Source organism: Oreochromis niloticus, linkage group LG12, assembly GCF_001858045.2.
Source record: "Oreochromis niloticus isolate F11D_XX linkage group LG12, O_niloticus_UMD_NMBU, whole genome shotgun sequence".
Classification (NCBI taxonomy): Eukaryota; Metazoa; Chordata; class Actinopteri; order Cichliformes; family Cichlidae; genus Oreochromis; species Oreochromis niloticus.
Genome location: NC_031977.2, coordinates 9,873,171 through 9,992,711, shown reverse-complemented (window position 1 = coordinate 9,992,711; position 119,541 = coordinate 9,873,171). Strand labels below are relative to the sequence as shown.

Here is a 119,541-nt window from a genome sequence, read left to right as displayed (position 1 = left end):
CCACCTCTTGAGCAGCTCTGTCTCTACAACTTTACCCGCAAACTAGGAAGATAATTATCACACACTTCACGTCTTAAATCAACTGTGTGACTCACAGAAAGGGAAAAGAGCAATACAGGATATTTTAAAGTTTGGAGTGTGTAGAACTAGGAGGGCTGATAGATGATTTTTACAGGTCACAAGAAGATTTAGGCATGTGAAAAAAAACCAAAACAAAAATCTTTTTCTAATATAGAAATGTTGTCATCTGAAACCTTGAAATGATTAAACTTATATGAAAGTATTGACTGAAATAGGCTGAAAACAGAAACACTCAACTGTTCCCAATTTTGTGGATGCACACCGAAGCCAGAAGGCCACTAGAGAAAATCATTCTTTTTTAAAAGGACAATGCCGATGCTTTCACCGTACAGGAACAACCACGCGCTCCTTGCAGATGCTGACTGGCTTAATTTCTTGGAAATGAAAAGTGCCAAGGTGATGGTAACATTTTTGTTTTTGTTACTTACTTTTATCGGTTTGGACAACACGTGCGTCCTTCTGACAATCTGTTGGCACTTTCTTGAAAAGCAGGCACAAGCTATTTTCTCACCTCTTCTGAGCTGTCAGACTGAGGTAGACAATGTAACACTTTATAGTATATGGGCTTAAAATCCCTTCATCCCTCATCCTGTTCCATTGATTTCATCCAGCGATCATATTTCCGGGGGGTTCAGGATGTCGTCGAGGGAGATTTCCACATTTACAATTCTCATAAAAGCACACTAAAGTAAAGGGTAGAGAGAGTGTAAAAAGTTACGATAGCTTCTTCATTCAATCTATTTTTTATACTGGTTTTTAAAATCGCCCCAAATAGCTCTGTCGACTTGTTTACTCAGATGTTCTGAAATCAAATAAAATTGGGCCAGATGTTTTTGCTTTTGGCATATTCTAACCTAAATTCCTCTCGTGGATTCTGAGTGGTTGCTGCAACACAACAGATTAGAGAAAAATTTACCTTTTCAAACTGTAACAGATGCACGGATCATCTCGAAGTTGCACAGTCAAAAGCTATACATGCTTTTGTTTGTGATTGTTCTCCAGGTGTATTTCTCTTCAAACAGGGCTTTGTCTCACCCACAAGTTTAGGATATGTTTGAAGTATTGAAGGATTTGAGGTCAAACTGAAGTTTCTGTCTGTCTTCAGCCGCTTGCACGTTGCCCCGTCATTTAAGAATTGTGTTGCAACTGCTGGCGGGCAACACAGCTGTGAAAGCTCTTGATTTCCCCGGGGAGTTACATTGCTGCTACGCTCACAGTTTGAGGTTACCTTTACCATTTCAGAAGCCCAATATGACACTGGTATTTTTTTAACAAGATGCCAAATCACAAGGCAATTTGACTACGTTCCTGATACATTTTATGGTCAAAAGGTGTAGCCACTAATGCATCCAAGAACTAGCAGCATTGTTTGTCCCATTTTAAGTTGCTGAATACTAATTAAAAATCTTTGGTTTGCACATGCCTTGTAAAGGTAGCTGCCTTTTACCTTATCTATACAGGGAGTGCAGAATTATTAGGCAAGTTGTATTTTTGAGGAATAATCTTATTATTGAACAACAACCATGTTCTCAATGAACCCAAAAAACTCATTAATATCAAAGCTAAATGTTTTTGGAAGTAGTTTTTAGTTTGTTTTTAGTTTTAGCTATTTTAGGGGGATATCTGTGTGTGCAGGTGACTATTACTGTGCATAATTATTAGGCAACTTAACAAAAAACAAATATATACCCATTTCAATTATTTATTTTTACCAGTGAAACCAATATAACATCTCCACATTCACAAATATACATTTCTGACATTCAAAAACAAAACAAAAACAAATCAGCGACCAATATAGCCACCTTTCTTTGCAAGGACACTCAAAAGCCTGCCATCCATGGATTCTGTCAGTGTTTTGATCTGTTCACCATCAACATTGCGTGCAGCAGCAACCACAGCCTCCCAGACACTGTTCAGAGAGGTGTACTGTTTTCCCTCCTTGTAAATCTCACATTTGATGATGGACCACAGGTTCTCAATGGGGTTCAGATCAGGTGAACAAGGAGGCCATGTCATTAGTTTTTCTTCTTTTATACCCTTTCTTGCCAGCCACGCTGTGGAGTACTTGGACGCGTGTGATGGAGCATTGTCCTGCATGAAAATCATGTTCTTCTTGAAGGATGCAGACTTCTCCCTGTACCACTGCTTGAAGAAGGTGTCTTCCAGAAACTGGCAGTAGGACTGGGAGTTGAGCTTGACTCCATCCTCAACCCGAAAAGGCCCCACAAGCTCATCTTTGATGATACCGGCCCAAACCAGTACTCCACCTCCACCTTGCTGGCGTCTGAGTGGGACTGGAGCTCTCTGCCCTTTACCAATCCAGCCACGGGCCCATCCATCTGGCCCATCAAGACTCACTCTCATTTCATCAGTCCATAAAACCTTAGAAAAATCAGTCTTGAGATATTTCTTGGCCCAGTCTTGACGTTTCAGCTTGTGTGTCTTGTTCAGTGGTGGTCGTCTTTCAGCCTTTCTTACCTTGGCCGTGTCTCTGAGTATTGCACACCTTGTGCTTTTGGGCACTCCAGTGATGTTGCAGCTCTGAAATATGGCCAAACTGGTGGCAAGTGGCATCTTGGCAGCTGCACGCTTGACTTTTCTCAGTTCATGGGCAGTTATTTTGCGCCTTGGTTTTTCCACACGCTTCTTGCGACCCTGTTGACTATTTTGAATGAAACGCTTGATTGTTCGATGATCACGCTTCAGAAGCTTTGCAATTTTAAGACTGCTGCATCCCTCTGCAAGATATCTCACTATTTTTGACTTTTCTGAGCCTGTCAAGTCCTTCTTTTGACCCATTTTGCCAAAGGAAAGGAAGTTGCCTAATAATTATGCACACCTGATATAGGGTGTTGATGTCATTAGACCACACCCCTTCTCATTACAGAGATGCACATCACCTAATATGCTTAATTGGTAGTGGGCTTTCGAGCCTATACAGCTTGGAGTAAGACAACATGCATGAAGAGGATGATGTGGACAAAATACTCATTTGCCTAATAATTCTGCACTCCCTGTATTTGTTTTAGTTTAGGTTTTACTGAGTCATGACTCTGTATTCAAATTAGTTGCAAGGTTTTTATTAGCTTTTAGCATCTGGACAGTTCAATTGGACACCTGCGACCTAAGTATTTGTTTGTTGTTCTCAGTGAATGCACCAGTGTTAAACGGGAGTTGAAAACAGCAACAGCTGAGCCTCAGCTAAAGAGCTTGGAGGTATCAGGTTATGCGTATAAACAACAAGAGCCAGAAGATGGGATAAATAGCTTATGAGTGAGAACACCGCAGATGTCATTTTAAATATGAATCGTCTTTGAATGAATAGGAAAAAACAGACAAAATAGAATACCTAAATAGTGATAGTTATGTTAAGGCTGGTGGTCTGAGTGTGGAGGATCAATGCAAGGACAGGAGAGGAAACCCACAATATGATGCACCTAAAGCTGCCCAGAATACAAAGTGTAAAAGTGAGAGAAAGATGAAGACAGAGGCAGCTTGTTGGAATATGAAAGTGATGTATGTATGCATCGAAATCGTAAAACTTCTGATCCAGCACTTCTGTTAACTAAATGTAATGTACAAATACTATTATGATGTATAAATAGGAAAACTACCAAAATTAGATGTGCAAATTAATCTATTTTAATTTACATGCACAAAACATATGATATTTTATATGAACCACGCTTAACAGAACTTCTAATAAAGCTGTAACCTAAACTATATGGACAAAGGTATTGGGCCACCTGTAGGTACCTTTACATGCATCTACACCTCGGAAACCCATGCCATGAAGCTCCCGATGTACCATTTTTGTGCTGACGTTAATGTCAGAGGTGGTTTCAAACAGTAGTGCTACTACCCTGGTCTGTAACTTGTAACTGTAACAGGGCTCGACACTTAAGTGGCTGATTTGCTGGCTTCCTAAATCCTTCCACTTTGCACAGTCCACACATGATCATGGAATATCAAGGAGGGAAGAAATTTCATGAAATTACTTGTTGCAATGACAGCATCCTATGAAAGCAGCACAGTCAAATTCAGTGAACTCTTTAGAATGACTTATTTTTCCAAAATTGTTTGTAAAGACAGACTATGGGGATACGTACTGATTTTATACATCTGTGGAAACGGTCCTGAAAATTCCTGAATTTAAAGATTAAGAGATGTGACCCAATACTTTTGTCCATCTAGTATGCTTCTAATGTGCACAGCTATTGTCTATGATAATAAAATGATATCGTGTGAGCAGCAGTAATTTTTCAAAGTGTCTTTCGACCCTCTGCTACTTTTGAAGAAACTTACAACTACAACTCCTTCCTCCTGTTCTCCCCAGCCTAAATCCTCCACCCACTCAAATCTTTTCTGCATTGTCCCTTTCCCACTCTGGCCTTGTTATGCAGAGAGAAGAGACCAAATCCTAATAAAAAATGCATTTTCATCACTCGAAATAATGCTATGCAATTCACATGAGGATGTCGCATTATTGGTCGAGGCTTTAATATCTAAATCCAATATGCAACATAGGCTTTTCCTTGATTCGACAGATTTCCTGCACAGAACAGGGCTTCAGCCGAAGCCCAAGTGGGAAAAAGACACACTGATGCACTAAAGACAGGGTTAATGCAGGAGGAAGCCTGAGTGGAAGCGCATTTGGTGACACTGGTGATTGAAATGCACGACTTCCTTAAAAAATGTCAGTAAACAATGAAATTAAATTTAAAAATCTCAAGCTGTAGCCACAGCTGTTCTTGTCACTGAAAGCCAGGATAATACATAGTCAATTGCTCCTATTTAAATAGTTTCAGACTCGGTCTCCCTCAATGCCACATTCAGCAGTGAAAATACGAATCAATTATGGTAAATAGAGCCATAGTTAAGCTGGTATTGTGCTGTGTGCTTTGTATTAAAGGCTGACTGCCACTCACTTTACCAGACACATGCTCTCCTTAGGATTATACTGGCAGTATGTGAATGTGAGAAATCTCCATCAAGTTCATAAATGTGTGTAATCTAGTTTCACATTTAGCTGCAGTTCAGATGAAAGACAATTAGGCCAGCTTTTTCTCTACATTCTGCATACTGGTGAAATCTACACTCGCTCAAAATTGCTGGTTCAATGCAGGTAAGCGACTACTGGGACAAAGTTATACTCTTATTCCTAAACTTGCACTTACCCCTTTTGCTGATCAGGGCTTTTAAAGTATTGGCAGCATGCTACAAGCCTGCCTCATTTTGCTAGAGAAGTACTAAATAATATGGGAACACAGCCTGCCTTAGCAGGTTAATGTCATCGCATGCTGCTGCCTTTTACCTACTGGAAGGACTGATGAAGTGGCTTGTAGAAGTACTTGAAAATCCAACTTGACCGCACAAATCAGACATAAACCAAGTTAGTTTTGCTTATAATCCTAACCTTGAACTACTGCCGTGAGGCAGCTTCTTTGTTCTCAAGCTACGTTTTTGTAAATGGCTACAATGTCTTTAAGTGTTGCAGATTGTGTCACCAGAAAATGAAACGATTCTGTCAACGTATAATATTCCTGTTAGTGAAATCGTGGTTTGTGACCAGAGTATGGACCTTTCACTCTGCTGCAACCAGGCTCACTGTCTCCTTCACTCTCTTATTCACCGACTCTCATTCACTCCTTGTCGGTGGCGCGTCTCAGCTCCCAGTCCAACTGCCGCGTCACGCAGTCAGGCACAGAGAGACCAGCAGGCTACCAAACTAATCTTTGCAGGGAGCAGAGTGAACCTGACTGAACAGTTCATGTAAGGGAACAAAACGTTCATGAAGGAAGACGTCAGTTTAGTGGAAGGAATTCCCAGGAGTACTGGATGGAAGCTGGAGGCATTCGTTTAGCTACAGTAAATGGAAAGAAACCATCATGAAGCATTTTGTATTAATTATTTAGAGCTTTAATGGCGCATCTCTGTGACCATATTGTGTCTTAATATGTTGCATTTCTGGTTAGTCTCCCTTGCATAATAATTACACTGGTCACCATGCTCTGCTTGGTGCACAGATTGGTATTTGTACAGAGGAAAAAGGTTGCTAGGCAATCCACTGAGATCTAAGAAAAGGTCTGTATGAGATGTGGCGAAGACAGAGAGCTGGCAGTTGCTGGGTAAATTGCAAGTAGACAATCAAAGTCATATCACACTGAGCTCAGGAGCAGAATGAGAGGAGCAAGCCGCTGAATGAAGCTGTTTACCTCCTGTCCTCGCGCACAGCAGCAACTGGTTGATATAATCAGGTAACCTGAGCAATTAAGTCCACTCCATAAGACTATCAGTGACGGTCTTCCTTATTTAGGAAAAAAAATAGAGTTTTATAACGCCGCTTTCAGGATATTGTCTGATTACTTCCATGACGGACATAGTTAGAAAGGGCTTAGGATGTGGCTTTGAGCAAACAGCTTTGATTTTTGAGTGAGACAAGAGAAGGAAGTGGCATAATTGGGTTCACACTCTGTGGAGACTGGCTGACTCCCAGACCTCCCCACCCCGTCTCCCGAGCATCTGAAAAACACCCAGAATAAATAATGGCCTGTTGATGAAACAGTGCAAAAGTCTTACACCTGACCAAGTTCACCCCACTGACATGGCACAAAAAGGGCCAGATTGAATTCAGCCTGTCTTTCAACTTAATACACAGGTGTAGCTGGGTGCCCTGTGGGGGACGGCGGGATTTATGGCTGGGAAGACTGTAGCTGTCATGTCCCTGCAGCAGCGGCAGCAGCACCACCACCACTGCTCAGCATCTCTGCCAAGGCGCAGTTTACTCTGCCAGCACTAGCCTTGCATCCCAATGAGCTGCATGCAGGAAATGGCTAATGTTACAGCCTCTCATCATGTATCCTGGGATATGAGCTCAATTAACTCAACATAAGCACTGTCAATGGGGATCAAAACAGATACAGGCCTCGTATTCAGCCGCATCCATAATTACAGTTTATGTAACAAACTGGGAGCCAAAAAGAAAAAAGAAAGCGGCACAGGACCTGTGTGATTGATAGCTTTGATGTACAATTTCTTTGTTTCACACCTCTCCTTTTTGCCTGTAATCCATCTTTAAGTGACTATACATACGGGCCGGGGCATTCAGGGGGATCTCGAGGAGCCGGGAATAAAACCAGAGGACGCTCCATCAATTTTAGCTTGCTACACTGATTTACATCTCAGTGGCAGGAGGCAATTCATGACTTGTGGAAAATCCGGTGTTTTCCCCCCATTTTTCCACATGACTGGGAATCTATCATGGCAGATCTAATCAGGAACTTCAAGAAAGGTTATGGAAGGTTCTCTTCTGATCACGTTCGATCGGGAGTTTGTGTATTTAATCACAATTAGGGAGGGAAGAAGAAGAAGTAAAAGGGAATATCTGTTGCTGTAAAAGCTGTATTGACAATTTTAGGTCATATGAGATTTGGCACTGGAAGGCCTTTGTAACCAGCCAGGATTTCACTCATGACTTATCTCTTCCACCTGGCAGGAGGGAAATCCATCAGAAAGTGTCTGCGATCAGCATCGTTTTAAGCTGTTCTGTATTTAAGCTTTTGTCCTTTTGAAACCAGAACCATGTCTTTGTGTATTCAACAGGCTAACAACACATTTTCCAACTCATTTAGAAATGAATGATGAATTTTTAACAATTGAATATGAACTTCCTTCTACTTTAATATGGCTTTATTGCCACATGCTGACATTATCTGACTGGCTCTGTAACACAGTTCAGAATAAAAGCTTTTGGAAGAGAGAAGCTGCAGATGTATAGAGCAAATTAAATGCAACACATTTACAATATTGTTCTTGGAGTACAAAGAGTAGCGAAGCTGCTACTCGGTACTATTATCCATTTATAAATGTGTCATTAGACTCGAACGAATAAGAGACACGCTTTATTTGTAGCCAGAATTCCAGTGTAAAGCATTTATTTATTTCAGGATATGAGGCCGTTGCCCGCCATTCTCCTGTTCTTATTACATTTACTCATTAAATTAATCTACAGCTTATCTCCTGTTTATTATGTCGAAGAGAGCTGTACAATTAATCTAGAACCGCCTGGATATATAAAAAAGAACTGCCAACGAGCCAGCGCGGCTGGAGATTATTCTTTTAATTGCTGTTAAGTCCGGCCGTTCCAGCTATTGGTTTGTCTTCAGCGCCGTCCCGAGAACACGAATGTTGCATCGCTGAGTAGAAATTAGCTCTCCTTAAAGAGAGACTGTTTAAACGTTGTTTTCTCATCTGTCTTTAGATGCCGGGGCATGTTGTTTGCTTGTAAAGCCCAGGGGCATTGTGTGTACTGCAATGAACTGATTTATTAAATTGTTTGCCTCGGAGCAGCCACAAATATCCCCCATATTACAGGGGAGCTGGAGACTGTTGACTGGTGCATCGGTGCCACAAAATGATAAATTGCATCAAGAGCAGCCAAGAAAGATCCCTCACACATACACAGTAGCTGCCCCACCCCTCCACGACACAGGAGCCCAGACACTTTTGATTCTGCATGACCGTACATACAGGGCTTAAAGAGTTTCTTGTCAGTTGAAAGAGAAAAAAAATGATGAAGGGACAGAAAGTGTCATGAGAATGCTTCTTTTTAACCGTCTTTCCTGTCACACGTGCTTACTGTAGACTATATAGGGGATTCTCTGTCTCTCTCTCTCTCTCGACACACACACACAAACAGAAGATTTCACATTTTCACAAAGACAGCCTATTAAATCTTACATGTCGTCTGTTTTCTGTAAGTAATTGTTTCATATAACACAGGTTCTCCTGATGCTACCAGAAAAAATCTGCAGCTGTCCTGGGGTCTGTCTGCTACTGAGCAGTTGTTTTTATTTTTTATTTTTTTGCAGTGTAGTGGGCCATATTGTCCTGCCGGCAGAGGCAACTGCCTTGGGAGAGTATTGTTGCCACGGGGGAGGGAGATGAGGGGGCGTCAGTGTGCATCAATCTTTAGGCAGGTGGTGCATGTCAAAGTGGCATCCATTTGAATGTCAGGACACGGGGCTTTCCAGCAGAACACTGCATTGTAATGAGATGATCATTATTATTGATATTGTCTCATTTTTTTAGGTGTTGCAATCAGTGTATGTGTAAGTAAAGTGTAAGGTTCTTTTTTTCTATTTCACTACAACACAGAGGGAAATGTTGCATTTGTGCACTCCACTATTCACTTGCACTATTATAGCACCAGTACGCACTGGTAGAGAAAAACTACATAATACATATTGTAGTATATCCACCACACATGCAGATTCTTGTGCAATTATTACATTTTACTAACAATACACACTTTTACTTGGGAACTATTTTTTTTAAAGCAGGACATGAAACAGTGTTTCTATTTCTGTAACAGCTGTTAAATTACAGAGGATGTCAATGCATCAGCTAACACTTTTAATTTGACTTTTTAATTGCAAGATATTGATTTAGTTAACAAGAGCAAATTTAATGATCTATTTTTTAATAAAGCAGACTGAATCATTTAATTGAAAAAAAAGTGCTTTATAACAATGTGGTGAGAAGAATTATGGTGGAGCCATATGTTGGTCTTCTCTAGTGAGAAGGAGGGAGAGAACATGTCCGTTTTACTTGACAGGTTTCTGTGCTGCTGTGTGTAAAATGCAGAAAATATGGATGCTGTCAGTGTGTCCTAGTTCTATAGTGCATGGTTTTTGTGTAGAGTGTACACAGCACAGCTACCACACTGCGGCGAGTCGACTGTTTATGTAGCTGCCTTACAAAAAATATCAACGTGCTCATTTCACATGAACAGAAAATGGTGCATTGCATGCATTGATTGATGTCAAACTGGAACTTTAGAAAGCCACAATAAATTTATAGGATTTTTATTCACTGTGATTTATAATTATTTCCGTAACATTTCAAAGGTGGGTGAAGCAACCTCGAGTCTGGCATTTTGGCCGTCACCATGGTGTTTACTTGGTGCCAGAAAGGATCATCTAGGAGGAGGGGGTGGATTGCTAAGTTATCGGCTAACTTTGTGAGCAAGATGTATTCATAGATAACACATACCTGTTAATTAGTGTCTCTTCTTCTTGTTTCAACTGCTCCCTTTAGGGGTCGCCACAGTGGAGTATCCGCCACCAACTAACACTATCTCCAGCTTTCTCCTCTGTCACACCAACTACTCCTATTCTCCTTCACTACATCAGTCAGTCTTCTCTGTAGTCTTCCGTCTTAAACATCCTTTGTCCAATACGTGCACTATCCCTCCACTATCTTAAGTATGTAAAGTATCCCTTTCACTCTTGCTGCTGCCCTGCCCTGCCACTAGTCTCACCCTTACCTGCACTCTCTTTTTCACCTGTCTTGTGCACTGTCTGTTGCTTTGGATGGTTGTCCCCAGGTATTTAAACTCATCCACTTTCATAACCCTTACTCCTTGCAGCATCACAGTTACGCCTGCCTCCTTCTCATTCACGCACATGTATTCTGTCTGGCTTCTACTGACCTCATTCCTCTTCTCTCCTGAGCAAACCTCCACCTCTCCAGGCTCTGGCCTGGATGGATACAATTACCCCATAGCAAGTAATCCTGTGTGTCTGAGTTCCAACTTAGTGACTCAAATTAGCTGAGGTGACAGGTAACAGACAGCTAGCAGCTACAGCCACCTGCATCAGCACCAGCCTGACACTCAAAGTGGCCACACCCTTAATAAGTCATAACTTTAAGCTGTGATGCAGTTTAAACGGATCAGGTCTCCCTGATATAAGGCAGTAAACATGTTTATATCTGCTCTAAAGTTAGGCATTTGAACACTGGACTTTATAGTAAATAACTATAAATACGATTTCTTGTTTCCAGCTACTTTGTGAAGCTCCTTTATTGCTTCCATTTATTTCAATTTTGGGACAATGTCCCAAATACTGGCACTTTTTACTTATTTACAGATTAGGAGAACATTTTTAGCCCCCCTATGAAATGATTTGTTAACAGAGGAAGGGACATAGCATTTCCAAATATACTAGTTTGGATATATTATTTCTATTCATACAATAACAGAATTATTATCATTATTATTATTATTATTATTTATTTTTTTATTTTTTTATATTTACCAGGATCGGTATTATCAGCCCCCTGAAAAACAGACTTTTTATTCAGACATAGCACAAACCAGTGCTGTGCAAGGATGCACTTTAACTTTGTAATGTTCAAAGCTTGTATAATCAAGTTAAAACTGAGGGTTACCGTCCAATTTACACACAATATAAATGCTTCAGCAAAGGTTTGAGCTGTCACTTGAGAAAGCATCATGCTCAAAACAAAAGAAATCAGTTTAGACTGATTGAATTGTTTAGACTGAAGAAGAGTTGTTGATGCTCACAAAGCAAGAAATGGACTGTGATAACAAACAAAGTAACAAAGTTATCCCAGCATTTCCAAGTGTCATGATGGGAGGGAGAAGTATCATCAAGAAAGAGAGCCACACAGAACAGAACAAGTGTGGCAGAGGTAGGAAGCATTTCAAGCATTTCTGTAAAGAAAATTAGTGAGAGATGTGTCGAAAGACCCAGAGCAACTTGCCAAGACTCTGGTGATTCACTTAGCCAAGCTGGGAATTGTAGTCTCAAAGAAGACGATCGCTAGAATCCTGCACAGGAATGGACTGCAAGGGTGCTGACCAAGAAAAACTCCACTTCTGCAGAAGAGACACCTGCAAGCCAGACTGAAGTATGCTAAGGACAAGCTGGCCACACAGGCGCTGCTTGTGTTTGGAGAAAGACTGGGAGAGGCGTACAACCCAAAGAACACCGTCCCCACAGTGAAACATGGTGGTGGGAGTATTACACATGTGGTGATGCTTCAGTGTATGTGAAACAGGGAATCTTGTCAAGGAGGAAGGAACCATGAAGAAAAAAAGATATGTGAAGACTGACAGAAAAAGCAGTCAGCAGCAACACTGACTCTGGTTTGTCATGTTGTCTTCCAGCATGAAAACCACTGAAAACATCCTGATGAAGAACTAGCTCAATACATCATAACATTACTGACTGGCCTCCACAAAGCCCTTTGAAAATCTGTGGGGTGAACTGAAGAACTAGATCCATGCCAGAAGACCTTCAGAGACGACCGCAGGCAGTTATCCAGCAAAAAGAAAACACAGCTGGCTGTTAGCATTAAGGGTGCTAATAATTTTAACCCTGGTAGTTTAATTTTTTTACACAAAAAATGTATTTCTCTGTGCAAAGTAAAATAATGTAAGCATCCAAAACAAAGCTAGGATTTTGGGGGAAAAGGTGTTAACAATTCCTTGTTCTGTTTAGCAGCACTTGGGAAATAATTTTTTATGAGGTGGGCTAATAATTCTGTTTGTCTTCTACATTGTACAGTTTATAAATTTAAAGTTGCGACTTTATAACACAGAATTAAATGAAAATTAATGCTGAAAGTAGGATAAGGACTTTAACATGCTTCTGATTAAACATTTGGAGGTGATAAACAGTTGTCTCTATGCTAGATTTTTATCATATAAATATATGCATTCATAGTGAATTAAGAAATTCCTAATGCATGAACTGAATTGCGTGTGCATGTATATGTATTGTCAGCATGAGCCTTTGTAGTGCCTGAAGAAGAGATCTGTGGATGTGCAGTTCATAAACACTGCACGAATCAGCATCAAAGATGTCAGAAAATCTCAAGGATTACCAATGTGTGTCCATAACAAACCCAGTAACTGTGAATTGCTATGATGTTTGCTCAGGTGGCTGTTAAACCAATGTGTTCCTCTCACACGGGTTGTTTTTCTCTCCAAGCATACACTTAAATAAAAGTATCCTGGGTAACCCTTTACATATTTTCTCAATTGAAATATGAAATGAACTCTTTTTAAACAATGGAAACCTGCATTCTTTGCTATCAGAGGAAGAAAATCAAGGCTGTCAGTCCTTCTCAAGTCTTGTTACATTGTATCATCTATTAAAATGTTCCTACACACCACAGAACCTCTCACACCTGTCAGCTCCAGAGATCACCCACACAATCTCTGCGCTTGTCGGTCTACCCTGAGTAACAGCTCATCAGCTACCAGGATACGCGGACAACTACTACTCCTCAAACACGCACAGATTCGCTGCCTCCGCCTCCACCGCCCGCTCACCACCCAGACCTATGCACATCCATCATAATTATGCACAGCAGGAATTCAAATAGCTTGCCTTACTTCAGAGCGGAGGAACACTGGACCAATTTCCCTCTACTTTATGCGGCACAAACAAGACATGGAAATCTATTTTGGTTATGTTTGTTTATTGGAAATGCTTTAGTTAATTTGAAAAATATGAAAGAAAATGTATTTGTGCTTCCCGCGGTTCCTTTATCCATTTTCTCAAGCATCAAATGTAAAAATAAAATGAAATTTGAATTACTTGGAGCCTATATTCAGATACCATGCAAACCCATCTCCACTATGTTTCTGTCATAACCTGTGTGCGATAAGTCACCTTTTCTGTGACATTTTTCACTCATCTAAAGAACGGCTTCAAGCTGTGCCTCCCTGCCAGCATCATATCCACTTTCTCAATTGCATCCGAGACTCTGTTGACCTATGGGCAATATACATTAATCTCCAACTGGTGCCACGCAGGCTTGTGTGGCCTCTCCCTGGGTGTACGTTATAGGGGTTGGAAGTAAGGAAAAGAGGGAAAGCAGAATAAAGAGAAAGACGGATGCAGAATCAGAATCAGCATTGCTGTGCAGAAAATAGGCCACGTTCTCTGCTCCGGTCTGTGTTTGCTGAACAGTTTCATTTCTTTTAGAATCCATTTACTTAATTACAGCCCATTTGGACTGAAAATGAACAAATGATTTGATTTACAGGCTTCACAGACCACCCTCTTCAGCTGGTTAAAGGACCCTATGTTTTCCCGGTCGGGCTGAGTGTGTTTATGTTTCATGTGTTTTGCACATGGCCTTGAATATACAGCTCTGTTTTAGTGCAGGGGATAACAGGATCAGCCTAGTGTAGACTAAATGCAGCTCTGTAAAATTAAATCCGTTTGGACTGTGCAGTTTATGCGTTTGGCTACTGTGACTACAGTTCTGCGTTCAAGCCTTAGGGTGACAAATTTGGCCACAGTGCATCACAGAAAACAGCCAGTAATGAAAAAACGGATTATTGTGTTTTTCTTCAAGATGGGATTATTCTCAATCTAAATTAGTGCTAATCCACGTTGATGACGCGATGCACGAGATGCAAATTTTGAGAATGCTTTAGATAAGGTCATGTACTTCTACGCCACAACAGACATATATAAAATAAAGGAAAATGCTCACTTGATGTAACCTTAGGGACAAGGAGGGAACAGAGAAGGAAGGAAAGTGGGGAATCGTAAACGTGAATCACAAATCATAAAGTTTTAACTCCTTGAAAGTGGAAGGTTGGATGAAACTCGGGGGAGATTAAGTGAGATTAAAAATGCTTAATACCTGGCAGCTCATCATCGGGCAGCTTTCCATGAAGCTGTGACACGAAAGGTGACATTGACACAAAGAGCAGAGCTGTGGATGACACTCATGGAGTGTCATGGAGGAGCAGGGCTTTTTTTTTTCTTTTAAGTCGCTGCAAAAGTGGCTGATAAAGAGCAAATATGTTGATTATTCAACTGCTTTCCTTCAAAAATACACTCCTAAGTCTTAGCTGATGTATTTGGTTCGAGCTACACAATTGTGGAGTGTTCTCACTTAAAACTGCGTTTAGTTGTTTTATGAATGCTCGGTGAAACCTGTAATACCAACTATACTTCAAAGGTGTCACTGATCTCAGTGGGTTGCACAGTACCTTCACACAGTGTAAATGCAGCCTCTATATCTTACGGTTTCATTGAATTGGCCGCAGCAGGCCCATGTTCAATTTCCTCTCGCAGTAATGTTCCCTTGAATTAAATGGGTTTGTGAAATTGCGAATATAGGAAACCATTTTGGAGAGATAAAATTATTTTGGTACAGTGAGAGCAAAGTGAGTATCCTCTTCTAAGTGATTTCAGGGGTACAAAAATCAATAGCTCTCTAGTTGCATTTCTGCCAAGTTGATGGAGGTGGTTGAGTGCAGGTGCAAAGATAGATCAAGTTGGAAATCAATCAAATCCGAAACATTCCATTTGAAAGGTGAGAAATGTAGGGCGCTGAAGTGAGCAAGAGTCAATTTTTGAAACTCTAAAGGTTGAGTCGTGTTGGAAAAGCGTGTGCCACCTTGTCTAGCAGGGTAGGGAGGTTATATTTTAAGTCACAGGTTAAGTTCAGTATCATTCATTGTATCCAGGGGAATTCTTTAACAAAATTAAATATTTGTTTGTGTGTTAATGTGATACCGAGGCATTTTTAGGGCTATAATGGGTTTTTGGAGATGTGTTTAAGTGCTTAAAGAGTATGTAAATCAACCAGTCGCTAAACTGCCACACATAGAAATGTAATTTTTTTTCTCCCAGAAGTCGCAAAACAGATTGCTTTTTCTCCTCTTCTTTTTTTCTCTTTGTTTTGATGTATTTCATCCCAGAATATTGCCTTACACTGTGCTGATTTCCTTTATCACTAGACGTGACCTTTCAGTGGGTTGAGAAAAACACCAGCACTTACCTGTGAAATGTCACAGTACTATCCTGGATGTCTTTGTAATTGTATTTTGGGGAGGAAAAACAAACAAAAAAAAGTAAAAGTATGGTAAGCTCAGAAGTGAAGTAACTTGCAAGGTAGCAGGAAGTTTTGTTATGTGTGTTCACACGTACCACACTGTTCAAAAGACTTGAGCAACCCTTAATTTCTTTGTTTTGTTTTTTTGCTTTAACGAGCCAGACTTTTCAGTCATTTTTTTTAAATGGTCTTTAAAGAATAATTCTGGAAATTGGCTGCTTTTTCCGAGGAATGTTTTTTCTTTGTTAAGCCACTTAAAACTGAATCTTACTTCAAGCATAAAAAAGGCACAGTACCTGACTCAAAGCATGAACCAATGTTGTGCCTATACATAACAGACAAGGTATTTTGTTTCTAGCAGCTGGTCATCAAAAACATGGATAGAAAAAGAGTCTGACAGGTACAGAGGAGTATTTTTGTACCACAAAAGAGCTATTAGGTGAAAATTTGGCAAATCTTGACATGGTGTGCAGTTTGTCCTTAAAAAAATGTAAGGAATCAGGAGAAGTGGATGACAAAAGAAGAAGTGACAGTCCTAAAAATGAAGTACAGCAGGTGAACACTATCTGAAAATCATGTTCTTAAGACATAGGAGGGGAAAAAACCCAGCAAAGGCCTGACACAGGACCTGAGAGACTCTGGACCCGAAGTTAGCCCATCTACTGTTTGCCAAAGCCTCATCAGAAATGGTCTCAGTGTAAGAGTGGCTGAGGGGAAACAGGGAGAAAATGCTGAGATATGCCAAATTACACATAATTACAAAATTGCACTGAATCAGTGGAAACAGGAGTTACGGGGGGATTAATCCAATTTTGACATTTCTGGCTCAAATAACTGTAAATATATGTAAGGAGTAGGTCTCGTGCAGTTTGGGGGAAACAATGACTTAAAAATAAGCAATACAATAACTCGCTTTTTGAGCTCCAGTAGATTTTTCTTTGTGTACAGGCTGTGATCAGCTGACCTGTGATGCTACCCCAGTATACACTGCTATTTCTGGATTTAGCGAGCTGAATTCAACTAGATCTAAGCAGGTGTTATGTGAGCTATAAGGCTGATTTACAATCCCTAGACAGTCTAAAAGGTGAGTGAATGTAATCAGCATCACTACCTTAAATATAAACTAATGTCTGAAAAAAACCTCTCCCTCTTCTTCGGTAGTGCTAGCTAGATGCTTAAGTACTATGACTGCAGCTTTATTTAGATCTGCACTATGAACACATCACAAAGAGGAGAAGGGAGAAAAGGATGTGCTGAAGGTGTAAGTGGGCTGTGAGATGTCAGTGACGGCATGAAAGCTGCAACACGCAAAAAATATACTCATTTGACAAGAAACTATCAGATTTAATTGCTCAATAAGTGAAAGTGCTGGATCATGCCAACTTTAACACCTGTTTGTAACCATTCTTGTCCGTCTGGGTTACACGAAAATATGAAAATTGTGTCCATTTACATAAATCAGAAAAAAATGAGCTGAGAAAAAAATTCAGAAGATCAAAATATAAATTCAGTTTGATATGTTGCTCTTGTAGTCAAATCTACATGTTAAACATTTAATAACATTTAAAAACCATCAAAAATGCACTTTCAGTTCTGGTCGTGCAGGCCTGTACGTGTCTGTTTACGTCCCTCTGTGACAGTACACCAGCAGTTTCTAAAATACTCAGACTAGCCCATCTGGCACCATTAACCATGCCGCATTCAGAGTCACTTAAATCACCTTTCTTCCCCATTCTGATGCTCAGTTTGAACCTCAGCAGGTTGTCTTCCATGCCTAAATGGGCAGAGTTGCTTCCATGTGATTGGCTGATTAGATATTAGCACTAATGAGCAGCTGAACAGGTGTACCTAATAAGGTGGCCAATGGGATATAAATGAGACTCTTGTTGTCATGATGAGATACTGAGACACTGAACAGAGGGGAATTTACACTAATGAATAAAAACATAATTAAATTTATGGATTTTGTAACACCACAAACCGACCTATTACAATGTTCAGAAATCAGAAATACAGAGATTGTAACATTTAAAAAGATCAGGCAGCCCAGTTAAGAGAAACAGGAAACAGAGCAGGACATGATGTGTCTATAAGTGCTGTTTAAATACATGTTTGAATCAATCAGTTTAAATGACATGATTCAATGTTATGTTGCCATATTGTTTTTAGTCCTAACAAAGGTCTGTGCCTGATGTCGGGCATCACCACTTAGTTCCTGAGGTCAGAGATACTGAACCAGTATGTACATGACAGCAACGAATAGCTGTTTGTGGGGGTAGCCATAATTGCACCGATAGGACTCATTACCTGTCCTTCCCAGGTGAGATTATCAAGTCAATGGTCTTGAACTAATGACCAGAACATTGAGCACAGACCTCTGCGAGCTGCTCGTTGCCTGTGCGGCACAGAGAATATCAGTCTCAGATCGAGCACCAATGAGCTTTTTCTGCAGCTTACGGCTGCAAAGGTATGGTCACATTAACAGCATCTCTAACAACAGAAAGTGAAAAATAATGACTCACAGTTACATTTTTAATCATCAAGACGCATTCTTTTTTATCAATTGTGTTATAAAAGGTTAGGCATGTATATGGATTTGAAATTTTTAGAGAAAGAAATAAAGTGAAATGTTTCCTTTACTCATAGGAGAATAAAGACTCTGCAGTCCCGCTCAGCTCTGCAACAACATGTAACCTGATGGGCAAAGTTAGGAAACAGGTGGTGAAACATACTGAGAATTTTCTACCTAAGAGCCGCACTCTGACTTAAGGACTAAAGTGACAAAGTGAATATTGGACCTATATTTGCCATATATGGAAGCCTGTAGGGGTCATTTAAAAAATGAAGTATATGTCATAATAACTGGATTCATCTGCATCTCATCAGTGTTACTATTGCATAGTTAGCAACATAAATAACATTAAGCATACACTAAATCTCAAAATGATGGTTCTCTGTCTTCCAACAATTGTGAGTGCATCTTATAATAACAACTTACTGCCTCATAATTACAACTTAGACTCTATTTATGAGATACTATATCATATTTATGAGAAGCTTTTTAATAAGTCTGGCACAATATCTCATAATTAAGATTTAATTACAATTTACAATTTTTAAATGCAGATTTCAACTAGATGACAAGTGGACAAACAATTACAAGAGCATTAGCTAATCTATAATCTATCTATATATCTATCAGATGCATGGATGGATGGATAGATAAAACAGTTCAATTCAATTCAATTCTATTTTATTTATACAGCGCCAAATCACAACAATAGTCACCTCATGGCATTTTATATTTTAAGGTAGACCCTACAATAATAAATACAGAGAAAAACCCCACATCATATGACCCCCTATGATCAAGCACTTGGGCGACAGCGGGAAGGAAAAACTCCCTTTTAACAGGAAGAAACCTCCGGCAGAACCAGGCTCAGGGAGGGGCGGGGCCATCTGCCATGACTGGTTGGGGTGAGAGAAGGAAGACAGGATAAAAGATTAAAAACAATATGATTCAGTGCAGAGAGGTCTATTACCATATACTGAGTGAGAAAGGTGACTGAAGAAGAAACACTCAGTGCATCATGGGAATCCCCCAGCAGCCTACACCTATAGCAGCATAACTAAGGGAGGATTCAGGGTCTCCTGATCCAGCCCTAACTATATGCTTTAGCAAAAAGGAAAGTTTGAAGCCTAATCTTAAAAGTAGAGATAGTGTCTGTCTCCTGAATCCAAACTGGAAGCTGGTTCCACAGAAGAGGGGCCTGAAAACTGAAGGCTCTCCCTCCCATTCTACTTTTAAATACTCTAGGAACAACAAGTAAGCTTGAAGTGCGAGAGCGAAGTGCTCTAATGGGGTGATATGGTACTACAAGGTCATTAAGATAAGATGGGGCCTGATTATCGAAGACCTTCTATGTGAAAAGCAGGATTTTGAATTCAGTTCTGGATTTAACAGGGAGCCAATGAAGGGAAGCCAATATCGGAGAAATCTGCTCTCTCTTTCTAGTCCCTGTCAGGACTCTTGCTGCAGCATTTTGAATTAACTGAAGGAGACATCTTGATCATAATGAATTACAGTAGTCCAGCCTAGAAGTAATAAATGCATGAACTAGTTTTTCAGAGTCACTCTGAGACAGGATATTTCTAATTTTAGAGATGTTGCGCAAATGGAAGGAAGCAGTGAGTGTTTTGCCTGCTAAAAGTTTTTAACAGATAGGTAAAAGTTTTTCTTTCCCACTGTGGCTTGCTCATAATGGGTTGACTGATTGTAGGGGTCTTATTTGTAATTTAGTATGGTCCTTACCTAACAATATAAAGCATCTTGAGGAAAATCTGATTTGGCGCCATCTAATTTGAATTGAATTAAATATGTAAAACAGGCTCTGGTAGGTAGAGGCTCTGTCATGGTTTGGGACTCCATTTCAGCGAACGGTGTTGGGGATCTTGTCAACATTGGTGGAATTATGAACTAGATTTTTCATCATGACAGTGATCCCAAAAACACCGTCATTGCTGTAAAAGCATAGCTATACAGAAAAATACACAGTGAAACACTATCAATCAAGGATCGGCAGTGTGGGATCATCTTGACAGAGAACAGAACAAAAGGCAGCCAACATCCAAAGAAGAGCTTTGAAATGTCCTCGAAAAAACCTGGAGAACTACTCCTGAAGACTACTCAAAGAAATGACAAGAACTCTTGCCTAAGAGAGTTCAGGCTTTGCTGAAGAATAAAGGTGGTCATACCAAATATTGACTTTCAAGCTCTGTAGAACTGTGCAAACTCTCTTGTCACCTCAAATACTGTAATTACATGTATATTTGCACATGTTTCAATAAATCTCTGCACTTATTTCCTAGCAGGGTGCAACTGGAGATCTTTGCACAGTGCTTTATATATCACTTCACATTTTAAACCTTGAGTTTTATTGTGATGCTATATAAAAGCTTGCTGTACAGGGGAAAAAAACCCAAAGTAAGTAAATTCATAATACAAAATTCCCAGTGGAAAGTTCTCTCCCTTTTAGACATCAGAAAATCTAATAAAAACTGTCAGTGTTAGTACTGCACCTAAACAACTTTTGTACTTACTTTGAAGGCACTGAAGGCACTGCATTAGCTTTAAAAAGAAAAAAGGGAGGATTCAAGTTTATTCAGTCTTGCACATCTATGTGCTGTCTACCAGTGACTTAATGCTTTTAAGCACATTTGCTAATGGACTGTTGTTCAAATTAGACATTGCTCTTTCCTTTAGATATGCTTTAAGATGCTTTATAAAAAAAAAATTCCTTAAATATCATCTTACATGTTAGACTATCCAGAGCCCTCACCCATGGTGCCTGGTTTCATGAAGGAGTTCGATGTATGATGGATGATATGAAAGATACAAAAGAGCAGCTTTTGTATTTGGTAAGGCTTTAATAGCGCCACATCTGCTCACCTCAAAATAAGAGAGAACCGTAATCTCACACCTGCTGTTTGCCTTTGCTCAACTGCACTAGCAGATAAGTCTCATGGACTGGCGCACAAAATCCACACATCCAGGCATTCACGCATACACACAAACTGTCAGTGTGAATCCAGACATCTGAGGACAAACATCTGGAACTAACGCTGAAGGAGAGTTTCTCTGATTTGATTGAATTATTTCTGCTTCCGAGAAGAACTCGGTAGACATGTTAGCGGGGTGGGGAGAGAAGGGAGTCGACTCGGCATCTGCAATACATCACCCTGAAGCAGCAGTACATGAAGTGTAGCTGTCCTGCTTTTGAGGGCTAAAATAAATATCGTGTTTCCAAAGCAATCCTGTTAGCACTGCCGAACTCTACTCAAGATTGGCAGACGTGCAGACTGGTCTCAAAAGCAGTTTGAGGATTACCCAGCTCGAGCCTTATAGGGACTGCACTTGCCTGGCTGCTGCGTTTTGGCCAAGGCCGAGGATTTCATATTTGCTAGGAGGGAAAACATGTCAGTCTGTTCACAACAGCGAAACAACTGTGGCCTGTGACATTCTCAAACTAAAATCTGTGTTGCGCTTGCCACACACATTAAACGCCGATATGATGAAAGACCGAAGAATAGCAGCAACTCAATACAGCACGAGCAACATGTGCCATCCAATTGTAGTCAACACTCTGGGGGCTCGCAGTCTCACATGGCTTCTGAAGGCTGTCAGTGTTTGATATTTACCCGTATGTTTACATCTGTTCCTCTTGTCTGTGTGGGTATTAGAAGTTTGTGTGTGTGTGAGCAGCTTGAGACCCACTTTTCATTTAACCGCCTTTGCCCACATGTTGTTCAATCTAGCTTGGTGTTGCCCAGAGAGGGGCAATAAGTGGTTCAGAAAGCAGTCAATATCGCATCCAAGGCTTAGGTTGACTCATAATTCTCTCTCTCTCTCTTTTTTAAAGTTCTTCCAGCACTGCTGAACATCGCGACTTTAAGTCATTAAAGGTAAAATGCGGTTGATGAATTATTTCCCCCTCATCGGCTTGCACGGCATTCATCAGAAAGCAGAATACATTAAAGCTAATTGAGCATTTTTGCCATTTGGGCTGTATTAATTGAAAAGCCATCACTGCCAGCCATGCACCAAATGACCACATTAACTGTCAACATTATGTTTGACATCCTCCTAGATGAAGTAGTGCTTGGGGAGCTCTCAGTGGGCTCTTAGAAACACCACGCGAGGGAGAGGAGCCACGCTTAGCTCGTGTGTAGGTGTTCGGGTCCAAAGTCCAAGAACAAATTGCAGCTTCTTTGCGTCACTGGCGCTAATCGCCGATGGATTGATTTGCCGTGTCATCCAGGATCTGTCTCTGTGCTTGCGATGAAGCAGCACAAACCTTCGTGATGGATTGTTTGTTCAAATGGCATCAAAACAGAAAATAGAAAACAAGCCCTCTAGTCTATTTAAAGACGAGCGCTTACAAGCCGGTTTTCTCTGTTTGCACCTCATTTCTGTTTGCGTTCTATCTATCGTGTCATATCTCGCGCCCGCAGGATGTTTTCACCTTTGTTGTTCCTCGGGTCTTACCCCGCTCGAGCATTTGAGCTTGTGTTTCAGATACGGTAGCCTGGGGAATAAAATGCAGATCCCTGTCTCCTCTGGAACTCTGTGCACTCAGTCATGCACAGCTTGTGCAGTGTGACACATGACGACAGGAGTACTTAATTTTAACATAAAGGTATATGCCAGATCCTTCCAGATACTCTTTGACTTGAGTATTTGTTCAAGGATTCTTTGGCATTCTGCTTTGTTGTGTGCACTGGAGGCAGAATAGCTGAAACGCTCTATTTAGAATTGCTTACTTTCTTTTCTTTCTTTCTTTTTTTAATGCTTGAAAATGAAATCAAGATGAATAAGCATCCAGACAAGAATTTCTTGACAAACAGCAAAAAGCAAGTAAATCTTTAAGAATAAAATGGAATTGTTATTATAAGTCATAGCACATTAAACATCAGTCTTACCCCAGTGATGCAGTCAGAGCAGTACAACACTAAATAAATACAGTACAAAATAAATAAATAAATCAAATGTTCCACATAAATCTTAGAGTTAGGGGGGAGTGGGGGCTGTATAAAATTAGAATATACCACACTCTGCTTTTTATCCTGGCAGCAAAATACTATGCACAATATACTAAAATCCAGTGTCTGAAACAGTTGAATGCATTCGAACATAATATATTTAGCAACAGAGGCTTATAGTCATTCTGTAGTGTGTGATGTCTTGTGTAGGTGTGTCTCTGGTGTTCACTTAATCTCACCTCCTGGAGCTGCCAAATATCCCCAGAGAACCCTTCATCTGAATAGGCCTCAGAGACCCGAGTTCGTGCCTCTGATTAGGCTTTCTCTGCTGAACCTAATTTCCAAGTCGGCTTCGCTGGTAATGGTGAACAGTAACAGGAAAAAATGGTGCTAATATTGTACATCGAGGTAGAGAACTTGAAGGAGGAAACATTGCCCTAAATTATCAGCAAGTGAAAGGCTTTTAAAAAACAAACAATTGCCACTCCTTGCATTCCTTTTAAAAGCAGCAGTTCAATTCAGTTTTATTTATAAGACATCAAATCACAACAGTCGCCTGAAAGCACTTTATATTGTAAGATAAAGACCCTAGAGTAATACAAAGAAAACACCAACAATTGGATGACAGTCAGGCGCTCGGTGACAAGGGGAAGGAAAAACTCCCTTTTTACAGGAAGAAACTTACAGCAGAACAACCTGATCTGAAGAAGCCCTGACTATAAGCTTGATCAAAAAGGAAAGTTTTAAGCCTAATCTTAATATTCGAGATGGTGTCTGTCTGCTGAATCCAAACTGAGGGCTGGTTCCGCAAGAGAAGGCCTGAAAGCTGAAGGCTCAGTCCCCATTCTGCTTTTAAGTACCCTACGTACCGCCGGTAAGCCAGCAGTCTGGGACTGAAGTGCTCTGTTGGGGTGGAGTGGGGATGGAGCCTACACTTGGAACACCTGGTATTCCCAGATGGTCTCCAGTTCAAGTACTAACCAAGCCCGACCCTTCTAAGCTTCAGAGAAAGGATTAATATCTCCTTCTAAACTCTGTTTTTATTTATGCTAAAGATCCAGCATGTTTTGTGCTTGCAGGCATCAGTTACACTAGAGTTCAACTGATTAAAAAAGGAAAAAATTGTGAATGTAGTCTTTACTTTCTTACACATCCAGTATTTAGTATTTGATATTGATTATGTGTCAGTTGACTGTGCAGAATGTGAATGAGGCTGTGTATAATACGAAAAGTTTTTAAGGTCCCCACTTGGGCTTATGGTCCTGCAAATGTACTCTTTTCAGTTTTATTAGCTTCATTAGTCTAATTTCCTGACACAGCAGTCAGCTGCTTTTTTCTGACCTATGCCAACTGGCCGGCTCCAAACAGCAGGCGCTGATCAGGATCATCCCTGACCTTACACTCGCCCGTGACTCATACTAATAGCTTAACTTGCATGATTTATTGTGTTCTTTAATGCCAGATAAAGCTGATGAATAAATAAATAAAAAACCAAAAAACAGGAGGATGCCATCGTGGGCTAATAGACTTGCTTAAAACTTCAGAAACATAGAGGTCCACAGACAATTTTCCAACAGCCAGATTGTAATCCTATTATATCAGGCACTCTGCTCAGACAAATGAAATCATCTGCTGCAACTGGAGGGAGGCCAAGTTTACATAAATAAATTAGGAAACAGATTCACTTCCACCCCCTTCAGTGATTGCACCTGGATTCCCTAAACAGAAAACAGCATAATTTAACTGATAAGGGCCTCTAAATAAATTGCACCCAAATTATATTTGAATCAGAAGGGTCTTTATGTTTTGTCCCTTTAAACTTTGCAACGTTCTATTTATTGTATGCAGAAAGTAATTCAGAGATAAATGTTCTTTAAAATTAATCATGCAAATTTATACATTTTGAGCTGCAATTACTCCAAGTAGCCTCGGGATTTGCTGCAACATTACTTGAACATACACAAGCGACAGACAGCTCTGAGCGGAGCACTTAACTTTGTTTGAAGCACTAATTATTGAAAAGGGGTATTTTGCTCCAGAACAAATACCCTTGAGGCTAAAATCCACAGACTGTACATGAAACATCACTCAGTGGGTTGAGAAGTCCTGTTCTAAAGCTTCGACTTCAGTTTATAAGTTTGTCTGTTGCCATCTTAGTTTATTGAAACCAGATGTGATGTGTTGTGTGAGGCTGGAGCTGACTGAGAAACAGATGGACACTGCACACTCATACTGAAGTGGCTATAGCTTGCCAGTCACAGTGAAAAAACAAACAAACCCTGTTTTATTCTTGATTTTGTTCTAAATGGAAGCAAAGTTTACCAAATGAACACTATACAGCATTTGATATGCATGAAACGAGCACACCATAAACTCTTTAGGAAACTATTTATTCCGTCATAAATCAAATGAGCTGTGGAGTTATTTTCTTCTGCACAATCTGATTTCCTTTTGCCATCAGTGGAGTTAAGAACTTCATTGGCATGTCTGCATTTTCAGATTTAGAGGCTATGCATCACTTAAATCTAACCTATAGTGAGTGAGTTCTTCTAATCTAACTGATTTAGAAGAATTTTAAAACACACCACACGATACATAAAACATGTATGCTGCCACAGCAACATAACCAATTGGTTTGTGACTTTACCTCTTTGGCTGTTGCCATCTTGATTTTCAGTAGCCAGAAGGGACCATATTTAAACTTAAAGGTAGCCTTATAAACTACCAGCTGCTTACCAAGCTGCATTTGTAACCTTTCTGGCTGAAATGCACAGACGAAGAAACCTGCTACTGTCACAGTCTGGCTGAAGCAGACTGTGTGGAATGAGGAGGTGGACCCAAGAAAGCATGGAAGCAAACTTCATATTAACTGAAAGCGAGCAGTTTATTAAAGGCTGGTTTTAAACATACCAAACAAGGGCCAAAGGCAAAACCAAACACTAATCTAAACTGGGTGAATTAAGGATAAACATAAAAAAGTCTGAACATGAACACCTGACAAGAAAAACCTTAAAGCTGACAACTTGGCATGAAGACCTGGAAACATGACATGACAGGATACCAGATGATCAGACGAGGAAGGAAAACACACAGACTAAATGGACACAGGAGGTGATCAGGGCAAATGGAAACACATGGGGAAGCAGCTGACTGGAACGAACATAATGACACCACAGAGGAAGTGAAACTAAACACAATGAACATCGGACACCAGACCTTTTCAAAATAAAACAGGAAACATAATGAGACGCAGAAACACCACGAGCTTGACAACATAGGACACACAGACATGAAACACATGAAGGGCGAGGGAGACTTAAACACAGGGCTTGAAGACACAAGGGAATCTAACAAACAATGAACTATAATGGCAACCTAGGCATAATAAAAATGAACTTCAACATAAACCATAAACATCAAAATATATTAAAACTCAAAATGCTGGGTGGGTCAAATGACCCAGCATCGTGACAACTACTTAGCATCAAGAAACTGACTAAGAAAATACTAGAACTTTGCTCAACAAAACTGTAGTGCAGACTTCTGTGCACATTATTTGTCAGAAGCATATCAACAAAAACACCTCATACCAACTGTCAAGCACAGTGGTGGAGGGGTGACAACTTGGGACCTGAGCATCTTGCAGCCACTGGGTTGACCATGCAAAAAATATGTGAGTCAAATATGAAATGTGATTTTTCTGTCAGCCAAAGTCATGTAACAGGCCAATGATCTCAAGTACAGCAGCAAATCTACAGCAGAATAGCTGAAAAAGAAAAGAATCAAGGTGTTTCAGTCAGGCCTGCTGAGGCTTGATGTCATCCATCGTGCGATGTTGTGCATAAACAAATGTCAGCAAATCTCAATCCAGTTACGTAACACTGTAAGAGGAAAGAAGAGTGGGCCAAAGGTCCTCCACAATGATGTGAGAGAGAGTCCAGTAGAAACTTTATTTTTAACATAACTGTTTGTACCAGCACATCTCTTAATCAAAGGGCCACACAGCGCTAAACCTTACAAAAACCAGACGGGTATCCCCCACCCCCAAAATGAAATGTGCAAATGTTGAAACACTAACCTTTAAAGAACAAATAATTGGCTCTAGATGATTTAGTAAAAAAACAAAACAAAACAAAAAAACACAGCAAAGATAATGAATAAATTAGTGAAATAGTACAATTAATAGAACCCCTGGATAAATGGTTTACAAATATATAAAGATTTAGACAACTAAAAAAGTATTGAAAAACTGATAATGAATAAACTGCTGAACGTTCAGGATAGCTGAGTCTGTAATTCTATCCACTTTAAATCCAAAATGTTAGAAAACCTCACCTCACAGTGACATTACGTATGTGAACGGGGGTCCAATCTTGCAAAATAGATCCACGTTGATGCACGGCATTAATCAGCACGCACACTCTTGCAAAGTGTCAAAGAGGGAGTACATAACAATGTCTGAAAGAGTTAATTAGCTTGAAATTCAAGGTAGCTGCCTGTTTCAATGGCGAGCTGTCGCAGCTGAGGCTCTTTAAGTGAGGATGGAGGGCTCGGGCTGTTTGATCACTTGTTATCCAGGTGCACTGCTCCAAGGTTGGTGCGTTATTGCATCTCGCCTAATTATGTAAAGTCAAAACCAAAGTCTTTTCACTTCTGAATTCATTAGGGTTGACAAGGACCCTTCCCCGTTGCTATTGTCGGTAAAGTGACACTATAAAAATTCCGGGACTGTATAACAACTACAATCCCTGTAGTCTTGTCTTGTTGAGCTTTGTTCAAAGACCTTGGAAGTCAGTGAATGCCCTTGATGGCAGGGTATCAGGCCAGCTTTGGAAAGAAAATAAAGTTACTTTTGCTGAGTTCCTCTTTTATTTTTCAACTTTTACAGAATAGCTACCAGTTAGCCACATTAACACATTCACTTGTCTCTAGCTGTATAAGTGTATGTCCTTGGAGAGATGAGTAGGTGTGCAATGATAGGCTCTGCTAGCCAAAATAGCCGGTTATATATACAGAACAAGCTAAATCGATGAGTGCAAATTTGAATTAAGATAAAAAGGGAAACATTTCTTTATTCTGGGCCTGAACATATGAAATGTTGAATCAAAAAACAGGAATTAAAAAGAGGGCTTCACTGACACTGAGAATTCCTATTAGAAGACAAGAAAATTAAAGATCTATCATCAAAGCCTGAGATGACAGCGCTGTATCATTCACTTCTGGGTGTGCCTTTTTTTCCTGCACGAACCCCAGACTAATGCTTATCTGCAGTTCTACACTGAAATGCTTGAGTTTTCTCCATTTATTTAATCTCATTATTTAGAGCGCCCATGGAGAACAATTTTTAACAATGAAGGAAGAAAAACGCAGCTCCCTTTATAGTCCCTTGTTGCACTGGCAGTTTTCCTAAATTCAGAAGTGGATTTCATCTGCAGCGTAAACACTATTGTAACTGAAGCACTTGTTTTGTTCCATTGTCCTGCAACAGCCAACTATATCAAATGTGAAGTAATGATCCCAAGTGTATTACATTTTAATGGTGTTATTACAGAATAAGAGTACAATTAGTTCATCAGCAGAAGGAGGAGATAATTTCCAGCAGCTCAGCTCCATTTAATGGCAGTCTCAGGGATGCTGGCACAGCAGAAAAAGACCTTGCACCGGAGGACTGCAACCGTGGATGGCATTTCGAAGTATAAACAGCTGCTTTACATATATGTTGTGACTGAGTAGGCAATTTACCTAAGGAGTCGCAGAAAAAACTGATGTAGGAAAAAAGCTGAAACATGATGATTATCTAAAAGGACAATGTATCTACTTCTTAATTCATGAAAAGTGTGGTAATATGACATGAAAAAATCACTCCTAATCTTTAAGTGTATTTAAGAACATCGATTACAAATACAGTGAGCATTTCTGCAGACAGTCTTAATTCATGTGCTGCTGCTTAACAGCCCATTATGCACTGTAATAAAAAAGGGAAGTTGGTTGAGATCAGATGATATATGGCTTCAGTAACCCCCATCCCACGACATCAATTATTCGTTGACACTTTCACGGTTGTTGGACGATCCTTAATGAAATCCGGCGGGTCATCCTGGAGACTGGACAGGTGAGACAGTATGTTATCTTGACATAAGTCATTTCACAGATGAACACGATGATGTCGGAAGAGTCAAGCTGGGAAATACTCCAAAGTTTTTATCTGTAGCACACGACACTTTTCACCGCTGGAAATAATCTGTTTGGTTTAGTGTGCCGCCTGGGTAGGGTGTGCAGGTGGCAGCGCAAATAATGCCCGCTGTGAATTCACTGAAAAATTACCTGCGCTATTCATACATGGGCGCTGTTGAGCATAACAAAAACTTGCATTGGGAAGCTGGCAGTTTGAAGAGTTTGAAGATCATTTAATGTCTGATTCAGCTGCGTGGACATCTGCATTCTTACAAAATCAGACAGTGTTAGTCTAGGATGGCAGTAACGTGTGAAAATGTGTATAAAGACGAGATAAACATTGTTGATAGCTACAGTTTTTCCATCATGGTTTTTTTCACCAGCAAGGAGATCATCCTTACGAAATTTCATAGAGCATTACTCTGTGTTTTTATTTATTTATTTATTTTTCTTCTGACAGCCTGACCTTACATAAACTACTGTCTTGCCAATCACACATACAGACAAACACACAGATAGATAAACAGCTTTTTATGTTTTTTATTACCCTTTATATAACCCTGCCTTACCTTTTATGGTTTTCTTATTGACAGAAAGACTTTTTATCAAAGACGTGTTATACCCAGAGGTGCCACTTGCCACTAGGCAATTGCTTGGGGCCCCAGACCAGTGGGGAGCCCCAGAGGGTTGACAGACTTCAAAAAGCAGCAGTGGAAATGGGCAAAGTTTGCAGTGACAGTAGAAGAGGCCTGATCTCCCTAAAGGGGCCCAACCTGACTCCACTTGCTCCCATTGCATGTGGTGTACACAATCCTGTTTAAGTAAACCTAATGGCAACAAGGACAGACACTTTGAAATAATGAGGAGTTATCCTTTTGGGAGTGAAAAAGAAATAAGTCAAAAGAGGAAGAGGAGAAAAAACAGCCAGACAGTCTGTTTTTATATATTTTGTTTAGGGGTTTTTGTTATCAAAAGTTTCTTCATATTTATTTTTAAGGACATTTATATTCAGATTATCTGAACTTTTGATTTTGATTTTTTTTTTCCTATTAAACATTTTGCAATTTTTTTCATATTCTTATAACATAATGGTGATGAACTGGCTAGAGAGGCCACTTGTGAATTGAATTGAACCATGAATTGAACAGGATGTGGTGTTGGTCTTTTTTAGAGCATTTTTATTAAAGTTATCTTGCAAATAATAAAAGTCGCTGCGCAGTTAACTGTATTAAAAGCCCACTCAAGATCATAATTTAGTCTATGTTTCTTATGATTTACTGATGTAGGCTGTTTTTTATTTCCCTGTTTCTGTTTTTTTTTAGATGCTTCAGTGGAGTGCAGTGTTTATCTGGTTAAATGCTTGTTTAGCAAGAAAAGCTTCAAGTTTAAATGTAAAACAAAGTGCATGAATGCTATGAGTGTCATTCTGTCATTTCAAATCAAAATAAAGACTGAGCTGAAGTCCAGCTGTGAGAATCTTGACAAAACTCGAATCGCTTTGACTTTCACATTCCTGAAAGAGATTAGCATCAGTGCCTGAGCTGCTATGGTTGCATATAAGAATGCCTCATGTTTACTTCTCCTATTGCTTTTAAAATTGCAAGACAGGAGATACTAATCTGACTCAAAGTTCTTTTATTACCACAAAACATCTTGTAGCCCTTTGATGTTGCTGCCTTGTTCCTGTCTCCTCTTAAAAATGATAAATGGTTTTGCAATGTATTATATAAATTACCTTGAGTATTGTGAGACAGGGAGAGAGCAGATCTGTGGGTGGGAGCTGGATAAAGGTGTCCTTGAGGTATTTCATGCAAGAAAGATTCACAGTGAATTAAAACAAAGTAGACTACTCCAAATAGCAGTTATGCTTCCAATGATTTTCCCGCACTTTATCTCATGACTCATTTCCAGAAACTTCTACGAACACATGAAATGTAGAAATAGGCTGTTTTGTAGGCTTTTATCCTTTGAAAGAGCAGATAAACATGAAAAAGGTCTTGCCTTGGTCTTTAACCATCATTAGAAGTTAAGAACAATCAAAACTCAACATCTTCGTACTTTATGAACTTTATGAAAGAAAGTCCCTGGAAAATATTTGGCTTTGGGCTATGATAAAAATGTGTTATCATCAGGGGTTAAAGAGGGCCGGAATCCTCCTGGAGCAGCGATCTGGCACTTTCAGTTAATGTGTAATTAAATTTGATAAGCAGGTTAAGGCATATTACTGCTGAATGAGTTAATTTTTCCTGTGCTGAGCCTGGTACTGCTTCCAGTATCTCCACACGGAGACACTTGCTCAAAAATAAGAAAATAAGACACCCTGCAGCCTGCTTACACCATCATTACATACGTTTTTCCTCACACCTGTGATGTGTTCATGGTGCAGACGTAAATTTCAAATGATATTTAAATAAGAATTTAACAAATGTCCGGAAATTTGTACAATTTATCACAAAATGTGTCTTTGAGCTAAATGTACAGTCGTTATATTTACCAGGAAAAAAATGTTAATGTGTGACACAGATAGATGGAGGAAAATGTAAGAAAGAGAGGACAGGAGATTAAGGAGAAAGGTTATTTTTAAAGGCGAGGAGCACTCAGCATGTGAAATTTTATAGACAGGAAATTTAACTCTCATGTGCAACGTCCTCATTTATTTTAAAGTTTTAAAATCAGATATTGGATCTATTCATGATGTTTTGCTGGATTATATTTTAGTGACAAGTCATAAAAACAAATTCTAGTTTTCTTTAGTTTGCAGTATTGTTGCAAAGTTTACAGTGACGCACTGTGCTTGACTGCATACACCTAGGGTATTGTTACTATGTTACATCAACGGTAGAAGACATCAATTTATTTATAAGGTGATGCTGATTAGATTCAGTCACAGATGAACATGTTTGGCAGTAATCAGGCCTCAGCTTTCCAAAGATGTGATACAACACAGTTAATTTATGCTACAACTTGTATGAGTGAATCGAATCAGCATTGTCGCCCTAAATATACAGTAATGTCTTCTACCTTTGATGTAACCTAGTAACAGTACCCTAGATGTATCCAGTCAGGAAGGACACAAACACTTTTTCACACCAATGTATAGCTCGCCTAACATCTGCTCATTTAATCATTCTTTTCCCCACACTACACCAGTATGCCCAATCGTTACCCCACCTACCCAGTCCCCACTCACACACTCTCTCACACACACACACACACACACACACACACACACACACACACACACACAGTAGGCAATTAGGTCATGAATTTCAACTCACGACCTGTCAAACTGGTTTAAACTGTGGTTCTGATTATTTTTAATGGGTAGGGATAACTCTCTCGTTTCTACTTACTACATATCAACCAGCTACCACACTTTTTAACTCTTCCTTGATAAACTTTTTGTCTTTTGTCTTTGTGTCTTTGGCTCCTTAGACCATTGTTTCAAATTTAGAAAGTCTTGAGGGATGGCTATTATGAGGAAAGGAAGCCCAGAAACTTTACCAGTGGGACACATCGTTGTGTGCCTCAACTTTCGGTCTTCTCCCCAAGCTAATGCGCCATTTTTTTCCTTCCTTGGTTAGGTTTAGGGATTAGAGATCTGATCTAGATTATCATATTAAAATGTGGGACACATCGTCAGTAGTTGACCTTGGATTCATCGGGTGTTTCGGCCATTATCACTAGACACCCTCATCCAAGGAGGCCCTGCCAGGGTTGATCATGCCCCGGAGTGTGTCTCTGGGTGAGATTTCCTTTTCATTTTGCACTTACAGAACCTTGATTAGTATTATTTTATGCTATGTGAAAAGACAGTGTTTGCAGTTCATATTCCTTGTGTTACATTTTTGTTAATCAGAGTTTCTAGTATTGCATTGAAAACAGGAAAAACCTCATCAACTGTCACTTTTCCAGTATAATCGGTGCCAAATTGCATATGCTGTGGTTTACACGTTTGCCTAACAAGTGAAACATCCCCAGTTCGATGCTAGGAGGAGACACAAATCCCTTTGGGGTTGCATCCTGTGTAAAAATCTGCCAAATCAGACATGCAGAGCTACCCGCTGTGGCAACCCCATGTGAATAAAGGAGCAGCCAAAAATCACTTTTTTGTTCTTTCAAGGTAACTGTGAGAAATTGATAGAATTTATAAAGATTTAGCGAACACCAGTGACAAACAAAATGACATCATGTCATCAGGCATCTGTCACAGTCCCCCGTGTCCTTTCCAGTGTGAATCCACCATCTCTGTTTCTCTCCTCTACTTGCTCTATTTTCCTCTCTCTATCGTGAGTGTGGTTGACTGCACTTACCTCCTCCCAGAAGTGGGCGTCGCTGTCCAGGACGCCTGCTGCCGCACCTGTGTCTCATTTGTCATTCACCTGCAGTATTTAAACCTCGCTCTCCTCTCCACTCATTGCTAGACTGTTGAACTACACAGAGCAGTAGTGTTGCACAAGCCTCTTAGCTCATAAATGGTTTGCAGCGCGTCTGCTAACCTTACCTGCTTACTTACCTCCTCTGTCCTCATTTTATGCAAATTCCCTCTCAATGTGTCAGCTTGCTAAAGAAAGCTCACTTGTGCTCAAGCCTGTGGAAGTCGGATTCAAACATACAGGAAGGTGGATCTGAAGAAATCTTGACTTCACTTGACTGGAATTTTTGAATTTAACATTCCCTAAACTGAATACCTGAACTAACTACAAATACTTACCTGTTGTGTAATCATACAGATCTTCACTGAAAGTGTTTTTTGAACTTTTCTCCAGCTCCTCCAACTGAGTCTTCTAAGTAAACCACAACAGAATCCCTGTAAAAATGAGAGCATCCCAGCTGTAAATAGGTTTATATATTTATGCTTCAAAAGCCAATACTCAGAACCCCGCTGTCCTGATCAAATAGGGTTTAACGATGTGTGCATGTTTTATCTTGATTTGAAAGCATGGTCTGAAAAAAATAGTCACAACTAACTGGTCAATGCAAAGCAATTTTTTTTCCTGCTTAAAAATGTCTGTGAACTTTTTCAGTGGATTTCAGTCAGCCATCTAGGTTTATAGCTCAGTCACGAACAGTGGCAACTGTTACAAGATATTTTCGTGGTATGAAAGCACCCACTCACACACACACACACACGCCCACACAAACACACACAGATACACAAACGAGGACAAACAAAACAGGCTTAGCAAACCAAACACATTTTCCGGAGAAGGAAATCCACAAACACACACAAACAACTGACATGTCTCTCCCTGTGGATACCTGACGTGATGAAACAGGACCAAATGCACTGCTGCAGACTTCACTCTGCCTTTCAAGCCTATATTTCAGCACTATGGACAGTACTTTAGCACCCTGGACAAAGGAAGTCAAGGAAGCGCTCAAGGTCCATTCAAAGAAAGTAAATCCCTGCAAAGAGGCTGAAATAGGTGGTTATTGTAAACATGGAGAGCTGAGTGTCACTTACGGTCCAGTGAGCCGAGTGCCCTCTCACTGTAGGTCAGTAAGCTTCAGGTAAGTTTTGTGTCTCTTCCCAGATCCATTAAACCATCAAGTTTCTCCCATATTTTTTTCTTTCATTCATATCAGATTTTTTTTGTGGAAATGACACAATCTAATGGAAATCTGCAAAGGTGTAAAAATGAGGAAAGAAAGTAATAAATACACCAATGGTTTTAAATTCTGAGCCTCCCATATGATATAAGTAGAAGTGATAAAACCTAATATTCACTGAGTGTTCGTGGAATATATTTTTATTCAGTCTCCTCAGTGTGTTATTAATGTACAAGTCAAACACCCTCAAGAAATCATAGAGGGCATGACCACGTCTTAGATGAGAAAAGGGAGAGAGAAAAACCTGCAATAAAATCGAAGTAAATCCCTCTGATGCCATTTGGCAGACGGTTGCTTGATATACCTCAGGCTGGATATTAAAAATCTCAGATGGGCTGTCCAACTGACAACTTAATCCATTTAGAGACACTGAGTAAGCAGCAGGAAGCTGAGTCAGGGTCAGTGTACACAGAGGTCTGTCATTTCTCACACGAGGCACAATAAGTTTAGCTTGCTAATCTATTCCACACGCTTACCAATTGCACAAAAGCAGCGGCTTGTTTTGATAGCAAAGCGATTTAAAGGTGTTATGGCACGAAAGCCTGCTAAGGCTCGAGGTTACACAGGTTCTTACAAGGAGGAAAAGCCACAGCATGCCATCAAAAAAAAAAAAAAACAGAGACAACGAGCAACTTCATGTGAGAATATGTTATGCAAAATCCTTGAATGGTGAAGAGCAGACACGATATGACCTTTTGAAAACAGAGCAGTTCAATATGTTAATTAAGGCCATGTTCAAAGCTAGCACCAGATTGCCCGGGGGGCACGGCAGTCTTGGTGACTTTCTTTTTAGCATCCTGAGGAAAATGGAGGAAGGTGAAAATGGAATACAGTGCGGTGGCTCTGTTATAGATGACATGTCATCAGAAATGACTTGCATTAACGAAGAGGGGGGAAAAAATGACAGCCAAAGTAACATCCTGCTCTGTGTTGTTGTGATTTAAATGATGTTTTTCAGCCACGACAGATAGCATAAAACTAACTGTATACTCACAGCTTCTTAGTATAGCTTCTGCCATAGAATTTCTACATAAAGGCGACGAACAGCTCAGAGCATAGCTGCATGCAGTTTAACATTAAAGAGATCTTTTGTCTAATAGTGTTTGCGAGCTAATATCAAGTTTTTCATCAGATTAGCTTTGCATGCTGCCGAGCTTGTCTATAATACTGACGCCGTGCTGTCGATTAATGGCTTTCTTTCATGAGGTTAAATGAAGATTTTGGTGGTATACTTTGACATTCTGGGAAGATTGTTTACTGTGAAACCTTAATACCACTCAAACAGCAGACTGAAGAAACACAGCTGCAATCACCATCATCCGACCCTTCTGATAAGGGTTTAGACAATGAAATGAAATGAACGGTTATCTGATCATCAAGATTTTTCTATAAATTACATTTGCATACCAGTTTAGTGACAGATACCAGATTCTAATGAAAAAGTGTAATGTAATCTGTCTGAGTTCCAGGATTTTTTGTTAATAAAGCCACGCCATGTTGATTCCACCCCAATTTAATCTCTGTCTAGTATTGCTACATTTTAATCACTTGCTGTTATGTAAGGCTTTTAAATATATTCAGCATGCCATAAAGATTTGAGGAACTCTATAACAACACTGAATGTGCTCCGGCTGAATAAATCCAGCCTAATGCAAGCATTTAAGTTCAGTACCCAACATGGAAAAGGTAAGAGCTGTTTTTAAAGCTGGGGAGAAGGAATCATTTCGTCGCAATAAAAAGGAAGCTCTGTCAGAAAAAAAACAAACCCTCTTAGTACAGCAAAAAAACCTGCAGGAAGTTCTTAGAATTTTATTCCTGGAAAACATCTGAAGCGACATGTGCGTAATGTCTGCTTAATGGCCTAACAAGGAAGCTACAACTCTCGTGTTTCACAGACTCGTGAGTCTAGAAAATGGACCAACTCCACAGGTATCTTGGATTCTTTGACTATTTTGGCTATTTTGAAAAAGAAATTGAAGGTTGGTTATCTTTGATTTTTCTAGTGAGACATCCCAAGCATATGGACCAGTGAGCCAAAGCTTGGCTCAGGAGTTATGTCTGTAATTTTCTGGATTGGTGTTGTTTACATCGTAATATCTGACAAACTAGTTAGAAACTGGCTGCGAAGACACCAGTTGCTCTTCTGTAATGTGTACTCAGCACATGTAGCTGCGGATGCCACTTGATGAGAGAACATGATGTTCTTGAAAATGAATAAAATATCTACCTTATTAAACTTTCTCTCAAGGCTTCAGATTATGTGCTTTCACCCAGTTTTAGTCAAATGACTTGTGTGTGTTGTGTGCAGAGACAGCAGCCAGTTAGCAAAGCTTAGCTTAGCCTGTTTATGCTAATTAGGCTATGGATACCGCTAAAACGGAATTTGTAAGCATTTACTCTTTTTTTCATGTACTAAAGCAATAAGATGAGTAGGTTAATTTGTGAGTCATGAAGTCAGAATTTTATTTACTTATTTTTTTTGTATTTGCGCTAACTGGCTACTTAGCTTTAGATTTATCATATGAAGAAAGTTTTGCTCTCATCTACTAAGTCACCACTTTAAAAAGGTGATTTAATTAGATCTGTTGGTTTCCTAAGGTTAGTACAACAAACTTTACAGATAAACTTTAGAATGAACTATCATGAATTCAGATCAATAATACTCACTGACAGGAGGTGTGTTTTGCTCCAGGTAATTGTTCTGACTGTATTGCTCTTTTAATATGAGCTTTTCCAATACCTCACAGATTTTTCAGCTATTGCTCAGAAAACCCAAAAGTTAATGGCGGATTCTCCAGCCCAGAAGAGAGAAGACACGACACAAGTTTGTTTGCGCTCTTCCTGAATATCAAATCCCACAAAATGTGCAGTCATGCAGTTGGTGAGGTTTGCTTACAATGACTCATGTATTGACACAGGCATTCAGAGCCAATTTATTTAAGCTTTTCAATAATATCAACTCTGACAGGTGTTATTGTCTGTCTACTGACTTCGTCTCAACGGGATCGTGACACTGAGACATGGGAGGGTGGGGTGGAGTGTAAAAAAAGGGGGCACATTCCCCCTACTGCCTTTCTCCCCTTCTCATGGCAGTTCCTGATGAAAAGAAATTTTGAACCAGTCTGCAGAAACTTGTAGACCATTAGTGCCCTCTTCTGGAAGAGGCAGCCCAATATATAGATATGTGTCTTTTTTTTCTCTTGTATTTTCATTATTCATGTTAATCTTCTTTCCCTCCCAGTTTTCTTTTCTCACACAGTCTGTTCACAGCTCTACCAAAAGTGCTTCCTTTGCCCTAAATTAAACAAATAAAACAGATTTAACAGCAGTGTTTCTGCTGGAGGTCTGGATTTGTACAGCTTCCATTCAGTCAGCGCTGCGTGTCATATTAATCTTTCATTAGCTAGACAGTGACAAAGATGCTATTTCTTTTACTGCTGATCAATGTAAATTATAAATACTTAAATCTCTCGAGCTAAAATACGCAGTTAGTAAAAGAATAGCATTTTCATAGCCAGTAAGAACTCCAGAGTTTGACGCATAATGTTAAGAAACAGCAAAGTTAAACGGCACTTTGGGATTTACTGACGTAAACGTGGCCCAGTAACAAAATCAGGAAAGTCATTTTTTAAACTTTTACTCACCAGTTAGCTGAAAAACTGGTTATATTCCAGCTAAGGTTCACTCCAACACCAGATGACCAACATATTGCTGGAGGATGTGTGAAGAAACAGACAAAGCCCTCTTTAGCACAGCTCTGGGGCCAAGAGCCTGCTCCAGTGTTCCCAGGACTGTCATAGCCATCTGCCAAATAAGACATGTAATGTAATCATTTGAGAACAGGCTACTCTGCTGCATTTTAAATCCGCTTACATTAGGCGCTGTAATAGTTATAGTGAATTTTAGATACACATATGCTACTATCTGCAAATAATGACATTGTACCACCATCACCACCACCAACACCAACACCAAATGGTTAAATGTGCTGACAAGTGCCACCTGCTGCTTTTCAGCTAATCAGGACCAAATTATGCTGCATTTTGCATACATATCAGGACAGCTATGTTATCTGATTTTGTCCCATTTCATAAATGCAAAGAATTATAAATCTGACATATAGTACTATGTAAAAGACAGTCCTCGTTGTTTTTATATTTTGGAAGGAAAATGGTAAATACAATTTATTTGCAACGTGTAAATACAAATACAGTATACGAGGAAAACACAAAGTTTAATTCTAAGACTGAAAGTCAGTATCTCCTATAATCACCTTTATTCTTCAACACAGTCTGGACTCTCTAAGGAAAGCTTTCTTACCATTTCTTTAAGTAGTCTTCAAGAATAGTTCTCCAGGCTTCTTGAAGGACATTCGAAGCTCTTCTTTGAATGTTGGCTGTCCTTCTGTTCTGTTCCCTGTCAAGATGATCCCACATAGCTTTAGTTGAGCTTTGGGCTCTGGGGAGGCCAATCCATGACTGACAGCGTTTCATTCTGTGTTTTTCTATATAAACCTTTTTTACTGCGCTAGCAGTGTGTCCAATTTTTGTGAAGCTTGGGTCCCGTGTTGGGTCTTTGCTGGATTTTTTCCTATTTCTTGAGGACATGACTTTAAGATATTGTTCTTGTGTTGTATAGGTATTTAAGCCTGCCATTTTTTTCCTCCGTTTACAAGAACACACTGCAAAGCACGATGAGATATGCCTAGTTTTCAGCTAATAGAACACCGGAAATCACCTAGTTGGTGAAAAAATTCTCTTTTGTGCAAACTTTGGCATTTTTCATAAATTAAAGAAATGGAAACAAATGATGTGTTTTTGTGACAGGCTGTGAGTAACAAAGTGCTTAAAGATACAGTTTAAAATTTGTTATTTGCTAAGATGTCTGTTAAGTGTAGACTAGGGCAACCAACTGTCCTCTTTTTTTGCACTTGTTGACTTGTAAAAGCCTGTAAGACATTTTTTATTTCACCATTCATTAACCACACAGAGAAGGCATTGTTTAAATATGTTAATGTTTTCTTTAAGCAAACAGTATTATTAAAGTTCTTAATGACTGTTTTTTGGAAATCAAAATATCGTCACCCTAGTGTAGACACAACACAGGTTCATCCCTTGACTTAGGTGCCATTTTTATGCTTGAATGCTTTATAGTTCAGTGGCTTAACAAACAAACAAAACAAACAAAGAAAATCAAACACATATTCCTCTGAAAATGGACACTGAACTGAACTGAAAATGAATGAAAAATCAACCGATCTCCAAAGAAAAAGCTTTAAAGAATTACACGAAAGTCTGGCTCCTTGCTAGCCAAATATAAACAAATTAGGACTGAGTCATTTTTGCACAGTACTATAGTCAGACTGGAAATCAGTGGCAAAGTTTAATATGTATCTGACATAATGTATCCCCTTTGACGGTGAAGCAGTATATGTCACACACCTCCCCTATTTGAATTTGACTTCTTTGTGTTTTTGTGTGTAGTCACTCGTGTCGCCTTTGGCAGAATTTCCAAGACTTATTAAAATTTAAAATACTATAATATTCCATATTTCACTTTGAAAAGTTTTTCTTGGCCCCGGGGATCCGAATTCAACTACCAAGACCCTAACATATGAAAAAAAAATGCATATTGTTACCACAGGGGGCAGTGTAGAGTCATAATGATCCCTTCAGGTGACGACTGTGAAAGCGCAGGTGTGCTTCAGGCTACAGTTACGAGAATAGCTTCATAAATCAAACGGCACCACGTATGCTGTGTATTGTTGTCTGTACTCAGAGTTGTTCCTTTAACGCCATTATTTCCCGTTTTGTCACTGCCGCCATAGCCTTCCTTGAAACATGAAAATAAAGTTTTATTTAAAAACAAAAAAAGGAACAGTCTCTATGACGTATTTTTAAGGCGACAGAAGGAGGGCGGTTTGAAACCAGAGAGGGAAAATATTTTTAACACGTTTAAAATACGCCAAATTTACTCATAAGATAAAACATCTGCGTGTTGCCATTTAAAACAGTACATCTGCAGGCTAGCCGTGCATAGGCTCTGATGTATTTTTACTTTTCAAACGACTTAGCTAGCGTTACATTAACTCGGTACGCCCGGTTGCTGGCTAACTAGCTAGTCACCGCCGATGTGATGTGCGGCTGCCGACTATCGTTAAAATTCCTCTCTGTTAAATGTTGATCGAGCGCACGTCAGAATCGATGTGAACGCTTTGAAGATGGCGAGTGTGCACGAAAGTTTGTATTTTAATCCCATGATGACGAACGGAGTCGTCCATGCTAACGTGTTTGGCATTAAAGACTGGGTGACTCCGTATAAAATCTCCGTGTTAGCGTTGCTGTATGAAATGACTGCCTCCAAGATAACACTGCCAGAGAGAAGGCGACTTAACAAGCTCATCCTCCCCCTACAGCAGGTTGGTTTTTATGAATGTTGGAAACTAAAACTACCCTAGAATGCTTCACCTTGTTGTTGAAGCATTGTTTACCTTGGCTCACTGTGATCTACCAGGGTCCAGACCTGACTCTCGGCCAGTTCCTGAAGACTGTGGAGGAGTGTTGTCCACAGACTGCATATGCTGTCAAATTGAGGTAGAAATCGATCTTGTTCCATTTGATTTCATTCTACCATTTGTGAAAGAAAAAAGATGATGCTTTATGTTCACATGTAAAAATCTACACGCCAATGTCCTACTCAGTTTGTTGTGTGGGCCGTAATTAGCTAATTTTGATGTAAGTGGGCAGTGTAAAGAAGTTTAACGGAATTTTTAATCCCTGATATATCTCAGTATAAGGAAAGAAGTGCAATTTTAGCAGTAGCGCTCAATTTTTCTACATGATAAAGGAATGTTCTAGTGATTTAAAAGAAATCTGTCAGCACAACTCTTTTGGCTTTAATTGTAAGAAATAAATGTGTAAAATGGAAGAATAAAGCTTGGTAGCTCATTGCCCAGATGGCCCTGTAAATATAAAAAAGAGGATTTGTTAGGCCATAGAAAAAATCCTTTTTATTGTGGCTCATTGTAAGAACTACAAAAGAAAGAAAGAAAATATTCAAAAGCAGATAATGAAAGAAACAGGATTTTTTCTCTTTATCTGTATATCATTACTTTTGGTTTAATATGAATGGCCATTGCTGAGGTTTTTATCAGTAGGAAAAGCTATAAAACTTAGAAAAATACAGTCAAAAGTCCCACATTTGTGCCCTCCTTCACATATTCCAAAGCCATCCATTGGGCTGAATTGGAGTCTTTGCCATTTAAATTCTGGTCCCTGGGCCTTAGATTTCACTTCCCTTGGTGTAATATTAAAACGCAATAAAGTTTAAATGCTGATGTTGTAGTGGATCACAGTGTTGTTTCTCCTTTAAAGGCTCCATGAAATGGCAGATGGAGAGCTGAAAGACATGGAGTACTTCTTTTCTACTCTTCCCACTCCATTCACAGCTTTTGATACCGAAGCTTACAAAACTAGTGTAGTAGGTGAGTAATCTGCACCTTATTGCAGTCCTGATTATAACTCAGTGAAAATCTGATTTGAGAATTGTTAAAACTCATTGAAAAGTATTGTATTAAACAATATTTTCACGCCTTTTCAGGTCTTTTTATGCGACACATGCTTCTGGCCTACAACAAGCTTTCTTTCAGTCAGGTTTACAAGCTGTACAAATCCCTGCAGCACTACTACCACAGTCACTATGCCAAGCCTATGGACGGCCAGGTGCCGGCCTTGGTCGCAGACGACTCAGAGATGGACCTGACCAGCATTGAGGATACTGTAGGTGACAGAGTGGACAAGGAGGAGCTGGACACCCCACTGCACGAGTCAGAGCTTCGGTGAGTGAAAGTGTTTCAGCTGTGCCCTCAAACATTTTGGCATTGTTGTTTTTGATTGGCGTCACCTCCTAATTTGTGTTGCAGAAGTGACAATACTCCAAGCAGAGGTCCCCTCTCACAAAAACAAGCAGAGTACTTTCTTGCCAGACAGGTGAGTGTTGATTATAAGTGGACATGAAACACTACATGTATTAACGCTAAATTAAGCCCTACTCTAAAAACTGCATTAGATTTAGCTCTGTCTGTGAAGCCAGATTTAAGAAATAAGTGTTGAAAGTTACTTTTTTGTTTGGCTGAAACAGGAAAATCCACCTGTTAGTCATGCTCGGATGTGTTGATTTGCTGATTTATGTTTGTAGCTAGCATAAACTAATCTAAGTCTCTTAGCAGCAACCAACCAAGCCAGTGACGTCATGTTCTGCACTGGCACTAGATGGTGCTAAGCATGCTCTAAATACAAAGTTAAGGCTATGATAGTTTTTTAGAGTAGGGCTCCATGGTGTAAAGTAGCCTTAATACATGCAGTGTTTCATGTCCACTTTAAGGTGGGACACTACACCTGCGTACACACTGTAAGCAATTCGCACATCTCCTTGAAGATGATTGCTGGTTGCTTGCACACAGTCCAAGTTCCAGTTGCATAGGTGACGCCTTAATGTATTTGCTAGCAGGTCATATATCAATCAACAGTATTCTTCACTGTCATTGGTAGTTGTCTGGTAGGTGAGAAGGGTTTATCGTGGGCCCCACCCACTTCACGTCACCAGCACATTTTTTAACCATGATTAATTTAAGTCGTCAAGCTTTCTGTGGCCTCATCGTCGCTGCAGTCTGCTACCAATGTGTATACAGCTTTAGAGTCTTCATATCAACAGATTGAATGCAATAAATACATTTTTAAAATTCAGTTATAGTATTTACAGACACCATGTTTAAACTTCTTTCTGCAGGCTTACCTACTCAAGAATGATGAGAATAAAGCTCTAAAGCCCGCTGCTCTGCAGGAAGAGCTCAACAACATGCTGAAGTTTAATCCTGACTTTGCTGAGGCGGTAAAGTTCATCTCCTTAACTTTTCCTTACTATATAAACAGATCAGTCAGCGGGTCGGTGTCTCCTTCATTAGCTCTGTTTTCTCTCTCTCTCCTCAGCATTATCTGAACTACTTGAACAGCATGAGAGTCCAGGACATCTTCCTGTCGGCCCACAGTCTCTTACATTATTTTGATCGCCTCATCTTGTCTGGAAATGACGGAAAGAGCAATGGGGACGAGGGCTACGGTCGAAGTCTCCGCTACGCTGCTCTTAACTTGGCAAGCTTGCACTGTCGCTTCGGCCATTAGTGAGTACTAATGGAGGAGTTGGAGGCGTCCAAGTACATGGACAAGTTCCATAGAAAAGAATAAAAAAACAAAGATGTTTTCCCTTTTCTCTCCTGTTAGTCAACAGGCTGATCTGGCTCTACAGGAGGCTATCCGGATTGCCCAGGAGTCCAATGATCATGTGTGCTTGCAGCACTGTCTGGTACAACGGTTCCCACTTCATTATCTTCACTTCAGTGATTGTGCCATGATGGATTGTTAATTACGTCTGAATCTAACACGCTCTCCTCCATCAGAGTTGGCTCTACACACTGGAACAGATGAAGGGTTCTGACAGCACTGTGCTAACCGAGGATTCAGTAAAAATGGCTGCCCATTTCTGCCTGCCAGTGAGTGCAACATGAGGTGTCACATATGAATTCCTCTATTAAAGTGGTTTGGATCTTTATTATTTGTAAATTGCTTTGGCCCAATTTTCATAAGGAGGTAAATTTCTCAGAGAATGCTATGCAGAAAATAATTGGGTAACACACGAGCAGCAAAATATTATATTTGCTCACTGAAATTGACTTATTATTAGATTTTAAAACGTTGTTAATCCTCTCCATTTACAGTATTTGGCATCTCTGGGCATTCAGTCATTGGTCCAGCAGGGGGCAACACAGGGTAAAACGGCACACAAGCTGATGGATGCCCTGAAGGACACAGACATTCTTCACTGGAAGCACAGTCTGTCGGAGCTGATCGAGATCAGCCTGGCTCAGACTACGTCCATATGGAGGATGTATGGAAAGAGGTCAGGCTCCTCACTTTGCCACCGTAACACACAGTTGCCACTTGTGCTCACTTTTGACTGCATACTAACACGCCAGCTTCTTAACCATTCATATTAAATCAAATCAGTGAAGTGGCTGAAATGCCTGATGTTGTACGCATGGATTCATATTTTGGACAGCCAGACATCTCCCGCACAAGTTCGACTTTTCAAGTGCAGAAAAACATGGTTTTTTTGTAAGTCATTAACGCGGCCTCCTGCGTCTCCTGCAGCACGATGTCTCTGCAGCAGGCCCAGCTGCTTCTCAACATGAGCAGTCTTGAGCCAGTTAACTTCGGGGTCCAGCAGAACAACACAGAGGCCTTCGCTGTGGTCCTCTGTCACCTGGCCGAGCTACACGCTGAGCAGGTAACGCGTTTGATTTCATCTAGTCTGCCTGCTGTCTGCCCTGCTGTTGCGTATCTTAGACATTAAAGAAAAATTGACCAGGTCTGCTTTCGTGTTCTTGGCTGTAGTTCAAAACATAACTCACGATCTCATCTACCTCTGCTTGTGTTGCAGGGCCTGTACGGTGCCGTTTCAGAGATTATTCAGCATCTGAAAGAACAGTTTCCTCCTCACACACAGCATGCCAAGGTACATTCTCTGAACCACACTGTGCTTCTCAGTGTGGTTCAGAGAGGACAAAGTCGAAAAATAAGAGTTTTAAGTTTTCAGACCCAGAAAAACTTGTTCCAAAGCCTTGTTAGATATTTTTATTTTCTGGAAAATCACTGACACGTATCACAGAGTTTACTTGCTACTTTGTACATAAAAGGCTGTGCATGAAAGGTGGACATGGGCAGAAAAATGCCTGTATTTTTTCAAATGAGCCCACAGGAGGTGACGACTTCTGTGGGGGGGAAAAAATAGTGTGATTGTAGTTATGTCTGTGGGGAAAATATCGCTTTGGCTCACTTGATCTGTGACTTTAGTAAATGCTATCATGGTGTGTTTATAGAATGCATTTGCTGGTTTCAAGTCTTTCTGAATATAACGAGATTTTCTTGCAGTTTATCCCCCTTAGTATCAGAAAGGGTGATGAAGCTGAGTATGCTTTAGGGTGGGCTTCCTCGTGTTAGATGCCTGCACTGTTCTTTAAATTCTCAGTCACATCCACCCGTCACTTGTCACGTCTGGTTTAAAAATGTCAAGGCAACAGCCAAAATGCTGGCTCGAAGCATTGAAACAGGAGCCTGCTTACCAGATGATGGTGTTATGTTGACTACCTCCATCTTTTTTATGTAGTCTGTGCTTTGGAAACAAAAAAGGGAAACGAATATGTTCTTTCAGCTTCTCAGCTTTACCATTAAATATGAGATTTAAAGTTGGATGAACTTCACCAGCCCACATTAATAATATAAGTGTAGCCTAAAGCGGAGAAGGCAGATGTAGTTACTCTGATTTTTAGCAGTAGTTCATGTGGAGGATTGTTTTCCCCATGATAATTATATTTTGCATCCTTGTGTCAAATAGCAAACTAATTACCATGTGTGTCACTTTCAGAATTTTTAATTAAAACAGTTGGGAAATAAGCTCTGGTCGTGTTTACTGATGTAGTTCTCCTGCTGTAACAACAGTTGGCTGTCTCTCTGTGGAAGACAGAATATGCTGTAGTTATAATTGTACACGCTGTTTTAATTTAAATGTAATATGCTACCAAAATGTTAAGGTAACACCTAATAATCAGAGTATAACACAAAATTATTTATATGTCAGGGATTTCAGTGAGTCCAGTTAAGAAGAATAAAGCAGTGCAAACTCACTTTACCTGCTTTGGTAAAAATGAAAGTGGCAACAGGTGCAGTGGAAAGGCAAGAATTCCCAAAAAGGGAATGGTTTAGCCGGTTGTGGCCCCAGGCCATTGCTTTCTCTTTCTCCCTCTTGTGGGATTTTTTTTTTTTCTCCATAGTTTTTCTTTGTTTTTCTTTTCACTGTTAGTAGCATGGCTCAATACCCTCAGTCTATTCAGGTTGCAAGAGTAGTCTACCTCCTCCAGGATGGTACAGTGCAGTGTGCAGAGTTTTGGGAATGCAGTGGATATCAGGGTGGTAAAAAGGCATGAACCCAGCAGCAGGCCCAATGTCCCCTTCTTTATCCAAGGTGGAACAAAAGGAGCCCTACAGAATGATCTTCCATGGGCTGTCACACGTTTCTGACAAGACACAAATGGACTTCATGAGGGTGAATTGAGGGCCTGACGTCCTTTGTGCTCACAGCCCAGAACGATGCAGCTCAGTTGGTATTTGCCGGAGTAAACAAGACCTGACTTGTCTGTTACTGTTATCCTGTTATCTTCTCAGATTAAGTTGGAGGCATCAAAACATTTTCTACAGTGTTTCAGACATTTCCATGTCTGACACATTACTCGGTGTGAACCTCATCTCATCTGTGAACAGAACGGGGTGCCAGTAGCAGACCTGCCTGTTCCCATTCATTGGTGTTTGCCCAGCATTCACTTTTTGTGGGTTGTCTTATTGTTGCCTCTCTAGTCCTCTTTCATTTGCACCAAAGCAGGTGAAATGAATTCACAAAGGTCTGTGCATCCTAACTGGACAGATTAATCCCCAAAGTTTAACTCACTTTGTGTTATACTCTAATGATCAAGTGTTTTACTTAATCTTTCTTGAGCCGTGTAGAATTAGTCAAACAAACATTACAGAGTTAATTTATTCTGTAATTCATGGTATAATTTCACTTTAATGAAATTACTTTTCTGTGTCCCAAATGCAGCTCTGGATGCTGTGTGATCTGAAAATCCAGTTTGAGAGACATATGAACGAAGGGAAATATCACTTGGCAGAGCCTCTAGTCACAGCTATCACTGCGTTAAATCAGCTAGAGGGTCTTTACAGGTAACTCAAATAAGTGAATCTGCAGGCCTTCTTATAACATTAGCTGCCCTATACACTTTTCATTTGAGTTGTACAATAACTGTGTGCTCTGTGACAGGAAAGCTCAAGTTCTGAAGGCTGTCAACCGCAGCACTGAAGCATACCACATCTTACAGCAGCTGCAGGCTCGCTGTGAGAAGACTAAGTGTACAGAGATGGTTATCAGGTAGGACCCGGTTTTCTCATACTGTCACGCCTCCATTCAAATTGAATAAATGCACTTATTCTACTATCATTTATTTTTATTTGTCCAATCAAACTTGTTTAAAAGGAATTAAGTTCAAACTATACATCAATCTATAAAGATATGAAGATCCCAACATAAATGTAATTTGGGATTTATGCTTCAGAGATCACACAAAGTCATTTTATGTCTCTTTCAGAGTGATGCTGTCCACTGCTGAGCTCCACTGGGAGTCATCTGGCTTCTCCACAGCTCTTCCTGTTCTCCTGCAGGCCTTGGCTCTAGCTAGACAGCACCACCTCCAGTCACTGGCCTCGGAAACCATCCTTCACCTGGCCTTCACTCAGGTCAGCCGCAGCATTAAAAGAGACTTCACTTAGCTGTGCAAATACCGGCTTGCGTTAGTGCAAAAATCGCCACAGGGTTTATTTATTGCATTTGTTGTCTCTCGTTTCTGCAGCTGATGTTGGGGGTTCCTGAGCAGGCTCTGAATGTGCTGCATGAAGCCATCGAGCCTATTCTGGCCCACAGAGCAGTCATGGACAAAGGTCGTGCCATGCTGCTGGCAGCCCGCTGTCAGATTGCGGTGGCTGGGTTCAAGCCAAACAGACAAGGGCAAGCAGGTAACACGTTGTTCCCCTGACACACCACCTCACCACACATATTGGGCCTCTGCTCATAGTGCTGCACGGTTTTCATCTACATTTGCATACTGCTGTTTATGTCCCAGCAGATTTGCGTTTAGCAGCTTCGGCTCTCGACACACTAAACGAGGCCGCCGCCTATTTCTCCCAGCTGAACTGTAAGGAGCGGCTGCGGGACGTGCACTATCTGCAGGCTCAACTCCACCGCTCTCTGGGACAAATCTTGGAGAGCAACAAAAGTGCCATGCTCTTCCGGCTGTTGGACCAGGAGCTGCAATCGCCAGCACCGCCGGTCTCCATGCGGCTCTAAACTGCTCCCACTGCCCCATCAACAAAAACTGAACTGAATCACTGCAACTCACCACTAGATGGTGCTGAGTCTCTGTCCTGTGTTCTCCTAGACTAAAACATTTCATTTGTGGCTGTGTTGAAAGAGAGGTGTTTGTGAAACCTTTTGCACGAAGTACCAGGATGATAACTAAAAATGTCACATGACAGCAGCCATGAATTAAAATGAGTTTCCAGTACAAGAAGAATGTATCCATTGTGTCTTTACTTACAGATGCGAATTTGATGGTCCTAAATATAACATGTGCTTTAATGCCTTCCACCATAGCAAGTTAGTCTGACAGAAATACATGTCACGCACCTGTGTAGGTTTAAAAAAAAAAAAGAAAGAAGAAAAGTCAAAAGTTTAGATCAAAAGCCGACTCGTGGCGTCCTGATGCACCCGCTGCGTTTTGATAAATGAGGGTAATATCAGAGTTGGCGAGGAGATTAATGCATTCACTAGTGTGGATGATCCCGATTTTGCAGGAGGAATGCTGATGAAGCCAAAGGCCATATTAGGAAATCATATCAACACATACTGTGTATATAAATGCCACATTTTTCTGAATTGTTTGCAGCAGTTATGTTGATTTAATGTGTTCTGCCTGATGCGTAATACATTCATTATGTCGTGCGCTTCCTTAAGGAAAATAATTGGCTTCATCTTGTTTAATTTACATTTGGTCTGGCAAAGGTAGTCACAGGAAACACCTGCAGGAGGAATATCTGTGGTGTAGTTTGGGTACAGCTATGCATGTCTTCATATGTTAGTGTTTGATTTGTTTTCTTTGCAGAAGTCACAGAAACTGTGTGCACACGCTAAAGTTCTCAGTCGTTGTGCTTGAACCCCAAAAATTCCTGTTGAATGAGTTTAAGTGGCGTGTTTGTCTTCCTGTACTTCAGTTGATAAACATTTCTAGCAAAGGCAGCCTTGTTGTCTATACAAATACCACAGTGCTGTGGTTATTGACACAGAGCCATAAAATACGTGTATTTACATGTTTAGCATAATTGCAAGTGTCACCGAGCAGACTTCATGGACCAGTTCCTCAATTTAAAAAGTGACAGTTTGTGTTATCATAGAGATTTGTAGCATGTGGCTTTCAGTGCATGCTTTTTTTACCAGGTCAGAGCAGAGCAGTCTCCAAGCATAAAGGTAAATTTCACAAAAATAAAACTAATAAACCTTTAAAAAAAAAAAAACTTGTTTATAAGAAAATGATGCCATTTCTCCTTTTGAGTTATTTTCAGTCCTTTGCCTTAAAAGCCACACAGGAAAATAATAAGTATCTAACTGATCCACTAAGCCTTAAATCTTTGTTCATTGTGTGTGTTCTACTACTCTATGTATCCATTCATAGTTTGTATAGCTGCTATATATAAAGTGGTAATAGAAGCAGTCCCTGCACCCCTCCCCCCACTCTGTATAAGGCTAATAAGTTGGCAGGTTTTGCTTCTTACTGATCTAGTGGAAATAATCTAACTGAATGTTGCTTTTGAGCTCTGTCAAGTCCCTGAGTGCTTGTCTAAGGTTCATACTTGTCTTACTTGCAATTTCCGTGACTCTCTTGCTTTGACGACTTTGCCTCCCCCAGAAGGGCATTAAAGAAGGCAGATACAGGTTGCAGGGTTACTCCAGGTCCAGCATCCATTATGGAAAGCTATCTCGAAAACAAAAATGCTTCTTTTTTTTCTGTTTTCAAGATTGCACCATTACCTTGGGAAATGTTATTCCCAGTGGGAGACAAAATTTTATTGCTAAAGTCAGGGCAAAAGGGAGTCAATCTGAAGGCTGATGTTGTCATTAGTCTACAGCCATAATGCAATTGACATGTAATGTCTTAGCACAACCATCCCATCTGTTTTTAGTTGGTTTCTAGCAAGTCAAAGAAGGTGTGCAATTAAAGAAAAAAATAGGGAAAAAAAACAACAAAAGTAAAGTACAAATCCCTGAAGATTGTTACTGTACTTAAGTACAATGTATTTTCACTTCATTGCTTCCCGCTTCTATATAAAGACCAATACAAGAAGTTTGTGAAGGATATTCCAGATTTTTCCGGGTCTCTTGTGCTGTTAATCACACCAAATGCAAAGTGAAATTTCCCATTGTCTACTAGTATTTGGTCATGTTGGAAACCCTCAAATATTCACCCCTCACAGCACACAGGCTGAGGAAGAGTAGAGCTGATAATTGGAATCAAGCTACTGAAACCTCTTTTCACAAATTGCTATCCTTACTGTTACCGTCCTGTGATTTCACTCACTTTCTCCAAGTCCTTTTCTTTTACTCGTCAGCTGTATAAGGCTGATGGGGTATTGTTGTCACCTCACCAGACGGGTGTGTGGCCTGAACACGCAATAACTGGACAATGAGGCAACATAGGCTTTTCAAATTATACCATAAGTGCATTTGCTACGAGCCTGGGGGCTGGCACTAGCTATTTGGTTTTTGTTTTTTTGTCTATCTAAAGGAGAAATTGAACCTTATAGTTCTACCTACTTTTCTTATTATCAATAACATCAGGAGACTCTACGTGACTCTGATGGATTGTTGCATCATAGTATTAAGCAAACCTTTTGGTATAGCTGAAATATTTTCACTTGCACACAATCTCACATCAAAGCATCTTGTTACACAGAGTTTGCATTTTGAAAAAATGTTGCTTCGCATTTGGTTTGAATGCACCATTAGAATCTGTGGATGCAGCTTGCTAGCCAAGTTTGCTATTAACTAATAACATAGAAATACACCCATTTGTACTCATATGGTAAATTCTGACCCCCACATTGAGCTAACAATACCAACACTGAGGCTCTCTCCAAAACCAATGGCTGACAACATAGTGTCAGTCTTTTATATTGAGTCTATGGTTTATTAGGCAGCTGTAATCGAATGACTTTAAAAATGGCTGTTCAGTTACTCCAGAGTTTCAGACTGAAAAGTCTGAGCAGCTGGAAGTTTGGTGCAGATATTTGTTGCCATCACAGTCCTTGTTTCACTGTGAGCTTCATAATAAAATCTGTCAACAACTACTCATAATTTTCCCAACATTTGGCATTCAAGCATATTTTCCCATTATGATGTTTCAGTAACTCCAGAGATCCTCTTAAAACTTAGGCAAAGTACTTGAATTTGTTTGTCACCTCTGTAACTACTGACATTTCCATGAGGCTCAGCTGTAATTGTTGTTTGTTATTTTTTGGCAGATGTTATTATATTAGTATAATGCACCAAGAGAAGCGTAAACATTCTATCTCACTCACATTAACAGGTCAGTATGAGTGGCATTTAGCTAAAGAACAACACTATAGCTCTATGTGCTTATAGTAGTTTTCTTCAGGTCTGGATGTTGATGGTTGTTGTTTGTTTTTTTTATTGATTAGACTAATATATTTATTAAAAATGAAAAAGAATTGATGATAGCGCTGGTATACAGACAGACAGATTCTTAGTAACACTGAATTTTGGGTCATTCTGACACTGAATCCATCCTCTGGAAAGCAAACTCTCACTAACCTGTGATTTCTTGCCAAATATCCCAGTTCAGAAATAGCACAGCTTCTGTGGTAAAATATAACATCTTTGTTCAAAATGTTTAATAACAAGCATGGCAACAAACATGGCATATGAACAATGCATGTTTAGAAAAATATATCTGCAAATGTATTTTTCAGAATACACTATACATCGACTTAACCTCTACTCGATATTAAACATTTACAATTCAGAAGTGATAGTGTCACGGTAGAAAACAACACGGCCAGTTTCCTTTTGAATAGTGTCCATTTCAGGATCAGCTTACGTCAGGAGAAAGATGTAGGCAGACATTTGAGTAAAACAGGCAAACGACCTGAGATGTCTTCATGGTATACCTGCTTGCAGCTGTTATTTTTTTTAACCCATGCTTCTTTATTTTCCCTCACCAGTTTCACATAAACAAACCCTCCTTTTCCAAACAAATTGTCCAGTAATTAACAAGAGTTTTTCCTTACAAAAGAAATGATATTACTACACCGACAACCTCCAACTTCTTGTTGAAACCTATGAACATTTCTTAATATGACATTCCCAGCGTTGGTTTATATTTGGATGTTTATAATAATGATGTGTCATACATGAACTGAAATGAATGTTCAAATGGTTTCTGCTTCAGTCCTCAAATACAACCCTGACCAGTATCCAGTAGTGATGATACAAGAGTCAAACTAGATACAACCTCTCATTTTACTTCAGAACACAAAATTAATGCCAAAAAAAAGAAATGAAGTAATGTTAAATAATTGAGTAAAAGAGGTATTGAAGTGGAGTCAATTTCCATGTTTGATTAAATTAATCTCAGAGAAGGCGCAGTGGCTGTGTCTCCGTAGCTTAAATAATCCTTAAGTCTTCAGTGCAGACACCGTTTCATTGTGATTCTGTCCGAGTGTCTTTGAGGAGACTGTCCCGCTGAGGGGAGCTGAGAAGAAATTGCAGGGATGCTCAGTATCCCGCTGGATAGCCTCCTTTCCTGGGGTCAGACTCTGCACAGAGGCGCTCTCCCTGCCGCACCACAGCCTGGACCACAGAGTCTGGAGTCCTTAGCAGCTGGGTTACATGGTTCTTCTGGACCAGACCCTCCAGGACACTCTGGCATAGTTCCACAACATGCAAAAACATAGAGAGATAGTCTTGTGTAGGAGTTTTGGCTTTGTAATGCATAGCACATATGTGGAATAATTTTTTACTTTCCTGACTGCTGGCACATGTGTAAAAGTCAGCGTGCATAAATCTGAAACTTCGTTGAGATGAGTAATATACAAAGAAACACTTGATTCCCTTTCCCTATTATCAAATCTGATTGCTATGTGTTTTTAACCCTGCTAAAGGGATGTCTAAAACTGTGTAGACCTCCATAGTGTCCAGAGGATGAATCCTTGTGACTCTGGTGATGCTATGGCTTTTCTTTCAGTGCAAGGTCTGATGACCAATTGCCAATTTAGGGAGACTGAAGGCCTCACAGAAAGAAAAGGAAATAAAAAATCAAACACTTTCATGCCCGAGTCATCTTAGCAGTCAGAATCCTCGGAGGTGGGCACAGAGGAGGAGTAGCAACAATCTTTCATTCTAGCTTCTTAATCAACCAAAGATGGAGACAGAGTTTTAATTCATTTGAAAACCTGACTCCTAATCTACACCCTAATAAGAAAAATCAAAAAACATTTTTATTTTTTGTTAAATTTCATCCATCTCCCCATCCATTCTATCTGATTTGTCAGTGTTTTTATCTGTTTTGGTGCTCACTTCAATAATAGTGGGTGATTTTAACATCCATGTAGATGCTGAAAATGACAGCATCAACACGGCATTTAATCTATTCTCTCAAAATGTAAATGAGACCACTTTTGATCTTACTCTGTCATGTGGCACAGAAACTGGACATTTGACTGTATTCCCTGAAAACCCTCTTTTGTCTCATCATTTCTTAATACATTTAAAATTACAATAAGGAATTACACAGTGGGGAAAGCATTTCATTACAGTAGATCGTGGCTGGGGCGATCGTGGCTCAAGAGTTAGGAGTTCGCCTTGTAATTGGAAGGTTGCCGGTTTGAGCCACGACTTGGACAGTCTCGGTCGTTGTGTCCTTGGGCAAGACACTTCACCCGTTGCCTACTGGTGGTGATCAGAGGGCCCGGTGGCGCTAGTGTCCGGCAGCTTCCCCTCTGTCAGTGCGCCCCAGGGTGGCTGTGGCTACAATGTAGCTTGCCATCACGAATGGGTGGATGACTGGTTGTGTAAAGTGCTTTGGGGTCCTTAGGGACTAGTAAAGCGCTATACAAATACAGGCCATTTACCATTTAGATGTCTTTGTAAAACTGCTGTAACTAAGTTTAATATCTTCAACATCGTGTGCCAACACAACACAGAGCAGATACCTAAACTCTGCTCCCACAGTGGTTGATTATTTTCTTACAAGTGTAACATCCTCACAGCGTACAACCCTAGATAGTGTGGTTCCTCTAAAAAAAGAAAGCATCAAATCACAAGTGCTCGACTCCCTGGTGTAACTCACAAATGCACAATTTAAAGCACGTAACTGTCAGCTGCAGAGGAAATGGCATCTCATTAACAACGAGTTTGTTGCTCTATTTTGTAAAAAAAAAAAAAAGACTGATTGATCTTTCTGAGTTAATTTCAATAATTACTTCCTATAAACCATCGACCTGTCTATTAGGACCCATTAAGACTGCTCAAAGAAGTCTTACCGTTAATTAATGCTTTAATCTCAGATATGATCAGTCTGTCTCTGTTAAGGGGCTGTTAATGGGCTGCATGTGCTGGCAAGTGTCACCTGCTGCTTTCCATCTAATCAGGACCAAATGATGTAGTATTTTGTGTACATTTCAGGACAGCTGTTTTAGTTTAATTTGTCACATTTGATAAATGTGAAAAAAATAGATGTAAAACAGCTAACAGATCATCTGCAGAGGAATTGTTTATTTGAAGAGTTCCAGTCTTTATTCTGAGTTCGTCACAGTACACAAACAGTGCTAGCTTCTGTATAAATGATCTTTTTTATGGCCTGTTTGACCTCAATGCAGCATTTGATACTGATGTCCATAATATTTTATTACAGAGATTATAGTGCACTGTAGGTAGGTAGGGATTCCTCCTTAGACAATAACGTTAATTTTGGTGTTCCACAAGGTTCTGTGCTGGGATCAATTCTGTTTACATCATATAGGCTTCCATTTGATAACATTATGAGAAGGCATAGCATACATTTTCATTGCTATGCACATGATACCCAGCGTTATCTATCCATGAAGCCAGATGAGACACACCACATTGAAGGAATATCTTAGAGACCTAAAGGTCTGGATGACCTCTGGTGCTAAATTCAGATAAAACTGTGGTTACTTGGCCCTAAAAATTTTAGAAACGTGGTCTCTGACCAGATACAATGAATGCCATTATCTTGGCCTCTAATTACACTATGAGGAATTTTGGAACAATTTTTGAGCAGGATAAGACCTTCATATATTAAACAGATACATCAATGTCAGGACTCTGTGCAGATCAGTTGAGTTCTTCCATACCAAACTTGCGCATGCATGTCTTTATGGACCCATGCACTGGTGTGCAGTCATGCAGGAACAGGAAGGGGCTATCCCTAAACTGCTTCCACAAAGTACTGTTCTCCTGGCAAAATCAAACCCATACTCATCCATCAGAGTACCAGACAGAGAAGCATGATTCATCACTCCAGAGAACACTTCTTCACTGCTCTAGAGTCCAGTGTTGGCATGCTTTATATCACTGCATTCAACACTTTGCCTTGCATTTGGTGATGTAAGGCTTGGATGCAGCTGCTCGGCCATGTTAACCCATTTCATGAAGCTCTCTACACGCTGTTCTTGAGCTAATCTAAAGGTCACATGAAGTTTAGAGGTCTGTAGCAACTGACTCTGCAGAAAGTTCGCAACCTCTGTGCACTTTGTGCATCCGGTGACCCTGCTCTGTGGTTTTATGTGACCTACTTCTGAGCTGATGTTGTTCCCAGTCACTTTCACTGTGTTATAATACAACTAACAGTTAACTGTGGAATATTTAGTAGCAAGGAAATTTTACAACTGGACTTGTTGCACAGGTAACATCTTGTCATGGTACCACACTGAAATTCAGTGAGCTCCTGAGAGCCACCCATTCTTTCACAAATGCTTGTTGAAGCAGTCTACATGCCTAGGAGCTGGATTTGATATACCTGTGGCCATGAAAATGATTGAAACTGGAATTTAATGATTTGGATAGGTGAATAAATACTATTGGCAGTATAGTGTAGGGCTGCTTTCTTGCATTTCAGCAACATTTGTAATATCATAACATCCTGTCTCAGGGTGAACTCTTCAGTGGAACCAACTCTGTGTTTGGATTCATGAAACAGAAAACTTCTGTACTTCTAAGATTAGGCTTAAAATTTTCCATTTTGATAAAGCTTATAGTTACGCTGTAATAGCCCTGGGCTGCTGAGGGATTCCCACAATGAATGGAGGTTTTCTTGTTCACTTACTTCTACACCACTCTGCATTTAATCATTAGTTATTATTAATCTACTGGCTCTCTTTCATAGTGTGTCTTTTGCCCAGCCTTACTCCCCTCACCCCAAACCAGTCACAGCAGATGGCTGTCCCTCCCTGAGTCGGGCTCTCCTGCATGTTTCTTCCTGTTAAAAGGCAGATTTTTCATCCAGCTGTCACTAAGTGCTTGGCCATAGAGGGTTGTCAGATTGTTGGGAGTTTTTCTGTATTATTGTGGGATCTTTACCTATAATATAAAGCACCTTGAGGAGGCTGTTTTTGTTTTTTGGCACTTTATTTAAAAAATGATTTGATAAATGTAATTGAAATGAATTGTTTTCACTTTTTTAAGGCTAAAAAACCTTTTTTTAAAGGAGTGCCATGAAAATCAGTACACACGTTCCTACATGAGGAGGATTTGTTATAGCTCTAGTGACCTTTTTGTTTTGAACTTTGAACTGTTTTTCTAGTCAAAGATTCATTCTTTATACTATACTTTTACTACATACTATATACTTATACTATACTACATTCTATTACACTTGCCACTACACTCAGGTAAGTAGCCAAATGCTGCACTCTAAAACAATAAATAACTATTGTAAACAGTATACCATCTAAGTATGAGCACAGCAAATTCATTCTCCAAAATATGCATAAACATATTGCGGCGGGGTGTGGTTTGTGACTAAGCTGCAGAGGAGGGGTGGAGCAGTGGGTTCAGGGTGTATTGTCAAGGGAGGCTGACTCACACACCTGACCTCATCATCTTATCACGCGTCCCCTATTAAAGATGTTGTTGAGACTTGAGGAGGAGGCTGTGTGTGCTACAGAAGCAGGACAGCTGGAAAGCTGCAACTTGGAAAACTGGTCAATAAAAGAGGTTTAAAAACTGCAACGTTGCTGTCGTCGGATCCTCGTTGTCACACATATTTTTGTACTTTTGTGCTTGATCCCGTTTTAACATTTCAGGTGTTTTCACAGCAATTTTTATAGTTATAGTACACTAATGGTCACATGCATGATACATTCATACATGCACATTCTTTGCTTATGATACAACTGTAATACTGCTAAGCTATTTTGCTGTCTGTGTGACCCACCTTTTCAAAGCCCTGCTCCACTACTGTCATATTTGGGTTAAGCTGATTGTGAAGTCGTGGCTCTGTCACGGCTTTCTTTAGGTCATAGTTGAAAAACAAGGAGTTGAGGATGACCTGTTTTTAGGTAAGAAAAATGACAACATGTATGTGAGGTTTCACATACCCAAATCAACATGAGGGTGATGCATTTGAATGAATTAGACTTACTAATGCTGTGGCTGTGGTGATTTTTGTGCCCCCGGATGCTCCTACAACCATCTTCACTTGGTTTTCTTTGTCAAATATGATAGTAGGACACATGGAAGACAGCGGCCTTTTGCCTGGAAACAGATTGTAAAAAGAAGGTGGATTTTATTCCCTGATAGTTTTAGCAAAGTCATGCTGAATGTCAACAACTCAGCTCAATCACATCATATTCTATTTGAGATGCCACAACAAGCCGTGACCCACAGACCCACAGAGTGAGAGAAGAGATTAGCTTATTGTATGGCAGCAAAACTGGGATGAGTAAAAGGCCCTCCTCTGAGTCATCCTAACCAGAGGAAGAATCTAGTAACACACCTATCTTTGAAAAACATGAGGCTTAATTTAGCAAACACTGATATCCATCAACACTGACTAAAGGTCACTGCCTCACAGGAGATTAGAGAAGTACAAGTGTGATAACTCAATTCAGCCACACCTGGTTGAATGAAGTTGTTGGGCGAAGGGGGGATTCCAAACCCATTGGTCATGTATGGAGAGCTGAAGTCATCCATTTCATCATTAAAAATGATCCCGGTAGATCGAGACATGACTTTTGAACCAAAGCTGGGGAAATAAAACCATTTTTTTTAAACCTTCACTCAGTGCGCTACATTGTAGGGAAGACTGTTAATTTACATGCATGGCTTTTGAGAGGCACATTTACTGACTTGATGTCAGCCTTGTCAGAGAAACTCACTATAGATTGATGGTGCTGGTTGCTGCCACAGCACTTCCATCCTCAGCAATGACTGACAGATGAGCTGTCCCGTGGTTGTCTGGAACAAAATACTCAGGCTCATAGTAGCTGTCTGGGTGGGTCGTGTCATCTGTAATTTTGCTCCTTATGCCATCAGCAAAGTAGTCTGAGGTCATGTTTTGGATTAGCTGAAAAGAGCAAAACAAGTCAGTTGAAGAGTAATCCCATTAAAGAGTTTCCAGGAGACAATTTTATGGCCACAGTGAGAAAAATTATGCTGTAAATGCTCAACAAAAGAATAAAGAGGATTATAGCATGAGCCCTTACATCAGTAATGTTGAGATACCGAGGGTCCCCCAGTCTGCTCCTCTTGGCGTAAGCAAAACGAAAAGCCTCTACAATTCGATGGTACGTCAGAGTTTTCTTCTCTGCTGTAGAGACGCTCGTGTCTGAGAAGTTGTACCCTGCAATATATCCACAGGAAAAACACATCTGGAGCGAATGACAGTCAGATGACAAATTTACTGGCCTGATCTGATCTTCTCTGTCATTGTGCTAAAAGTCAGTGGCATGTTATTAAAAACTGCAGTACAAATAGAGTAAACGTGCAGGCACGCACCCCTCCAACTTCATATATGAACACATTCAGTGCTCAATTTAAATGAATGATGCCACTTTTATTTTGAAGCATGGCTTAATGATTCTCTGCCTGAGCAGATGGAGTGTTGATGGTAAATTAAATTTGGCAGGCAGAACTAAGCAGCAGCTCAGTTTTCTACTTCCAAAGAAGGGAGAGAAACATTCCAGAGACGACCCGGGGAAACCTGACATCCTCTCTTCTGCATGGCTGCACAAACACTCAGCCAGGCTGCTCACCATCCACTATGTTGAGTATGAGTGCCAGCACAGGGCCACTGGAGGGGGCATCTGGGACATGAATGGTGTATTCCCCGACGTGCAGCTTCAGAGGGTTCTCATTCAGCACGGGCTGGTACTCCAACAAATCTTCCAGGGTGATGATACCACCTGGAACCAGTACAGAAGTGTCGTGGTGAATTCAATAGGAGGAGTAACAACTGAAGCATCTGAAGACAACAGCGGATGAGGATACAGCAGAGCACCTGCCGCCTGGATGTCCTCAACGATGCTCTGTGCCATCGTGCCGTTATAAAACACATCAGGCCCCTCTTCTGCTATTCTTTGGTATGTTTCAGCCAGCTTTGGGAATCTAACAATATCGTTCTCCTTCAGGATGTTTTTCTGAGAATCACAAAACACCTCGCTGAGAGAGGTGAAGAAAAGAAAACATGTATTAAAGAATATTAAAGCAGAAATTGAAACCTTTAAAAAGAACCGCTGTGGTAAACAGCAATGCACCCGATTATCAGAGCAAGATAAGGGTGCAGAAATGAAACACAGACACCACCGAGTAATATCTGAATAATTCTCACAAAGTGGTTTTTATATGTATATATATATATATATATATATATATATATATATATATATATATATATGTAAAGGCATTGTTTGACACGGAACACAGTTATTATAGATATTTCATTTCTCTCTAACATTTTGATTCATTTCGATTTTGGTACCTCTGTCATTTCTGCTAAAGCACGCCTGTTATGCTCATTTCCATGTTCTTATTCTTGGACTCTCTAAAGTAGCTTTGCATGATTCACATACACCCTGGACAGAACTAAGAAAAATGAAAAGCCAGTCTGTGGGAGGGCTAACACAGAAAGACAGACAAGCATTCACACCTACGGGCAACTTAGCATCAGCAATTAACCTATCCCTACTAACTGCATGTCTTTTGACTTCGTGAGGAAGCTGGAATACCCACAGAGAACATGCAAGCTGCCAGATGATGGATTTGAAGGTAGGACCTACATCTATGGAGCTCATTAATTCAATCTAGTTCATTTAATCTACAAGCAATGAGTTATGCTTTTAGAAGAATTTATGTGTTGAAAATGTTTCTGAAATCTTGTAAGCCACTGGCTGAGACTCTAGGAAGACTTTGTTTTTATTTCAGTGAAATAAACAGGGTCAGCCATTTATTTGGCTCGGTGTCTGGGGTAATGATGAGGCATTTATCATTAGATGTGCTGCTGGGTGGGTTGCTTTACCTCCAGCAGCAGCAGATTCAGACAACTGTTTTCCCCTGTTTCTGGTTTGATGCTGAACTAAGCTAAGATAATCTACTACAACATTGTATTAGGCGACTGGCTGTAGCTTAATACATGCTGGCATAAGCATAGTATGTTTTTCTCCTCTAACTCATAGTAAGAGTGAACATATTTCCCCAAATATCTATTTCTTTCGGTTTACAGTGTATTATTAAGTATTCAGATATGAGGATATCACCCTCACCACATGTTGGCGTCTCCTTGAATGGAATCCTTGCTTTTGAAGATTGCATGAGCCAGGGCTTTTCCAATTGGAAATCCGTCACGAGCCAAGGCAATGCTGGGCTCAAACAGCTCCTTCCATGGCAGCCGGCCATGCCTTTTGTGTGCCATCTCATAACCGCGGATCTCTCCCGGAATGGCTATGGACAGTCCACCTGTCACGCAGAAACAGCAGTACCACTGATTTGAATTTCACAAGCTCTCTCTTTCTACCCATTCTCTGAGGGAGGGACCACCGTGCTAAGAGACATCAAGATAGTGCGAGATATCTATCGATAAAGAGTTCTCATCCCAGAGCTTTTAAACAGGGGCAAAGGAAGGTGTAATAAGGTTGTTAAGAATGTGAGAACATCTGACAAGAACTCGATGGACTCTAAATCCCTGTTTGATCTTGGGTAGCATCAACAACCTTAGAGAATTAAATGAAATCTGGTCTACATTTGGCCAATCAGCGCCCAGGAAATACTCCAGCAGAGCACAGCAAGGTGCTACCTGTGCGAGAAAGCTTAGTGTTGTTCCCAAACATGTCTTCAGTGGCGTTCATGGGTGCAGTCTCCCTCGCATCGATGGTTTCCACCTTTCCTGTTGAGTAGAAAACGAGGACTGATTGATCGGTGTCTCCTTGGATGTCTGTGCTGGCAATTTCTAACTAATGAGGCACGCTCACCTGTGGAAGCGTTATAGATGACAAAGAAGAGCCCTCCTCCGATGCCCATGCTGTGAGCGTTCAAAAGGCCAACGCACAGCAAGGCAGCGATGGAAGCATCCACAGCAGAGCCGTTTTTCTTCAGAATGTCCCTGGAAACAAGAGAATACACTTAACAGCTAAGACGCGGACAGAAGAGCACGGCATCTGCTATATGTCGTCTTACCTCCCCACTTCCGAGCACTTTCCAGCATCAGCAGCCACGGCGGCCTTTGAGTAGAAGTGGTCTGAAGTGGGAGGTGTGTTTTTCTTCCCCAAACCCATGAACACCCCCAGGAACAGGCTCACTGCAGCCACCAGAAGGACCACCAGACCAGCAATCAGGGACTTCCCAACCATTTCTCTGCCGAGGGGGGGAGGGGGAAATCAGCACACCTCGGAAAGACACCGGATTCTTCAGCTCAGAAGCAACAGTCTTCTCCTCCAGACATCGCCTATCATTATTTTTTAATTGGGAACCAAACATTTACATACGTTTAACAATCTGAAGCAAAAAGAACACCACATTTTTATTTCACTCACCTTTGGTTTGTTTGTTTCACAGACTCATTGGAAATGTTGGACAGAACAGAAGGAATGAGCTGACTCTGACTGAGCCTTAGCAGTAATGACAGTGTGTTTTATATAACTAACTAAAGTCTCCGCTGATGTGTGCTGTGTCATCTTGGTTTGTAGGTGTGACTTCGCTCGGGTGTCACACTGTGATTCTGATGAGCAGTCCTTTCATATGAGCCATGCTGGGGTTTTTTTTTTTTAGTGAGAAGAAGAAAAATAAATGTGTATATATATGGAGAGAGAGAAAAAAAGGCATAGAGGAAGATGAGAGGTAGAAAGCAATCACCATCTAAGCTTTCTGGAGTGCCTACTGTGTGTGTGTGTGTTAGCTCTTGGGGATGTTGGAAGAAAAACAATAAGGTTCAAAATTCTGACAGAAAAAAAAAACACATTTGCAAACATCCACATTCAATTCTTTAAAAAAAATCTGAATTTGGGTGCTGCAATCTATTATTTTCATCATATTTCTCTCTCCAAACAACAGCTGCTCTTCCCATCATTCATCACTTTGGAGTGAAGCTCTCAAGTTTGTCTTTCTGGTGCTCTATAACCTTCCATTTCACTCGGATATCAATCTGCCAGGTTTGCCAAAGTGAAGGTGAGAGTGATCTGTTTACAGATGCAAGCAGCATTCAGCTCTGACTCGGGGCTCTGTGTGATTGGCTCGGCCGGCAGCGTTGCCATGCTCAGTAACCGTGTCACATTCTATTTGGCTTTTTCTGCAGGCGTCCTCAGACCGATTAAGATGCCTTCGCGTTCGCCCGGGAGCACAGGTCCAAGCTGGCAGCGTCGGTGACGGTAGCTGCTGAACAGCAAATACCCTTCTGTGGTACCTCGGCTAATCCAGCGTGCACTCCTGTTGCTGGGCCACACTGATAAAGCGCTGTCAAAGGAGCCTGTGGTCTGCTGCTGCTGCTGCTGCTATGATTGTCTCTAAATCTAATTACTATATCCTGTTCTGGATCTCCCATGTTCAGAGCCACCCCAAGAGAGGGGGGTTTGTTCAGCAGGCAGAGCTGATTTATAGCAGAAGAGAGCAATTACATTTCTGTTTAGTTACAGATCACAGAGGCCTTGCTTCCTTCAGTTTTAATGCGAACGGCGCTGTCACTGCACCGGGGTTGTTGTGTGAAATATCAGCTGGAGCTCTTTTCATATTTTTATCCGTCAGCTTAGAGGCTTATAGGTTTCGTTCTGACTTTGCTGGGAGGGATGCACTCACACTACCCACCATGTTTCCCTCCAGTTGTTTTTTGTACAATAAAGAGGGAGGCTTGTTTATTCCTGTATACGCAGCAGCAGATCTGATGACACGCTGCTGTTGTTCCTCGGCGACAGGTGAAACGCAGCCTGCAGAAACACTGAGAGCAGAAAGGTGATGTAATGTGTTTTTATGGGCGGCTGCGGTCCTTTTAATGATAGGGACGCCACAGACAGACTCCGGGATGTGTGCTGCAATTAGGAGTTGGTAGCTAAGCTGCTTCTGTTATAGCAGCACTGTACAAATGAGGGAGAACAGAGGCCACCCAAGCTTTTTTTGTTTGCAACCTCTTACAGTGTAAGTTGTACATGATCGGGTCAAATTTAAGACAGTGTGCAGTGTTGGGGAGGATTTTTGACTGATTTTGTGAGTTATAGGCCAAGGGGTGCAATTTGAAGTGAGGGTATCGCTGCTGGGTGGAGAGGGAAACTGAAGGCCACAGCCACTACTTTAATATGCCCACACAACAACAGTGAAACCTGATGGGTGATTTGTGCACAAATTAAGAGAACTGGAGTTACATTTTTTCTACAGCAGCTGTTTTTGGATATATGTATGAGGACAGGGAGCATAGGGTGAGGTGTGCAATAAGACTGAAAGATGGGTTCAAGGTGGGAGTGAGATTTTATCAAGAATCGACTCTAAGACACTTCTTGTTTGGAGCGCTGATGGGGAGGCTGATAGATGAGGTCAGGCAGGAGTCTAAATGGACTGTGATGTTTGCAGACAGCTTTGTGATCTGTAGCGAGAGCAGGGAACAGGTGCAAGAGAGCCTGGAGATGTGGAGGTATACTCTGGAGAAAAGAGGAAGGAAGTTCAGCAGAAGCAAGAAAGAATACATTTGTGTGCATGTGAGGGAGACGAGTGTAACAGTGAAGCTGCAAGGAGTAAGGATTATGAAGGTGGATGAGTTTAAATACCTGGGATCAACCATTCAAAAGCAACGGACAGTGCACAAGAGAGGGGAAGAAGAGAGTGCAGGTAGGGTGGAGATTAGTGACAGGGGTGATATGCGACAGAAGAACAGCAGCAAGCATGAAAGGGAAACTATACAAGATGGTAGTGAGACCTGCTATGATCTTTGGTTTGGAGACAGTGGCACTGACAAAAAGAGAGAAGGCAAAGCTGAAGATGCTGAAGATTTTTTGGGGTGTGACGAGAACGGATGGGATTAGAATATCAGAGAGAGAGCTCAGGCTGAGCAGCTTGGAGATAAAGTCAGAGAGGCAAGGCTGAGATGGCTTGGACTTGTGCAAAGGAGGGATAGTGAATATATTGGACAAAGTATGTCCAAGATGGAGCTGTCAGGCAAGAGGAAAAGAGAGAAACCACAAAGAAGTGAAGGACATGCAGAGGGTTGGTGTGACAGAGGACGATGCTGGGGATAGATGGAAGCTAATGTTCACTGTGGTGATCTATAGGAGAAGAGGCCAGAAGAAGAAGAAGTTGCTTATTAAATATGAGTCATCATAATATAATTAGATGTGACAGTAGTAAATGGCCACAATAGAACATTACTATTGAGCCTACACGGATTCAACAAGCAGAACAAAAGCAATGGTCTCAGTTTGCCAACCCCAGAAAACTGTCTCACTTCAACACTGGTTGCTACTCAGAGTCAGCATCCTAACCACTAAGCTGCTTGGGGGCAAGCAAATTACATCACTGTTTCACTGTTATCCTCTTGTGCTGCATGATTTCTTTGCTATTTTGACCATGACCTGTTTTTTTTTTTTTTACTATTTCATTTGTCGTGCTGCATCATGTTGATATTAATTAGGCTGCACTTCATGAACATCTTCAGCTAGAACAGTTATAGATTAACGTGCTTTGGTTTGTCAAGACAGAAAAGGACAACAAATACTGAATATTACAATAAGAAAATTCCCCATATTGTAGATAATGGGTTGATGCAAAGCTTAAAAGAGCTTTAAAATAGTAAGAACAAATTTATGTATGTGTACTCACTAAATTTGTCCCATTAGACCCTCTCTGCCTGTTAAATGTGAGTCTCTTTCAAACCCTTTCTGTTCAGCTCTAAGAGAGATAAACCCGCTGACACTGTGAAGCTGCAATCACACAGGATATAATAAAGCTGACAGAGTAGTGCTCCCCGCGATATGTAAATTGGACAGAATCTGTAAAAGCGGTGCATCTTAATCATCACCAGACCCCACCAAAAGTTGGCCACTGGGTTAAGAATCTTTTTTTTTTTTAATGTTCATTAACTGTTTCTAGGTGCAGATTTAATTCTCTTGTCACAAAAACTTTGCAAACCTGAAACAGGAAAGCAGAATGACCATTTCATTTAGAGCAAGCTGTTCAATTGGGTCGCTTTACCAGCATTGCTCCGAGAGTCAAGGATCTGACAAAACAAGTCAGTGCCGTGAGGATGCTGCATTAAATTAGGGGCACCGGTCAATCATAATTACAACCTCTAGAAAAATATGCAGCTGGGCCGGTCCACAGCCGGGGAAAATAATTATTAGAGAACAGATCACAGCGCTGTGCTCTCCACTAAACAAGAGTGAGCCTGAATCATGCCAGCAAATAAGGTCAAGTCAGGATCAAAGTCCTTAAAGCCACAATGATGGGAGCTGGGCTAGAAATAGAATAGGTGTGGATGGGGGGTGAAATAACTGAGAGCTATCTATTATGTCGCTGGCTGCACCTCAGGGGCCCCCCATTCACCGACCTCCGTGGAAATAAATAAAGAGAGATGGCAATGTGACAGAAATACGGGATGTGGATGTTTTTCAGTGAATTCAGTGACTTAGTGAAGCTGTGATTGATGCAAACTGGAGCTGACAGCTCATGCAAAGGCCGAAAAACAACAAGACTGCCAAAAGAGAAATTTCAGATTTATACCGGGGCCCATGGCGAAGCACGTATTTGAGCAGCTGGAGCTAAAAGACAAACTTTCAGGTCTTCTGGGGGATAAAAGGAAGACCCCCGAGAAGAAAAAATCTAACTGAAAGTGGCACATTCAGAGCATTTTTTTTTTTTTTAAAAATTCCCTTTCTTTCAACCATTCTTTTGCCTACATTGGTCTCACAGTTTCCTCACGTGCTGAATATTCTTATGATTTAATTCCCCTTTTTGCAGCTGCACGGGGAGGAGAGGGAGGGGGGCTGAGAGGGGTTTATGGCTGGGAGGAGAGACGCGCAGCAGGCACCAGATGCTGCGATTGGTCGGACTCTCCACGTTGCACAAATCTAAACAGCAGCGTAAAAGCAGACACGACCGGAGGATGAAGCAGCCTGAGCATCTTCATCATCATCTGAGCTTGGCGCACGTAGAGCACGGTGGCGGCGACGGAGGGGAAAAACAAAGCGAGATATACTAGCGCGTGACGGGTGCACGAGGCAACGATGATCGTTTAGAGCGTTCTAGGATATTATGTGGCTCTGCACCGGATCCCCAGCCATCTGACAGCCAGTCGCAGAGCCAGACAACACGGCGCTGTTGTTTTTTTTCCCTCTACCATTCACTTAGGAGCATCTGCTGGAAACGGAAAACTGGAGCTCATCATGGGATTGTCCTTTTGGTAGTGGTGCTGTCTGACTGTGTCAAAAAAAGAGAAAGAAACAAGCCAACAAACAACAACAACACCATGGGCTCCAGACTGAGCAGGCAGAGCAGCCTGGACAACGAGAATTTCTCCAAAAAGCGACGCAAGCTCCTGAACAGCGCCGGAGAGAGCGAGAGGGGAAGTCGGGGCGGCGGGGACTTTCTGTTTGCGCTGATGCTCAAATCAGACAAACTGCCTGGGATGCTGCGAAGGACTAACCACAGCCCGTACATGAGGAGAGTGGCGTGGATCAAAGAGATCCAGAAGCTGCTCCGTGACCGCAGGATAGACCAGGCGACCGACGTGCTCAAATTACTGAGGAAGGTAAGGAAGGAACCTGCACAATGCACGGTGAAGTCGAACGTTGTTTGCAAACAGCAGCGCTGCCCTAAAGCCTGCTGTGGTGCTGATGCGGTTATGCATTGTTTTCCCATCTCACAGAGACCGATGAGGGACTGTGTACGTGCGTGAATGTAGTCTTTTGCATGCATATCCAAAATGTAGCGGTGCCACAGGTGCACTGTAGTGTTCTCCTGCAGTGTCTGCAACGGCCTCTGACCTCTGACCTAGGCCCACATTATTCGTTCATTTCCCTTTGCTGTTACTATACGCGTGTGTGGGCTCACTCCTTTGGCCGCTTCCTCCTGAAGCATTTGTTTTTTATGGAAAGTAGGCCACTGGCAGAGCACTGTACCTGTGACACAGTGTTTCAGTGGCAGACACAGCACGTGACTCCCCACTCTCTCTCACTGTGGCTAAACGTGCTCAGTGTTGACATTAGATTTGAAAGGATTACCTACCCACCGAATGAGGAAATGTTCAACCTCCACACTGTGTCATTGCATTATCTCAAATTTGATTTTCTCCTGATGGGTCTGGATATTTCCTGAAATGCAGAGCACAAATAAATCTCCACCCCTCTCTGCATCTGTCCTTGTTTCCCTTCCTTTCTAAAGCCAGAGTTTCACCTTTTCCTTAGGCTGTTCTAATGTGCCCATTAGAGCGACCTAGCACCTCCATCACTCCCCACTCTTAATGTCTCTCTCTCACTGTAATGGCCTGTGCTCCAGCAGCAACAATGAGAGCCCTGGAGTCCTGTCTTCACCAATACAAAATATTATTCCACTCCAAAAGGCTTTATTAACTCTTACCTAAAGAAATGAAAATCTAGGCCACTGTCATTGCTTTCCTTATTTATTTATTTTTTTAAATATTCTATTGTGTGCGTGTGTGTGTGTGCCTATAATCATGTGAAGATTTGGTATTTTTGTCATTTTAAAATGAGTTGAGGAAACTAAATCAATTACCTTTAAAATGCATCATCATAAAGCTATGAATATATTCACTGTGATGATTTGATGTAGTTTTTGCAACATTAAGTAGGACAAGTTTTGTACACATGACCTCAAATGTCCTACACTCCACCATACTGGATCTTAATCAAAGGGCTTCTTTAAAGCCTCTTCTCGCCTGCTTTAGCAAATGTGTAAAACACTCGTGAAAGGACATGTGGACACATCAAAGATACAGCAATATCCTAAGTGATCTAATTTGTTTGCTTGCCCTTAGGGCTTTCCTCTGTCTTTTAGCTGCCGACCAGTCCGGTGTTAATTACTCTGAAGCCTTGACACAGGAGAGAGCGGAACCTCCTTAATCAAGCCAAGGAGATAAACTGGCCTGGCTGGGCTCCATGACAGCCACATCACAGGGGACGGGAGGCTCACTTTCCCCTAAATGAGCTCTACTTTTATTAAATGATCCTCACTTTATCTTTTTTTTTTCTTGGAGCATTTGCAGGGAAGAAGATATCAGCGAGATTCTGTTCTCAGAATTAGCGGCGGAGTTAATTGGTGTGTAACAGCGAGCTCTGCCGCAGATAGGAAAGAGATCTGAGCTTCATTGCAGATATGAGGATGGATCCATGGCTTGGTTTCACACTCGCACGTGACAGTTGATCAGGCATGAACACTGAAGGGAGATATTTTTACACCTCCTCTTTCTTAGAAGTCTTTCTTAGAAGAGCAAAAGCAGCTTCTCCTGTGCTTTGGGTTCAGCCTGTGTTTACTGCCACCCTTGTTAGAAGGACTGCCGGGAACGTGGAGCTGCCAAGCCTCCCACTTCAACTGTCCTTTACAATCAATGCAGATTGTGTTTGAGGAAGGAAAAAAAAAGCGGATGTGTCTGAATGTGTGTGCGCGCGCGCAGGTGTGTGCGTACCGTATGTAGTGTCTCAAAGGCTTTCTTTTCTCATTAAACTTGCATGGGCTGCACAAGTGCTCGCCATCATAGATTGGCTCATTAGGACCTTGAGGATGGACATGTGGATGAAGGCGAGTTGGTACGGTTCAGCGCGCACAGCAGCACCGCTGACTGCTGCTTGTCTCATCACTCTCGAAAGGTCATCTGACGTCTCCTCTTTTTAGTTGGTTTGATTTGTTTTTTTCGCCGCAGATCCTATCGGATTCATCATAACTGCGTGCAAGCTGCCGTGACAGCTGCCAGTTCTGACCTCTTTGCAGATGTATTTACGTGCAGCACAAATGAAAAGTATTCAAAGTCCAACATATTGAAGTGCCACGGCAAGAAGAGAATTATAAATGAGGAAAAATAGAGACACTGAGATATTAAGTGCAATTGAAAGTTGTTGGGTTGAGTTGTTTTTTCCCCAAGTTTTAAACGACCAATGAAAGTAGAGCATGTAGAAATCAGAGGTTTGATCTGAGGTATTAACATGAGGTCAGAGAGAGTCAGGCGTGGGTTGCTTTGTGCAAACAGTATGCACTATGGCATGTCAAGATATGCCCTGTGGATAAGTGCCACCGAGGGGTGATATGTTCAAACACAGCCTCTCCCCAGTGACTCACCCCCACCTACATTTCACTTTGCTACTGTAGATGAAAACGCCCGTCTTCTTTAATGAATATTTAAAACAAAACGCTTCTTTTATCGTTCCATTAGGAGTCACGATGCCCTTGACACAGTAGGGACCTGTTTGTCGGTCTAAGTCTACATTCTTAGACCCCTAATTGTGTATTTCTGCAACTGCATCTTGCTGGGTTTGTGATTCTTTTTTGTTATCTTGTCTTCTTTGGTAGGATCTGGGTTTAGAAGGCACATCGCTCAACGACATCTTGTACAAAAACGCTGCCTTCCTCAATCTAGTGGATCCCATCTCACACGAGCTGCTACTCAGCCTGGCTCGAGAGATGCAGTGTCCTAAGAAGGTCAGGTTTCTTTCCCTTTTTTTGCATGTGTGTGTGTCCCTGACAAGCTTGGTGTTAGCGCTCTGCAAAGGAAAGCTTTCTCCTAAAAACATTTCCCTTATGAATTCCTTTTGTGAAGCGCTGTCTTCTTAAGAAAATCTCATCCGAGGATGTTATTGACATTCCTACAGACAGATGCTCGAAAGAAATCCTGCCGACACATGTTACTCTCGAGGAGCTAGAAATAGCTGCTCAGTAAGAATCCTGGAAAACCGCTTAATGCAGTTTGTTAAATTTTTCATACCTGAAACTCATAAAGCCGGAGTGACCTGACAGTGCTGGCAAAATTTGGAATAAATCAAAATAGCACCTTGAAACAGAATAAGGCTGAATTTTATGCACAGATGGGAATGTGTGATTCAGCCTGTCTGAAAAATCAAAGATGAAAACTGAATTATTGTTATTGTTATTTTTATGTAGGCAGTGGTCACCAGGAGCCACAGCATGATTAATACATTGAAATTATCTGGGTTTATCAGTAGCTGTTGTATCTCACCTCTCCTCACTACTTCCTGTGTTTTGCTTCCCAGTGCATGCTGCATGTGATTAGATTTTCTTGCTCCAGCAAGTCAGCTAAATTGTGTTTTGTTCAGGAGTAGCTCAAGGCTTCAAGAGTAATAATAAACCATGTTTTTTCTGCTCAGGTGAAATATGGTGGAGCTACAGATTGATAAGTTTAAAAAAAAAACGAATCGAGGCAACTTGGCAGGATTTAAAACCTTGAGAGATATAAAGAGCTGCAAAGAACTGTTTTTCTCTTTTACTTCCACAGGCAGAAAAAGCTGCTGCCTTAGTACTATTACTCTCATGCTCTGTGTTCCTTTATCAGCACTCTTTCTGTGCTCGTCTACAGGATGCAGACACCATAAAGTCTTCTGATAAGATTTGCAGACAGCTGATCTATCACCTGACCCCACACTCAAAGTGGTTGAGGCAGAGCATGTCCAGACGGAAATCCCAGGCCTGGTAAGCCCTTCTGTCCAGACATTCAGTCTGTAATAAATCAGCCGCCGCACACACAACAGAGAACAGGGCTCGGCTCCATGTCGAGCAGTAGAGATTTTCATCTTTGTACCCGACACTGAAATAGGACGGAACTGGCCACGGGCTGACCTGATAGAAACGTTAAGGATAACCACAGCTGTCAATCATATCTGAGAGCAGTGCAGTGGATTTGCATCGCTACTGGCTTTTCGCTCTTCAAAAGTGGCAGCAAACGTGTCCATCTGTGTGCCAAAAAAAGCTGGGAGGGTTGTGCTAAAATGTAATTGTAGCCATTTTCATGAAAAAGTACATTGCTTTTGATGTGCAAATGATGAATAGAGAATTAGGTTGCGCACAAATAGGCTTTTTGTGTGTCTAGGTGTTGCTTGGTAATCCTATTCATGAACAGAAAAAGCCTATCATAATTGTTTCTCGTGTAATTGCTTATTCTACATCTGGCTACACACTGCAAATAATGGATTAATTTTAAAGAGATGAAAACAATCTGAGAGCTGAAAACGAGACGATGTGAGCTCAGCGAGATCAGACGGGTTTATTGCGAGTCATTCGGAGGTGACACGCAAAAACTGGAAGAAAAGCTTATGTAGATCAAACATTTCACTGTTGAGCTGCACAAGCAGGTCTTTGTTGTCCTCGTGGACATTTATTTCAGCTTGGAAGAGGAAAAAAACACGACTTTACTGAAACTGACAGCTTCTCTGAAAATGTGTGGAATCATACAGTCGCTAAATTCCAATAGCTAAATGCTCTTTTTCACTTAGTCGTGTTGTTGGCTTTGTAAACCTGCAGTGAGACGGTCTGACGCTGGCTGAGACAGCAGGAGCAACATGAATCATTAAAACAAGAAATCCACCCTAAAACAGAATATTAATACAGCAGGTGTTGTGAGCTCTGACAGCTTCGCTTGCTGTTGTGTTCATGAACAAATACCTGTCAAGGCTAGAAAGAGATGAGACAGGTCCAGTCTGCTGCTGACTGTGAAAAGGCAGCTCACCTCCCGAACTTAAGTTTTTGGAGACAGCCTACTTTTTCCAGTTAAGAGCTTAACTGATCATTTTATTTCTGATTCAAATATTCATAAGGTCATTTAGTGTAACTTGTATTGCCTCTTGGGAACTCTACTAGCAGTTTAGCTTAGCAATTAGCTTAGCCTGCTACCTGCTAACTACTAAATAACTACTAAAATTAGGCACAAAGCTTGACTTTGTTAGGTATATTTGGGGCATCTGTTAGCATCTGTGAAGCTCACAAAAATCAAACCATATAATTTACTTTTTCTCTAAGATATAAAGTAAAAAGTGACTTAGCCTCCATAGACACGCTTCTTCAATTTTTAAGACTATTGTATAAACAAAGCCTAGTACAAAAAAAATTATGTGCACTGTGAACAAGGGCTGTCCACCACTCAGCTGTAATACAACCACAGGAAAAAAATGTGTATTCCCCAAGTAAATTGCAACTGGTTGCTGGCTGTCGCTGGATAAGATCAGTTGCAAAGATGGTCATGCACCAAAACCCTTCAGCAACCACTCACCCGCAGGTCAGGGAATAAATATTCTTTCCCTTATGACTAGTGGTTGCTAAATGGTTGCAATCCAGTCTCTAGGCCTGTGTGACCAGGGACAATCACATGTCTACAAAGCCTTAGTAGCTAATTTGCTTTCGTTGAGAACTATAAGATGGTGAATTCTTATAAAACTTAAAGCTTGTGAATATTTTTTACAGTATCTAAAGTATGTATTGTACTGTGTGGCATAATTTTGTGCTTGTGTTGTAATTACTTGCCTTGTAGGTACAGAAAATATACATTATTACACTATTGTTGTGGCCAGAAGAAGAAAGTAGTGTTTTTAGGGAATGGCAGCTTTGAGTGACAGCTGGGTGCTGTATCGTCTTGTTCAGACTTCAGTCACACGAAAGAGTCGACTTTGGTTTGTCCAGTTCATTGAGTACAGATAATTCACAGTCAATTACAGATGTGCCTTGCTATCCAAGCTCAGTCATCGTTGGCTATAAACTGTAAAAAGAACCAAAAAACCCCCCAAAAAACAAAAAAACAATTGAGCTTCTGGATCACAAAACTGAAGCCAATACAAAATCATTCGCTAAACCTCCATTCTTTCTAAAGGTCAGCAGGAGGCGACTCCTCTTTTTACTAAAAGAAGTCCAGCTGTAGAGAAGTCTAAGGAAAAATTACCTTTTGACGCCCTGATTCTTACTAGTTATAAGTCTTCCTGATCATAATTATGATCTAATGTTTATTATGTAAATCATGTTCCACATAAGAGTCAAAAAGAAGGATAAAGCAGGATATGTGTGATTAATAATTCACTAGCCTATGACTATCCAGTGTCTCTTGGCTTCTCAGTTAAATCTGACGCTTGCTCAATTACATCTGGTTTTAAAACGCATAGATGACCCAGGCAAAAAAACATTCAGCCTTTTCACAGTGGCTACATCCATCTTTCATATACAGTCTGTGGCTTAAACTAGCAGCTCTACAATATTACCCCCTTGGCCGAAGTCCAGTGCTAAACCTAAGGCAACAGAAACCAGTACTTGTTACTATGTCCATCTTTTATAAAGAGTCTATCAACTTTAACTGATAAAAAACATTAGCACCTTGTTTTTTTTGTCAATAATTAAACAAAAACATCATATTTTGTTTTTTAAAAAGTGAACTTCAGAGGTGCAGCTAGGCCTCTGCTTGCGTTCTTGGCTGTAGCTTTATAACTATCACACAACCATAAGAGCATTTTTGTAGAATTTCCAAGTCTATCCTTTGTCAAATAAGGTTTTATTGGTCTAAATTTACAGAACAAATAAACCAAAGAAAGTGTGTCACAAATAAAAATTTAGAGTGGATTTATACTCCCTTTGTCTTCCATCTTTGTTCAGCTGCAGACAGCTTGGCTCCTCTGTGCAAGAAATAAAAAAATAAAAAGCAACAAATCCACTTCTGTGAGGTTTCTCTCCACTCAGAGGAAACAGAAACAGCTCAGTCCTCTTTAATGCCACGGGACTGTTCATCCCTTCATTATCTAGCATTAGTGCAGCACACGCAGTCCTCTAAGTACTGTACACACTTGTGTGGCTGAAATGCCACGCTGAATTAATATCTGAAACTCAGTAATCCCATTAATCTCAATCTAATCTAATTAGTTTATTTAGGATTGGCTAGAAAACTTTCCTTCTTTTTTTTTTTTAAGTGCAATGAAAAAAAATGGGCTTGATGGATGCAGTGACCCAGATACGCTACTGAAGTGCTCTCACCTTAAGGCTAAATTCATGTCAGTATAAAATTTGCAGACACTTTTTGTGACCTTTTCTCTTTTTTGACTTTTACAAAAGTGTTTTTCTTTCCCATAAGCTTTACGTGACTTAATAATTCGCTTTTGTTTTCTCACCTAACACTCAGAAACAGAATAACCGGGACTATCATTTAGTTTTTAGGCTTAATTTGTGTTTTATGGTCATTAAAGGATCCTCAAAAGCACCACGAGTTCCCTCAAGCACTTGCTTGGGGCTTGTAGGGAGGGGTATCAGCCAAGTCTGCAGGGATGTTAGGTAGGCGGTACATGTCAAAATAATGTCCACATAAACGCCAGGATCCAGGATTTTACAGCAGTCCATTACACTGCAACAAGATATCCAGAGTTATCCACTTTCCCTGTCAGTGGCTTTAATGTTGCGGCTGATTGGTGCATGGGAGGGAACTGCCTTTAGTGATACGGATTGTGAAGTGTGAGGTTGAATACCCTGCAGCATGAAGGACAATGCAGTGCTGCGAGGGATTATGTGCGTGTGATTTCTATCTATAGTGCACGCCGACCTCATCTGTACGTCTTTATGATGAGCGTGCAGTGGAAAATATACGTGACATCAGGGAGCAGATGTGACGAGACTGCTCATCTCGTGCAGATGGGCTTCACCCACCAGAGGACTGAGATGAATAATAGAGAAAAGTTTGAACGTAAATGACTCGACAAAAAAGACAAAATGGCGTGAGTAATGCAATAACAGCCCAGAGGAGAGATGAGGAGGAAACTGAACTGCACGTTTAGAAAAAACTGTTTCTTCATTTTTTTAAAATGAATATAATCTCACCTCCTCTCAGCAAGCTTTAGAATGAATATTTACTTTAATAAATCGCAACAGTGATTTGATTTGTGCTTACTGAATTAGAACGCGGCCTCATTGCATTAAATCGCTGACACTTGGAGACTGATGAGCCACACGTAGAGGCAAGCGGTGCACTCTTGGTGGGAATACTTAATAAATGGCACCACAATGTAAAATTAATTGATTTCTTAACTATGTAAAGGGTGTTTATTAGGTTGCTTGTTTGTGAATATGCATTGTTATTAAAGGCTGATGTCATTACTGTAAATCCTTACTGGATTCAGTGTCCATTATTATTTCTTTGGGCATCTACTTAGCAACAGATATTCAGCATCATACCTCTGCACTGTTTCTTAATTTAAATAGAAATTGTAATTTAAACTGAGCCCTGATATTCATGTTCTTGAGGATGTAAAATCCACAAGAAAAGCCATCTGCTCAAAGTTATCAGTAGCGCTCATGTTTTCTGGTATCAGATCTTGACGCAGGATGAAAGAAGCTTCCAGTGTGTATGCCTCAGACATACTTTTTTTTTGTTCAGACTGGGCTCAAAAGCCTGTCTGAAAAGGAAGGAGCTGTGTGATCAAAACCTATTCACACCTGGAGCGAAGCCTCTGCCACAGCCATTAGGACCTTTGTGCCTCTGGTTAAAATGAGGTTTCTGTCATGTAAAAAAGGCTGCGAGAGACAGAAGAGAGAGAAAGGACTCTGGCTCACAAGATTCTGATAAAAGTGCAGCATGCTTGGCATATTTCTTGTCCTCTGCACCTGATTAAAACTTCTTTTTAAATCTTGGTGTTATCCGCAGATTTTTGGGGTTTTTTCATGAGTTTTTTGATCATCAGCCCATCACCTGCTTTTAAAAAAACGGAGCTGTGCATGCCGCTGAGGGCACATCCATTTTCAGCACCACAAAAAAAAACCCCACTTGGGTGCATAACAAGTGACAGGTGCGTGTCACAGTAAGTCGCAGGGGCGCTGGGAATGCTTTAATTCACTCTGACACCAAATCAGCTTGGAGGCCACTTCAGTAACAGCTCAAGTTAAGCACACTGCCTCCTCTAGGGCTGGGGTGAGGAGGTGAGCGAGGAGTCGAGCGCTTGTAAATGTAAGCGACTGCAAACAAAGGGGCAAAGGAGCGTGCAAGTAATTCAGAAATGTTTTCGGCACCAATGCTAGCTGCAGAAAAGGATCATAATATCGCCTATATTTAGATTCGGCTTCAAATCGTGCTTTCATTATGCAATGTCCTGAAAGGATTTTGAAGATATTCCAAGGGTTATACTGAGTCTGCACTGAAACAGATAGAAATCCTGGGCAGAGAAGTAATCATTTAAAGCTTCCCTGATTGAATTTCAACTCAGAAATCCCCTTTAGAGACAGAAAAATCAGGCAGAGGGACTGAACTTTTAAAACATGCTATAAACGTGTTACTTTGACAAGCATTAAAGGATCTGCTGAGCTTAAACAATGTTTGTCTGCCTTGTTTATAGCAGGAGGTGTTGTAAAGTCACTGTAGTCAGATCAGTGCATGTTCATGTGAGCAAATTAAACCAATGTGCCGTCAATTAATGTCTGTTAGTATCAGAGTTACTGCACTTATTTCTATGCCACCAAACTCACTGCAGTTTTCCACTGCGCTCAGTCGACCTTTATGAAAGTCCTCATACATAAGGTGCTTTGAGGAACCTGGCTGGCAGGTGTACATCTACATGTTGCTGCATGAATCACTGATCCACAGATATGGCACTGAGTAATGCTGACAAGCCACAGTCAGAAGCCAAAAACAAGATTGATATCAAGTTTTCCTTTATCAGTTCCTGATCGTTTATCTGTGACATTATTCATCACCTGCTAAATGTTTTTGGCTACTTCAAACTCACATTGCATGTTCTTGGCTCTCAAAGAGCCTGTCAAAAGCTGCTGTCTAAAAACTTCAAACAAACAAAAAAAGCAATAGAATCACAGTTATTATGGCACAGGCTACTTAATGTGTGAGGATCATATTTAGCTTGTAATTTATTAAGTGTTAGCTATTTGCATGAATAGTCATTCTGACGTGATAATTTATTAATGGCGATCAGTGGGAATTCATGACACATTATTCATTGCTGCATTCCTGCAGCATATGTTTTGTGGCCTAATCATGATGTGTTACAGACATTCATACACAACATGTCAGTAAATGCCACGGCTCATAAGAAGATTCTGTTATGTGTAGCAAACTGGGGAGGTTTTGTGTGATTCCATACTCCTTTGCTCAATTGCACCAAAATCTATCATCAGGTGACACGTCGCTGACTAACAACAGAAAAGAGACAAAGTCATGTCTTTCTTTAGCCTCGCCATAACTGAAATGGCCAGATATATTCAGATTAGTTCCTCCAAAGCACTTCATAATTTATCTCTGCAGGGGGAAATGGTTGTGACCTTGCACTATAAGGAGCCCCGTGCTTCTGGCCCGCAGAGCTTTAAGCTCAAGCTGCTGGTTCGCTCGGATGTTTTGGCTCTTCTGTTTACACTAGTAAATCCCCATGCTGGAGTCTCTGTGCCAGCCTTCCGCTCAAGCTGGACCAGTTACCCCCCCTCCTTTATACAGCACAGGAAACACAGCATAAAACTACTGCTTTGTTTTTGTCATCAATGGGGGAATCATTCAAAGATCATTTCATCCTCCAGCCAAAAACTGTATTTCTGTCTATGTGCAAGAGACATCTAAGTAATACCACTCTCTTCTCTTCATATTCCCAACAGTCTCAAGACAACCCTACAGAAAAAAATGTCCAGCGACTCCGTCGACTTGTCTGGCATTCCTCTCTCGACCCGGGACGTCCGTCAAGTCGCCTTCTACCTCCAAAACAACAGAGACAGTGTGGTGGCTGTAGACATCAGCTTCACTGAACTTGTTGACGAAAATTTGAGGTTTCTCCTGCCTTTCCTCGCCTCGCTGCCCAAACTCAGCACCTTAGCCCTCAATGGCAACCGCCTCACCCTGGCTATACTCAAAGACCTCACCGAAATGCTCAAAGACCCCAAGAAATTCACCAGCCTGGCCTGGATCGACCTGGGGAACAACGTGGACATTTTCACCATGCCTCAGCCTCTGCTAGTCGCGTTGCGCCGGCGCTGCAGCCTAAAGAGCAGCCTGCCGACGATCTACGAGTACACGGAGGGTCAGCCCTACTCCTACCACCTGGAGACTTCCATTGAAGAGCCCAGCCACTATGAGGAGGACGAGGAGGAAGACGAAGATGGGGAAGATGATGAGGATGATGTGGGGGACAAATTTGAGCTGGAGCCCTGGGGGTTAGGAGAGAAGCGGCTCTCCAAAGACTTTACCCTTCACTACTGTGAGAGGTGATGGGGTCGTTTTGTCTCCGAGGGTCATTCAACTGTGGTTGAAACGTCGTCCCACAGCACTCCGCTACTTCCTTCGCCTTCTTGCCCTCACACCACGAGCCCAGTTACCCCTCAAGACATGAGGGAGACCAGTGCCCACATTGTGAACTTCTTGTCCTGACACAGCTACCAAGCTATTCCTAACCATCTCTGAGTTAACCCACACAAGATAATGACAATGAAGTGACAGCCGCGGCGGCCATGACTTACTGTGTTGGTGGATGGTGCTCTTGGGAACGAGGTGCGGTTTCATTGGAGGGGGGCTGGAAGAATTAACAAACCAGTGCTCTCTCTCTTTCTCGCTTGCTGTCTCTCTTTCTCTCTCTCTCTTTCTCTCTGTGACAGTGGCAGCTGAGAAGCCAATCTTGAGGAGGTTTGAGATCAGTTGCTCAGATGGAGGAGCAGCATCCCTGCGGTAGCTGAAGAGGAACTCGAGCCAGTTTGGAAACAGTGGGTCCCTCCGGGTTTCTCTACCAGGACTGAGTCTATCTCTGGCAGGCAGGGCCTAGCTCCACATTGTGTGTTCTCTGTTAATCTCTCAACAAAAGCTATGACACAAGTTCAACAGACTATACAGCCGACGACCCATCACGTGACGCCCGGCAAAACTGCTAGGTCGACTTTTTGCGTTTTCCCCCCCTTTCCAAATGTCCACTTGTGAATACCCACGCACACCCTTGTGTAGATGTAAATGAGGACACAAAACATGGCTCTGTTGTGTTTCCACAGGCTATTTTTGTGCACTTTTCGGTGAACAAAGCAATCTTAGAAGACAACAGGTAGGACCAAACAATGGATAGCTGTCAATGATTGTTTTTGTACTCGCCCGAATGCTCTTATTCCCCTCTCTGTGTGATTATTGAGATGTTGTGCTCATCCCCACTGTGTGTTTCAGTGCATTTGTGACACCACAGCCAGCTGTTCGTGCGGGCCACTAAGTCAGAGCAGTGCCCAAGCTGCCCTTTCCTACTGCCGTGTGTCTCTACAAATATGTTGTCGTTCCCACTTATTGATGCTGTACTTCAGTGGTCCTGTGTTTTCTAATCAGACGCAGCCATGACTGTTATCTATTGGTTCTAGTCTGCTTGTAGTAGCACATGATGTTTAAGTTAGACTGACCGAAACACTGCGATGCACTTTAAGGCAGTTTTTTTTAATATATATTCCAGTTTCACCATAGCATAGACTCTGTGTACATCGATTATAAGCAGTGATGCAGACAGCTGAAAGTATACCTGCGGACGGGGAAATGACGGCTCCTGATTGTTGAAACAATCATTAAAAAATCACCACCAGATATATAATAAATGTTTGCTGTGTGTTATATGTGTTTGTATCTGTAATTTGTCCGATTGTTGCTGTAATAATTTGTGTTATTGTTTCAGTGTTTCGTCACTTGTCCGACTCAGTAGTTACAATAACGACTATGAAACTGAGCCCTGCAACCCCGCTGTTAGCTCGAGCAATAGAGCAAAAGGGGATGCAGCCAATGGGATGACGCAATAAAACAGAAACTAAATCAGTGAATGTAGTTCAGAGTCAGAGCGGACACCTCTTTTCATGTCGAATGTTTACTGTGAGTGATGGAGAAGGCTGTCCACCTGGTTCGTAGTTTGTTTTCATGTGTCAATGTCAAACTCTTCCTTGTTGTAGCCTTTGTGTATCTGTCTCATGCCCAACACTGACTGCCAATAAATGAACCGATTCAAACTAAGAGCAGATGTCGGGTTTTATTTTAACAGTCAAAGTACACACCGAACAGCTGGAACATCTGGGTCACCAGAAGAGCCCGCACCTGACCCCCAAAAAGAGGATTTATTTATTTATGCAGATTAGTCTGCAAATAGGGCAATCAAAGAAATCAGCTCAGCCCGTGCTGTTTGGGATTGGTTATTGGAGCGTCGTGCTTGTTTCCCAGCCAGCAGATCATCTGCGCTGCTGTGAGCTGTCAGGGAAATGCCTGAACTGCCACTGTTTGCCAGGGAAAAGCAGGGTGGTCATCGCATGAGGCCCTACCCATGATCCTCTCCTGGCAACCTTTTGTTCCTGCTGCCAGACATGGTAATGTGACATTTGCCGCAGGTGGCTCCTATAAGGTCAGGGCACAGTGTGACTGTCACACCCCCCGAGGTCCAAATACCATGTGACGGGGCAGAGCAGCCCACCCTAAAAATCACCAGGATCTTATCATCTGACCTTTTCCCTTCAGGATTGATTTATTTTCCTGTGTTAGGAGTAAAATAACATTTTTATCTGTGTTGCTGTGGGAATTGATTGCGTGCCGTAGGTGTTCACTGGAAAGTGCGTCTAACTTTCGCTCAGCAAACATCTCTGCTTTATGTATGAGTCAACGTTTGATCGGATTATCTTGTTCCAACTGCTACAATGTCCCCCACAAAAAATTTCAAACTGATCTATGAGAAACAACACAGAGAGGCTGCACAGGCTGTTCAGACTACATTACGGTGCAGGGGAATGGATTTACAGAGCACACATCAATAACAGTGACCTCAGGTTGGAGGGAGAGACCAACAGCAGAAGGGCACATTGGTACATCCACAAAAAAGCCATTACTGCCCAGCTGTCAAATATCGACTGCAACCAGAATTTATTTTTTCCTTTTGTTTACTTTATTTTCAGCTGTGTATTCATTTTTTATCATTTTGGTTTTATAAATAAAAATAGAAACTAGATTTTCAATGCATCTATTACATTTTAAGGTAAAATTTCAAGTACTGACCATTCAACCATTTATTATAAAAATGAGCATCTTTGAAGATGTATCCATTACTATTATACACACAGGGAATATATTTTGCACAAATGCAAATTTTTCATTTGATATATGTACATAAAATAAACAGTGACAAAGCAGCTCATGTGCAAAAGGTAAAAATGCTATGCAGCTATTTATGTGTCAGACATAAGAACCTCTGTTCCAAAAGAGAAAACAAAAACTAAAGTTAAGAAGCAAAAAATATTTAGTATTCCATTTATTTATTTTTTTAAGAATTTTAACCTCCTAAGACCTAAACTCTTTCATGGCATGCATTTTTAATTTCTCTTTGCTATTTGGGCTTTTTGGGACCTGATGAATGTAAAAAATTAGATCCACATAAGACGACATTCTATTTAAATTTTGATAGAACAGTGGAAGTATAATGTCCTCGTAAGTGGATATCAGGCTCTTGTAGAGCAAAATTTAGTATTTTGGTCTAGACAAACCAAAATGTGATGTCCACTGATGTGGACGCCAGGTCCGAGGAGGTTAAATTGAATGACTTAACAAATGATGCCACACACCCTGCAACCACATGGACGAATGTCTCAATTTTGGACAACATTATGAATTAATCTCTATAGTCTGTTACATCTAGATTTTGTGAAGTTGACAATGACAATGACACCAGTGTTATTTGGTTTAGTCTATTTAGCTGTAATTGTGAATTTTACAAAGCCTGTATACACAAGTGGGACACGGGCACTGTGAAGTTACCCACTACTTTGCAGTGTTCTATTTCTAAAGTCTGTCACCATTTTTTTGTTTCATCCATCTGAACAATCATGTGAAGTAATCTATAAGACTTAAAAGCAAGAACTGAGCCTATAAATCCACCACAATCGAGCCGTTTTCCCACAGGTTTCTCTACAACTGTCTCTTGCCGGCCCGATGCTTAGAAGGAACGCAGGTTTAAGTAATTTTAAACTATGCGCTTCTTTCACTTCTTTTATCTACAGTCTATGTGAATGATCGTTTTTTTTATTCAGTCTTTTGGTGCCATGTCCAAATTTTTGGGAAACATATTGGCATCAAACAAAGAATATGTTTTGAATAGCTGCATGATTGTGAAATTCTGGACTTACATCAACATTTAAGAGAAAGATTTGGCTGTTAAATATCAGACCAACTATTATCCTAAATTGGCTGATAGAAATTTAGATAATAAAATTCAATATCGATCAATATATCCCCAATAATTTATAAAATATAATAAAAAAATTTCAGTTTTTATGATGTATTTGTTTTCTTTGTACTCTTTTGGGCTTTATGATTTAAACACTGAATTATTTTATCATTAAACTCAGTTTTGTTATACACATGCCTGAAACACAAGTGTAGTATCATGTACCTTACATATGTATCTGTTACTTTTACAACAGAAAACCTGAAAGCAATGCCAGAAAAGAGAGAAATGGCAGAAGTACCAGATGGTAAAATGTGTACAAATAAGCAGAAGAGTGAAAGGGGGGGTCAGGCACAGTCACGGATAAGGCTGTTGGTTCTTCTTGTGCAGCAAAATCCATCATGTTACTGTTAGAGTCAGTTCTGTCTAGAGGCCACGAGTTCAACTGCAACATGCTTCTGTAGGTACTCAGCTGAAGAAGACAGATAATCAGCATCTTGTTCAATGATTTTCCAGCAGGACAGACACCATCTGCTACAGATTTTGTGGTTTTGTGGCTGCAAGAATTTGTATAACCTTAAAGTCATGCTATCAAACTAACATCCCTGGCTTTTGGCCTCAGTAACCAGCTGCTTTGCCTTTTTTCCTTTCATCAGACCATGCAGAGATGCAGCTGTCCTCCTTTTCCACAGCGTTAACTACATTGTAGAATCGTGTTGCTGGTTGATGATTGTGTCCCTTTTTCTTAAGAGCCTCAATTACATCCTGAAGCACAAAGAGGAGAAGAGATTCAGATGGAACAAAAGCAGAATTTCTTATTGTGCTATCATTTAAATACACTGAATATTTACACGTACCTTTTCAAAGTTGGGTTCAAACTTTACTGCATTTTCAGAGTCAACATAAACAACTGGAGTATTAATTGCATCCTTAAGGCTCTTTCCAAACCAAAGGTGGTTCATGAGCGCCTTGGAGAGAAATAGTAGAATTGCAGTCTTTCAGATGGGAAAGTGATGATTAAAGAATGGAAAAGGGTGAAAACGCCTCTGACTACAATGTTTACTCTAACACCATAGACGGTTTGCATCATTTTATCTCCTGGACACGTACCGAGGCCATTCCAGTAGTGATCATATTCCCACCAGTCGATCCAATCACCAGTGTCTTCGACTGAGACTTCAGCAGAACTGGAGCCATAGAGGAGGGAGGCTGCTCTCCTGAGAAATACAACAAAAGCCTTGAGTGACAGCACAAAACTACAATCCACACTCATCACTGTTAGGAGAAAAATGATCACAAAATGATTGCTTCTGAATGATGTGAAGCAGAGGGTGAAGGGCATTTATTCAACCCTGACATGTGCCATTTACTTTTGTTCAGCATCTGACATCAGACACTGATGAATGCTGAAGGAAATGTTCACAGAACTATTTCTGTACAAAAAATATTCTTAAGTTCAGCCTAATACTTCAGCAGGCAACACTAATTAAGTGGATATCTATACATAGTTAGTCTCTCTTAGTACAAAGGACACTCTCCATATTGAGAGTCAATAAAAACACTGTCTGTGAATGAGAAATTTCTTCTAATTTGAAAAACTGAAAGATATCCACAGCTGCTAAAGGTGTAAAATCTTCATATTAACTAGCTCTAGGGACTTTGTCCCTCCATCACATAGATTCAAGCTGACTTTTCTGTAAGTGCCTGTAAGCACTGCTGCATTTTTTTGAGGGAGGTTTTAGCTGAAGTGCAGTACAGCCGTAGCCATGGACCCCTGCTTTGGTACAGAAGAGCTTTTAGCATTTAGCTAACATAAGCATGTCGGCATGCTAATTTTAGCTAAATGCTAAAATGCTAAATGCTAAAATTAGCATGCCAACATGCTCACAATGTTAAACCTAACATGCTAATATTAAATATGCATGTTTATCAGGTATATAAATACCTCAATTACATCAAGATATGATACATCGGCAGAAAAGTGCCAGTGTAGCTAAGTACCCACACGTGTTTGTACAGAAATATAGAAAGAAACAAAAACGGAGAACGTAACGTCGCATTCGCAGAGGGATGATGGAAAAAAAAACATAAAAATCGCTGTATTAATAATATTAATAATCGCTGTATGTGTGGCGATGTTTGTGCAAAGTTTTGTTCATATTAGTCCACCGGTTAAGGAGCTGATAGGGTACATACAGACATATATACATAAATATGCTATAATCATTATAGTAATCTGCAACCTAACTAATTGTTTTGAAACTGTGGAAATTTCTCTGTATTTATGTAACTACATCATAAGTGTGAAGTCTCTCCTTTGGGCCCCAAACTGTCCCAGTGACCTAGATGAGCAGCTGGCTGGCACTGAGATTACCTGATTTTGAGGAATATGTGTCTTAAAGTTATGGCAGCCTCATCTGAATCTTTGACATAATTACATAAAATAAAAATATGTTGTGTCAGGAAAATAATTTCAGAACTGTGAGATAAGAATAGGTTACAACAAGATGTGTTTACTTAGTTTATCATGTTTATCTTGACGTAAGGTAGGATGATGTTTTTGGGGGGGTTTTATATCGTGCTTCTGAGTCACCCGTTACTACAGTTTAAAACTGGTCTCACAAGATTTGTCTAACAATGAGGCAGTGTTTCATTAATCCCACTGCTGAAAGGGAAAGTAACAGTTACTAGTAAAAAATAAACTCTTTGTGCCATTAGTAAAAAGCCATTGAAAAAATGCCTCCTCATCTGCACAATGCTCTCCCCTGATTGCTTGAGTTTCATAAATATTAAATGTAAAATGCATCGTGCTGATCCTTTACCTGCAGAGATACTATCGGCTCTTCTACAGAAGTCATACAACTGGTTGTTGAGGATGATTCCAGTACTTGGAGAGAAGACTTTGGAGCCAAATCTGTAAAGAAAACAACATTAAATCAACTAGATCTACACCCTGTGACGCAGACAACAAACTCATTGTGCAGTACAGCCATTGTACAAAGCAGCTTCTAAAAATAATCTCTTAAACCTTTTTAATCTTTCAGTTTCAAAGGAAGACACATTTTTGATAGCTGGTTCCTAACAGTGAAACAGATTCATCCAGACACTGACATGTGGTTGATGCTGCTAGTGACAGACACAGCGGCTCCGTCTTCGGTCAGCACAGACACATGTGTGGTACCCATGCTCTCCAGATACAAGGTGATGCCATAATACTGGAGATCATGAGTCTTGTCGCTGCTGATCAAGCTGCGTATGTTGTCTGCAAAGCTACCCTCTGTGAAATTCTTTGCCATCTGTTAGAAGTACAAAAACAAACGCATTAGAGAAAATACAGGAATATCAAGACAAACAACAAATCAGAGCCAAATCTTAAAGGGATTTGAGTTCATCTGCTTTTAGAACTCTTATTTGCTACTTATTCATTTCAAACGTTACACCGGCTGTCAGAATTATCATGTTGAAATGAAAATGCAGATTTACAGGGAAAAGTTGGGATTAAAGGAATGTTTTCAGAGCACTCTATGCAGTAATGTGAAAAACTAAGTACACTTTTACTGCTCCCATAAGAATTAGGAGGGTAAGTAGCGGCCAGATGCTATTAATCAAATGCACTTGATCATATTTAAGTGTGAGAACCCATACGTGTATAAAAGAAGACGTTTTGGTCATTTGCTAGTCTAGAGTGTTCCATTGCGTTAACATGATGCTACAATCTTCCCACGACTGGAAATTGGTGTAAATTTACCCCAAAGTCAAACTGTGCATTGTTGCAAAGAAATTGATATAAACCCCAGAAAAACTCTAAACTCACAGTACAGCGAGGAAAGACTAAACACTAATGGCTTTTTTGGAAGGGTTGACAGAAGAAGGCCTCTTCTCCAAACCACCTCAACTTGAGGAGTGGCTGTACTCTCAGCTCCTCCTGAGCTCCTCATCGTAACTCAGAGGCTAAGCACAGTCGCCCTTCAGAGGAAGCTCATTTTCACTGCCTGTATCTCTTCCTTTCTCACTACCCAGAGCTCGGGATCATAGATGAGAGTAGGAATCTATAGACTGAGCAGTAAATAGACAGTTTTGCTTTCACGCTCAGATCTCTCTTCACCACAACAGACTGCTAAAGACCGCTACATCTCCCGCTTAAGACTCCAAAATACTTATACTCCATGTTGCCCATATAGCCCTACCCTGGACCGACTATCCAGAGGTGAAGCTGTAGGCCTTTGGTTCAGCATGGATTGGACGACAGTCGATCCATGCTTGTTGGTGTGTTCCTAAGTTACTGAAACTGACTTTGAGTTCATGGAACATCACCAACACCAGAATTGACCAAAACCAAACACAGCATATCATCACAAACACCTCATACCAACTGTCAAGCACAGTGGTGGAGGAGGGATGGTTTGGGCTTGGGCACCTTGTGAAGCATGGCCCAAACTAGGTCAAGATCCAGACCCTAGAGAGGGCCAAATTCCTCCACAGTAATGTGTGACACTGATACAGCCGTATAGAAAATGATTGTTTGAAGTTAGCTTTGCTAAAAGTGGTTCAACACACTACTGAATCATGGGGTGTGCTTAGTTTTTCACAAGACTGTACAGCAAAGGTCCTGCAAGTTCTTTTTCACATTACTGTACAGTGAAGGGAAAATAATTACTTCATCCCCTGATTAATTTGTAAGCTTGCAAAGAAATGTCTCTAATTTATGGTATTTTCATTTTAATCAACCAAACATCCAGAAAAATAAACACACATTACATAAAAGTTATAAACTGATTTGCCTGTTATTGAGTAAAATATGTTTTGGTAAAATATGACTTTGTACTTGTTGGAGAAACCTAATGCCTGAATCTTCTTGGTGTTATTTTGAGATACTTACTTTATCTGAGTGGAACTTTGGATCTCGGATATGTTTCTTTAATCCATTGGCAAATTTGAAAGCTTCAATATAACGGTGATAAAATAATGTTTTTTCATCGGTCGTCTTAAGATCTGAGTTCATTTTATACCCTGAAAATATAAACAATTGTTATTTCTTTTATTTAAAAATCTATTCTCAGTGTATCACACTTGTAAAGATTTGATAGGACCTGTTTCTTCATGCAAAAAACACCATATGCAACAACCAATAAATGCAATAATTTGAACAGCTCAGCTTAAAACATAAAATGATCCAAAAGCATCATTTTGTGATTTCAAAGTATAGATGATCAGAATCTCTGCAGTCAGTGTCTAACATGAACCTTTCATGATGTTGAGGATGAGGCTGAGGATGATTCCTCCTGCAGGGGGCGGAGGGAAGTACATCTGGTACTCTCCCAAAGGAACAGCCCACGCATCAGTCACTGTAACTTTATATGAGGCCAAGTCCTGCAGTGTGAGGTTTCCTCCTGAGCAAAAACATTGAAACAAATGGTTCTGCTAAGCACAACTGAACACAGTGCATCTCATAATCAAGACTTTTAATGGATCCAGACAGCCCACAGTGTGGCCTGTGAGGAATCATGGCAGAGATTCACAGAGCCAATTGATTTGTTCGTTTGTAATTAGATCATTGTGCCTGGCAGACATAGAAAATGGTCAGAAAGGAGAGCAGGATCAAACCTGTCTGATAATACCTTCTTTCTTTATGTCACTGATTAAATCCATTGCTATTGTTCCGCTGTAAAACACATCTGCTCCCTTCTCTGCAATCATCTCCAAAGTGTCAGCCAGTTTCTCAAATTTCACAGTATCACCAGCTTTAAGCAGGTTTCCGTTCTCATCTAAATATAATTTCCTAAAAGACAAAGACAGGGAGATAAAACATTAATTACTTGCTCCTCATATTTTTGAACTCACATTGCCGACATACTTCATACCGCAGTGACTGGGTGTTGCTTGTATTGATGGTTGGGAGGTATAGACTTTGGACGTAAGGAAGAGGGAATCCTTCCCTGGCCAGTTTGATGGTCGGCTGAAAGAGGTCGGCCCACGGCAACTTCCCATACAGCCGGTGTGCCGCTTCATAACCTCGAATTTCCCCAGGAACTCCAATCCATCTGCTATCTGATCACATGAATAATACATAGTCAGTGCTGGAAAGCAACACATACATTTACTCATGTTTTGAGTGTACTGTAACTCCTTTATCATCCTTATATAGTGCTTCTCTACTCTATCTGAGCACTCAAAGCGCTTTATACAACTCGCTCATTCACCCAATCAGACAAGCACTTTGCTAGGTATCGGAGAGCAACCTGGGTATTTTGCCCAAGGATATTTGGCATGCAGACTGGAGCAGACTGGGATCGAAACAACAACCTTCTGGTTAGTAGGTGACCCGCTCTACTACCTGAGTGTTTCTATTTGACTATTTGTTTTTACATGTCTACAGTTTTCCTGGCTTAATAATGTTTACACAATATCATTTAAATACTTTACTTTCTATTTATGTCCGCCTACATTTACACTAAACTGAATAGAAGATTAATCACTTTGCTGTTCCAGCACGTGTGATCTTGCAGGGCCTTGGGTATGTAATCAGAGCTACTTGAAGTCATCCCTGTCAAAGAAAATATATCTGCAAAATGGTCTGACAGGATCTGCTGCTTATGTCATGACAAACCACCAAACAGAAGTCTTTAAACTTTGAGCCCTGAGCTTGTAAATTCATTACTCAATGTGGAGCTTCTCAAGCCTGTAATTAGGCATGACACATGGAAAGATTAAAACAAGAAAGACAGCCTACAAAAGAAGCGAGGGAATAAAAAACTGATGCAGAAGTCTTATAAAAGAAAAGCCGCCTACCTTTTTTTACTTGAATAGTGCTGTTACATGACTTAAGCAGGTCAGGGTTCAAGTTTGCAGGGGCGGTCTCTCTGGAATTGATGATTTTCACTTTACCTTTGAAAAGATGAGACATTATAACTTGATTCTCCCCGGCAGGCCTGAAGCGATGCATTAGAATAAGGGGAGTGAGGGTGTCTTGTTACCAGAGACGTCCATAATTGTGAATATGGACCCCCCTCCAATACCCGCACTCTGTGGATTCATGATGGAGGTGCACAGCAGCGCAGCGATGGCGCCATCTACTGCAGAGCCGCCTTTCTGAAGAATGTCCCTGAACGAACAGAAGAATGTCCTTCATCACTTTGCGTTCCTATTTTCGTTATCGAGTGCGCCTTAAAAGTAGGGAAATGTTTATGTTTTGCATAGACCGCTGTGATGCAAATCACCTCCAATTTCCTCTCTTATGAAATGTTATATGGTTATGTAATCGCATACTGAGCGTGCTAAAGAAGCTCTTTTATCATTTAAAATGAACTCATTGCTTGAGTGAGGAGCTGCCACGTAAGGAGAGAAACACCATAATCCTCCACTTCCGTGATAATGATTATCCAGGTTAAGATCCCCAAAATGTTTTAGTGTTTAGATAAGGAAACCAGCATATTTTGCCTTCGTTGGAACATAGTGAAGAGAGCAATTTGCTTGAAAAGTCTCAAATGTCACTCACCGTCCGATCTCTGAACATCTCCCAGAGTCTGCGGCCACTGCAGCTTTCGAGAAAGTGCCAGTTGAGCATTTGCGTCTCGCAAGTACAGCAATACACACAATTATAGCAACCAAGCAGAGCAGTATCAGTGCGCAACAAGTGTACACTCTCGCCTTAGACCTCGCCATGGCTGTTGTTTCTCTGTGTCACCACTTCATCTGACCGACTACTTCTCTAAAATTTTACAACCTGATGAATAAATTGGGACGTGCCTGGCTCCACCCACCGCGATAAGCGCACGGAGAGGAGGATAGGAAAGAAACCAGCTGCTGATCCAGTCCCAGAACTTTGCGCAGAGAAATCATAGAGTTGACAGAGTCAAATAGCCGATTAAACGTGCTTATTAAAACAATAGCGCAGAATTTTAGGATTTGCTGGAGATGCACAAAAACATTACAGCTTAAATCGTCAAGAATATGAGGTTTCATGATGTGCAGTTGTTCCTGTGATGTGCTACTGTTGCCGTTAATGTTTTGTGGGTGTTTTTCTTCTTTTAGTCTGGAAGCTGCTTTTTGTGTGATGTCTTCACAAGTGTTAAAGAAAATAGCTGTTTTTTACATAAACCAGCCAGGGCCTGTCAAAATGATATTCAGAAAGAAGTCACAGGTATCAGTGCCATATCATGTTACTGTATGTTGTTGTACTTGTTCTGCGAGTGAGGCTCGTATAGCCAGGAGGGTCCACGGCTGCAGATTTCCCTGTGGTGGAGCCCAGAATGATTGTAGGGTGTCCAGCTTTTGTTTTAATGACAGGAACATTTACACTCCAGATCTCCAAAAGAACCTAGCTTCAAAATATATGATAACGATGAAAGATGTGTTCTGTTGTATTCATTAATTTATGTGGAAAGTAAAAATGATTTCATCATTATTAAAATGTGTTTGCAAAAGAATTTGCAAAGTCATGCTGATTCATCTTATAAATCACGAAACACTGAACCAAACTCCTTTATAAGTTAAAAGTATCCCTATTAATATCGGTGTTGGCAATAATGGCCCTGTATTTAGTTGGTTTCAGATTGGTTTCAGCCTTGAGGCGACTTTTGTTGTGATTTGGCGCTATATAAATAAAATTGAATTGAATTGAATTGAATAGATCAATACCAAAATTTATTGTATTGCACAGCATTACCAAACTCTCAAACCACAGGCGATGGGCGAGTCATGAGAAGGACCTCCCAACTCAGTGAAGAGATTATGAGACAAAAAACAGATATAAGTCAATATTACCTTCAAAGTAAAGTAATCGCCCATGGAAAGTTTGGAAACTGTTGACAGTTGACTATCTTCAACACATCTGCATTTGTTTTGCAATTTTCAAGTAGGCTCATGTGTTAAAACTAGCTGTGCAAGCTCTTAGTTTTGAAGTGGCTTAAAGTACTTCCCAAAGTCTGCATAGGCCCATCTGCTCAGTGTCCTCCTCATGCTGGTTACCATGATTTCTGGTATGGTTCAGTTTAACTTACACCCACAGTGTATCAGTGAAATTCAGCTGTGTGTGTGTATCAGTGGACATTATTTTATAGATAAAGGTTGGAGTGTGGCTATGAAGAAAGCTTTTCCTTAAAAAAAAGTTTAGGGACAGTTTAGGACATAATTACAAAACCCCATCCTGACGACCTCTTCCACTGTGATCTGGACCAATCTGCATTTTGTCTCCCTCCAACTCTAACTTAACTATGTGAAATAGACTTCTATCCAGATTAAAGAGAGTACTGCTTGTTGCTGACTTTAATGTAAATTAACTTTACTGTTAACATTCCTTGTCTTTTACTTTGAAAGGTACAAATAGTATAGTATTGGATATTCCTTTCTTTGCTACAGGCTGGATGGGCTCCTAGTAAAGTTTGCAGTATTAACATCAGTGTTATCTGAAGCCTGTCTATCACAGACAGTGAATCCACCCGTTGGATGTACATCTTTTAATGAATTTATACGATGGTTTTTGGTTCCAGTCAGCTCTGTACATTTATTAGCTCCAGTCTTGGTTCCTGTATGACTGTAGCACTGTAACACACACACACACACACACACACACTGATAGGGAGGAAAAAACACACAGTCGGTAGTTCACCGACACAGATACAGAGGAACCATCTCCCACAGAGTGTGCACTCAGTCTGGTGGAAACTGAAGCATAAGTTAAATGACTCTTCTATAATTAACACATCAACTGCGAGCATTCCCTGTTTCCCTTACCTATCTCTCATGTTGGCCACACACCTGAGACTATTCAGACAGATCTGTTGATCACAGATAATTATGTTGTTTTCTAAAGCAAACTTGCATTTGACAACTGAAGAGCATTTTAAGCCAGTAAGTTTCTTTCTGGAATCAGTGGGCCATTCAGAGTTCATTGATGCACGCTCATTAAATGAGGACACCTCTTCCTTAAAAATCAAGTCTGACAACTTTGACAAGAAATGAGTTGAAACACAAGCATTAAAAGAAAGTAATAAGAAAAATGTATGGATTTATTTGAACTGATGAAAGATGAAAAGCATTCAGTTATTTTACACTCAATAACTCCATTTGATGTTACATCTTTATGATATGTGTGATCAGTGGGAGCAGATGACTCCTCAGTGCCTCATTGAAAGACCTTGTGGTTCATTAAACATGCATCTCCCTCCCACCATCCCCACCAAAGAATATTGTAAATACAATGCAGCAAACAAAGTGGTGGCCCTCCTGTACCGTGTCACATTTCTGCAGTTTCAGAACCTCAATGGAAGCACCACATATACCAGGAGAGTGGTTTTCTTTATCATCACTTACCTTCCTTAGGCTTTTGTTTCTCCCATGCCAAACAAAAATCTATTAAAGATCCTTTTTTGTCTACTCTGACACATCTGAGTAAAGTGCTCAGGCATTGAAATTAAGTTTTAATTTACACAGAAAATACCAGATTCATTCACTATCTGACTCACCTCTCTTTCCACAAGTTTCTTCAGCACCAAGGTGTTTCCTCAGGTTTTCTGAAAACAACCTATATGAACCAATTTTTCTTTTCCCTCCATAACAAACTGGGTAATCTGGAGAGCAGTTTCAGCAACAGGTTCTTTCAACCTCGCGTCTGAGGGAACGTTACAGGAGGTCCTTCCTTCCACTTGGGTCAGGTCGACACATGTGGAACAGGATTAATCACACAGCACTGCACTCTGTCACTTTTGTACACCATGATATATATTTGCACACATACTTGTCCTTTTATATTTATATGTATATTTATGTTCACATCTTTACCTATATCTCTATATTCATCTTGATATTTAGACACTAATATTTATGTTTCTACACTACTGATTCTGATTGGGAAATATCCACTGTACAGCTGTAATCTGCTTCCTCAGGGCTTAAAATTTCTTGTACATGTCCTGACTCATCACCCATGAATTTGGACTTACTTGTGCACAACGAGGATTATATTGCCTTCACTTATATTCCTTTGTGGATAGAATCACTTCTGTCTCTTTTGCATATCTGCTAGATTACCCTTAATCCTGGGTCTTCAAAACAAGTGTGCCAAGTACTGGACTTAGAGCAATCTACATTTGGATTATAAATGTCATTCTTGTCAAATAATCCAGGAGGAAGCAGTGTTTTGGCTTCATTAGCAGCACATGGTTTGGGTTTAAGGCCTCTTGAGATGGGTTGGCTATTGATAATCGCTTAACTTCACACATCAATGTGTGCAGGCCCTCCTCATCAATCGTTTGCTCTTTCACAGTGAAACTGAGCACTTTGTGTAATTACAGTATCTTTAGCTTTCATACTACTCTGCAAAGCAGCTGGGGCTTTGAGTAACCATGTGATGCCTTTTGCCACCAAGAAAACTCAGATCTCTACATTATCCAAAGTCTGCACTGCAACCTGCTGCTCCCTTTTCGGTGAATGGTGGCTCATCAGGTATGAATCCTTCCATCGCATAGCTCACCAAAATCTGACTTTCAGTGTTTCCATTACGATGTCCACACAGTTTAGCGTGTAAGAGAGCTTTCCTGACAGCAGCATATGTCCAGCACTGCTGTCATACCTTTGATAAGAGGTGAATCTTGCCAAGCTCCTCGTGTGCAGATATGAAAATTAGAGAGGATTTTGTCTAAGATCGGAGTGTGTTTTGCCTTCTCTTTGCATGCATAACTGCATGCATGACTGCCAACAACTGGTATAGAAGGCTACCTTTTGATAAACACTTTCCTTCTTGTTGTTCAGCATTTTTTGCACAGAATTGCTTCCCTTGACTGAAGAGCACTATCTTTATCTCTGCCTCTGCCATGTCACCTAAAGTGGCAGAGCAGGAAGTGAAGCCTTGAAGTCTAATTAATTTCTTGCATTCTTAAACTCTTGATTTTCTTCCTTTTTTGGCATGAGTATGCACTTTAATCTGAGAATTAAATCAGCAACAGCTAGATTCAAATGATGAATATACACTTAGTTTCCTATACTTCTTGATAATCACATTGTCCAGCTTCTACGACCACTCAGATTCTGGTTTTGCGATTCTGTGTTTACTTATCTCCACTGCCTGCTTTACACTTTACACGTGTTTTGTTGCCTGTGAGGTGATCTGTGTCTGGTTGTCCTCAGCACAGTTTTGCAGCATGAAGCTTGTGCAGCTCGGTGACGCGGTTGCACAAAATAAGCTAACGAGCAACTTGTATTCTTTCAGTTCTTGACAGAGATCTCTCTGTAGCTATCACAAAAATCTAAGCATGCTGTAGCTTCTACAGGACTTGATGAGATGTTCCTTCAATGAGGGAGTTAGTTAAGTCTTTCCCTGCCACAGCTGTGAAATCAGGGAGGTGCTCTGATATGTATCTGTGCAGTCAAAGACTACCTATAACCTGTTTTAATGCATTTTGCATCATATTATGCTACCATCTTTACAAGTCTCCATCCTGGAAATTTCCTCAGGAAACCTTTTTTCCAGAGTTTCTGTCAGGAGCTTTTCAGCTTTTTACTTTAGTTTGTCCATCTTTAGCAATTGGTTCTTCTCCTTCTTCTTTTGGGTTTAATTATTGTTGGCTAAGCTGCGCAGAGTTTGTGTTATTTCTTCTTTTTGGTTCCTGCCGACTCTTTTTCACAACCAGCGTGTATTAGATATTTGTATAGATGTTTTCCTGTATTGCTGATGTCCCATTTCCCAGCTTTTCTCTGTTGCTCCATTGGATGTTCTGTGTCTCAGTTTTGCTGCCTGACATTTAACAGATCTTGAATATCAACAACCTACTCTGAGCATTTCTGAACTGGTTGCTAGCTTTAGCATTCAGCTGATGAGGTCTGCTATTCCTTTCTGAGCTCGGTCACATCCAGCCTACTTCTTTGGTGAAAATCTCCAGGCTCTGACTGCATGGCTCTGGAGCCGCCCTCACTCTTTTGTCCCAAAGCTCGTTGGTAGTCATTCCATCCTTAAGGTGAACACAAGTGTTATGAGCTGGCTACTTTACAGTTAGCATCTGCCTTGCCAGTAACGCTGCAATTACTCCACAAAGCTCCTTAAATATTTAGACTTTGGCTCAAACCACTGTGTTTGATCATGAAGAACTTCCCAGTCATCACTGGCTGCACAACAAAACTGTGTACGTGTTTGTGACATGAGCAGAGAATTATTATGAACCTTTAAAGTAACCCGTTTGGCTCTTGTACTTCATAAAAGGCAGCTTGGATGTAGTCCCATAATAAAACAAGGAAGATGTACAAAAATGTTTAAAATGTATTTTATACAACATCAACAGTTACAAAACAAACATATCCAGCTGGAGTCCAGGTTATCACTTCCTTTTACTATAACACGCAAAGCAGCTATAAAGTACAGTCAGGAAACTGTTGCTCCCTGACTTGCTTGCCCTACAAATTTTTAAGCTGAGCACAACAGCAGAATTACACACTGATTTATGACAATTATATACATACATAATACAAAAATCTATACACAATAGCAGGAAAAACTAATGGAGCACAAAATCTTAATAGCCATCCTTCTGTTTATCTTTATTTGGAGAGAGGCAGGGTACATCCTGGACAAGAACCACACCAATCTGATGCACAGCTAACACAGAGAGACAGACAACCATTTACACCAATAGGCAATTTAGAATTAAACTTAACCAATTAATTTTAGTTAATAACTAATAAAAACAAAAAGGATCAGTATTTGGCTCAGCATTTTCAGACCAAAAAAAAAAGAGCTGATCTTTCTGTTTGGCTGTAACAGTCTGTGAGATCTCGCTTTGCTGATGCTGACACACCTGTAACAACAACTGCACCGGTGATGTTGGACTCTATAACTGTGAGTTTCACTTATACTGCATATAAAAGATGAACGTAGACACTGTGAAGTTTCATTTATCAAGTCTGAAACTGAGCATTTTGACTGTTACATCTTGTTAATTCTTAGTTATAATGTTTAGTGCAATTAATTTGACTTTATATATTACCAAGATTGATATCGTTAAATATTCAAAATTGCACTCAAGGGCATTAACTTGTTTTAGTTTGATGCACAATAACATCGAGGTTGTAACAAGGGTAAAGCTTAAGAAACCTTGATTAGCCCAGCTGGAAGTCATAAAGTGTCAAACAGATATAAACTGTTCTCATTCTCTTAAGCAAACTTTTGGTTATTATTCCTCAATCAAGAAAAAAAAAAGGGTCAGTCTTTTGCTTTCAAAGAAAACAAAGTTTACCACTATGAATTCACTTTTCTCTTGGCTCGCTCTTTTGCCTCAGAAATGGGTGGGAGACAAACTTTGAGACAGTGAGGATCGGGATCATCGGTCATCGGGATGCTGTTACTGAAACTATGCAATCGCAAGGCGTGAAACAGACGCAAACTGAGAGGGAGGAAAGAGAGGCTCCCAGATATGTTAAAAAGGTTGGTCTGACATCGAGCTTAACTGTTTGTTTAAAAGACCACAAATCAACTGGTAAATAACTTAAGGCTGCCTAAGGTGTACCCTACTTTATCTCTCTTACTGGGAGTCATGAGGGCTAAAATTTACAAATTAAACAATGTGTTTACTGGTGGAATGGAGCAGGAAGTCTCTAACCGTTTTTCTAATAGACTTTTTACAAATGAATATTTTGGCGGTCAGAGTCGCCTCCTGCTGGTGGTTTAAGGCACTTAGATTTCTAACATGAAAGCTATTTAAGAATGTATTCTATATGTATTTTTGTTTTTCAGCTTTACATAATACTGTACTTCATTGTGTTTTGCCCCAACTTTCTGAAAACATTGTTAAGATTAAAATGAGGAATCTTGATTGTGAAATTTGCTGCAGATATTAATGTTTAAGATAACAATTTGGCTGAAAGTTCAGCCAATGCACTGGTGTAATAACACTGCCTGGTTTTTACAACACTGTCTTTGCACTGCTTTTAATGAAATTTGGGATTTAAATAATCTAATGGCCACATTATGTTTTCAGTATAAAAATCTATTTCAGACACACAAGTAAAACATGAGTGTACTATCAAGTCACATATATACATAGCTGGAAAAATAAACATGGACAGTGATCTTTATTGAGCTCATCATTAACCTGTGAGAAATGGCAGCAAAGAGTCAGAATGTGCACAATTTATCTGAACAGAATAGTGAAAAGAGATCAGATGCAGTCACAGATGAGCTGTATCTTTACTCAGAGTCAGAAAACTGTTTTACTTTGTGGTTTCTTGGCTGCAGGAGTGTCTATACCCTTAAAGCTGTGCTGTATATGTAACATCACTGACTCTTGGTCTCAGTAACCAGCAGCTTTGCCTTTTTTCCTTTCATCAGACCATGCAGAGATACAGCCACCGCTCTCCTTCTCCACAGAGTTAACGACATTGTAAAATTTTAATATTTGATGTCCCTTAGCTTCAAGAGCATCAACTACATCCTACAAGGGAAAGAGGAGAAAAGACTCAGATGGAACAAAAGCTGCAGAATTCATCATTTTATCATATAAAATTACTGAATTTATTACCTTTTTAGTCTTGGATTCAAACTTTACTTCACCTTTAGAGTTAACATAAACAATTGGAGAATCAATTGCCTCCTTAAGGCTCTTTCCAAACCAAAGGTGGTTCATGATCGCCTTGGAGAGAAATAGAAAAGTAAATGTCAATCTTTGAGATGACAAAGTGATGATTATAGGATGGATTAGGGTGAAGACGCCCTTGATTATTATGCAAGCTATAACAAAGTGGGGCATCAGTCTGAATTAATTTATCTCAATGGCACTTTGTAAGTTTACCGAGGCCACTCCCGGTGTGATCATGCTCCCACCACACCCTCCAATCACCAGCGTCTTTGACTTAGACTTCAGCACAGATGGAGCCATATTGGAGGGAGGCCGCTCCCCTGAGAAATACAACAAAGGCTTTGAGTGGCATGAAAAAACCCAACAGTCTATAATGTCTCCATGAATCTCTTTGAATGATGAGAAAACCCAGAAGAAAACAGAAAACAGTGTGGACGCACAAATTTGTGCTTGAATCATGTGTACAAATGTTTCACACATAAATCAGTGATCCATCATTGTTTCCATTCCTGCATTTTTTTATACTCTATAAACAAATTTAGAAGTGCTTCTGCCGATGCATATAAACAAACGATGAAGGCCTGGCTGTCTTCAAAAATTTGAAGATGTCTTAAAACTGAATAAATTTGACTTCAATTAAAGAGGTCGAAGAAAGGCGTGTAGGAGAATTCACAAGGACTTAGGAAAAGAGTATTGGTGCACTGAGAATCCGACCACACTGATGCTGACATTAGTCTCTTTGACAATATGACACCGTATGTCTGCTGTGAAAAAAAACTACAATGTGCAGAGGATGGACTACAAAACCAAAACCTTACTTAACCACAAGATGTTCTTTACCTGTTATTACAAAGGCTGGAATTTTAAAAGAGAAGGAACATATTATATAAAATAAAAAAGCATATCATGTTTGTTGTGGTTGTGTCAAGAGATTTATTCTAAAGACACTTCTTCAGCTAAGAGTCTAAGAGGAGAAACACACACAGACGCTGCAGCATTTACTTGTATACAAGGGCGATCACAGAACGCTCACACCAGAGTGGGGGCCCTGTGATGCGCGCTCTGTTCTTGCAAGTGTCTTTATTTATACATAAGAAAAATGAATACATTTGACATGAGCATGTGCGTATGTGTGTGTGTGTGTGTGTGTGTGTGTGTGTGTGTGTGTGTGTGTGCGTGTGTGCGCGTATGTGTGTGTGTGTGTGTGTGTGCGCGTATGTGTGTGTGTGTGTGCGTGTGTGCGCGTATGTGTGTGTGTGTGTGCGTGTGTGCGTGTGTGTGTGCGTGCGTGTGTGTGTGTGCGTGTGTGTGTGTGTGTGTGTGCGTGTGCGTATGTGTGTGTGTGCGTGTGCGTATGTGTGTGTGTGTGCGTGTGTGTGTGTGTGTGTGTGTGGGAGGTCAGAACTGCTTGTTTGACTTCTTCCTATCGCTGTGAGAAGACTCAGATACAAATATCAGAACATGTTTTATAAGGAACAATCAGTCCTGAACAATGAAAAGAACAACCAGTTCTAAGCAAGGAAATGATCATCATGCAGCATTCTATCACAAGCAAACTTATATCATTAAAAGCTTATACTGACTAAAACATACAATTTTCTATTGACATTCCCTCCTGTTGTCAGTATAACCTTTAAGTGAGATATCAGTATGTAACATCTTGTTGTACATTTTCTGTCACATCATCATTAATCACACAAAGTCTTCACATTCCAACAGTGCACTTAAAGAAAATATCTAAACTAATTATTTTCTTCATCTCATATGTCATTGTACTGAAGTTGAGCAAACCTTAAGCTTAATGCAGACTACTTTTAGCAATTATCCACCTCACATCATAACTGACTGAGGTGCCTCTTCATATTAATATTATTTCATTATTAACGCTATTATCTCTTTATATAACAGCAATAGTATATCCATCCATCCATCCATCCATCTTCATCCGCTTTATCCGAGGCCGGGTTGCGGGGGCAGCAGCCTAAGCAGAGAAGCCCAGACCTCCCTCTCCCCAGCCACCTCCTCCAGCTTATCCGGGGGAATACCAAGGCATTCCCAGGCCAGCCGAGAGATATAATCTCTCCAGCGTGTCCTGGGTCTGCCCCGGGGCCTCCTCCCGGTGGGACATGCCCGGAACACCTCACCCAGGAGGCGCCCAGGAGGCATCCTTGTCAGATGCCCGAACCACCTCAACTGGCTCCTTTCGATGTGGAGGAGCAGCGGCTCTACTCTGAGCCCCTCCCGGATGGCCGAACTTCTCACCCTATCTCTAAGGGAGAGGCCAGCCACCCTTCGGAGGAAGCTCATTTCTGCCGCTTGTATCCGCGATCTCGTTCTTTCGGTCACTACCCACAGCTCGTGGCCATAGGTGAGGGTAGGGACGTAGATCGACCGGTAAATTGAGAGCTTCGCTTTTACACTCAGCTCCCTCTTCACCACGACGGACCGGTGCAGCGTCCGCATCACTGCAGCCGCAGCACCAATCCGTCTGTCGATCTCCGGCTCCCTTCTCCCATCACTCGCGAACAAGACCCCGAGATACTTGAACTCCTCCACTTGGGGCAGGAACTCATCCCTGACCCGGAGTGGGCACTCCACCCTTTTCCGGCTGAGAACCATGGCCTCAGATTTGGAGGTGCTGATCCTCATTCCCGCTGCTTCACACTCGGCTGCGAACCATTCCAGTGTGAGCTGGAGGCCTTCACCTGATGAAGCCAACAGAACCACATCATCCGCAAAAAGCAGAGATGAGATTCTGAGGCCACCGAAGCGAAAGCCCTCCGCCACTTGGCTGCGCCTAGAAATCCTGTCCATAAAAATTATGAACAGAACCGGTGACAAAGGGCAGCCCTGGCGGAGCCCATCACCCACCGGGAACGAGTCCGACTTATTGCCGGCAATGCGAACCAAACTCTTGCAACGGTTGTATAGGGATCGAATGGCCCGTAGCAATGGGCCAGACACCCCATACTCCCGCAACACCTCCCACAGGACACCCCGAGGGACACGGTCGAATGCCTTCTCCAAGTCCACAAAACACATGTAGACTGGTTGGGCAAACTCCCATGCATCCTCAAGTATCCTTGAGAGGATAAAGAGCTGGTCCAGTGTTCCGCGACCAGGACGAAAACCGCATTGTTCCTCCTGTATCCGAGGTTCGACTAGCGGACAAACTCTCCTTTCCAGCACCCTGGCATAGACTTTCCCAGGGAGGCTGAGGAGTGTGATCCCCCTGTAGTTGGAACACACCCTCCGGTCTCCCTTCTTAAAGATGGGGACCACCACCCCGGTCTGCCAATCCAGGGGTACTGCCCCTGATCTCCACGCAACATTGTAGAGGCGTGTCAACCAGGACAGCCCTACAACGTCCAGAGCCTTCAGGAACTCGGGGCGGACCTCATCAACACCAGGGGCTCTGCCACCAAGGAGTTGTTTAACTGCCTCAGTGACCTCGCCCCTGGAAATTGGCGGGTCATTCCCCTCATCCCCAGACTCTGCTTCCTCCTCGGAAGACGTGTCAGTGGGATTAAGGAGGTCCTCGAAGTATTCCTTCCACCGCCTGACAATTTTCTCAGTCGACGTCAGCAGCGCTCCGCCAGCACTATACACAGTGCAGGTAGAGCACCGCTTTCCCCTCCTGAGACGCCTGACGGTTTGCCAGAATCTCTTCGAGGCAGTCCAAAAGTCTATTTCCATGGCCTCTCCGAACTCCTCCCACACCCGAGTTTTTGCTTCAGCCACTGCCCGAGCTGCATTCCGCTTGGCCTGTCGATACCTGTCGGCTGCCTCCGGAGTCCCACAGGCTAACCAAGCCCGATAGGACTCCTTCTTCAGCCTGGTGGCTCCCTTCACCTCTGGTGTCCACCATTTGGTTCGGGAATTACCACCAATAGTATATTACAATATTTATTTATATTTTATTTGTATCCACCAAGGGTGGTGATCTGCAGTTTCACCCTTTCCCAAGCTGGAGACATTTACCTTTTCACACACTTTCCTTGGCTGAACAATGACAAAACCTTAATATACCTTATGCATTTCTCTAATTTATTTAATATGTGTTTGTGTGAATCATTCTGTTCATTCAGGGCATGGTCTTCATCCCAACTATGTGTCATTGTTAATACCAGTTTACAGGTTGTTATCCTTGCTATCATCAACTTGAATACATTACAGTTAAGTTCTAAATCAATTTAGCCTTTTGTTTATTTTACTTTATTCCTCTTGTATCTATATGTATTCAGTCGGGTCTGTTTCCAGCCCTTTTTAAACTTCTACTTTGATCTTGAATTTTTCACTTGGTGAGGGATTATTATGTTCTTCCTGATCTGAACTATTCTCTTCACCTGAGCTGCTATCCTGTTCTGAGTCACTGTCTTCTTTGTTTGTTAATGCTTTTACTCTTTTTTGCCTGTCGTCCTCTCCATTCCTCTCCCCTTCTTTTGGATTACTCCTGCTCCGGTTTGTTGTTTTTCTAACCATCCCTCATCAGGTGTTAATTTTGCTTGTTTATTCCCCATTTTTAAAGATTTTGCTGGGCCTTCACTGACACGCTTGACTTCAGAGTGGTTTACTGATACGGCCTTCGACTTGACCCTAAAGGTCAAGTGGTATCAGTTTTATGAGACGAAACTCAACCATTCTCCTCTGTCACCAGTACGTGAGCCTCAAGCAAACAACAAAATAAAATAGAAGTAGTTCAGCAGCGTATTGTGCTGTAAAAACAACTTACTTCTAGACACATACACACATAGACATTTGCGCGCCTTTACAATTTGTTATGAAGTAATTACGGCTACTTCTAAAACCTAAATCTAATTCGGTTCATTTTGGCGAATCCTAACCTATTTTATTTTTCTATTTTGTTTGTTATTCGGTTCATTACGGCGATTCCTAACCAAAATAGTGTTTCTCTCACCCTCAGACGTCTCACTGGTGGTTCGGATCGCCAGACTGAATCCCACCGCCGTGGACCAGACTAAAAACACCGGCCTGGACCCGAATTTTAGCATCCCAGGTCTTTCGGCCTCGTCTAAGAGGGCTGTGCACAGACTTCGGTGCTGGCTTCCCACGGCGTCAGGAATCAGTGCTGGATCCTGGACCAGAGTCACAGATAACAGTTCTGATGTTTCTGCCCCGGCTTCGAAGGACCAAAATAAATGTCAAGAGATTTATTCTAAAGACACTTCTTCAGCTAAGAGTCTAAGAGGAGAAACACACACAGACGCTGCAGCATTTACTTGTATACAAGGGCGATCACAGAACGCTCACACCAGAGTGGGGGCCCTGTGATGCGCGCTCTGTTCTTGCACGTGTCTTTATTTATACATAAGAAAAATGAATACATTTGACATGAGCATGTGTGTGTGTGTGTGTGTGTGTGTGTGTGTGTGTGTGTGTGTGTGTGTGTGTGTGTGTGTGTGTGTGTGTGTGTGTGTGTGTGTGTGGGAGGTCAGAACTGCTTGTTTGACTTCTTCCTATCGCTGTGAGAAGACTCAGATACAAATATCAGAACATGTTTTATAAAGAACAATCAGTCCTGAACAATGAAAAGAACAACCAGTTCTAAGCAAGGAAATGATCATCATGCAGCATTCTATCACAAGCAAACTTATATCATTAAAAGCTTATACTGACTAAAACATACAATTTTCTATTGACAGGTTGTGATAGTTGCTTCTTCGAGTGTTTATTTATTTTTCATTATAATAAGAGGGGGTGAAGTTACCAGAATGAGTGTTTAATTGGAACAGGTGGATGGTCAAAGCTTGAAGCTGTGAGGTGCAGTGCCAAAACTTTGCCTCTGTCCTAAAACTGTTAATTCAATCCTGACACTGAATGTTTAGAGTCGCGCCCAACATATTTCTGTTCCTTAGTACAACTGGTGTTTTCATGAAAGAGAGCAGAAATGAACTGAACTGGGCTTTTTTTTTCACAGCAGTGCGCACACAGCAAGAGATTTCTCTCTACTCAGTCTGTAAGAAATAAAACTTTGAATGTCCAAATGCATCCATGTTCAGAGTTAACTATATGTTTAACAGTCTGTTGTTAAAAATTCAAAACATTTCAGCAGCCTATGGCAGGAAGTAACATTTACATGATGTGTTCCAGTTTATCAGTTTTATTTATCATGTTCATGAATGGTCAGCTTGTCTATTGCTATTAATTATGGGATGGCATTTTCTTCTCTCATTTCATAAAAGATGGTTGCAGTGAGACACATTTGGTGAGTAGTTGGTAGCAGTGGGCACTGCTCAGTGTAGATTGTCTCCCCAAGTGGCCCCCAGTTAGCTGCATTGATTTGTTAGTTTAGTAAAGCTTCTGTTTTTAACTATTATTCAGTATTAGTAGTAGTTTGGGTTTTTTTAAATATAAGAAAGCAGCATGTCTAATTCTATGAGTTTTGGTTTTTCACCAGTCTTATTTTTCAGTTACTGATTGGTCATAATATTGAAATGGATATGTCATATGTCATACCTCTATCTTGGCAGTAAAAAGTACTAACAATTGGTAATATAATTAAGGTTTATTAGTTTTGTGTCCGTGTGTGTGTTGGGGGGGGGGGGCGAACTCCTCCCCAACATACTAACGCGGATAAACATTCACGTTTATCAGGTACATATGATATTGACCATGTTCGAAGGCTTAGTTTAGCAGATGACTTCATCCATCCATCCATTCTCTTCCTTTCAGGGTCACAGGGGAGATGGAGCCTATCCCAGCTGCCTTAGGGCGAGTGGCAGGGTACACCCTAGACAAATCTGTCGCAGGGCTAACACATAGACAGAAACAACCATTCACACTCGCACTCACATTCACACCTATGGCCAATTTAGAGTTTCCAATTAACCCATCCCCACTAACTCCATGACTTTGGACTGTGGGAGGAAGCTGGAGTACCCAGAGAGAACCCACGCAAACACAGGGAGAACCTGCAAACTCCACACAGAAAGACCTCGGCCTGATGGTGGAATTGAACTCAGGACCTTCTTGCAGTGAAGCAACAGTTCTAATGCAGATGAGTTCAAATTTGCTTAATTACCAAAAGAGAGAAAGCTCATAATACTGGTATTCTAATGTGTTTATATGTTTAGAATATTATTGAGTAGCAACACCATCCATGAGAGATCTTCAAATATCCAATTCACAAAAAATCCATTCACTACAAAATTAAGGGATTATTTTTATCCTTCAACAGATCGGTGTTTGTATTATTACTTACATTATCTAACTGTCTTAAAATGTTGTTTGAGAAGAGAATAGTTGTCTCTATGTCTGAAACTACATCAGTGTAAAGGATGTTTTCCACAGCAATAAAAACTTCATGAGCAGCCTGCTAGATGTGTCTCCAGACCTCGTTGTGTTCTTAGCTTTGAAAGAATCCTTACTATGGCCCAGCATCTGCACACTTCTCTGCTCTGATTACTTGTGTTTCATATATATATTAAATGTAAAATCCATCCTGCTGATCCCTTACCAGGAGAGATGCTATCAATTTTATGACAGAAGTCATACACCTCGTTGTTGAGGATGACTCCAGTGCTTGGAGAAAAGACTCTGGAGCCAAATCTAAAAAGAAAAAAATACATGAAATACATGAATACATGAACTAGATCTAGACCTAATTGCACAGACACCACCACGACCCAGCGGAGTGGAGAAATCTTGTAAAAATGTGGTCTAAGGAGCTTGGAAAGAAAAAAGCGTCTGGACTTCTTTAAGTTGCTTGAAGACGTTTCACCTCTCATCTGAGAAGCTTCTTCAGTTCTAAGGTCAAATGGTGGAGAGTCCCAGATTTAAGCCCTATGGGAGTGTCTCCCCAAGGGGGGCGATGGACCCCCTAATGATCCTCTACCTAATCACACGAGCCAAGGTGTGAAAATGGGTGTCGGTCACAATCAGCCAAGGTTTCGGGTGAACTCATTTTGAAACCTAGCCCCACCCTATCATGGGATTTCCTGAGGTCAGAAGGCCCAGGATGTGAGTGGGTGTTAAGGCGTCTGGGAAGGGATCTCAAAACTGGATTATAGATGGCAGACAGTTGATGTCTGAGGCTACGTCCGCATCATTTTCTCTCCATTTTGGCCTTCCATCCACACTGAGACGGCGTTTTCCTCAAGGAAAAACGCAGCGTTTTGAAAACCATGCATTTATGAAGTGGCTGTTTGGTCTCTCCAATGTAGAGGTCTGAGCATTCCTCGTTACACTATACAGCATACACTGCATTGTTAAGTTTGTGTCTAGGAGTCCTGTCTTTGGGATGAACCATAGAGACATTTTCTTTCCAAGCTCCTTAGACTCCGATGACCTGGATGACTGAGAATCTTTCCAGACATCTTGTAAAAATGTGTTTCTCCATAATCTCTTAAACCATTTTAGTCTTTCAGTTTCAAAGGAAGACTCATTTTTGATAGCTGGTTCCTAACAGTGAAACAGATTCATCCAGACACTGACATGTGGTTGATGGTGCTGGTGGCAGACACAGCGGATCCATCCTCAGCCAGCACAGACACATGTGCGGTACCCATGCTCTCCAGATACGGAGTGATGCTGTGATACTGGCGCTCATGAGTCTTGTTAGTGATCAAGCTGCGTATGTGGTTGGCAAAGCTATCCTCTGTGAATTTCTCGGTCATCTGTTTGAACTATAGAGCATCAAACAAATAAACACATTACAGACGGCACAGAGAGACTGATAAAACATAACACATTTGAGCCAAATATTAACATGATTTGGGTTCATCGCATTTAAAAACTCTTGTTATTTATTTGTGTCAAGTGTTACACCATTTGTCATGTTTGTCATCATGTTGAAGTGAAAATGCACTCTATTCAGACCTTTAAAAGACTAAGTACACCTTTACTGCAGCCAGGTGCTGCACTTATTTAACAGATCGTCACCATCAAGTGTGAGCATCTCCATAAAAGGAAAAGATTTGTCAGTTTGCTCATCCGGAGCCTTCAGGTATATCAACACAACACTACAATCTTTCCAGGAGTGGACGTCCCACAAAATTCACTTCAAAGTCTGATTGTGCAACACTTAGAGAAACCGCAAACTCCTGGTCTGTTCACATCACCAAAAATGAAGAATCTGCATAAACTTATAAAACACGACAGCAAACTGTCATTCAAGTCAAACCATGTCACTGAAATTTAAACACAGGTAGTCTCCCCTACTTTAGGTGGCTTCAGCTAAACCTGATGCATACATCATAATCTCACAGCACAATGTGGACTCTATGATACACAAGACTCACTGAACTCTGAGAGCCTGAAGGGCCTTTGCTTTCAAATAAGATGTAAAAATGGCACTGCTGTGCTCTGAACTCTCACTCTGAAAAAGATCCTGCTGGATCAGGAAAAGTGCATTCAGGGGCAAAGGCGATCGCAGATGTGTCAAAGTCAAATGATAATAATAATGATATTTTGTTAATAATAATACTTTTGAGACCCGGACCTTATTTTTAAATATTTTATAATATCTATAGTTAGTTATTTGAGGTGTGGTATTGCTACTTTTACTCTTGTTCTGTGCAACAAAAACGTGCAAATACATGAATCTTCTCTGTGGTATTTTGAGATACTTACTTCTTCTGAGTTGAACTCTGGATCTCTGATATGTTTCTTTAATCCATTGGCAAATTTTAAAGCTTCAATATAACGGTGATAAAATAATATCTTTTCATTGGTCATCTTAGGTTCTGAGTTCATTTTATATCCTGAAAATATAACAGGCTGTTATTGTTTGTTGTTTTCTTTTGTTAAAAACAAAAACAAAAGACAAAATGCATTCGCAGGGCTTCATAAATGCAAAGATTGGTTAGCATTCTTTTCTTCCATGAAGTAGAAGCTACATGCTAAGTGGAACGATCAATAAATGCATTAATTTGAACAGCTCAGCTAAACACATAAAATTATTCAACAAACAGCATTTTGTAATTTTATAGTGTAGATGAGCAGCAGCTCTACAATCAGTGTCTAACAGGAACCTTTCATGATGTTGAGGATGAGGCTGAGGATGGCTCCTCCTGCAGGGGGTGGAGGGAAGTACATCTTATAATCTCCTAAAGAAATATTCCACGCATCAGTCACATTAGCTTTACATGATGCCAAGTCCTCCAGTGTGAGGTTTGCTCCTGAGCAAAAACAGTGAAACAAAAGATTCTGCTGAGCAAAAATGAACACAATGCATTTCATAATCAAGACTTTGAATGGATCCAGACAGATCACAGTGTAGCCTGTGAGGGATCATGATACATTTTTACAGAAAAAAAAAAAAAGATTTTTTTAAATTTGTAATTAGATCATTGTTCCTGGCAAACATAGAAAATGGTCAGAAAAGAGAGCAGGATGAATCCTGTCTGATAATACCTGCTTTCTGTATGTCACTGATTAAATTCTTTGCTATTGTTCCGTTGTAAAACACATCTGGTCCCTCGTTTGCGATCGTCTCCAAAGTGTCAGCCAGTTTCTCAAATTTCACAATATCACCAGTCTTAAGTATGTTCCCATTTTTATCTAAATATAACTCCCTAAAAGACAAAGACAGTGAAATAAAACTGAAACATTCATTGTTTGCTCCTCATATTTTTGAACTCACATTGTGGGTGTATTTCATACCGTAGTGACGTATTAGCAGTGCGTGGGATGTATAGACCTTGGACATAAGGAATAGGAAACCCTTCTCTGGCCAGTTTGATGGTCGGCTGAAAGAGTTCAGCCCACGGCAACTTCCCATAAAGCCTGTGTGCTGCTTCATAACCTCGAATTTCCCCAGGAACCCCAATCCATCTGCTATCTGATCAGATGAATAATGGAGTCAGTGCTGGAAAGTCACACATACATTTGCTTGTGTTTGGTGTATATAAGTTTAATATTTATTGCCCAAAGATGACTTTGGCGCTATATATTTAAAATTCAACTTATTTCTAATCTATTTCAGAGGCAAACCTTTGCTCTTTACATTTATTTATTTCAATATATTTAGACTTTTCCTGGCTTAAAGATATCATACATGGCACCAATCTGTCTGTCTCAATGTCAATCTCATGCTTCCCCTTCCTCATAAACCCTGAGATACTTATATTCCTCTACTTGTGGCAGCAGGTCATCCCTGACCCAAATTGCCTTTTTCCATTAGTATCTATGTGGGTTGGCTTGGCACAGCTTTTAGGGTTTTCGATTAGGTGGTACCAGGTATTTTTTTTAGTACCTACTAGGCTGGGGTTCAGAGCAATCTGGGTTGATCTAAAAATGTGACATCGTGTCGTCACACTGCAAGACACCGATTGACTAGTCAGTGGCGTCACTTAGTGAGTCACGAAAACCAAAACTGAAAACAAACAAAAACCCTACAACACTGACAAAAAAAGCCACAGACCATGCAGCAGGTATACCATCACCTTGATGCCCTCCTGTGTTTTGGCGTTTGTGTCACATACAAATGACATCCCAGGATGGTTGGCCGTGTTGCTATAAACACCCCATGCACATTAGGTTGTATTTGATCATAATGAAGAACATATTGAGTAGAGTTGTGCCACACTGAGTTTCGTCAAGCCAATCTGAGTAGATACCAATGAAGAAGGGCTAAAAGTGGGCACTCCACCTGGCTGAACAACATGGCCTTATTGGAGGTGCTAATTTTTTCCCCCACTTCTTCCAACACTCGGCTCAATCTATAAATTCTGCCCATAAAAGTTATGAACAGAATCGTTGACAATAGTTAGCCCTGGTGGAGTTCAATACCCACCAGAAATGAGTCAAATTTATTGGAGGCAGTGTGGCCCACACTCCCACTGCAGTTGTACAGGGACTGAATGGCTGGTAGTAACTGGCCAGACATTCCATACTCCCAAAACACCTCCCACAGACCCAAAGGATGCAGCAGAGTGCCTTCTCCAAGTCCACAAAACACATGTAGATTGGTTAGGCAAACTCCCATGTACCCTCAAAAATCCTTGTCAGTGTCAGTGGGGAAACTCTCCCAAGTATTCCTTCAACTGTTGTTCCTTATCCTGTTTACCTGACTAAGATCTTATTTATGATCTCCACTCTCACTCTGGCAAATGGCGCCATGCTACAAAAGTGACTGCATATCTTCTGGCACAAGCTGTGCTTTATAAAAGGTACAGACCTGTGGTGATAGGAGTAAAGCAATGGCAATTGCTAACTCCAAATTGTCCATCTTCGTTCAGAGACCATCTGTTATCAAATGGTCTCTGAAGGAAGCAATGTGGAAAAATACGTGATACAACCAGTCTGTGGGCTAATCTGTTGTTGGTCCATCAGCCAGCCACAGAGAAGAGCCACGTGTGAACTGTTAGGAATACCTCATTTATGTTTTATTTTTGAATAGTTCATTTATCTTTTATTACACATTCATGTTCTGTAGGATGATATAAAGAAGAGTGCTGAAAGAAAATGCAACACCCATATAACACAAGCCTGTAGTGGAAAATTACTGGACACGATGGATAGGGCATAGATTCTGGTGTAAGTAGGGAGGAGTTTTTTCTCTTCACAGGGAGATAGCTGACTGAAGTGGAATGTATGAGACGAGAGCCAGATCAAGTGCCAAAAAAGGGAGAACTTTCAGTGGGTAAATACTTTTACAAACAGACAAAACTGCAGTAACACAAATTAAGCACAAGTTCTAATGTGAGCACAGGAGCAGGATTACCTGAAATTTATGACAGCAGAATAGATTTGTGACAGCAGGAGGAATTAATAAAGCACAAAGTTAAAGCAGGTTAAAGCTCTGTCATGCAAGAATGAGTCATATGTAGTTGGGTGCTGGGTGAGGCTGGGTGCTTTGACAAACTGAAAACATTTGGAGTATCATGACATGAAAATGACGAAGAGCCAGGACTGTTTAGAGACTGCTGCTGAAATATGAAAATGCTTGCTTGAGTGCACACAAGCATGTTGCTGTGCTAATGACAACACAATAAGGAAGCAGTGTTACTGTGGTAAGATCCTATTTCAGCAGCCTGAAACACAGTGGCATCCTCAAAGTGCCTCTCTTACCTCACAGATTCATTAGACCTACATACAATAAACAGATGCTGGTCTTATGGCATTATGGCAGATAAGCAGCCCACCTTCTTTCCAGCTATAGTCCTTGGGACATGTCTGAGGCAGGTCAGGGCTTGTGGTTGTGGGGACAGTCTCTCTGGAGTTGATAATTTTCACTTTACCTTTGAAAAAGATGGGATATTGTTACTTTATTCCACTGGAGGGCTGAATTGCGGCATCAGAAAAAGGATATCTTGTTACCAGAGCTGTCCATCACAGTGAATATGACCCCGCCTCCGATGCCCGCACTCTGTGGGTTAATGATGGAGGTGCACAGCAGCGCAGCAATGGCAGCATCTACTGCAGAGCCGCCTTTCTGAAGAATGTCCCTGAAAGAGTTCACGGTTATCACCTCGGGTGTCACTGTTATTGCTGCTGTGTTAGGGCTGTAAAATCAATCGAATCTCGATCACGATTTTGGTGTGAAATTGAAATTTTTTTTTTTTTTTTTTTTTTTTGAAAAAGCATGCCCTGCAAAAGGAAAAGCAGAGCAAATAATCCATAATCAGCGCCTGACCACGTGCCCCATGCGCCAGTCACAACCGTTCCTTGCATCGTGCTGCTTGAAGGTTCCTGTATGAGTAACACTATTTTAAAGACATTTACAACTAAATCTACCTGTCTGGCAAAGCAGAAGGTGAAGTGCTTGTTCTGAAAGCAGAAGAAGAAATAAAAGTTAAAGAGGTGTGTCTGTGGACCAAAGCAACATAATGTTTAACTGCCAGAAAGCCCTCTCACATCAACTGAGGCTCAAACAAACAAACAAAAATCTCAAGTTATTTTTCTCTCTTTTATTATTGGCAAAACCTGAGCTCTATGCAAAACGCAACAGGTAAAAATACAGAGGGATCTCAAAGCTGCCGAGTTTTACTGACATCCATCATGCAGTTTTAATGAATTGAGTGGAAGACGAAAGATTTTCCTGTAATATGCGCTTTAACAGTCAGGTTTTAATTAGCAGAGATTTAGCAAAAAAGTGAAAGCACTGCCATGTTGATTTAACCCTGTGTTAAAGTTTTGTGCAGTTTGTTATCATTATTAGTGGTAGTATTTATATTTTTCTTCCAAGAGATGCCGGTAGGTAAACGAGGCAAACAACATCATTTTGATGCAAAGTTCTATACATTACCAGAAATAGCACAGCATGGACGTAAAAGCAGTTTGTATTTTTTATCCAAGTGAGAGAAAAAAAAAAACTTTTTTGCTATTAAAAAAATAAAAAAAAATAAATCAATGAATAACGTGCCAAATATTTACTAATCATGATCTCAGTATTGACTAGAAATGACCGCGATTGGTTTTTGGCTGTAATCGTGCAGGGTGTGCCTTACATCCATGGAAAAAAGTCTGTGTCACACTGTAGAAACTTTCAGTTTTCTCCTTTATAAAACAATATATGGGCATGTGTACAGTACATTTTACTGGAGAATATCTGTTAAGTATGAGTAGTTATATTGTGATGTGGAGGAAAAATAAAAACTTGTACCCTGATAAAGACGCGGGTTAAGGGGCTCAAAACTGCGTCATCTGAATTCTTTGTTAGTACTGAATAGAAGAAATCGTAAATAAAACACTCACCGTCCAATCTCTGAACATTTGAGAGAGTCTGCGGCCACTGCAGCTTTCAGGCACTCGGGCCTCAAAAGTACAACACACAAAATTATAACAAGCACGCAGAGCAATGTGATGATCGGTATCATGTACTTAAGCTTCGCCATGGCTCTTTCTTCTCTGAGATTCAAAACAAAGGCGTGTCTCAATGCCTGAACAAATACTAACGCTTAATTTTTAAATTTCAGCTTCACAAATCTAGCATCGCATTCAAAATGTTCCCTGTGCATACACACATCTAAAATCTGTGGCTTCCTTTCCGGTCACTTACAGATCGTTACGTCCCTAAAAGGCACGATTTCCCCTGACAGGAACTGATCACGTTACATTTTGGTTTTGTGGACTTCAGAGATTCTTCACGCCGTCAGCTCCCCACGGATCCACAAAGGTAAGCTGCGTTCAAGTGCTACTGGAAAACTGGGATATCTGGACGTCTTCTGTGTTTCTGTGTTGTGTTAAAATAGTATATATATTTTTTAATTTATTTATTGATTTTTTTTTGTTTATTTTATTTACAGCCAATATAGCTGCAAATGAAGGAATAGCATGGTCAGGCATCCTTATGGATCATCTAGTAGAGGTGGGGGTACGCCAGGCCTCAAGGGCTGGTGTCCTGCAGGTGTTGGATGTGTCCTTGATCCAACGCAGCTGGTTTTAATGGCTAAATTAGCTCCTCAACATGTCTTGAAGTTCTCCAGAGGCCTGGTAATTGCAATACAATCATGCAGAACGGTCCCTCCTACACTGGCCACGATCATGAATGTTATGAACAGAGCAGTCATGAATGCAAAACTGTGCAGGAATCAGGGCAAATATCGAAGTATAAAGAAAGAAACCTGAAAAAAATGACTGCAGAGAATTTCGCTCCTTAAAAGCTCCTTTAAGGATGTTTTCATTATATAAAGCATCTGAACAAAAGGGACATTTTTGTATGAATATTCATATTTAATTGAATATATATATATATACAATAAACTTTAACTAAAGGTTAATTTATAAAAAAGTATAAGGACATTAAAATCCCCTTTGAAAGCACAAGGGCAACATATCAGATGCTGAAACTTGTTTTATTTTTTTTTTAAATATATGCAAAATATACATTTTAAATTTGCTTACCTCAAGGATGATGTCCTACAACTTGATGACCATATGGACAGCAGATTCCCCCATTTAACACAGATGTACTTTTTGCTGCTTCCTCATGCTCGAAGTAGAAACCACAATGGATGGATGTTTGATTTGGCACAGATTTTACATAATATGTTCTGTCTGATGCAAACCTTCAATTTATCCTGCTTGGGACCCACAATAAAAGTAAACTTGCTTGTGATTCCCTAGAGGTGGGTTTGATATTTAATATAATCTTATAAATAAATCTCCAGTGTTTATAGGATGTAGCTTTGCTAAAACTAACATGCCCGTGACAAAAACTGCACCAGCGTTTTTGGCAAATTAGCTGTGATTGTGTGTTACAGATATACTGTATATTAGAAGTTGGGTGTGGTATTAGGTTAATGGGGCAATCACTTTTTCACACAGGGCCATGTAGGTTTGGATGTTTTCCCCTTGATAATAAACGCCTTCATTTAGAAATTGCATTCTCTGTTTACTTGTCAGAAAATGCAGTTTCTATATAGGACGGTAGGACTCTGGTGGAGGCCCGTAGCGGTCCTGACGAGCAAGTTGAATTGAACTTTTTTTATATTTGTGTAATATTTACATTTGTTAGATAAACTGAAACATGTAAGCATGACAAACACAAAAAAATAGGAAATCAGGAAGGGACAAACACTTTTTCACACCACTACAGATGGACGATGATCTGTGCTGAGCTTTACAATAATAAGCTGTTATGATTTAATGTTGTCAGTGTTTTGTTTTGTGTTATGTTTAAGGATTTGTTCTCGTTTCCTGTTTTATTGTGAAGGTCTGCGTCTCATGTGAGTGTGTTCAGTTTTACCTCTGTCTCGTCTTGTTGATTATTCCCAGCTGTGTTCCCCACCTGTGTGCAATCTCCCTGTGTTTCCCTGTGTGTATTTAAGTCGCGTCCTCTGTCTTTGTAGTTTGGCTGGTCCGTCTGTATATCCACCATGTCTCATCCGTGTGTTTTCCCTGCTGCCCAACCGTCATCTGTTTTCTGCTCGCGGTTATTTGTGTTCAGGTTTGTGTTTCTGTTCAGGGTCAGTAGTTTAGTTTCCCAGTATAGTTTAGTTCTCCGTTCACCATTTTGTCCATCTCTTTTGTTGTGTTTGCTTTAGTGGCACCAGCCATTTTTTAGCCAACCTGGTTGTCCAGTTTAAGATAAAGCCTCTTCTTACCCACAACCTGGTATTCATCTTTTTTTTTGTTGCGGCCTTGAGCCGGGTCGTAACAGAATTGGGGGCTCGTCCGGGATACGTCCGTCTTCGCTGGAGGGTCCGAGGGACCGCTTCAGCCTTCCGTTTCCGCTGGAGGGGTCCAAGGGCCTGTCCAGCCAACATTCGTCTTCGCTGGAGGGTTCGAGGGGCCTGTCCAGCATTCGTCCGTCTTCGCTGGAGGGTCCGAGGGACCGCTTCAGCCTTCCGTTTCCGCTGGAGGGGTCCAAGGGGCCTGTCCAGCCAACATTCGTCTTCGCTGGAGGGTCCGAGGGCCTGTCCAGCCTTCATTCGTCTCCGCTGGAGGGGTCCAAGGGGCCTGTCCAGCCAACATTCGTCTTCGCTGGAGGGTCCGAGGGGCCTGTCCAGCATTCGTCCGTCTTCGCTGGAGGGTCCGAGGGACCGCTTCAGCCTTCAGTTTCCGCTGGAGGGGTCCAAGGGGCCTGTCCAGCCAACATTCGTCTTCGCTGGAGGGTCCGAGGGCCTGTCCAGCATTCGTCCGTCTTCGCTGGAGGGTCCGAGGGACCGCTCCAGCCTTCATTCATCTCCGCTGGAGGGGTCCAAGGGGCCTGTCCAGCCAACATTAGTCTTCGCTGGAGGGTCCGAGGGGCCTGTCCAGCCTTCGTCCGTCTTCGCTGGAGGGTCCGGAGGACCGCTTCAGCATTCCGTCTGCCTGCAGAATAGCGGCCAGTGCCTTGTGCGCTGGTCCTCCAGGACTACAGCATTCATGGCTCTCTAGGTCATGAATCAAACATTTTCATTTGGGGTTAAATGTTTGATTTTTGGGTGGGGGGAAATGTTATGATTTAATGTTGTCAGTGTTTTGTTTTGTGTTATGTTTAAGGATTTGTTCTCGTTTCCTGTTTTATTGTGAAGGTCTGCGTCTCATGTGAGTGTGTTCAGTTTTACCTCTGTCTCGTCTTGTTGATTATTCCCAGCTGTGTTCCCCACCTGTGTGCAATCTCCCTGTGTTTCCCTGTGTGTATTTAAGTCGCGTCCTCTGTCTTTGTAGTTTGGCTGGTCCGTCTGTATATCCACCATGTCTCATCCGTGTGTTTTCCCTGCTGCCCAACCGTCATCTGTTTTCTGCTCGCGGTTATTTGTGTTCAGGTTTGTTTCTGTTCAGGGTCAGTAGTTTAGTTTCCCAGTATAGTTTAGTTCTCCGTTCACCATTTTGTCCATCTCTTTTGTTGTGTTTGCTTTAGTGGCACCAGCCATTTTTTAGCCAACCTGGTTGTCCAGTTTAAGATAAAGCCTCTTCTTACCCACAACCTGGTATTCATCTTTTTTTTTGTTGCGGCCTTGAGCCGGGTCGTAACAAAGCTTTGCTCATGTTTCAGAGATGCTGTAAGAGATCGATATTCAATGCCCTGAGATGACATTGAATTTTAATTATATAGCACCGAATTATAACAATTAAATTCTAATCAACTACATTTCAGAGGAAAATAGTGGGGGTGGGGTGGAGGTCTATTTATAACTAGTTATGTTAGAGTTAGCAGTTTGCATGTTTTACCTACCTTTGCACTTTATATTATGTTTAATTATGTTTACACTTTTTCAGGATCAACAGTGTTTTCAGGATATCAGATAATTAACTTCCTTTCTATTTAGGCAGGCCAAAAAGGGGTGTAGCATGGACTTCTTGGCATTATACATAGACAGTTTCTTAGGGCACTTCCTTCCTTAATCCAAAGCTCTCACGCTGACTGTTCCTTCATTTCCCATGGTGCAGAGCAGAACACCAGGCCTTTTGTCCTGTAACCTTTAAATATCTCATCGGTGCATTTGTACAGAAGGTTCCAGCGCTTCCTGGATCTAGGAACACGTACACCTCAACTTTTTTTTGCTCCCTAAACAACAGACCTTCACCTGCATGATTACAAGTAAAGTGGAATGGAAATCTCAGTGTCAGTGAAACTGAGTTTGCTAAAAGTGATGAAGACAGCCATGAACCCAGTCTAGAAAGCTCATCATAGGCTATTTGTGAAAAGTGTATGATACAACAAGCTGGGGGAATATTGTGTGATGCAACTCATGTCCTGTATTCACAATATGCACTGTTTCCTTCTGGAAGAGGACACAGAGATCTAAACTGTTAGTTTAAATTAATTTAATGTTCTGAGCAGCAGGCTGCATTGTGGAGTTTGCTGGGTTAGTGCAACATAACAGTCTATGTTTATTATGATGTATATTAAATGTTTCTAAATTGTTATTTGTTGTGCTGTGTATGTAAGTGGTGCACCTAATTAACCTACTCTGAGCTAATGCTGATTTTTGTGATTTTCATCTTTGGATGGAGAGAGATTGGACAGAAGAGGCACATCCAGGCCTGAAGAAGCACTTATCTCTTCCATGTGGATACAGCTCATGTCTTCTGCTCATTGCAAGAACTAAGAAAAACCACCCCAAATGTTCTTAGGCAGCCTCTTTCATGCTCTTTTGATTCAAATACATAGAAATATGTTTTCTCTTTAAAACTCTATTTGTTGATCACAGTAAACCCAATACAATTTCATTTATTAAAAGTGAGACATTCTTTCAGATTAGTGGCTTCTTCGTGTCGCTCACTCACTGCCCCCTCCTTTACTTCCTCAAACATACACACACTCACATCCTACAAGGCCGTTTCTTATTGACTATATTGGTTAAACTTACACCTGATTATACCTTGATCTGTATTAAGCAATTAAGTATAATTAACTATCATTAAAATCACATATGAATTATGGTTCTGTGTTCAACAGTTAATACCTCTTTCTTTTAATCAGAATCATGTATAATGTTGAGTTGGCAACACATTTTTTATCTTTCACATTCCTGCAGCCACACACAGACACTAATCTGTCAAAGGTCAAAGCTGGATCATGTCTATGCATACAAAAATTAAAATTATTTTCTCAACCTGCATTTCTCATTCAACATATTGATCAATCTTAGATTTTAATTATATCTTTAAGACTAAAGATGATTAACTATAAGCAAATATAGTTAAGATCTGTTATAGTGCTCTGCATCATTTTAAATATAAAGGGCTGGATGTCTTTACCCTCTCTCATATGTCCAAGAAATGGGACGAGGGGACTCTCAAACCCACCTTGAACTCTATAATAAAAGGGCATGCTTTAAAACTAACATTACTCTTGCACTCAGTAACCAGCTGCTTTGCCCTTTTTCCTTTCATCAGACCATGCAGAGATGCAGCCACAATCCCCCTTCCCCACAGCATTAACTGTATTGTAGAATTTTGATATTTTATCTCACAGAGCTTCAAGACCATCCACTACATCCTGCAGGGCAAAGAGGAGAGAGACTCAGACAAAAGCAGCAGTATTTATTATTTTATCATATAAATACACCTTATACCTTTTCAACCTTGGGTTCAAGCTTTACTTCACTTTGAGAGTTGACAAAAACAACTGGAGTATCAATTGCATCCTTAACCTCCTAAGACCCGAACTCTTCCACAACATGCATTTTTAATTTCTCTTTGATATTTGGGCATATTTGGGCCCAATG

At 40.8% G+C, this 119,541-nt stretch overlaps 5 protein-coding genes and 3 long non-coding RNA genes across 22 annotated transcripts; 4 read left to right on the top strand and 4 right to left on the bottom strand.

Moving 5' to 3' along the window:
• Positions 1-28,817: 28,817 nt before the first annotated feature.
• On the bottom strand, positions 28,818-39,046 carry LOC112841854 (uncharacterized). 2 transcript variants are annotated; one of them, XR_003213257.1, is made up of 5 exons: positions 38,727-39,046; positions 34,732-35,094; positions 34,184-34,279; positions 33,986-34,060; positions 28,818-33,902 (listed from the first exon to the last, which is right to left on the bottom strand). It is a non-coding gene; the product is annotated as an uncharacterized LOC112841854 (long non-coding RNA). The 2 variants fall into 2 exon arrangements; XR_003213256.1 differs by having other exon boundaries at positions 28,818-34,060.
• On the top strand, positions 36,276-38,371 carry LOC109204624 (uncharacterized). Its single transcript, XR_003213258.1, has 3 exons — positions 36,276-37,011; positions 37,086-37,680; positions 37,830-38,371. It is a non-coding gene; the product is annotated as an uncharacterized LOC109204624 (long non-coding RNA).
• Positions 39,047-40,793: 1,747 nt separating the features above from the next.
• On the top strand, positions 40,794-49,461 carry anapc5 (anaphase promoting complex subunit 5). 2 transcript variants are annotated; one of them, XM_013271618.2, is made up of 17 exons: positions 40,794-41,500; positions 41,596-41,675; positions 42,456-42,565; positions 42,682-42,919; positions 43,004-43,070; positions 43,870-43,971; positions 44,070-44,260; positions 44,361-44,442; positions 44,537-44,629; positions 44,855-45,036; positions 45,288-45,423; positions 45,577-45,651; positions 47,788-47,909; positions 48,007-48,114; positions 48,332-48,479; positions 48,593-48,755; positions 48,863-49,461. In XM_013271618.2, exons 1-17 carry the CDS (start codon positions 41,303-41,305, stop codon positions 49,084-49,086), a joined length of 2,319 nt encoding a protein of 772 aa, XP_013127072.1. In that variant the 5' UTR covers positions 40,794-41,302; the 3' UTR covers positions 49,087-49,461. The 2 variants fall into 2 exon arrangements, with proteins under 2 accessions (XP_013127072.1, XP_013127073.1); XM_013271619.2 differs by having other exon boundaries at positions 40,796-41,500; positions 48,866-49,461.
• Positions 49,462-52,769: 3,308 nt separating this feature from the next.
• Positions 52,770-62,990, bottom strand: LOC100699656 (glutathione hydrolase 1 proenzyme). The gene is made up of 13 exons (XM_003445556.4): positions 62,859-62,990; positions 62,503-62,770; positions 62,298-62,428; positions 62,123-62,212; positions 61,593-61,785; positions 60,332-60,492; positions 60,087-60,236; positions 59,538-59,674; positions 59,211-59,398; positions 58,950-59,077; positions 58,475-58,587; positions 58,268-58,381; positions 52,770-53,733 (listed from the first exon to the last, which is right to left on the bottom strand). Exons 2-13 carry the CDS (start codon positions 62,673-62,675, stop codon positions 53,587-53,589), a joined length of 1,725 nt encoding a protein of 574 aa, XP_003445604.1. The 5' UTR covers positions 62,676-62,770; positions 62,859-62,990; the 3' UTR covers positions 52,770-53,586.
• Positions 62,991-67,301: 4,311 nt separating this feature from the next.
• Positions 67,302-81,226, top strand: lrrc75ba (leucine rich repeat containing 75Ba). 2 transcript variants are annotated; one of them, XM_019365566.2, is made up of 4 exons: positions 67,302-68,047; positions 70,819-70,947; positions 71,816-71,952; positions 78,868-81,226. In XM_019365566.2, exons 1-4 carry the CDS (start codon positions 67,766-67,768, stop codon positions 79,472-79,474), a joined length of 1,155 nt encoding a protein of 384 aa, XP_019221111.1. In that variant the 5' UTR covers positions 67,302-67,765; the 3' UTR covers positions 79,475-81,226. The 2 variants fall into 2 exon arrangements, with proteins under 2 accessions (XP_019221111.1, XP_005473114.1); XM_005473057.4 differs by having other exon boundaries at positions 67,304-68,047; positions 71,840-71,952.
• Positions 81,227-82,248: 1,022 nt separating this feature from the next.
• LOC100699923 (glutathione hydrolase 5 proenzyme) lies at positions 82,249-91,160 on the bottom strand. Its single transcript, XM_005473050.4, has 12 exons — positions 90,913-91,160; positions 90,392-90,519; positions 90,207-90,302; positions 89,279-89,465; positions 89,036-89,196; positions 88,661-88,807; positions 88,297-88,427; positions 86,529-86,713; positions 86,240-86,331; positions 84,528-84,634; positions 84,275-84,385; positions 82,249-84,182 (listed from the first exon to the last, which is right to left on the bottom strand). The coding sequence occupies exons 1-12, from the start codon at positions 91,077-91,079 to the stop codon at positions 84,036-84,038; spliced, it is 1,659 nt and encodes a 552-aa protein (XP_005473107.1). The 5' UTR covers positions 91,080-91,160; the 3' UTR covers positions 82,249-84,035.
• Positions 91,161-98,455: 7,295 nt separating this feature from the next.
• LOC100703613 (glutathione hydrolase 5 proenzyme) lies at positions 98,456-114,057 on the bottom strand. 12 transcript variants are annotated; one of them, XM_019365558.2, is made up of 14 exons: positions 113,940-114,054; positions 113,636-113,788; positions 112,676-112,708; positions 112,259-112,386; positions 112,084-112,179; positions 109,601-109,778; positions 109,352-109,512; positions 108,970-109,116; positions 108,569-108,699; positions 107,432-107,622; positions 106,455-106,546; positions 99,191-99,297; positions 98,921-99,031; positions 98,456-98,833 (listed from the first exon to the last, which is right to left on the bottom strand). In XM_019365558.2, exons 2-14 carry the CDS (start codon positions 113,773-113,775, stop codon positions 98,693-98,695), a joined length of 1,656 nt encoding a protein of 551 aa, XP_019221103.1. In that variant the 5' UTR covers positions 113,776-113,788; positions 113,940-114,054; the 3' UTR covers positions 98,456-98,692. The 12 variants fall into 12 exon arrangements, 11 of the variants coding, with proteins under 11 accessions (XP_019221103.1, XP_019221105.1, XP_019221104.1 ...); XM_019365560.2 differs by having other exon boundaries at positions 113,636-113,695; positions 113,905-114,016; XM_019365559.2 differs by having other exon boundaries at positions 113,636-113,695; positions 113,762-114,007.
• Positions 114,058-117,094: 3,037 nt separating this feature from the next.
• Positions 117,095-118,237, top strand: LOC112848304 (uncharacterized). The gene is made up of 2 exons (XR_003222358.1): positions 117,095-117,132; positions 117,228-118,237. It is a non-coding gene; the product is annotated as an uncharacterized LOC112848304 (long non-coding RNA).
• The last annotated feature ends 1,304 nt before the right edge of the window (positions 118,238-119,541 follow it).

What these genes read in the sequence shown, in the direction of transcription:
- anapc5 (XM_013271618.2), top strand. Translation starts at nt 41,303, where the DNA reads ATGGCGAGTGTGCACGAAAGTTTGTATTTTAATCCCATGATGACGAAC. An exon ending in TGTGCTTGCAGCACTGTCTG is followed by an intron (nt 44,443 to 44,536) that starts GTACAACGGTTC and finishes CTCCTCCATCAG; the next exon opens with AGTTGGCTCTACACACTGGA. An exon ending in CAGCTAGAGGGTCTTTACAG is followed by an intron (nt 47,910 to 48,006) that starts GTAACTCAAATA and finishes GCTCTGTGACAG; the next exon opens with GAAAGCTCAAGTTCTGAAGG.
- LOC100699656 (XM_003445556.4), bottom strand. Translation starts at nt 62,675, where the DNA reads ATGGTTGGGAAGTCCCTGATTGCTGGTCTGGTGGTCCTTCTGGTGGCT. An exon ending in TGAGGACATCCAGGCGGCAG is followed by an intron (nt 60,237 to 60,331) that starts GTGCTCTGCTGT and finishes TACTGGTTCCAG; the next exon opens with GTGGTATCATCACCCTGGAA. An exon ending in TCACCACAGCCACAGCATTA is followed by an intron (nt 58,382 to 58,474) that starts GTAAGTCTAATT and finishes ACCTAAAAACAG; the next exon opens with GTCATCCTCAACTCCTTGTT.
- lrrc75ba (XM_019365566.2), top strand. Translation starts at nt 67,766, where the DNA reads ATGGGCTCCAGACTGAGCAGGCAGAGCAGCCTGGACAACGAGAATTTC. An exon ending in TGCTCAAATTACTGAGGAAG is followed by an intron (nt 68,048 to 70,818) that starts GTAAGGAAGGAA and finishes CTTCTTTGGTAG; the next exon opens with GATCTGGGTTTAGAAGGCAC. An exon ending in AGATGCAGTGTCCTAAGAAG is followed by an intron (nt 70,948 to 71,815) that starts GTCAGGTTTCTT and finishes TTCCTTTATCAG; the next exon opens with CACTCTTTCTGTGCTCGTCT.
- LOC100699923 (XM_005473050.4), bottom strand. Translation starts at nt 91,079, where the DNA reads ATGGCGAGGTCTAAGGCGAGAGTGTACACTTGTTGCGCACTGATACTG. An exon ending in CATCCTCAACATCATGAAAG is followed by an intron (nt 88,428 to 88,660) that starts GTTCATGTTAGA and finishes TTATATTTTCAG; the next exon opens with GGTATAAAATGAACTCAGAT. An exon ending in AGCCGATAGTATCTCTGCAG is followed by an intron (nt 84,635 to 86,239) that starts GTAAAGGATCAG and finishes TGTATTTCTCAG; the next exon opens with GAGAGCAGCCTCCCTCCTCT.
- LOC100703613 (XM_019365558.2), bottom strand. Translation starts at nt 113,775, where the DNA reads ATGGCGAAGCTTAAGTACATGATACCGATCATCACATTGCTCTGCGTG. An exon ending in AAATGTTCAGAGATTGGACG is followed by an intron (nt 112,709 to 113,635) that starts GTGAGTGTTTTA and finishes TTCTGCTTTCAG; the next exon opens with AACAAGCACTTCACCTTCTG. An exon ending in CAGAGTTCAACTCAGAAGAA is followed by an intron (nt 107,623 to 108,568) that starts GTAAGTATCTCA and finishes GATGCTCTATAG; the next exon opens with TTCAAACAGATGACCGAGAA.